This window comes from Erpetoichthys calabaricus, chromosome 3 (assembly GCF_900747795.2).
Source record: "Erpetoichthys calabaricus chromosome 3, fErpCal1.3, whole genome shotgun sequence".
NCBI classification, from domain to species: domain Eukaryota; kingdom Metazoa; phylum Chordata; class Cladistia; order Polypteriformes; family Polypteridae; genus Erpetoichthys; species Erpetoichthys calabaricus.
This window is the reverse complement of record NC_041396.2, coordinates 86710716-86854894: the sequence shown is the minus strand read 5'-3', so window position 1 is coordinate 86854894 and position 144179 is coordinate 86710716. Positions and strand designations below refer to the sequence as shown.

Here is a 144179-nt window from a genome sequence, read left to right as displayed (position 1 = left end):
TTATTTTTTTTATTGTAGAATCAACTCTCGGCAGCTAGGGCGGCCATGAAGCACATGGGTACGGGCACCGTCGTCATCCCTACCACCTTTGCCGTCACTTCCCCTACCTCTTCATATTTAAAATCATTCTTGAGGCAGATTGAAGACTTGAGTGCCAGCTTAAGTGAAAAATTAAAGAAAACGTACTAAGTAATTGCAACACAAACGCTGACTTAATCAGCTTTAACGCGAAAAGATGCCGACCAAAGAAAAGAAGAAGCGGGCCGCTAAGGTGGAGAAAAGAAGAGCTGCTCAGGAAACAGCAAGCGTGTCAACTTCTGAGCAAACGAATGCTAAACATACAGAGAAAGAGGATGAAACTAGGAATGCTCAAGTCAAGTGCCGTTACTGGTGTAAATAAATATATTGCACCTTGCACATAGATATAAATAAGACTGCATAGTATACCAGCATTATCTTTTTTATTATCCCAAAATTTAAGAGATTTTTACAGACAAAATTGTTTACAATTCAGTTGGGAAGCAAAATAATTAAAGTAGACAACATTTTCAGAAGAAAGTTAACATCCATCCATCTGATCACCTTTAAAACTTGCTTTGTCCAAATCGGGGTTACAAGCAAGAAAGTCACACATCATTATTCCTAATACATCTAACTTACACTTAAAAGTCTCGACCAGTTAGAAAGTGCTATGTAGTGTAGTGTTTCATTCTCCAATGACTTGCTTTGCCTTTACAAAAAAAATCAATGTATGTATTTGGCTCCTATGATAAGTGAATACATTGTGGGTACAAGAGGATAAAATTTATTTACAAAAAAACCCAGAAAGCACCTTTTTAAACAGAGCAGGCTGCTGCCGTTGAGTAAACTGCCCTGACAGGGTTGTTGAGGTGGACACTGTGCCATCTCTGCATTAGATTACTGGATCAGTCAGTTAAAAGCTCGACCAGATACAGAAATAAGGAACCTAAACAAGTAGAGAGATTGAGGGGCCTCATGAGTGTAAACTCGCCTGTATTCCTCTCTGTAAGAAACTGGAGTTGTTATAAAAGGAGGTCAAGTCTGTAGGTTTGTATTGTTTTTGACAGCTAAATAATGATGGCAGTAATTTGGCACATCATTGACGAAAAAGACAATTCAGTTTTTATTTTAATATGTATGACATGAAAGTGTTTGTGGTGTAATGGTTAGTGACACTGCTTCATATCTCCAGGGCCCAAGTTCAAATCCTGGCCAGAGGAAGAGCCTGTACCTTCTCCCCATATCTAAAAAGGCTTTTTCAAGATGTTCTAGTTTTCTTTCACATCAGAGAGTTTATATAACTGTTGGGTGTCCTAGTCTAGATAGCGAGGGCATGTACGTACAGTATGTACTCCCCTCAGTGGACTGATGTCCTGTGCAGGGTTTTTTGTTTCTGTATTTTGCTAAGTGCTACGGTGTCAGGCTCAGGCATCCTAATGTAACGTAAGTGTACACTGACAGTTAAAAACTTGACTCTTTAATTGAGTTTGCTTGACTTGTCACTCACAGTTTCTTTTGTATTTTCAGGAATTTAACCCCATGTCAGCTACTGAGATGCAGATTACCAAAATACAACACATATGGTAGTTTTGAGAGTTTACTTGTGGTGGGTATACTCCCAGAGCTGCTTGTGCCACAAACATGCATCTTAATATGTCACTCAAAGGATTCCACAAGACTGGCAAACCACTGCCAATGCTGGAGAAACTTTATACACAAGTATTTGTCAACACATAATGAAGCCATTCAAAAGGTGGATATAAATTCTGTTAAGACCCTCATAAACGGAGGGCTGTGAGAGACATACACTTACACATCATTTTGAGGGTGGGGAGTTTGTATACCCTGAAACTTAATTATTAGTTGCCCCGGTGTCTACACAAGTAAAACCTTACCATCTAAATGCATAGTGTCGTTCCTGTTATTATCTGTTAGATAATGGGGATAACTGCTGTGGGCTGGCACCCTGCCTGGGGTTTGTTTCCTGCCTTGCGCCCTGTGTTGGCTGGGATTGGCTCCAGCAGACCCCCGTGACCCTGTAGTTAGGATAACGGGGATAATGTAAGATATTGTATTTTAGGCATGTCTGTTATATAGCAAGGAACTAAATACTTTTCCTAAACATGAGCAAAACAAAGAGAACTGCAAAAAGTTCCCATGTTTGGTCTTACTTTTAATTTTTGGTCTTAACAGACTGTAAAAATAAAGAAGCTTTCCACATGAGGTGATCTGAAATTTAGACTCATCTATCCACCCCTGGGGCGGCACGGTGGCGCAGTGGTAGCGCTGCTGCCTCGCAGTTAGGAGACCTGGGTTCGCTTCCCGGGTCCACCCTGCGTGGAGTTTGCATGTTCTTCCCGTGTCTGCGTGGGTTTCCTCCGGGTGCTCCGGTTTCCTCCAGTCCAAAGACATGCAGGTTAGGTGGATTGGTGATTCTAAATTGGCCCTAGTGTGTGCTTGGTGTGTGGGTGTGTTTGTGTGTGTCCTGCGGTGGGTTGGCACCCTGCCCAGGATTGGTTCCCTGTGTTGGCTGGGATTGGCTCCAGCAGACCCCCGTGACCCTGTGTTCGGATTCAGCGGCTTGGATAATGGATGGATGGATATCCACCCCTTTTTTTTAACCCACTTATTCCAGTTTTTGGTTTGGAGGTGCTGAGGCTTTTTCCAGCAGCAGTTGGCACCACCAGACTTGCCCATCTTTAGGATGTGAGAGCAAAGTCAGATTATACAGAGAAACAAAACCAAACACAGCCACACAGAGTATGCAAACTGAGATGGGAATCAAACCCCAGGCCTCTGAAGCAGTAACCACTGTGTGCTCTCAAATCCTCATCCCCACTGACATTTTTTAAAATGTGAATGTAATTATATTTTTGTTGTTCTGAATGACTTCTTGTGGTTTGTGTAATTTTGATTAAAATGGTAAGGAAAATTCTGTTCATAGCACCAGTCTTAAAGCTAAGCCTTGTTAAAAAAAAAACATTTTGAAATTGAATTTTTTACAGCAAAATAAATTTATCTTTATTACATTTTAGACTAGTTCTGTATAGGTCTTTGTAGTTAATACTCCAAAATCTTAAATCTTGCACCAGTGCTACTGTATGATCTGTACTTGCCAAAATAAAAAAATCAAAATCAGTAAAGTTATGAACAGACCGTTGGAAAACAGATCTACTTAAGTAACCTTAAACCTAGAAGATGTTGCTTAGTTGTGTATACAAATAATGCACATAACTAAAAGGTGTCTGTAATTAAAATATACTTTAGCTAAAAGTCTAAGATTTAATCAAAAACAATACTGGCTTGTGCATATTTAAGATGTCTTGCAGCATTGATCCATGCTACAATATGAGGAAAAATAGCACAATATTAAGAAAGGTGCAATATTTTATGGAATTAGAATGAATTTCAAATAATACTGTAAACTTGTCAAGAGTTGGCTTATCTAGCAATTTTGCTGTGGTTTTGTGTTTGTAATAGAAATGCAGCAATAAAATATGGAAGCTGTTTGAGTTTAGTCTTATTAATTTGCTAGTTCTGACTTGCATATTGATAAAGCTAATCTCCCAAACATCCTTATTCAAGTAAAATAAATATATTAATAAAAACATCATTGTTAACATTTTGATAAGTACTTACAGAACTTTGAGTTTTTTTTTTTTTTTGGTATACAAATAGTTTAACAACAAAGACCTTGAATTTGTCATAAATACAGGATATTAACTTCCCCTCTCATTTCTGCAAATAGTAACTTGTCAATGTAAAAGCAACAACCTTAAAATGCAAGTGCTACTTAATAAGATACAGGAATGAGAAAAAGTAAGTACACCTCGTGGAATTGTTGACTTTTTCAAGATTTTTGAGTAGATCTTCATGCAAACCGTACCAGTCCTCCATATAAAGGTGATATACTTGAACAAATGACACATACAATTGACATGGTGTACTCATTCTCATAAGCTAAATTAGCAGAAATGCTGATTTGTCATGTGGAAAGACTAAGTACACCCCTACATTTATCACCGCTTCAAATCTATAAAATTAGAATCAAGTGTTCCAAATTGGGTGCCAATATTTAGAACCTTCTTAGGGAGTATGCAGGTGGTACTGGTCCAAATTAGAGACTCTGGTGTTCTCTTTTGTTACTGATGTGTGTGGTGTCATCATGCTATTTTAGAAGAGCTCTTCAAGGCCCTCAGAAAGAAGGTTGGGGATGCTTGTAAGTCTGGCAAGGGAATTAAAGATTGCTGAATTATTAAAAAACAATGATTCCACTGTAAAGAAAATCATTTACCAGTGATGTAGATTTCAAGTGACTGCTAATTTGTCCAGGACTGGTTAACCCAGCAAATCCAACCTAATAGCTGACCTTTTGATACTAAAAAGTCTTCAAGAACCCTAAAATGTCACTGGGGAAACTGCAGGTAACTCTTGCAAAAGTTGGTGCAGGCATCTGCAGTCAGAAAGAGATTGCACAAATTTGACATGCAAGTGAGATGCACCAGGAAAAAGCCTTTGCTGTCCAAAAAGAACATTAGCACAACATTGCAGTTTGACATTGCCTTTGTGTTTAAAGACGGGGTCACCTGGAACATTGGGCTCTAGACAAATAAATCTAAGAAAGAGTTGTTTGGTCACAGTAACAGTAGAAATGTTTGTCACAAACTAAAAACAGCATTTCATGAGAAGAACCTTATACCAACTCGGAAATGGTGGAAATGTTATCATTTGGGGTTGCTTTGTTGCCTCAAAGCCTGGACAGGTTGGAGTTATTCACTCAACTATGAATTCTGCATCACATCAAAGTGTGCTTGAGGAAAACATGAAAGTTAAGGGTGAACTGGAAATGGACCTATCAACATGATAATGAACTGAAGCACACTAGCAAATCCACTAAAGAATGGCTCAAAAGATGAAATGGAGGGTAATGGAATAGCTTAGTCAAAGGCCTGTTTGAATCCAACTGAAATGGTGTGGGGGGAACTGAAACAGGTAGTACACGCAAGAAAAGCGACAAACATCTTGGAACTGAAGGAATGTTGAATCGAGGAGCAGTCCAAAATTTCACCGAGGCAATGTCAGAGAGTGATGGGCAGTTATGCAAAATGCCTACAAAAAGTCATTTCTGTTAAAGGGGGCAAAACCAGCTTCTGAGACCAAGGGTGTACTTACGTTTTCCCCTGTAGACCATTACTTCGATTTAAATTTTTGCTGAATAAATAATGAGTCTTGTGTTTTTATTCAAGTGTATCACATGTATCTGTTGCCACTGTTTACCTGAAGAACAATTTCCAAGGGATGTATTTACTTCTTCACTTAACTGTATGTTTCTGTTTACCTGGTTATACATTTAGTTTGAAGGATAAACTCCTTACTGTTGTTAGCATCAGAATAACAGTAAAGTAAAAAATTATCAGGACATATTAACTCTTTTTACAGTATGTACAAAACGAGCACTTGTGAAAAGTACAAGGGCTTCCTTTGGCCATTTCGTCAACTTTGTTTCCATGAAAATCTCTGCACTCTTACTGAACTAGTCACATGTATTCTTAAACAGACTTCAATACAGTGACCATCGAGTCTTAGAAATGGACTAACACAGTGCCATTACCAGTACAGCAAAACTTTAAATAAATACAGGTCCTAGGTCATTTAACTCTGTTCACACATTTGTGATGGACCCCAGGAGGATCTTATTCTCACCACCATAGAACAGCATCTTGCACGAGTATATCAAGAGTCATACCCTGACCACAATGTAGGTTTTACCAAAAAAAAAATTAAAAGTTGACTGTACTTGTTTTTAAAATGTCATCCCTAAGTTATACTCTGTAGCCAAAAAATAATAAAAAGTACTCCCATAAAATATGAGTTAGATATAATTAATTGCCCTATGGAAATTTTAAATCCTGTGTTTATATAATAAAAATTTCTTCAGTCTCCATTTAAGATATTTTACTAAAATTTTCATGTATACTGTACCACTGTAATGATTCTTGTACAGAGTTAAAAGGGCAAAAAAAAAAACATCATTAGGAAAAAAAATATAGAATCTTAAGATGGAGACAAAAATAATTGCTGTGTAAAAATATTTTCTTCCTTAAAATATAATAAAACAGGTAATTCCAAAATTAATATCTTAAAATGTAAAAATGGTCATACTTATCAATTTAACAATATCATAGAGCCCATTTACCATGACACATAAATAACAATGTTTTTCATTTCATTCTACTGTGAATTTGGCTGTCTCCATGGGAACTCGCCGAAAAAAGAAACTGGATCCACGGAATAAATGACCCTGCAAGAGTTAAAAATAAGATGATGAGTTTAAAATGCTAAGGCATCTGCATTATTAAGAAATTTTCAATCATAGTACTCAGCAAACAAAAGGGAAGTGACTTGTTCACTGAGTCTCCTCGGCAGAACACTACTCGTTCAGAATCATATGTGGATTTCTCCATCAATGTGTTTACGTGTGCTTTAATAACCTGGTTATTTACAGAAACCCGGTTTCTATCGTGCCATGAAAATTCTAATTCCAGTTACAGGAAACTGGTTAACAGACAAACATTTCTCTACAACTAATCTGGTTAGTCTATGCATGTCCACTATACTCTGTTCGCCTGCTTTCAGCAGGTAAGGGTAGAAATGTCAACAAGATCAATTTCCTGAAGCAAATAATTGAGTAGTCACATTAATCTTTCTTCTGGTTGAAATAATCTGTCAATACTCCAGCATTGTAATGTTGAAGAGCAAAATTTACAATGCTAAGCTCAGCAGTACAATTTCACAAGCAGTGGGGGTAACGCGTTAAAAGTTATGTATATTATATAGTTTGATTACTGTTTAAAGTAACAATTAACCCAATGCAATACTTATTTTATTAAAGTTAAATACCTTCATTATTATTATCCCAGCAGCACTGAGTGTATGTCAAGAAGCACACATCAGTTCACTGCACCTTTACACACCTCAATCACACAGCCAAGCAAAAAGAGTGTGCTGCATGCAATCTGGTAAAAGATGCATATTAATAAAGTGTCAGTTTAATTTTCATTCAACCATTTGCTAACGATATGTTGAAACAGTGTGACAGGTTGAAGCAGTGGCCAGTGTACATTCTGTAAATATTTGTTAGCTCAGGTTGGAGATGTAAAAAGGGAACAGATGTTATTTACTTCTTAGCACACGAAGGGCTAAATGTATTTATAAAACACAAGAATGTATTATGTTTGGCTGTGTTACAGGTCATTTTCTTCAAGGTTCATACAGTGGTGTGAAAAACTATTTGCCCCCTTCCTGATTTCTTATTCTTTTGCATGTTTGTCACACAAAATGTTTCTGATCATCAAACACATTTAAACATTAGTCAAATATAACACAAGTAAACACAAAATGCGGTTTGTAAATGGTGGTTTTTATTATTTAGGGAGAAAAAACAATCCAAACCTACATGGCCCTGTGTGAAAAAGTAATTGCCCCCTGAACCTAATAACTGGTTGGGCCTCCCTTAGCAGCAATAACTGCAATCAAGCGTTTGCGATAGCTTGCAATGAGTCTTTTACAGTGCTCTGGAGGAATTTTGGCCCACTCATCTTTGCAAAATTGTTGTAATTCAGCTTTATTTGAGGGTTTTCTAGCATGAACTGCCTTTTTAAGGTCATGCCATAGCATCTCAATTGGATTCAGGTCAGGACTTTGACTAGGCCACTCCAAAATCTTCATTTTGTTTTTCTTCAGCTATTCAGAGGTGGATTTGCTGGTGTGTTTTGGGTCATTGTCCTGTTGCAGCACCCAAGATCGCTTCAGCTTGAGTTGACGAACAGATGGCCGGACATTCTCCTTCAGGATTTTTTGGTAGACAGTAGAATTCATGGTTCCATCTATCACAGCAAGCCTTCCAGGTCCTGAAGCAGCAAAACAACCCCAGACCACCACACTACCACCACCATATTTTACTGTTAGTATGATGTTCTTTTTCTGAAATGCTGTGTTCCTTTTACGCCAGATGTAACGGGACATTTGCCTTCCAAAAAGTTCAACTTTTGTCTCATCAGTCCACAAGGTATTTTCCCAAAAGTCTTGGCAATCATTGATATGTTTCTTAGCAAAATTGAGACGAGCCCTAATGTTCTTTTTGCTTAACAGTGGTTTGCGTCTTGGAAATCTGCCATGCAGGCCGTTTTTGCCCAGTCTCTTTCTTATGGTGGAGTCGTGAACACTGACCTTAATTGAGGCAAGTGAGGCCTGCAGTTCTTTAGACGTTGTCCTGGGGTCTTTTGTGACCTCTCGGATGAGTCGTCTCTGCGCTCTTGGGGTAATTTTGGGCGGCCGGCCACTCCTGGGAAGGTTCACCACTGTTCCATGTTTTTGCCATTTGTGGATAATGGCTCTCACTGTGGTTCGCTGGAGTCCCAAAGCTTTAGAAATGGCTTTATAACCTTTACCAGACTGATAGATCTCAATTACTTCTGTTCTCATTTGTTCCTGAATTTCTTTGGATCTTGGCATGATGTCTAGCTTTTGAGGTGCTTTTGGTCTACTTCTCTGTGTCAGGCAGCTCCTATTTAAGTGACTTCTTGATTGAAACAGGTGTGGCAGTAATCAGGCCTGGGGGTGGCTACGGAAATTGAACTCAGGTGTGATACACCACAGTTAGGTTATTTTTTAACAAGGGGGCAATTACTTTTTCACACAGGGCCATGTAGGTTTGGATTTTTTTTCTCCCTAAATAATAAAAACCATCATTTAAAAACTGTATTTTGTGTTTACTTGTGTTATATTTGACTAATGCTTAAATGTGTTTGATGATCAGAAACATTTTGTGTGACAAACATGCAAAAGAATAAGAAATCAGGAAGGGGGCAAATAGTTTTTCACACCACTGTATATGAGCTTAAGATTTAATAACAAATACTGCCGAGTAAAATGTGCAGTTTTTCACACAAAAGAAGAAAAAGTAATGCACTGTTCATGAAGTAATGTAACTAAGTTACTTTGCCGACACTACTTGGGAGACACAGAGTCATGTTGGCTGATGGGGACGTTTAACTGTTTTTGTGCAGTTTAATGATGTTGGTGCACATTTTCCCAAGGAAGAACTCCATAGGTGGACTTGCGAATGTAAACATGGGTTTTTATGAAACCAGGTTTCTGCCTTATTCATCTTATCCTGATGTTGTGTGTGCGCATGTAAACACACTCAAGGTTGGGTTGAGCAGTCCTTACTATATTCTAAATACACTGTGGTGACATAAGAAGCTGAGGAAAGGGCTGGCAACATATCTTACTTATTTTATTGCTGGCCTTGTTTTAAACTGTACTGACATTCATACTTCTTCCAAAATGGTGCCAAAGTGATGCTGAGGCACATTTACAGTACTTTATTAGAAGCCCTTCATTAAGTTACAATAATTGCATGTCTTAATGTTGTTTCTATGCTTATTGTAAACTGAGCTATTACACTAAAACAGGTTTCTGTACCTTTTGTCAGATACTAGCCTCGAACAAGTGAGCAATGCATACTAATGCCAATTTCACATTGTATGATTGCAGTTGTTGGTCTCATTTCCCGAGCATATCATATTACACAACAAGGAATGCCTAATGACTTTCCCGCGCAGTTTCACATCTCCAAAGTATCTCAAGCTCAGCCCTTTTTCTGACAGGGAATAACAGGTGCCCATACAAAGGCTTTATGGGTATTGCGAATTCAGCCATAAAATCTCTGCCTGTTACTTTCTTTTATTCCATTCTGTTGTGGTACATAAAGCATGCAACATCAAACAGACAAGTCTCTTGACTGTTTGTCAGGTCCAAATCAACCACTTTCCTTATTCTTCATGCTCGTTGGTATTCAGCTTTCACGTGCACACAAACCCATCCCTACAACTTAACACAAAAATCATTTTGTCAGGGCAAATTGTAAATTAGTTAACACAAATCAAACCCATTTGATTGTCAGGGCAAAACGAAGACTAGTTGAACCGAGTTGCTGGGTATGTCTTACTTCATAACTGCTCATCGAGTAAGCATGCCACAAGTGCCTCCAACTCACTAAGATTATGTAAACAAAACCTGCAAATGAAAAATGATTCAGAAGTTGTGTAATGTGGCATGGCCTTCAAATGAGCTGCTGCTTAGATTTGCTCTGAAGACCACTTCTGGTTGTCTGGTGTACAGGATCACAGGAAACCTTCTAGTATCACTGTGTCGGGTGATATATAAACAGTATTCTCTCCTGTGTTGGATACCAGCAGGTAAGAAAGGTTTGCAAAGTCATACAGGATGACTAAGTTTGTGCTTGGATCTGTACCTATATTGAAAATCGTTTTTAATTAATAACACCATGGATTACAATTTGATATATGAGGTAACTGTTATGTCACACATACCTTGTTTGCTGTAATGTACCACATATAACTTTGCTTATGTAGGTGCAAGTCCTCTGGTCATTAGATTAAAAGTCAGTATTAACCTGAGGCTCCACTTGAGTGAGTATGTATGTAAATATAATTTTAATCCTCACTAATCATGGTGCCGGACAGTGGTGATATGTTCCATGTTGATTAAGACATGCAAGTGAGAATTTCACTTTATTTTGTATACATGACTAATAATGAATATATAAAATCTATTCTCTTAGTTATTACTACATGTATACGTACTGTACTGGTAACATTTAAAAAGATGAAAACATTTTCAGCCTCAGTGAAATTTTTATGAGTATACCAGAGAATGCATTTCTAGCCCTGGGGCAGTTTTCTTTGGCTTAATTTCAGGTTTATCTAATACAAATAATGACAACTTGGTTTTAATACCTTGGCACTAAGATGCCGCCAGCAATGTATCCAGGATTTGAAGACTGGGAAATTAGGAGGATTTCCAGCTATCAACCTGTGAAAAACATAAAGGCAAAAACAATAGCTGGGTAAACTGACATTCCAAGTGTACAGTGTAACTACTCAAATTACTAAAGCAACCTTCTCCAGGCAGTGCCAACGTAAGGACAGTAAAGCAATCTACACTGCAGAGCGGCTTACAGTCACTGGCAAAATTTCTAGTGAAGTTTAAACAATTAATGTAGTAAAACTAATTTTTTATGTGGAGCTGAAACAGTATGTAGATGGACACAGAAGATTATTGTACAGTACTTTACTGTTAATGATGTATTCTTTTTGCAATTCTGTACTGTACATAGCTGTGTATGATGTATAAAGTTTCCTTACCTGAGTATCTATCAGTGAAATATTTTTTGATTTTGATGTACTGTGTTGTAATGTTGTTTGTTCTGATAAGTATCTTTCAAATTACAACTGGATAATGATCATATCATATAAATAACACTTTATAAAACCCATAAAATTGTTTGACACATTTAGGAATTTCGATAAAAAACAAATTGTCTTTTTGTTCTTCAGTTCCTAGGCAGTTCACATACCTTATATTAGACAAGGCAATGATACTTACCCACAGTTATTAATGGCCATCAGGTCTGTTACCACCAGAAAGGGGTATGTGAGTAGGCTGACAGCCATCTGAAAGGAAAGGCCAAGTAGTGAGTTCACACATATAATAAAAATTAAACAAGTGCATTAGTTGCACATGCATTTTGTCGTTTTGTGCACCTTCTATACTTTGTGGCTTCAAGTGTACATGTCTACTAATCTACTCCTACTGATTGTATTCTATTAGCGTCATCTAGCATCTTTTGCACTTTATGGAGGACTTTTACACCTTTCATTTGAATATGCACTTTTGAAGAATGAACCACCCTTCTGAATCTTTCTGCTATAATTGTTCACCTTGATTCTAAAGTTCAATAACTCCTTGACCTCATCTCAGCTTTCCCCTTAGCTACCAGCATAAATATATTTTAGATTAGAATGTATACAGGTGCTGGTCATAAAATTAGAATATCATGACAAAGTTGATTTATTTCAGTAATTCCACTCAAAAACTGAAACTTGTATATTAGACTCATTCATTACACACAGACTGATGTATTTCAAATGTTTATTTCTTTTAATTTTGATGATTATAACTGACAACTAATGAAAGTCCCAAATTCAGTATCTCGGAAAATTAGAATATTGTGAAAAGGTTCAATATTGAAGACACCTGGTGCCACACTCTAATCAGCTAATTAACTCAAAACACCTGCAAAAGCCTTTAAATGGTCTCTCAGTCTAGTTCTGTAGGCTACACAATCATGGGGAAGACTGCTGACTTGACAGTTGTCCAAAAGACGACCATTGACACCTTGCACAAGGAGGGCAAGACACAAAAGGTCATTGCTAAAGAGGCTGGCTGTTCACAGAGCTCTGTGTCCAAGCACATTAATAGAGAGGTGAAGGGAAGGACAAGATGTGGTAGAAAAAAGTGTACAAGCAATAGGGATAACCGCACCCTGGAGAGGATTGTGAAACAAAACCCATTCAAAAATGTGGGGGAGATTCACAAAGAGTGGACTGCAGCTGGAGTCAGTGCTTCAAGAACCACCACGCACAGACGTATGCAAGACATGGGTTTCAGTTGTCGCATTCCTTGTGTCAAGCTACTCTTGAACAACAGACAGCATCAGAAGTGTCTCGCCTTTGGACTGCTGCTGAGTGGTCCAAAGTTATGTTCTCTGATGAAAGTAAATTTTGCATTTCCTTTGGAAATCAAGGTCCCAGAGTCTGGAGGAAGAGAGGAGAGGCACAGAATCCATGTTGCTTGAGGTCTAGTGTAAAGTTTCCACAGTCAGTGATGGTTTGGGGTGCCATGTCATCTGCTGGTGTTGGTCCATTGTGTTTTCTGAGGTCCAAGGTCAACGCAGCCGTCTACCAGGAAGTTTTAGAGCACTTCATGCTTCCTGCTGCTGACGAACATTATGGAGATGCAGATTTCATTTTCCAACAGGACCTGGTACCTGCACACAGTGCCAAAGCTACCAGTACCTGGTTTAAGGACCATGGTATCCCTGTTCTTGATTGGCCAGCAAACTCGCCTGACCTTAACCCCATAGAAAATCTATGGGGTATTGTGAAGAGGAAGATGCAATACGCCAGACCCAACAATTCAGAAGAGCTGAACAGCCACAGACTGATCGACTCCATGCCACGCCGCATTGCTGCAGTAATCCAGGCCAAAGGCGCCCCAACTAAATATTGAGTGCTGTACATGCTCATACTTTTCATGTTCATACCTTTCAGTTGGCCAACATTTCTAAAAATCCTTTTTTTGCATTGGTCTTAATTGATATTCTAATTTTCCGAGATACTGAATTTGGGACTTTCATTAGTTGTCAGTTATAATCATCAACAATTAAAGAAATAAACATTTGAAATACATCAGTCTGTGTGTAATGAATGAATCTAATATACAAGTTTCACTTTTTGAATGGAATTACTGAAATAAATCAATTTTGTCATGATATTCTAATTTTATGACCAGCACCTGTATATCATGCTGTGCAAATTATTAACCCTGTCATATTTGTATTATAACTTTGACTCCATCAGCTGAACTCAACTAATGACATTTTGTTCTCATACTGAATAGGCTAAGAACTCCATCCTGCCAACTGCCTATACTTTCTACAGCCATCAAATAGCCCCCCCCCCCCTTCTCACTGTGCTGCACCACTTTGTGGAACTTTGCCATTTGCTCCACTACATCCTGTAGTGCAGTTTTTTGCACAATTTGTTTAGTCCTTCCACTAATAGTGGTTAGTTCCTACCTTTGCATGACACTCTCATATTAACACCAAAAAGAAAAAAAAATCCTTCTTTTCCAACCTAACAAAATGTGTGTTTGACATGATATCGAGCATCATTGCTTTAATAACTTACCCCCATTACAAATCTTGTGTAGCTTCTCACTGCTGGTGCATGGGTGAACTGTAAAGATACAATAAATCAGCGTTTTCTTGTAATTTTCTATGCTAATCATATAGTATGTGGAGTTTGAACAAAAAAGGTAAATGTGGGAGATGCCAATAATAAAAGCAACACATGCAGAACTATCAGAGACACAGCTTGAATACAAAGGAACGATATGAATGAAACTTAATGAGGACACTGAAAAACATGAATTTTAACCATGGTTCGTATTCGAATAGCACACTTCACTTCTCCAGGGACAGCTAATTGAACTTACATTGTCATCCACAGCGTAAGTGTTAATTAAGTGGGCCAACAAATTGCAGCACCAAAGGAATATGACCTCTCCCATTAAGTGAGGCACAAGTCCCCTGCAAACAGAATGTGAGATAAACTTATATAACCATCAACCAAAAGATAAACAGTACAGCAATATAATATTTGAAGGTTAGAAGACTTAGTTCAACGAACTGCTATAAATTTACTTTATATTTCTTAAAAAGCATACTTAATACTGTGCGACATGCTGAAAACAGCATTCTTTAGTTTTCTGCATAACCCATATAAAGTATCTTTTTATTTACACTATCAAACAATACACATTCTGTTTTTCAAGTTTGAGCTGATAATACTGGACATCTTCTAAGTATGACCTATACATTAGTTTGAGTTTTTTCATTAGTAGAATGATGTTAATATTTTTTATATTTAAAATCTAATTTGGAACAAGCTGTATTTCTTGTGTTTTGTCCAAATGAACTCTATTTTAGGGGGTGGGTGGCTGGTGAATTGATAAGTAACATGGTTAAGTTTATTTAATTGAAGCATCAACTCACATTTAATTGTGTCAACCATAGAAATCAAAGAACTTTAAAAATACTGTGTGGAAAAAATGGCCAAAGGAAAATAAATGACCACATGGGTCCTCTACTGCCTGCGTCGTTGTGGTGGAGTGTGGTCTTTTATCTTAGTTTATCTAAGCTTTATTTGTAATAGTGCACAGTACTGCAAGCAGAAGTGCATTATATATATAAAATAGAAATGAGTCATTCACACATAATTTCAAAAGTAACATTAATCTTTTAAAACTTACACAAAAAAACCCATAAGTCCCTCTTCTTTGTAGATTCTCACAATAGAGCCAAACAAGCCACTAATAGAAAAGATAAACCATGAGATAATAAATTCACACCATGTAAATTAAAAACACACAAAACAGGATATATTACACATGCTAAAGCAAAACATTAAGGCTTATTATCCTTTTATGTATGCAAGAGAAATATTAAAGACTATATATTTAGCCAATTTAAAAACAATGATGTCACCTGTATTATGTAAGGAACCACACATCTTTATTTAAATCTGATTTCATAAAACAAGGTAAAAATATACACCACAAATGCATATTAAATATGTAACTGATTGATGCACAAATCAGCTTATCCTCCCCAAGTCCCACTATTTAGTTACATGGATCAGAAAGTTAAACAACAATGTTGCTTACAAGTATTTCCTGAAGTAAGAGAGGCTGGCATCAATAAGTGCAAGTAAAAGACGTGTTTGGTTTTTTTAGCCTACTCTTACCTGTATTTCACCTCTCTCCCAACAAACTGGGCCATGCAACGTACAGAAATCACTGAAACAAAATTAAAGATTGTTAAACCAACACGTCTTAATAACAGACCTGATAAGACGTGAGGTATAAAAACACAAAAATCAGTATTTAAACAGACAAGTTAAAAGTGGACAGGACATTTGTAATACCTATAAAAGTAAGTTGACTTTAGGCCACATACCATGGAATGGATGAATCAGAACCCAGGAAACACACTGAACCACCATCTCATGGGAGGTCTGTAGGAAAACAGAGGTTTGCTTTTTTTTCTCTGTCATCTCAATGTTAAGGACAATTGAACAAAAGTATCCCACATATAATATATAACCTTTACAAAGCTCAATGGCTTTTCAAAATTGTCCTTGTTGACAATGATTGTAGGTTTCTACTATTAAAGTTATTATGCAATGTCAATTCAACTAAATTTAGTGAGTCGCATATACATATGAAAAAGTTTGGGAACCCGTCTGAGCCTGCATAATAATTTACTCTACTTTCAACAAAAAAAGATAACAGTGGTATGTCCTTCATTTCATAGGAACATCTGAGTACTGCGGTGTTTTCCGAAAAAGATTTTTAGTGAAGAAGTATTTAGTTGTATGAAATTAAATCAAATGTGAAAAACTGGCTGTGCAAAAATGTGGGTCCCCTTGTAATTTTGCTGACTTGAATGCATGTAACTGCTCAATGCTGATTACTTGCAACACCAAATTGGTTGGATTAGCCTGCTAAGCCTTGAACTTCATAGACAGGAGCGTCTAATCATGAGAAAAGGTATTTAAGGTGGTCAATTCCAAGTTGTGCTTCCCTTTGACTCTCCTCTGAAGAGTGACAGCATGGGGTCCTCAAAGCAACTCTCAAAAGATCTGAAAACAAAGATTGTTCAGTATGATGATTTAGGGGAAGGCCACAAAAAGCTATCTCAGAGGTCTAAACTGTCAGTTTCAACTGTAAGGAATGTAATCAGGAAATGGTAGGCCACAGGCACAGTTGCTGTTAAACCCAGGTCTGGCAGGCCAAGAAAAATACAGGAGCGGCATATGCACAGGATTGTGAGAATGGGTACAGACAACCCACAGATCATCTCCAAAGACCTGCAAGAACATCTTGCTGCAGATGGTGTACCTGTACATCATTCTACAATTCACGCCACAAACAGAGTCGCTTGTTGTATGCAAATGCTCATTTAGACAAGCCAGATTCATTTTGGAACAAAGTGCTTTGGACTGATGAGACAAAAATTGAGTTATTTGGTCATAACAAAAAGTGCTCTGCATGGCGGAAGAAGAACACCGCATTCCAAGAAAATCACCTGCTACCTACTGTCAAATTTGGTGGAGGTTCCATCATGCTGTGGGGCTGTGTGGCTAGTTCAGGGACTGGGGCCCTTGTTAAAGTCGAGGGTCGGATGAATTCAACCCAATATCAACAAATTCTTCAGGATAATGTTCAAGCATCAGTCGCAAAGTTGAAGTTCCACCATTTGGAAGAATGATCAAAAATACCTCCATCCAGAATCCAGACACTCATCAAAGGCGATAGGAGGCGTCTAGAGGCTGTTATATTTGCAAAGGAAGGCTCAACTAAGTATTGATGTAATATCTCTGTTGGGGTGCCCACATATATGCACCTGTCTAATTTTGTTATGATGCATATTGCAAATTTTCTGTTAATCCAATAAACTTAATGTCACTTCTGAAATACTACTGTTTCCATAAGGCATGTCATATATTAAAAGGAAGTTGCTACTTTGAAAGCTCAGCCACTGATAAATAAAAATCCTAAGAATTAAGAGTGGTTCCAAACTTTTTCATATGTAGGAGGAGGTCAGCAAGCGCATCAAACATTTACAGCCATTTGTCATTAATTTGCAGCTCTCACCACATTCCCTACTAAAGCCAAAAGGCTTGACTTGCTCCATCTCTCCATCTGTTTCCCTCTATCCTATTAGTGACAAAGGGCTCACTGTAGTAAGCTTTCTGACCAAGCTATATTCACACCAACATTCTTTAATATCTGCACTTTACCTCAGTGACAACTTTGTTAAGAGTAGTTTTGATATCATCTTTATTGGACACATGTTCCATGTCACTCAGTGGAATGACCTGCAGAAGAGGAAAAAATAACAAGTCAGTCTAATTACACAGAATAAATAATACTTCCTAGTATGGAAAATAGAAAGTCATGTATTAGCATAAATCAGTGTTTCCCAAACACGTTCCTGGGGACCCCCTGTGGTTACATGTTTTTGTTCCACCCAGCTTTTGTTTTTAATTGGACTCCTGGGCTAATTAAGTAATGTGATATTTCCCAAGTTCTGTGTTTTGGGAACAATATAGAAATTAGAAAACTAAGTTTGGTAAAAAAAAAAAACAAAATATATTAAAATGTACCAAGCAGTTATATAGGAATAATGAATTTTTTTCTTTTTAACAATATTTTCATCTTGATTTTCATTCTGCTTTTCAAGGTGTTCTAATTGCTTAATTAATCCATTATTTACTAATCAGCGGGTCTAACGCTAAAGTTGCAGCCTTTGATTATTCAGTGTTGTTCGCCTGCGTGTCTGCTCTGCTCGTTTTTAATTGTCGTTAATAAGACACATTGAATGGGAAAACTGCACAGAGAAAGGGCAAAATATAATGAAATCAACAAAAGAGAGTTACGCATTTAAATCTATAGAAAAAGCAGAAATATTTCTAAATGTCTTATTAATGTAAAAATCATGCTGCTGTGCTTTTCTGAATGTAGAATAAGAGAAAAAAAAATACCAGCTAATTAAATGAGCTCAGTGCTATCAGGTGTTGTCACAGATTAGGAACCTGGTTGGAATAAAAACCTGCAGCCACAGGGGCTCTAGGACCGAGTTTGGGAAACACTGACATAAATAGACATAAAACTAATTAACAGCTTCTATAAGCATTAAACTTAGTGTGAATTAGATATCTAAAGCAAATAGTTAAATAAAGGCATTTGCCATATTTCTTTTTTAGTTGAGCTCAGAGCGAAACCACCAATATTGAGTAACTCAGAAAGACAGAGAAGGAAGACAATGAGGTACAGAAACTGCCCGAGGACAGAGAAGGGGGAACAGGGGGAACACCTGTTGTTTGAAGGCCAGTTAGGAAATAATGGAAGCAAGGAATGATACTGAATGACAATATACAGAAAATATTGGTGGCCAAGAAAGGGTCCGTGAGAAGCCAGCTGGAGTAGTGAGTCAGAATAGACAGCAAATGCATTGTTATGAGTGTGGTCAAGATGATAAGAAATGATTATATAAACTGTGATTTTTGGTTTGTTCGGGGCTCAGCTCTGTTTGGCCTAATTGGGCTGAGACTGTATTATTGTTTATTGCAATAAAACTAATTACTCTTTTTGCCTATCCTCCGACTCCTAGAGCCTTCATTCAAAGTGCATATTTTTCGCTTCAACACTAGCCTGGGTAAATGGGGAGATTCGGGCTAAGCTCAAGGCGCGGACCTCTGCCTTTGGCTCAGGGGACTCTGATGCATACAAAGCAGCCAGATATGACCTCTGGAGCTCCATCAAGAAGGCCAAACGGGACTACAGGGACAAAGTGGAGTCAAGCTACCACAGCTCTGACACCAAGCACCTGTGGAATGGACTGTGCTGCATCACTGACTATAAAAAGAAAAACATAGTCAGTGTTCAGCCCACTGCATTTCTTGCAGACGACCTCAACACTTTCTATGCTCATTTTGATGCAGCCAACAAAGAACAGGTGCTATATCCTCAAGGGGGCAGTGAGTCTGTCACTCTGATCCTTGAAACGTCTGACGTGAGAAGGTCCTTCAAAAAGGTCAATCCTCGCAAATCTCCGGGACCAGATGGCATCCCAGGCTGTGCCTTCTGGGTGTGTGCTGACCAGCTAGCAGGTGTGTTCACCAACATCTTCAATCTCTCCCTGAGGCAGTCAGTGGTCCCCACCTCCTTCAAGGCATCCACCATCATTCCTGTCCCAAAGAAACCGGTGGTCTCCTGTCTGAATGACTATCGCCCAGTTGCACTGACATCGGTCATTATGAAGTGCTTCGAGCAACTGGTCAAAGGTTACATCTGCTCCTCCCTCCCCGACACGCTGGATCCTCTCCAATTTGCTTACAGAGCAAACAGATCTACAGAGGATGCCATTGCGCTAACAATAAACATTGCCCCTCACCCACCTGGAAAGAGGAAATACATATGTAAGAATGCTGTTCATAGATTACAGCTCAGCATTCAACACCATCATCCCCTCAAAACTCATCTTGAAGCTTGACGACCTTGGGTTGGGGACGACCATCTGCAGATGGATTTTCTCTTTCCACACAAACAGGCCCCAGGTTGTGAGAGTCAGCAAACACACGTCCTCATCACTCATTTTAAACACAGGAGGGCCGTAGGGCTGTGTACTTAGCCCCCTCTTGTATTCCTTGTTCACCCACAACTGTGTTGCAAAACACGGCACAAACACCATCATCAAGTTTGCAGATAACACAGCCATCATTGGCCTTATCACTCACAACGATTGCACGGCATACATAGAGGAGGAGCTGGTAATTGGTGCCTGGATAACAACTTGTCTCTTAACGTCAGCAAAACCAAGGAGATGATCGTAGACTATCGGAAACAGCAAGGCGGAGAACACCAGGCCATCTACATCAGTGGCGTAGAAGTTGAAAGGGTTAACAGCTTCAAGTTCCTCGGAGTAAACATCACCGAGGATCTCTCGTGGACCCTTCATATAGACACTGTGATTAAGAAAGCTCGCCAGCAGCTCTACTTCCTGAGGAGGCTGAGGAAGTTTGGCATGAATGTCAACATCACCTCAAACTTTTACAGGAGTGTGGTCGAGAGTCTGCTGATGGGCTGCATTACCGTCTGGAAATCACTACAGAGAGTGGTGAAGGCAGCAGAGCACATCACGGGCAAGAATCTCCCTGCCATTGAAGACATTTACCTCCATCAGTGCTTGCGTAAGACAAGCAGCATCATAAAGGACCACAGCCATCCATCACACCAGCTGTTCTCCTTGTTACCGTCTGGCAGACGATACAGGAGTCTGGCTGCTCGGACTACAAGACTTAAGAACAGTTTTTACCACCAGGCTATTCGACTCCTCAACAGCAACACCTGAACACTTACATACACTTACATTACATCTACATTGCACTACTCACACACAAACTGTACCTGCACACACTCTGAATACTGACTGGAACATACATCTGCACTTTATGGAATATGCATCTGTACTTATAAAACATTATCTGTGCAATAACTGTCATTTGTACTTGCTGCTCATTCAACTCATGTTGCTCTATAACTTCTTTTAAAACATACACATTTTATTTTATATGGCTTGTCTATTTTTAACTTGTAATTTTTTTTTTTTTTTTTTTTTTTAGCTTTATTGGATCTAGGCTGAGTGACTTGTTTTTCTCGTCATACACATTTCATTGTATGTTGACCCTGTGTTAACCTCTATATGACAAATAAACCTAAACCTAGCAATTAAACACAATGTCTTACCATGTAAAACATGAGCTTTTTAGAGGCCAATAATCTAAATGTGATTGTCCCTACTGCTTTCTTAGTGTTGTTTTAATTGTCCGCTAGCTTTAAACAGAAACTATTATAATTCAAATAACTGAAAGGATGCTTTCCAAAATTTCAACCCAAAGCTCCAATGGCGTTAAAGAACTTTCTCATGTTCTTCAGCAATAAGTATGTGCTCTATGATTTGTTCCAGAACTTCTGTTAATGTTTAAGATACTTTTATCTTCTTTAAGTTTATGCCTTACCGTACTTTTGGTTTTGCAACTTCTAATGCAAAAAAATGATTAATTTGCTCATTCAGATTATATTACAATTAATGGGACCGATTCTTCTTTCTCTTTATATGTTGCCATTAGAGGACTGATTCCAAAGTGGAATATTAACCTCCCTTCATTTGCCGATAACACTCACTGTCATGATAAATCCTTGCACTTCTTTGTTGTATAAGGTAATCAAATTTTGCCATAATTTAACTACCAATATCAATGAAGTGTCATTCATCTTAACATGTAAATCCAGGCTCATTATTTTAGCATAGCATACATTTGTGAGGGCTGCTGTAAACAGTTGTTTAATACTACTGGTTTTAATGGATTTTTGATGAATTATTGTAATTAGCTGCCTTCACTAATCTTTTCTTTTTTTTCCCCTCAACATCCATGATAGCACATGCTCTGCCTTGGTGATATGATGTGATACCCATATGATGGGAGTTATTTTCAGATGTATTCTATGCAAATTAACTTTTGCTTATTTACTATAGAATAGCAGTTTTTCAGGCTATAGCTGACCTGAGACAGTTGGAATCAGGACAGTCTGGGTATATACTGTAAATGTTTATACATGTGTATTTTTGTATAAATTGCATTTATGTTTTAACATTGCTTAGTATTTTTGGTGCATTTTTAATTTCCTTACTATATTTTCAATTATTCTATAACATGTTGGACTTTTAAGTGGAGTGTGCTTAATAATAAATGTGACTAAATCTGCATAACAAAACAGTCAGTTTTCTTCCCAGTTGTTTGGCAGTGCAGAAAGTGATCAACAAGGTGACCATGAGCAAAGCTTGTGCAACAACAAAAAACTTGTCATTTCCTGCTAGGGTGTGAGAAAGAGAAGTTGGTTTTCATAGATAGCTTTAACTGAAACATTGCCTTGTACACTTTTTTTAAGGATATAAACATTTATATCTTCCTGGCTTACATTTGTTTACATGACATTTAGGAATCCATCATATGTTTTCATCATGGTCACAAAAATATAGGCATACTGTGTAACATTAGAAAGCAAGGAATATTTACTTTTCTAGACAGGTGGAAGTAAAACATCATCTTCAATAGTGTTAAAGATATAAATATGCTCACCAGACTATAAGATTACAAGCCACACAGGTTTAAATAATTCCTGAGGCAGAGCTCTCTAAGAAAATTATTTTTTCTTTACATTGTATACGTCAGGTATACTAGCATATCTCTACTTCTGACGAGTGTTTTCAGAAATATCTGTGGAACTATTAGAATTAAATATTAAGTTTAGTTTTTGAGGAAGAGTACTTTTAAATACTGTAATATGTGCATATTCATAGGATACATTAATACTTAATGTGATCTTAAACAAATCCAAATGGCCCTGTCACTGTGGTTTGCATGTCCCATATGTTCTTTTTGCTTTTCAATGTTTAGAACACAGTTATTAAACAATGTCCTGCTTTCTTTAACTTTCAACTTCATGAGATTCCCAGCAACTTAACTTGCAGTTACCTGTCTGGCTCTGCTGCGCACCACCGTGGAAATGGCACTGGATACAAGCCGGGGCGTCAGGCCTCGGAATAGGCCTTTCTTTCCATCCACCTTGATAATGTACCGGGCTGTTGAAATAGAAGAAAAACAAATTATATATATATATATATATATATATATATATATATATATATATATATATATATATATATATATATAGTGGGGCAAAAAAGTATTTAGTCAGCCACCAATTGTGCAAGTTCTCCCACTTAAAAAGATGAGAGAGGCCTGTAATTTTCATCATAGGTATACCTCAACTATGAGAGACAAAATGAGAAAAAAAATCCAGAAAATCACATTGTCTGATTTTAAAGAATTTATTTGCAAATTATTGTGGAAAATAAGTATTTGGTCACCTACAAACAAGCAAGATTTCTGGCTCTCACAGACCTGTAACTTCTTCTGTAAGAGGCTCCTTTGTCCTCCACTCGTTACCTGTATTAATGGCACCTGTTTGAACTCGTTATCAATATAAAAGACACCTGTCCACAACCTCAAACAGTCGCACTCCGAACTCCACTATGGCCAAGACCAAAGAGCTGTCAAAGGACACCAGAAACAAAATTGTAGACCTGCACCAGGCTGGGAAGACTGAATCTGCAATAGGTAAGCAGCTTGGTGTGAAGAAATCAACTGTGGGAGCAATTATTAGAAAATGGAAGACAAACAAGACCACTGATAATCTCCCTCGATCTGGGGCTCCACGCAAGATCTCACCCCGTGGGGTCAAAATTATCACAAGAACGGTGAGCAAAAACCCCAGAACCACACGGGGGGACCTAGTGAATGACCTGCTGAGAGCTGGGACCAAAGTAACAAAGGCTACCATCAGTAACACACTACGCCGCCAGGGACTCAAATCCTGCAGTGCCAGACATGTCCCCCTGCTTAAGCCAGTACATGTGCAGGCCCGTCTGAAGTTTTCTAGAGAGCATTTGGATGATCCAGAAGAGGATTGGGAGAATGTCATATGGTCAGAAGAAAAAAACTCTACTCGTCATGTTTGGAGGAGAAAGAATGCTGAGTTGCATCTAAAGAACACCATACCTACTGTAAAGCATGGGGGAGGAAACATCATGCTTTGGGACTGTTTTTCTGCAAAGGGACCAGGACGACTGATCCGTGTATCGTCAGATTTTGAGTGAAAACCTCCTTCCATCAGCAAGGGCATTGAAGATGAAACGTGGCTGGGTCTTTCAGCATGACAATGATCCCAAACACACCGCCTGGGTAACGAAGGAGTGGCTTCGTAAGAAGCATTTCAAGGTCCTGGAGTGGCCTAGCCAGTCTCCAGATCTCAACCCCATAGAAAATCTTTGGAGAGAGTTGAAAGTCCGTGTTGCCCAGCAACAGCCCCAAAACATCACTGCTCTAGAGGAGATCTGCATGGAGGAGTGGGCCAAAATACCAGCAACAGTGTGTGAAAACCTTGTGAAGACTTACAGAAAACGTTTGACCTCTGTCATTGCCAACAAATGGTATATAACAAAGTATTGAGATGAAGTTTTGTTATTGACCAAATACTTTCTTTCCACCATAATTTGCAAATAAATTCTTCAAAAATCAGACAATGTGATTTTCTGGATTTTTTTTCTCATTTTGTCTGTCATAGTTGAGGTATACCTATGATGAAAATTACAGGCCTCTCTCATCTTTTTAAGTGGGAGAACTTGCACAATTGGTGGCTGACTAAATACTTTTTTGCCCCACTGTGTGTGTGTGTGTGTGTATATATATATATATATATATATATATATATATATATATATATATATATATATATATATATATATATATATATATATATATATATATATATATATATATATATATGAATGCTGGGGTCATGACTCATTGTAATCAATATAATGATAAGTTACACCCACACTCTTCTTCAGTCTTTACTTTCTTAATAATTTAAATGTGCAAAAATATTTTTCATGTATTATATATATTTATAAAAATACATTTTTTTAACTAAAGGCTCATTCTAAGATCAGTCATTAGAACACATTTTTAAAAACAGCTAAGTGATAGTTTGCTCCTAACAACCTGCCAAAATCACTTCTGTAATCAAACAGAATAATTTGAAATTGCCAATGGACATCATCAAGACATTAAGGAGTTAAAATGAACCATCTTGTTTTGGAAATTGCAGATGCCAAAGTATGAAAGGTAAGCACAAAGCAAAGCTAAAATTGCAGTTCTTACCTAAACTACTACCTACCCCAATGCTCAGTGATTTTTTTTTTGCAGAAAAGTATGTTTTAAAAGGGTAATTTTTATATGCCACCTCAAAGAAAAGACAACTGGCCACTAGTGTTGATTCCTTGTGTAATAGGAAACCACCACTTTGCATTGGGACTTTGCTGCATTCAACACCAAAAAGTGTCAGAAAATGGACTTCATAGATCTCTCAGGATAGTCATTAATCAATACCTGCTCAGTGTTCCAAATTGCATTTTATGGGATGATGGCCAACTCTAACACAAGTCTGGGTTATCCAAGGAACTTTCACTATTCTGTTTAACTTGTATATCCTGCTCCTCAGATCATGCTTAATCAAAAATTATATCACAGTTTTATACCAAGATCTTCCTGGACATCATGGTGGAATGATCAATACTGGGACCTCAGACTACTTAGAAACAGGAAACTGGATATACATCAGTTTAGTTTGTGTGTTTATATGGAAACAACTGAATTTCAGGTTTTATTAAATATAGAGAATTTCCACTTTTCATGCTGCTGTAGCATTGGAGTAAAATCAAAAAATGAAGGAAGGTTCCACATCAATGAATAGTGCCTTCTTATGTTGGCACAAAGCATGGTTACATTTTATGCATATACAGTATACCCACACCATACGAAAATGGGTTGTAGCTCCCTGCCAGTTCATTATTGGCTTCCAGCACTGTGGGATTGATGGAGTGAAGCCTGGCCAAGATATTCCTGACCTGTCGGCCAGTTCCCTAAGAAGTGACAACAGGTAGCCTACTGTATATAAACTGACGAAAAAACTAGAAAGTCCTTCAGTGCAGCTTTGGGCCTCTTGAAAGGGAAGTAAAATACCGTCTATACATCATTATTATCACTTTTGAAGTTTTATATGTTTGTCATGTCAATGCGGGCAACACGGTAGCAGTGGTAGCGCTGCTGCCTCGCAGTTAGGAGACCCGAGTTCATTTTCCGGGTCCTCCCTGCGTGGAGTTTGCATGTTCTCCCCGTGTCTCCTGTTTCCTCCCACAGTCCAAAGACATGCAGGTTAGGTGGACTGGCAATTCTAAATTGGCCCTAGTGTGTGCTTGGTGTGTGGGTGTTTTTGTGTGTGTCCTGCAGTGGGTAGGCACCCTGCCCGGGATTGGTTCCTGCCTTGTGCCCTGTGTTGGCTGGGATTGGTTTCGGCAGACCCCCGTGACCCTGTGTTCTGATTCAATGGGTTGGAAAATGGATGGATGGATGGATGTCAATGCAAATTCAGGTAATAACTTAGTGGCATAATTTATGTGTTTCATCATTTAGCTGGTTTGGCTGCACTTTCCTTCTTGATCAAGGGTTTTATCATCACTCCTCTTTGCATATCACTATATTAGCTTCCTGTAGCAGCTGATGAACGGCGTTTGGTGATTCCATTTCTGTCTCAACCCAGACATCTCATTGATGATAAAATAAACTGCCAACCTACATCAGAACTACTGACTCTTTCAATGTGTTTAAGAACCATTTGAAGACTCTCTTGTCCTGTTAATTTATGTCTAATTGATAATGGCTCTAACAGATTCTTGTAACTATTGTTCTGAGCTCTTCCCTTATGGTGATCAATTTTGTAACCTTGTCCTGTAACACCTGTTCCCAAATAGTCCCTCAGGCTGATGTTTACTTGAGTATATTGACTTCTTTTGTAAGTCACTTTGGATAAAAGTGTCTGCTATGTGAAATAATATAAATGTAATTGGAGATTTCAAACAACTGACAACTTGTCCAGGTTAGTCCACCCCAGCAAGTTTAGCTATGAGAGCAGAATGCAAGAAGCTGAAAAAAGTTTCCAAGACCCTGAGAATTTCATCAAAGGACCTACAGGAAGCTCTTGCTGCTGTTGATGTCAAAATGCATAAGTCTACCATTAGAAGGAGGCTACACAAATGAGACCTATATGGGAAGTGTCCTAGTAGGAAACCTTTGCTGTCTTGAAAGAAGATCAGAGTAAAGCTAAAGTTTGCCTATAAACACTTAGGCAAGGAGTTACAGTGGCATGTAAAAATGTAGGCACCCTTCCTTAAAATGCCTGCTACTGTGAATAATTAAGCGAGTCGAAGACAAACTGATCACCAAAAGGCATAAAGTTAAAGATGACACATTTCTTTAATATTTTAAGTAAGATTACATTTTTATTTCCATCATTCACAGGTACAAAATACCAAAAAATGAAAATGCCTTGAAGCAAAATTTTGGGCACCCAACATGATCAGTACTTAGTAACACCCACTCTTGCAAGTACCACAGCTTGTAAACACTTTTTGTAGACAGCTAAGAGTCTTTCAGTTCTTACTTGGGGTATTTTCACCCATTCATCCTTGCAACAGGCTTCTAACTCTGCAAGATATTTGGGCTGAATTGCATGCACTGCTCTTTTGAGATCTATCCACAGATTTTCAATCATGTTTAGGTCAGAGGACTGTGAGGGCCATAGCAAAACCTTCAGCTTGCACCTCTTGTGGTTTTCCAATGTAGATTTTGAGGTGTGTTTCGGATCATTACCTTGCTTTAGGACCCATCCTCTTTTGAATTTCAACTTTTTTACAGATGGTGTGATGTTTGCTTCCAGAATTTGCTGGTGTTTATCTGAAACCATTCTTCCTTCTCTACCAATGACATGGTCCCTGGGCCACTGGCTGCAACACAAGCCCAAAGCATTATCGATCCATCCCCATGCTTAATAGCTGGAGAGGTGTTCTTTTCCTGAAATTCAGCACCCTTTTCTTTCCAAGCATACCTTTGCACATTGTGCCCAAAAAGTTCTATTTTGTCTTCATTGGTCCGCAGGACTTGTTTCCAAAATGCATCAGATTTGTTTAGATGTACATTTGCAAACTGCAAGTGTTGAATTTTACAGCTCGGGTGCAGGAAAGGTTTTCTTCTGCTGACTCTATCGTGAAGGTCACATTTGTTCATGTGTTGCTGCACAGTAGAACAGTGCACCACCACTCCAGAGTCTGCTAAATATTTTTCTAGCAATCCAATGAGCAGTTCTTTCAGAAAATGTTCTTGGTCTTTCAGATCTCAACTTGACCTCCACCATTCCTGTAAACTGCCATTTCTTAATAACATTACGAACTGAAGAAATAAGTATCTGAAAATGCTTTGCTATCTCCTTTTAGCATTCTCTTGCTTTGTGAGCATCAATTATTTTATTTTTCAGAGTGCTAGCTGCTGCTTAAAGAACCCCATGGCTACTGATTGTTGGAATAATGTTTGAGGGGTCACAGAATTTATACAGCTTTGCAATTTGCATCACTTGAGAGTTTCCTAACAATGACTGTGAACAAGCCATTGCCCTAATGAGCTAATTAAGGTCTAATTAAGTTCTGAGACCTCAGATATCTTGGGGTGTCCATAATTATGCATGGTGCTCCTTTCACTTTTTCATTGTACAAAACAAAAACAATACACTAATTTTGCATACAATGCTGAAAATAAATTTGCCATCTTTAACTTTATGCCTTTTGGTGATCAGTTATTCTTCTGCTCACTTAATTATTCACAGTAACAGGCATTTTAAGCAAGGGTGCCTAAACTTTTTGCAGGCCATAGTACCAGAAGACATATGTGGCAAAAACCAAAGACGGCATTTGACTAGAAGAACTTGTTACCAAACTGTAAAGCACAGTGATGGAAATGTTATGGTTGGGGGCGGCTTTGCTTCATCAAGGCCTGGCCAGCTCACCATCACAGGATCCACTTTGAGGGTGCCTCAGGAAAATGTGAAGCATATGTTAGAAGACTGAAGTTCAGCCAAAAGTGAGGAACCAAGGAATGGCTTAAAAAAGAAAGAAATGGATGATTCTGGAATGCCCAAGACAAGGCAAACCCCGGATCAAACTCAAATTGAGACAATATGGGGAGATTTGAAATGGGTGCTCATGCAAGACAGCCTTTAAACATTGCATAGTTGAGAGAACTCTGCATGAAGGAGAAGGAAAAACTTTCTTCTAGTCGATGTCAGAGGCTGGTAGACAGTTATAGGAAACACCTACTTGAGGGTGTTTATGCCAAAGAGGGCAATACAAACACAATTAGCCAAGGGTGTACTTATTTTTCCACAAATGGAAATGGCATATCTATTCATTTTTTAAATAAATCATTGCAAATTCTAATTTAATTGTTTTTTCTTTGTTTTTAATAATGTCACTTTTACCTAAAGAAACTATCCATCCATCTTCCAACCCGCTGAATCCAAACACAGGGTCACGGGGGTCTGCTGGAGCCAATCCCAGCCAACACAGGGCACAAGGCAGGAAACAATCCCGGGCAGGGTGCCAACCCACCGCAGCTAAAGAAACTATTTAAATGAAAATTAAACCTTGATATGTCCACATGTGTTAAAAAACAAACATTTCATGGGGTGTACTTATTTTTTACATGAAGAAAGATATTGCAATACTCTACTGCACCTATTTTCCCCAAATTTAATATTTAAAACACATATTTTATTTCTGTGACTGAAAAAAAATCATATAGACATATTAGAATTATAAAGCAGGAAATCTTTATTTTTCCTAACAATTAAAACAAATGATCTTGTATACTGTTTTACATAAATATTTATATACTGGCCAGATGGTTAAAACATTAAGCCCTATACATTGGCAGTTGAACTGATTCCTCAAATTCGGTATGCTAAGGAAGACAGACCTGTCATCTGTGTTGAAAGTGGGGATGCTGTTTTATTATTATTCATCTAGTCAATTATTAGCATTATGAGTCGATGACATGATTATAAACATGAATGTTAAAGAGTAATTTTGGTATTTTAGATATTATTTGTTGACATACATTTGAAATTTGGACTCAAGCCATACAGGCTGCAATTGTAAGCTGCTTAGGCAAGATATGTTTCTATAAAATTACGAAATATAATTTGATTTAGCAAAACTGGAATCTGTGCTAAATGACAGCATGCCTCAAATATATAAAAAATGACCATAACTTCACAAATACTGAACTTGTCCTTTAGTAATTAATGTGATGTTAAACTACATTACCCTAATGAAATTACTGACCGTATTCCAACTTTCTTTTTGATCTCTCCTTGGAGTGCCAGAAAAATACCCAAGCCTTTCATACGCAGTACATGTGTCAAACATATGAATATGGGAAGTCTGTTATAGCGGCAAAGACAACTCATGACATCACTTTTGACCCGCCCCCAGCTCCAATCCCACCTCTTCCTGCAATGTGCTATAAAAGCACACGTTAGCAGGAGATTGTGGTTAGTTTGTGGACCAACACCCAAAATAACGCATGTTTTGATAATGTGATTTGCTATTTTTTGTTTATTTAGTATTTCATCCATCTTTTTCCCAAGATCTTCAAGCCTGGAACACTTAACACTTCTGATACAATCTTACAAACATTTCAGTAAATGACAGATAAGTAGCCTATTAAGATTGTCTGTGTGATTGAAACTAGTCAGCCTTATAGTTGCATTTGTATGATCTTTGTTAAACAAAAAGTAAATGAAGGAAAAAGATTCTGCTGAAAACAGGTACTTCTACATAGGTGTTTTAATTAAAATAATGATGTTATTAACATCCCATTCATTTTTAATATCAGATAAAAAAATGTTGGTGAGACCCACTTATTCTGGCTCATATTACTCGAAGACTAGGTTCCATTAATATTCTAAGGGAATGAATTACTGGGGGACATGTTTGACAGGAGCCTCATTGAATGCTTAACTTGCTCATGTTTTATAAAGACCAGTGGCCTAACATGACTGAAATCAGGGGGGAGGACATCATAAGCTAGATGTACAGAAGCACAAGCTCCTTGACTATGAAGTCGCTTTGATGCAAGACATACAGAGAAAAAACAGACAGACACCTCCGAATCAGTCAAATGAAAGAAGGAACAGGAACGTCTAGAATAACCAGTCTGTTGAAAATTTCAAAGAGAGTTATTAACAGTGATTTAGTGATGACATTACTCAATTTTAGCAAGTCCTTGATTATATCTATAGAATACACTATAGCTAACTGCACTGCAGTTTTTTCAAAGTGAACTCTAATTGCCTTGTTCAGGGTTAGTGTCTTGATTAATTAAAAGCTTCTGCTGATTTTAAATAAAATACCGCTTCTGCTAAGTTCTTCTGACATCTTGTTTCTTATTGTGCTGAGTACTTGTACTCTTCAGCAGGTATCTAACTTTATCAATAAATCTAAATCTCACAACCTACCTTTTGCTGGTCTCCGTCAGCTTTCTCAAACAGTCAGAACTGACTCATTCATTGTCTTTGGCAGCATCTGGAAATTATTCAATAACGTGTATCTCGTGTGTACTAGGTTAAATTATTTTATAAATTACATACACATACAATAGAAAACATCCATCCATCCATCCATTTTCCAACCCGCTGAATCCAAACACAGGGTCACGGGGGTCTGCTGGAGCCAATCCCAGCCAACACAGGGCACAAGGCAGGAACCAATCCTGGGCAGGGTGCCAACCCACCGCAGATAGAAAACATTAATTGTTCAAATGAATATCAATATGAGTTCCACAGTTTTAAATCATGCAGCACACTTCTTAACTGACTTTCTATTTGTTTCTATTTTAACACTCCCTAATTCCATCACCTTCGTTGGGCATCTTGGACAGTAGTCATTTAAAAATTTTGGACTTTGACCAGGTTATGATAGGTAGCCTCTTCATTTCAAAAGTGCAGTATTATGTTAATGCATTTCTTGTTATAAAGAATACAGCCATGAAGGAAGCTGAAAAACACATGGAAGATGACATGAGGAGAATGGACTGTGGCAAAACTCAAGTCTATCTCTCAATCTTTTACTCTGTTTTATTTTTTGTTTGTTTGTTTCTTTGCCTCAACTCTCCTCTTGACTCAAGACTCAACATGCTGTTTGGAATGAGGTGGGCTGGTTGCATCACCACTTCAACTTCTCGTGAAAAAATGGGCATTACAGAGTGACCATTTCTAGGGTGGTGTGTTATTTATAGTTTGTGTGCAACTTTAGACTTGTCTTAAGGTTTGCTGCATTGCTATCCTTGTATTGTGATTTTCTTTGAAGCATGGAGCCATGTGACAATATTGACTCTTTAAACATAAAACTACGAGGAAAAAATGCCTGTCTCCCACCAAGATCATAATTATCCTAGTATGCCTGCCTGTAAGCATTTTCTTTACCATAGTTTATTAGGTCACATGTGTTTATTCCAAGGTAAGGTTGAGTGTATGAGAGACTGGGAGGAAAATCATCTGATAATATAAGCAAACCTAACAGACTTATGGGAGTGCTTGAAAAGTGATGACTCACATGAGCACAAAAAAAATCTTCAGTCTGTCATGTAAAGGAAGCACATAACCAGACTGAAAAATTTTAGCACAATAACAAGCTGAGACAGGTCAAAACCACTTAAGTAAATTTTCCCATGGATCGTGCATTTGCTTTGGGGATTTACTCACCTCGTAAAAAAATGGTAGTTTCAGCAGAGAAAAACCTTAATACGGGATCTAGTTAATTAGCAAATCTGACGATGACAGATTATAAACTTGATATTTATAAAATTTAAAAAAGCCATTAAAAAATAAACAATAAATATCTCAATAAAGCATCTGGACAGATAGCAGTGTCCTCTAATAATATCACTGTTGGATATTATTATTGTCACCTTATTGTCAATCTCAGACCTCAAGCACTCAGCCACTAGACAGCATGACACAAACTGAAACATTTAAAACGGGAAAATGTATCACCAGGTAAGAGTATGAGATTTATGACCTAATTTAACAAAAATATGGCAACCCTATTTTTTTTTTTTATAGAATTTGTAGAATGACAATATTGAGTCTTCATAAACAGATGAAAAGGAGTAGGTTAGAAGACAATATTGTATTCTGATAAAAAAACAATTTATGTAAGACTTGAATCTCTAAATTTATATTAGGCCAAATGATTTCTCTTTACAGGTTTTTCTGCTTTGGCTGTTATATATCTTCTTCTTCTTTTGGTTGCTCCCGTTAGGGGTTGCCACAGCGGATCATCTTCTTCCATATCGTTCTGTCCTCTGCATCTTGTTCTGTTACACCCATCACCTGCATGTTCTCTCTCACCACATCCATAAACCTTCTCTTAGGCCTTCCTTTTTTCCTCTTCCCTGGCAGCTCTATCCTTAGCATCCTTCTCCCAATATACCCAGCATCTCTCCTCTGCACATATTTAAACCAACGCAATCTCGCCTGACTCTGACTTTGTCTCCCAACCTCCCAACTGGAGCTGACCCTCTAATGTCCTAATTTCTAATCCTATCCATCCTCGTCACACCCAGTGCAAATCTTAGCATCTTTAACTGTATAATAAATTAATATGTATCTGTGACTAAAGTAAATTATTAATTATTACATTATTATGTACAACCTTTGCCCAGTAAGTGATGTGTCCTTCTTTACCAGGTTTCTAGTGGTGCCAGAAATATTCTGACAATTTCTATACTCTAGTTTTGCTAATTTTTCTCCTGGTGTTAACATTTCAAAAGAAACTTTGTTCTTCTGCTTAAATAGTTTTTCATATTCTCTGCATAAGCAAGTTTTTTTTTAATTTGTGTAAATGCAAGACAAATATGTTTGTAAAATATGAAAAATAGTAAAATAAATTATAAGTATGACTTGTTAAGTATGTAAAACACAAGTTGATAAAAGGAAGAGTACTGCAAGTTGTTATTGCTCTATTCTGTTTCTTCATGCTTTCACATCTCAGTGCTGGCATCAGGCCATCTCTCATTTGAACCTTTTCTTTTTTTTCATTAAACCAAGTCACCAGGGCACCGTTGGGGAGAAACTTGTTTTGTTTTTACTCCAGTAGAGAATGTTATGCAGATGTAATGCCCCCACAAGTGTTTCTCTCAATAAATTAAACCAACAGTAAAAGGTAAGTGCATTGTTTTTCTAATGTTTGCATGGTTTTTGTCCTCGAGTGGCATTTTAGAGGTGTGTGGGCGTTTTTGGATTTGAGATAAAAGCACTTGGCCTTCAGTGAATGTGTACCCCCGGCAAGATGAACTGTATATTGAAATAAAAGGCTGTAACACTGCAATTTCAAAAACTTTATCTCAAAAAAATAATTTGGGGGTGTCAACAAAATATAGATTTTTCATTAATAGCAGGTTACATTATGAAAGCAAGACTACAATAAAAACCAAATAAGGCTGGGAGTCATATTTACAAATCGAATATAGCAGAACATAAACAGTAGATACACAAAAACTACAAATAATTGAAGAAGAAAGAAAACTTCTCTGTACGACTGAGTAATTTTACTTGATTTCTGTTTGTCTATTGCTTTTCTTATCATTTTAAAATTTATAAGCCAAACCAAAAAAGTACAAAGAACTTTACAGCTTCACAACCAACATCCCACCTTGTATCTGTCATGTCACTGCCAACATAATTAGTAAAACAGCAACCAACTCACCATAAGAAAAAAAGCCAGGCAGGTAGAGAACTTTACGGCCAAAAAGATTAGTTCCCATTATAGGTGGCTGAGGTTCATGACCAACCTATAGAGAAAAGAAAGATAAAGTTATGTTTAACGGACTGTAAAAGTGAGTTCCAAATATTCTGTACTATATTAGCATAAGCGTGCACAATTATCTCATGTCCCATATTGATGACTGTTCCATTTTCTCAATGAATGCAAAAAAGCAATCTGTTGTTTAATCTGACACAATCAAAGCTTTGCCATCAAATTCTGTATCCCTGATCAGGAAACACTGAATCTTTTGTAAAAGTTTGTTTGCTCCCCTGAGGTGAGTGCTAACACAGCCTGCTGCCACATAATTGAGATTGTGTTTTCTGAAATGTCAGAGAATAAATTAGTCAGCATTATGAACTGAACACGAAAATGTAGGTTTGTTAAACCTGGATATGTACATGTAGACATCAAGCAAGCAGTTAATTGACAGTTTTTTATTTTTTAATTATTAATTAAATATGCCCAAATCCTAGATTTTCATTTATTTACCTTTAACAAAATGTTTGCGTTGCCACAGGGTTGATTTTTATAACTGTCATGTGTAACTGCATATATTGACATGTAGCATAAGCATACTGTATGATGAAGTTTCCGAGAATCAACCACATAAGGTGGATCAACCCTGAACTCCTGTGCCTTATTATTCACAGCATATGGCCCTACAGATTTAAAAGTAGAGGCAGCACTATACTAATCTGTTGGCAGTTTTCTTTGGCCAACATGGGTGTTTTAGGCTGCATTTATCTTATGCTTCACAAATCTAAGTGCTCCTGCTGCTACTATATGTGAAGCTTCAACACTTTAGCACCTTTTACATAAACTGATTTACTCATTTGTCTTCCATCCAAATCTCACTGTCAGCTGACAGATTGTCAGTGCCAAATCAGGGCCTCAGATTCATCATAAGCAAACAAGAAATGTTGTTGTTGATTCTTGGTTGACTAATGTGCAATGGCTCCCTATTTTCAAAATTTTTAGTTTATGAAACAGAACCCTACACCCTATTCTTTGTTCCCGGGTTTCAATCCCTCTATCTATAAAGCACAATCTCAGTGTGTTTTTTTATTTATGCACACCTTTGTTTTTCTCACCAGATTTAAAATGTGGAGCTACTGGCAGAGAAGCAGCATCACACGAGGCGCAATACTTAACACATATTCGCTTGCTATTTCTGTCATAGCAAGAAGCCACCCTGGGGCCATATTGTCTCCAGAAAACCTGGGGTTCTTTGCACCAGAAGGAAACCCTACATGCCAACAATAGTTATGTATTAAATTTAATGAGGTTAAGGGTAGTAAACTTTGTTAATACATATTTTAATTACTGTGTAACCCTGGCAACATTGGGTATTGCAAATAGCATGTCACTTTTAGCCATGCAAATCTAATTTCAATAAAGCTGTTTTTCTTGGAAAAAAGTAAAATACTTTTAAACATTTATTTTTATGATATCCACTCCATGGAAATTGTCACAGGTAACTTTAAAGGAAAACATCTTATAAAAATGCACACTCATTTCTCACTTTCTTTCTGTATTTACCAAATATTAAATTCCCCACTCTACTATTCCCTATGTGCTTTTTGTGTGCTCTTCTCTGCATTTAACTACTCTTGTCTTTTTACCTACAGTATCCTCCATTAGTCATGAAACAATGCAGCAAAAAATATTTTTTGGATATATCACCAGGCAAATTTGATTTCAAATGCAAAACCAGTGAATTCTATCTTTTATATTATTAATTGCAAACATTTCAGAATATTTTAGATAATTCGCATAAACCGCTTTAGTCAGAGCTACAGGCAACAGCACTCTTTCTATTTTGATTTTAGATGTACAGTATACAGTAACTGAAGATTTGCCAAAACTGTATTAGCACAGCTGAGATACTGAAACAAGACTAGGGTAACTCAGTTGGAAGATGCTCCTGGTTAAGACATTCATTCATTTTATCAACCTGAATCTCTAATGCCGGGTCGCCACTAACTAGGGACTATTCAGACAACATCAAGCCTGGGTGGGACCCCGAGACCAATTTACAGTTGGCTTGACATACACAAGTGTGGGATGTCTGAGAAAGCCAGCATATCTGAAAACAAACATTATGAGATGTAAAGCAAAATGACAACCTTTTATTGGCTAACTGAGTGTTGCAATATGCAAGCTTTTGAGGCAGCTCAGGCCCCTTCTTCAGGCAAGGTTGTGAACACATGGCACAAATGCTAACAGTAACCAGACAGTTTAAGATATTGTGAAGTTTAATTTCCAAACCAACAATTTCCATTGCAGGAAAGTGGGAAGCAACTCTGGGTGTAGCAAACAACACAGGATAGCATACTACTCCACTGTAGTTGATCGCCATTTCAGGAAGAAAAAATTAATGAAAGAAGAAGAAGACATTGCATTTATATGGTGCCTTTCAAGACACTCAGAGCACTTTACATAGAGAGGTGGAGCCACTTCAACCACCATCAATGTGCATCAGCCTGGATGATGCGACAACAGCCATTTTGCAACAATATGCTCACCGCACATTAGTTATTAAGTAATGAAGACAGTCCGCCAATTAGAAACTGGGGATGGTTAGGAGAACAGAATGACCCACCATGACAGGCAATTTAGCCAGGACATTAGGAAACACCCTACTCTTTACAAAAGATGGATGCCCAGGGATCTTTTTATGACCACAGAAAGTCAGCACCTCAGTTTTACATCTCATTTGATAATCAGAGATGAATTCTTCAGAGTATGGAAATTAAATAATAAAGTCAGCAAGTAAGGAAACTTTTAGAGATAAAATAAAAATGTTCTAATTGATCAGTCAGTCTAAATACCTTCCCATTTTTTTTTAAACGTGTTAAACCCCTCAGACCTATTGGTTTTAATGGTTGTTTTGCTCAAGTGTTTATTTTCAGACCTCCCTAGGATGGATAGTGAAGTTGAGGCCGAGAGACAGAATGAAGAAGAGAATGGATGATCACTTCTATGTCTGTCCAAGGCAGCAGGAGACCAGCAAAAGGGAAACTGTCTAGATAAGCTATGATATTGTCTATTAAACAATCAACACAAGTTTTATAACATTTTACAATTGGGACATTTTTTTTTCTTTGAGAAGGCAATGACTACTTAACTTTATTCTATTTTAAATTACTGATGTTTAAACAGTTTATTTAAGCGTAGTCCATGACCGCAGTATGCCTGTCACATCTGTTTCATGATGGGATGCACGAGTTACATGGTTATGTTATTTGTTTCAAGTATCTGCAGCATTAATAACTGCATCGAAGACGCGTTCGGAATCGACGTACAATCGTCTGAACATTTTTAACTTTTCTTGTTAACTGTGTTTATTTCTTTATGTATGCCGTGTATTTATTTATTCATATATTTAATCTTCTGCTTCTCTTACTTGCTGTATTTATTTATACATCACCACAATCGTGTCACAAGAATTTCACTATGCTTTTGCGACGTATATAACAAAAAAGATCTCTAATCTAATCTAATTTTCAAGCATTGCCTTACAACTGTATGCCACGTTCGACCTTCCAGCCCCTGCCATCTCATTCTGTCCTACAGCAAGCTGCTCGTCTGTTTCATTGAGTATTAGTGACGTTGCAGACCCCTCCCCCGTGTCAAATTAAAATCTGAGGCATTTGAATTGTATGTCACATCAAGTGTTATAATGATAAGACATGTAAATATACGCAATCAAATACAAATTATATTTGAAAAAATTCGGACAAAAATAACTACAGAATACTCAGATGGTTAAGTTTTGGGGGCAGTTCCCCACTCCTTTCACGCTTAACGCGCCTTCAGTCCCCACCTCAGGTCGTGACAGACTTCTGTCACTGCGTAGGGGGCGGTCACTTGTCCCATCGTTTACCTGAATTAGGAGCTTCACGTAAAGTAGCGGGTGGGTGAGCACAGTAACTCCAGCTCCTAGCACCAAAGTCGCGGCGTCCAAATCCATAGAGGTAACGGCAGGGGCTCCTGGTCCTCCTGGTCGGTGCCTACGGCTGTCCCGTAGCCTGGCTGAATATGCATCAGCCGCCATCTTCACTGGGAGCAAAACCGGGCCGGCGCTGACAATAAATGTAACAGTGAAAGGGAATGTGTAGGATAAACACTGAGCAAAAGAGCAACCGAGACCAACACTGCGCGTGCGCAAGAAAACTTCGCGGAAGGAAAACGCTGCAAAATACAGAATGGGGCGGGTCAGACTAGGAGTAGAGTCTACGTCCTGCCGGCCCATCGACGTCATTGATTGGTTGTATGCAAATTAATTGCCTGTGTGGTTTTCTCGCAAACCAACGTTTGTAATACCTCTTAAATAAATCCGACGGGCGTGACATTGTTTATATAGTTTGCAGCTGCATGGCGAAACCCTTGAACTTATCCGTGTGTGATCTTTAAATCAGGATTGCTTTAACTTTCGCCTTCTTCTATGTGGAATTAAATAATGAGATTTGGTATTACAAGGAACAGGACATATGCGACCTAACATTCTCAATAGCTTTCATTTTGCCTGGCGTTGTGGGTATGCCAGTGGCATTTTGCCACTGATTAGGTTTGTCTTTGGCACAAATACCTCTTTCGAGTTTTTACGTAAAAGAGATTCGTAGTTCATATACACTCTCTTAAAAAATGAAAAATAAATAATCTCAATCATTCCGAAACTCAGATTGGTTCGGTGTGGCTGCGATTAACGCTGTCGCCCCTAAATGTCAGTTACCTTTATAACTGAGAAGAGTTAATGGTCTCACGTTGTTCAGGTGGGTTTTAATACTTTGGACAGTTCCTGCTGGAACTACTGTTAGTGACTGTTCCCTCTCTGTTTAGTTGTTTTGCATCCTTGTCTCCCCATCTGATCATTGTGAACAGGATGCGAATTATGTCTGGTATTAAGGGGACCTTAATCCAGACAATTCTGATACGTGATTACATAAATCTGAGCTCCTTTTTTACAGCCGCAATCCAGCTTCTTACTGTATTTGTTTTTACCCAATGGCTTATATCGCACAGCTCTGTATTAACAGGGAGATTCAGTATGCATTGATCTGTGTCATTAAATCTGCCCAATAATCTGAATATTTTGATCACTTGTGCATGTGGTCCGGTCCAATTTGGCGAAAGAGTCAAATTAACTGGCAAATTTAGCACAACCTCCCACATCTTCTGCACAGGACGAAAAATCTTTTGAATCTAAAGGGCATTATAAAACGTCATTCTTATTTTCATACTGATCGTCTGCAAATCTGACCTGTGTTAAATTTCAGGACAAGCCGATGTCACTAGTCTTCGGGTATGTCAGACTTGCATACCACAGTTGCCGATCTCGTTGCCAGACCCTGTTAATTTACACGACTGAAATTATCACAGTGCTGACCTTCTCCGCAGCCTGGAGCCTCCACCAAGTAGCTCCAAGTAGGTGGATTTGACTACAACGAGCGTCAATAGAGTGTAGGTGCAGACCTCCAAAGCTCCGCCCAGTTACACTGTGGTTAAGATTAGAGTTGTGGGAGGGTTGGCTGACTCAAATAATGAACACTGTCCATTAAGTCAACTCCAAGTCTTTGGAGCTCCAGCGTGGAGAATCCGGACTGCACAGATACCAGACATAGTCGGGTTTGACCTTGTTTGTGACAGGCAATAGCATGCAGCCTGACAGATCCAGTGTTGTATGAAGCATAGACAAGTATAGATAGACACCGCATTCACTGTGTTGCTCAGTCGACACAATACGTTAGCGCGTACGACATATTGCGAGTGGCAAAAGTGCCATTTAAACTAATACAGGTAGACGAGGAAACCGGGTTTTCTGATGAAAAAACAATAACGTTTTAAACAGTATCGTTTACATACAACCTATTTTGGCGAATAGTTTAAATGCAATTATTTATATTGATTTATACACTAATAATGGCAATTACTAAATAATAATAATCATTATTATTATTAAAGAATTCCTCCCATATAAGTAACATTTCTTGGACTGCCTTCTAGACTTTGTCCTGTTCTTATGCAACAAAGTACTGAAGTATTGGTTAATGCCCTAGTCACCTCACGTATAGATTATTGTAAAGCTATTCTATCTGGCATCCCACAAAAACTCATCCATCGCTTACAACTTCTTCAGAATTCTGCTGCCAGGATAATAACCTGCTGTTCTAAATCCACTGAACATATGACACCGATTCTCTCTCAACTTCACTGGCTCCATGTTAACTACAGAATACAACACAAAACACTGCTCTTAACATTTAGAGCTCTCCACAACCTCACTGATCTCCTACAGACTTACACTCCTCTCGCTCACTCAGCTCCTCATCTGCAGCTCTACTTTCTGTACCGCACATCAAACTCTGTTCTCTGGGAGCTCGAGTGTCTCTCATAGTGCCTGTCAACTCGGGAATTCTCTTCCCTCTCATATCCGTCAGCTCGATTCAATAACACATTTTAAAACTGCCCTCAAAACTTATCTTTTCAAACTGGCATACCAATTGTGAATTTTGCACTGTTACCGCCAGTTATCTTTGTTTGTCTTTCTTTTAACAGTGAAATGATACACTCAATGACAAAAATAAACAATTTTATTCTATACAAATTGGCTTAATAATTTCTGAAAACATTTCATTCATTCCTCTCTCAATCTCTCTCTCTCTCTCACACACACACGCACACACACACAATGTGGTTACTTAAATATATACAGGATAGGATCTAAAATCCATGAAACAGAACTATCTTACATAGCTTTTTCCGTGTGTTGCCACTCTGTAATTTGAGAGTATTCAGTCTTGCAATATGGTGCAGCCTTAGTTTGTGGAAGACAGACACTACTAAAGACATGAGCATAAAATGATGGTTGTCAATTTCTAAATGTACTCCTTGAGAAAAAACACATCATCTGAATCAATCTCAGCCTGAACAAACTGATTGATCAAAGATATACACTGACAGCTTGCCCTAATGTCGACTGTCGGATGACACACTCAGCTACTTTGACCACCTTGACTGCACCCTCAGAAGGAATCATCAAACCTCCTTTGTTTTTTAATTCAGCAAGTGGTAGCTTTGATCATATGATGCCGGTACAGCATCTGTTACCAAACTAGCACGGCACACATCACAGGACAGCTTTCTCAAAATCCCGTCTAAGGGTTACCTCCCACTGCTCCCTGAGGTGGATTTCTTTGGGAAACTTTCAAAGTCTGAGAAATGTTAACAGCTAACAACAATCTACATAGTTAGTGACTAAATACGTTTAGCCAAAACGTTGTGTGGAGGCTCATTTGAGCACATAAATGTATAGCTTTGCTAGCTTAGCCTGGTGTAGCTAAAGTTAAGATTATAAAATGGGATTTTCTAATGGCCAAATATAACCAAAACAATTATTCAGCTTTACCTATGAAATGCAATCCCTGTGATCTGGTTTGGAGCGTACAGCGGTTTGTACAATCCCAAGCAGCACATGCGTGAGGCATCTTTATCCATTACTTCACTCCACAGCAGTGCCACTCGCAATATGGCGGCGACGTTGACGTACGATGCTGCTGGTCATGAGGTGTCTAGTAATTTAATGTCTATGGTATGAAGATTTAATGGGTAAGTTTAGCTCTTTTTTTCATTTTTTTTCCATTCTATTTTGTTATATAAACCACACAGACAGTGGAGCTTCTACTTGTATCTGTTAGTGAAGTCTAAAACATTCACATTCCTTATTCCATGTCATTGCATTATATGCACTGTACTTCCGATTGAGCATTCATTGGTTGTCAACTCTCATGAGCACAAAGCCCACCCGTACGACTAAAGATAAAATCACACCTGTTTGATTTTTTAGGTGAGACTTGTGGACTACTTGGTGTGAATGGCTGGGCCTGTCACACGAGACACCTGACTTCACAGGAGTGTGTCACAGACTGCCGCTGACTTAAGACAAAATCAGACCTGCCTGAGTTTGTTTGGGGCGAGTCACAGACTGGTTGGACTGAGTTGCTGAGTATGTTAAATTACATAACTTATGACATAACAGTAGCGTGTCACAACTCCCTAACATTATGTAAGGGAAGCCTTCAAATAAAAATTGCTGGAAAAATCATGTAATGTTACATAGCCATAGCTAGCCCAGTCCAGGTACACTAGTTAAAGTGACCTACAGTCTTTATCCACTCTAATATCGACAGCACAGTAAAGTACAAACTAAAATGTTTAACTACCACTAAAACTGGTCACATCATGTTGAGGCACTTTGTTCTCACAGATTTGTGACAAGATGCATTTGGTGTTAAATGGCTTCTGAATTTTGCCCGACCCAATGTGAGTATACTAAAGTATATTCACTGTCAGACTCGATACACTTCCATAGCTAGAGCACAGAGCAAATTATAATGTTTGACGGAGAGTCTAATGGATTAAATCATGTTGATCACTTTTATTTTAATAGTTTTTTTGAAACAGGGACTCTTTTGTTAAACATTGCCAGTCCAACGTGAACACACTGGCCAGATTCACTAGCATACTCCAGAACATATGGCTATTCCACCTTAATAAACAGATAAGTGTCAGTGTGTCCATCTGGTTGCTATGTCTTTGTCATTCCAACAGATGGTGTATCACAAACATTAACACTGCTTTTATGAATCCCATACCAAATGGTTTATATTAGCCACATATGCATTGCATGGGGGCGGCACGGTGGCGCAGTGGGTAGCGCTGCTGCCTCGCAGTTGGGAGATCTGGGGACCTGGGTTTAATTCCCTGGTCCTCCCTGCGTGGAGTTTACATGTTCTCCCCGTGTCTGCGTGGGTTTCCTCCGGGCGCTCCGGTTTCCTCCCACAGTCCAAAGACATGCAGGTTAGGTGGATTGGCGATTCTAAATTGGCCCTAGTGTGTGCTTGGTGTGTGGGTGTGTTTGTGTGTGTCCTGCGGTGGGTTGGCACCCTGCCCAGGATTGGTTCCTGCCTTGTGCCCTGTGTTGGCTGGGATTGGCTCCAGCAGACCCCCGTGACCCTGTGTTCGGATTCAGCGGGTTGGAAAATGGATGGATGGATGGATGCATTGCATGGTGTGCTGCAAACATTAACTCTGAGATCCACATTAATTACTTAGATTTCAACCCATCTTAGACGGGTAGCACAGCTATTAATATTTAAAACAGGTTAGGGTAAAGTGAAAGTAAAATGCATGTGTTATGTATTTTTATCAGACAAGGACTAGATGACAGTCCTTATTCCTGTGAAAGAGGCTGTTTTACTTTTTCAGTGATGTAATAAAAAAGGAGTGTTCAAGCTTTGCTAATGAAATTGACAAGTGTACCCACCTAATTGTTACCTGCAATTTAACACAGTAATTTTGTTATTGAAACATATGAAAATAAAGGTGACCCAACTTAATTTGAACCTTTGCAGTGACATTTAAAAATTATGCCCACTGCAGCATATGTGAGAATGTGACAGGTTTGACAATGAATTTGACTTGTATACCCACCTCAGGTTGTGTAAATCAAAACTACAATTTAACACCAGAATCTCTGTGTTCCACTAGTAAAAGTAGACAGAGAGAAAATGTTTAAAAATGGATCAGGAGATGGCTTAGGCAAAAACATACAAAAGGTCAAGAACTGGGACATTGAAATACAAGACATCTTAGTCTGAAACGGGCAGAGGTCTAAACGAGAAAACCAATAAACCAAAAGGACAAAAAAGTAATACGTAAACCAAAGATCACGGTTATGATTTCTAAGTTCAGAGACTCTTTTCAACATATTAATCACTAGACCAAAAATAAGGTGTTTTTGGGGATCAAGAATACTGGACATCTGGAGTAGCACTCCATGTTTTTTCCTCTTTCACAGAAGATAGCATCTTGACATGTCACATCTTTGTCACACAATGGTCCATAAAGGCATTATTGAAAATTTCAAAATCACTGTTTATAGGTTTTTGTTGTTACCACAGTTAACTTAGGATTTGTCAGGGGAAATTATTTGAGATCTACCATGTGCCTTGACAGATTTTCAACCCCAGCTATAATTTTAGTAGTGTGCAATATTTGAAGGTCTTTGGACCTGGAGGATGTAGTGGCTGCATATACTGTGGCTAAAGCCTGCAGACAGAGATTTTGTAAGTTACAGTAATAACTTTATGAGACCTGTGCAATTTGTATTTATTTTTCGTTGCCATGTGCACATTACATCTACCTGTATTTGCCATTTTAATTACTTTTTTTTACTTATTTAGATTTTTCAAATTTATTTTATTGTATTATTATTGCTTTTATATTTTCTATCTTCTTCTTCTTTTTCTTCTTCTATTTTCGGCTGCTTCCGTTAGGATCATCTGTTTCCATATCTTCCTGTCCTCTTCATCTTGCTCTGTTACACTCACCACCTGTGTGTCTTCTCTCACCACATCCATAAATCTCTTCTTAGGCTTTCCTCTTTTCCTCTTACCTGGCCACTCCATCCCTAGCATCCTTCATCCAATACACCCAGCATCTCTCCTCTGCACATCTCCAAACCACTCTGACTTTGTCTTCAAACCTTCCAACCTGAGCTGACCATCTAATGTACTCGTTCCTAATCCTGTCCATTCTCGTCACACCCAATGTAAATCTTAACATCTTTAACTCTGCCACCTCCAGCTCTGCCTCCTGCTTTCTGGTCAGTGCCACCGTCTCCAACCCATATAACATAGCTGGTCTCACTACCATCCTGTAGACCTGCCCTTTCACTCTTGCTGACACCTGCCTGTCATAAATCACTCCTGACATTCTCCTACACCCACTCCACCCTTCCTGCACTCTCTTTTTCACCTCTCTTCTACACTCCCCATTACTCTGTACTGTTGACCCCAGTATTTGAAACTCATCCACATTCACCTTGTGTTGTTTTACTTATTTAATCTGTTTTTCACAAAATTAAAATAAAGATTTGTGTTTCTTAAATTCTCCCCATTGATACTATTAATTTAGACTTTGCACTAAAATAATGATCATAAATTTTAGCATGTCTGGGCTTGGCTGGGGGCGAGTTGGAGTGACCATTGAAGCCTTCTGTCCCTAGAATCACGTTTTGCGTTATGTGTGCTGGTAGGCATCAAATACTGTCCACTTCAACAGTGAATAAAGGCACCTGGCAAGAATGATGTGGCTTTTGCTAACCACAAGTAGTTTCATTCCATTAACGTAAAAGTCATCTGTGTTGTGTCTTGGTGGCCAAAGTAACAGTGGCAGATGACTTGCTGATTGATGGCGCCATACCTGATGACTGGATATGTCATGTATGTCTTCAGCATTGGGCCACTATATGTATGAGACTGATTAGCATGATCCATGTATGGTTTTTCCACTGTGGCAACCAGGCGGAGTTCGAAGTATATTCATTATGTACAATTATAAGATGATTGTGGTTTATAAAGGGTAATTTGCAAACAAATGTGCGTACTCAAGGTTTTATTTTGTTTTGGCATATGCACTTTCTTTACGCATACTTTCATGATTAAATCCATGAAAATTTTTATAAACGAGACCCCTAGACTTCAAAAAGCTCTGATGCCAATGAGATGTAATTTACACTGAATGTACTTTAAATGTTTGATACCAATTGTCTGCCTTTAACTTATCCAGTCTGATTCTGTAAAATAATAGTCAGGAGTTTCCGAGTGTAAAAACCTTGGTCAGAATGTTAACATCAATATTTAGTATGGGCATTAGCCTGAAGGATAGACATTCTATAACTTTTTCATTTTCCTTGAGAAAAATGTAATGTAATGTCTGCTGCAGAATTTCTTTGCTTTTAAGTATCTTTTTCCATCCTTTCTGGTTCTTGTTTTAGATGTCTAATTATATTTTATGGACAAATTGTACTTTTTAATTATTATTGTTCTAGTCAATATCCTCCAAAGCTATTTTGCTGTCCAATAAAGTTTAATTCAAATTCAAGTATTCTAACAAACCTAGTATTTGCATTAAAAACACTGTCTCTTAACATCTCCCCACTGTTTGCATAATGCAGATTGCTGCAATCAGTCGATATCTTGCTGCACCTTTTCATAAAAATAATATTGCACCTGTATTATGTTTGTTCGTAGCAAGGAAGGAAAGTGAGTGGTTTGGGCTATGCAAATGAAGGAGAGGCTTGTCAAACTTTACACCTAACACAGATATCTGTTTAATGCTTTATGTTTGTCTTACCATGACAGCGTGGAAAATGAAACAAAGTCAGGCCCAACACGGATTGGCTGTGAAAATGAGGCAACCTATGTGTTCTTTTAAAAAGTAACACAAAATTTGGAAACTGTGGTGAAATGTCATGGGGGACTCATGTTACCAGTCACCCCCTGGATTCCTAGTCATATAATTTGACAAGGACAGCCAGGAGTCATATCAAGGACTGTTAAATGATGCTGACCATAGAAGAAATTCATTCTGTCTAAAGCATGGAGACTCTGGCTTTAATCATCTTCTGTAAAATATTTTTCTCACTTTATGAGTCACTCTTTTTATTTGTCACTCTGACAACATGTTTTCACTTACACATCTAGTGCATGTACAGTAACACATTTCCTGATGCTTACAAACAGAACTATTTATTGAGCGTGCTTTTTATTTATAATGTATGGATGTTTATGCCAACTGCTTGTTCATAGTGGCTAAAGTATGGCCAAAGTCACAGACTCAGCCATTCAGTGTCCTTCATCCTCATAGCTTAACATGTGAATGTTGCAACTATGACTGAGGAGCTATAAAAAATGTGTTAAATAAAGCAAAAATATGGTGCGTGAACGTGAAGATTTGGAAAATAATTATTTTCTATACTAAATCAAAGGGGGAAGTAAATTGTATGACTAACTGATATCCCCAAAACACCACACTTTGGCAGACATAACTCTAATAGTTCTGAGTTATTGTGCACATGATTAAAGACTTGGTGAATGATGAACGAATTGGAATTGAACATGCTGGTGATTAGAATTCTGTTAGGACAAGGAGATACAGTATTCTGAAATATAGAATTCTAATATAGAATTCTATTGAATTCCAAGATATAGGCTGAGCAGAAGATGGCCACTTCTTCTGCCATTCTCCCATTAACCCCTGGATTGTCTTGCTGCCTGATGGGAGTTGTAGTCCCTGTGTCGGTACTTGTTTTTGAGTTGCCCTCAGTGCTGCCCTAGTCAAGTGAGAATGTCATGTACAAACCACAGAATCTTGAAGGCAACTGCTATATGTATTAGTGCACAAAGAATTGAGCAGAACCCCTTGGAGATTCATGTGAGTCATATGTGAATGTCAGGAAGAAGATGTTGGGAGGGGATGTTGAGAAAATCAGGGGCTGTGTGCTGAACCTCACCCAGTGCCACCCTCTCCTGACAAATGGCTACAACTATTATACTTGACAGAAGGCCACCCCTGGGAAACCACCTAGTTCGCCTATATGGTTGAGCCAGACCTTGGTTGCCTCTCCTTGATATGCTATATAGCTTATATTTTAAGTTGGACCATAGACAACACGTTTGCAAAATCTTCTGAAAATCACTTTAGCCATTTTTGGGTGATCAGCGAACAAACAAACAGACAAACATACAGATTACAGTTTTATTTATATAAATTGGAATTTAAACTAAAATTTGATCCTTGTCATGTTATAAGAAATAAAAGGAAATGATAATAAATACTTGCAGAGGTGAAGGTAAAATACTTAGTGGTAATGACCCTCCTTCCAGCAGATGGCACCAATACATCACTGAGTGTCATCTTGGTCTGCAATTCAGACTGAAAGAAGAAGGAGCAAAATATGTTTCCCGTGGGAAATGTAGTTTCCTTATTCTGTTGAATGTTTATTCTTTGCCATTTGTATTAAGAAACTTAAATTTTGTTTATGTTCGTTCTGTCAGTATCAATGATTACAATGGGGCTCTCAAGATTATAAAATGCAGACAATGCAAATGTTGCAAATATTATACTGGTTTTTAAATTATGCTGTTATTAAAATTGTGTGTGATGATATTTGTATCTAAAGTGGAGTGGCACTTTGCCCAGAGCTAATTGTTGCCTTGTGCTGCCAGGAGATGTTTTAGTATCCCAGAACCCTGAAATGGATTAACTGTTGTGGGAATGTTATGTATTTTTGCTTAATTGACAGATTCCTTTAAGATGACTTGCTAATCTTATTGTCAAAGTGGGCAATTTAGCCAGGACATCAGGATAACCTCTACTCCTTTTGAAAGATCTTTTATAACCAGAGAGTCAAGTCCTCAGTTTTACGTCTCATCCAAAGGATGACGGTAGTTTTACAACACAGTGTTCTCATCACGGCACTGGGGCATTGGGATCCACGCACGGACCACAGGGTAAACACCCCCGATGGCCTCACCAACATCTTTTCCAGCAGCAATCCAAGCTTTTCCAAGATGGTCTCCCATTCAAGCACTGGCTCGGCCCAAGCATGTTTACCTTGAGATGACCTGTTCTGAAGCGCAGTTGGTATGCCTGCTGACATACAGGACTGACAACTTTTCTTGATCTGCTTATAAAGGTAAGTACTTTTATAAGATTTGTAGTTTGTTTCTTATATGAAATAAATGCATTCCTTAGTTAAGGTGTCTCAATTATTTAAAAAAAACAAGAAAACTGCAAACTCTTTAAGGTGGAGAGTAGTAGGACTTAGCAAAGCTCAGTCAATCTTACAATGTTGTACATTGTCTACTCAGACATGAGTGAAATTGTTTTTTCCCTAATGGTTCTTTTATTAATTTCATTTATTATTCTCATCTCATAGCAGTCACTAGTGTGGCAGTTGCAAGATTGTTAGGAACAAATGAAGGACAGTTTCAAAAGTTCACCATTAATGTGTAAATACAGCATTCTCAGATTTCATCAATTCAGTTCAAGGTCTGAGGGATCCTGAGTCCATCCCAGCAGAATTGAGCACAAAGCAGGAAGCAACAGTGAATGGGGAGCCAGTCCGTGGCACGGTCCACTTGTGTACACATTCACATTCACCTTTAGAATTGTCTGTTAATGTAACAAACACATCCTGGAGGAAAACCAGAGTACCTGGGAAAAAAATGAATAGACATGGTGAGATTACTCCAGGCTTGAGCTTAACTCTCTCATTTTACAGGCTGTTTTATCATAAATAAAGAGTTATTTTAGATGGAACTCCAATTAATGGGCAGCACGGTGGCACAGTGGTAGCACTGCTGCCCTGCAGTTAGGAGACCCGGGTTTGCTTCCTGGGTCCTCCCTGCGTGGAGTTTGCATGTTCTCCCCGTGTCTGTGTGGGTTTCTTCCAGGTGCTCCAGTTTCCTCCCACAGTCCAAAGACATGTAGGTCAGGTGCGTTGGCAATCCTAAATTGTCCCTAGTGTGTGCTTGGTGTGTGTGTGTGTGTGTGTGTGTGTGCCCTACGGTGGGCTGGTGCCCTGCCCGAGATTTGTTCCTGCCTTGTGCCCTGTGCTGGCTGGGACTAGCTCCAGCAGACCCCCGTGACCCTGTGTTGGGATATAGCAGGTTGGACAATGACTGACTCCAATTAATATTGCTGTCCTTTTTCATTTGGGTGGTGGCTGAATGCTGAGTTCTTTTTTTTGGACTCATTTTAAGCAAACCTTTTTGTTTCTAATGCTAATCTCATTTTTATTTATTTGAACTGCATTCTGCTATAAGGTCTTTCCCCCCTTCTGTTTGAAAAAAAAAAGAGATTGGGGAACATGCAAAATCCACGCAGACAATAATTGGACATGGGATTCAAATTTCGATGAGTAGAACTGAGAAGCGATAGTGGTTATACCGGCTATGGTGCCCTCCATAGTGTGTAAACTGTTTGATGGTCGCCTTATAATGTATGTCAGAAAGATTTCAGTTAACCCAGCCACAGGGGATGCACAGGCCAGTGTGTTTCTTCGTGCTGGTCTCAAGCAAGGATAAATATGAAGGATTACGTCAGGAAGGGCATCCGGTGTAAAATTTTGCCAGATCAATATGTGGACAACGATACAAATTTCCATACCGGATTGCTCAAGCCCCGGGTTAACAACGGCTACCACCAGTACTGTTAACCAACAGGGTCCTGGTGGAAATTGGGCTACTGTTGGCTGAAGAATGAGAAGAAGGGGGGAGACATGTCCAGAGGCAAAAGGACAGGAGGAAGGTAAAGAGAGTGGAACTGAGGGTAGGAACTTTGAATGTTGGCAGTATGACTGGTAAGGGAAGAGAGTTAGCCGATGTGAGGAAGAGAAGGAAGGTTGATATATTGTGCGTGCAAGAGACTAAATGGAAGGGGAGTAAGTCCAGGTGGATTGGAGGTGGATTCAAATTGTTCTACCATGGTGTGGATAGGAGGAGAAATGGAGTAGGAGTTATTCTGAAGGAACAGTATGTCAAAAGTGTTTTGACTATATCTTATGCAGAAGAGTCAATCTGAAGGAGATTAAAGACGGCAAAGTGGTGGCAGGTGAAAGTGTAGTTAGGCAGCATAGGATGGTGGTCTGTAGGATGACGTTGGAGATCAAGAGGAAGAGGGAGAGAGGGAGGGCAGAGCAAAGGATCAAATGGTGGAAGCTGAAAAAGAAAGACTGCAAGGTTGAGTTTAGGGAGGAGATAAGACAGGCACTGGGTGGCAGTGAAGAGTTGCCAGACAGCTGGGCAACTACAGCAGAGGTAGTAAGGGTGACAGCAAGAAGGGTGCTTGGCGTGACATCTGGACAGAGGAAGGAGGAAAAGGAAACCTGTTGTTGGAATGGGGAAGTACAGGAGAGTATACAGAGGAAGAGGATTGCAAAGAAGAAGTGGGAGAGTCAGAGAGATGCATAAAGTAGACAAGAGTACAAGGAGATAAGGAGCAAGATGAAGAGAGAGGTGGTGAAGGCTAAAGAAAAGGTGTATGGACTTAAGTGCAGCATTTGACACCATCGACCATTCAATTTTACTGCACAGGCTAGAAAATGATGTTGGGCTTACAGGCACCGTTCTCGCTTGGTTTAGTTCTTACTTATCAAATCGATTCCAATATGTACAGAAATGTGCTGACAGTACTCCATCATTATACACAGAAGTTCAATATAGTGTCCCGCAGGGCTCAGTACTGGGACCTTTACTGTTTTCACTTTACATGCTTCCACTGGGATTTCTCATTAGGAAACATAATGTTAATTTTCACTCGTATGCAGATGACACCCAGTTATACCTTTCATTTAAATCAAATGAAGTTTCTCCAATGTTGTCTTTAATTAGTTGTGTTAGCGAATTAAAGGAGTGGATGAATGAGAACTACTTGTCTTTAAATACAGATAAAACAGAGATGTTAATTGTTGGAGGGAATGACGCTGATCACAACAATATTTTGTCATCATTTAACTCAGTTGGAATCCCAGTCAATTTTACTGAATCAGCCCACAATCTAGGAGTTATCTTTGACTCTAGCATGTCATTTAAAGCGCATATCACAAAGTTGTCCAAAACATGTTTCTTCCATCTTAAAAATGTTAGGAAATTAAGGCGCTTTTTAAATAAACAGGATTCTGAGAAAATAATTCATGCATTTATCTCTAGTCGGATTGACTACTGCAATGCGGTGTTCACTGGATGTTCAAACTGTTCTTTATACAGCCTCCAGTTAATCCAAAATGCGGCTGCAAGAATTATTACAAGAACAAGAAAATACGAACACATAACTCCAGTTCTTAAATCCTTACACTGGCCCCCGGTTAAGTTTAGGGCAGATTTCAAAATCCTTCTTTTAACATATAAAGCATTAAATGGTCGAGGTCCGGCTTACTTGTCTGAACTTATCATGACAAACCTGAGCGCACATTAAGATCTCAAGATGCTGGTCTGCTTATGATTCCAAGGATTAATAAAATAACAGTGGGAGGTCGAGCTTTTAGTTACAGGGCCCCTAAACTGTGGAATGGTCTGCCTGCTACTATAAGAGATGCCCCTTCGGTCTCAGCTTTTAAATCCCGGCTGAAGACTCACTACTTCAGTTTAGCATATCCTGACTAGAGCTGCTGATTAACTGTACAGACTGCATCTCTGTTGTTAGTCATTAGCACTTAAACATAAGTAACATGACAGTTATAATTGTATAATAACCCTCACTTATTCTGTTTTTCTTCTCGGTACTCAAATGTGGCACTTGGTGCCACGGCCCTCCTGCCAAGTTGTTTTGCCTGCCTAAGGAAAAGTCATCCCAGATGGAGGATCGCAGGAATCGTGGGAAAGAGGGGTCCTTTCATCAGATTGGCTGGCCCAGCACTGTTTCAGCCGTGGAATGGCCAAATGGGGGAGGCAGCTTGAAGGATGAGGTCTCCAGGACTCTACACAAATCCAAATCTTATTATGGGATATATCATCTACTGTTAAATTCTGCTCTGTACTTCTAAAATTTATATTTTTTATTTCTTACTATATTGAGAAATTGTTCTGTTCTGTGTACTGCATTGTATTGTATTGACCCCCTTCTTTTGACACCCACTGCACGCCCAACCTACCTGGAAAGGGGTCTCTCTTTGAACTGCCTTTCCCAAGGTTTCTTCCATTTTTTCCCTGCAAGGTTTTTTTGGGAGTTTTTCCTTGTCTTCTTAGAGAGTCAAGGCTGGGGGTCTGTCAAGAGGCAGGGCCTGTTAAAGCCCATTGCGGCACTTCCTGTGTGATTTTTGGCTAGACAAAAAAAAAAAAAAAAACTGTATGATGAGTTGTATGAGAGGTTGGACACTAAGGAGGGAGAAAAGGATCTGTACCAATTGGCTAGACAGAGGGACCGAGCTGGAAAAGATGTGCAGTAGGTTAGGGTGATAAAGGATAAAGATGGAAATGTACTCACAAGAGGAGGGAGTGATGAGAAGATGGAAAAGAGTACTTTGAGAGGCTGATGAATGAAGAGAATGAGAGAGAGAAGGTTGGATGATGTGAAGATAGTGAATCAGGAAGTGCAAAGGATTAACAAGGAGGAAGTAAGGACAGTTATGAAGAGAATGAAGAATGGGAAAGCCTTTGGTTCAGATGATATACCTGTGGTAGCATGGAGGTGTTTAGGAGAGATGGCAGTGGAGTTTTTTACCAGATTGTTCAATGGAATCTTGGAAAGTGAGAGGATGCCTGAGGAGTGGAGAAGAAGTGTACTGGTACCAATTTTTAATAATAAAGGGGATGTGCAGAGCTGTAGTAACTACAGGGGGATAAAATTGATGAGCCACAGCATGAAGTTATGGGAAAGAGTAGTGGAAGCTAGGTTAAGAAGTGAGGTGATGATTAGTGAGTAGCAGTATGGTTTAATTCCAGGAAAGAGCACCACAGATGCAATGTTTGCTCTGAGGGTGTTGATGGAGAAGTATAGAGAAGCCCAGAAGGAGTTGCATTGCGTCTTTGAGGACCTGGAGAAAGTATATGACAGGGTGCATTAAGAGGAGTTGTGGTATTGTATGAGGAAGTCGGGAGTGGCAGAGAAGTACGTAAGAGTTGTACAGGATATGTATGAGGGAAGTGTGACTGTGGTGAGGTCTGCGGTAGGAGTGACAGATGCATTCAAGTTGGAGGTGGGATTACATCAGGGATCGGCTCTGAGCCCTTTCTTATTTGTAATGGTGATGGACAGGTTGACAGACGAGATTAGACAGGAGTCCCTGTGGACTATGATGTTTGCTGATGACATTGTGATCTGTAGCGATAGTAGGGAGCAGGTTGAGGAGACCCTGGAGAGTTGGAGGTTTGCTCTAGAGAGGAGAGGAATGAAGTTCAGTAAGAACAAAACAGAGTACATGTGTATGAATGAGAGGGAGGTCAGTGGAATGGTGAGGATGCAGGGAGTAGAGGTGGTGAAAGTGGATGAGTTTAAATACTTGGGATCAACAATTTAGAGTCACAGGGATTGTGAAAGAGAGGTGAAAAAGAGAGTGCAGGCAGGGTGGAATGGGTGGAGAAGAGTGTCAGGAGTGATTTGTGACAGATGGGTATCAGCAAGAGTGAAAAGGAAGGTCGACAGGACAGTAGTGAGACCAGCAATGTTATATGTGTTGGAGACGGTGGCACTGACCAGAAAGAAGGAGACAGAGCTGGAGGTGGCAGAGTTAAAGACGCTAAGATTTGCAATGGGTGGGATAGGATTAGAAATGAGTACATTAAAGGGTCAGCTCAAGTTGGATGGTTGGGGCACAAAGTCAGAGAGGTAAGATTACGTTGGTTTGGACATGTGCAGAGGAGAGATGATGGGTATATTGGGAAAAAAATGTTAACTATAGACCTTCCAGGAAAGAGGAAAAGAGGAAGGCCTAAGAGAAGGTTTATGGATGTGGTGAGAGAGGACCTGCAGGTGGTGGGTGTAACAGAGCAAGATACAGAAGACAGGACGATATGGAAAAAGATGAACCTCTGTGGCAACCCCTAACGGGAGCAGCCAAAAGAAGAAGAAGAAGAAGAAGAAGAGAAGATTCAGTTATTCTTGTCAAGAAAATAGAGACATCCCGCTGTGGTAAAGTGAGGTCCGCAGCTGTTTGGTGTTTTGAATAAATAATTGCAGTATTCGCATCTTCGTATGGGGATGGGGGGGGGGGGGGGGGGCATGTTAGCATGGTGAGAGCGGTTCCTGTGCACGATATGGGTATGGATAGCCCTGCACTTAGTGCACAGGTGTAGGATCGCCTGCAACCCTAACAGATGCCGGGAGCTGCTGATTGCCACAGCTGTGCCATGTCCCCATTTTAAAAGGAAATCACAAGTGCGAGAGAGGGGAGAATCGCGTAAGAAAAAGTGAATGGAGGTTAAAGGGAGAAACAGAGAAGAAGGTGAAGGGAGCAGACTTGAGGGAGAGAGAAGGCAGGCAGCTGGGAAGTGAGCCCTGGATAGGAGTGTGTGGCTGACACTTGGAGCAGTTGAAAAGTGTCACTCCGGCTGAACATGTCTGAGGAGTGTGAGTGACCAAGAGTAGGAGCAACTCTCCACAGAAGATCGGGAAGGCGGCGGGGGTTCAAGAGGCCCCGTGAGCACCATAGCTGTTGGGGACCCAAGCCTAGGTCCGGAGAGGGATCCTTACTGTATCCATGGGACAGCAGGGACCCAGACCTGTGGAAGATTAGCTGCCACTGTCAGTAGGGCGACTCTTGTGCTGCAAGGCCCATATGGCATAGGCAGGGGAGCTGCCAGTTAAAAGAAGACACCAGGATTTTTAGTAAGGACGGTTTTCTGCCTGAATTTTAACCTCATTTTAACCCTTTAACCGCCAACTCCCTAAATATTCCCCACGCCAGGCGAAATCTGAACAATTTTTGTTTTTTTACTTTTTTACATTTTTTTTACATTTTTTACATTTATTCAAGCAGTATTGACCACTAAATGTTGTGCAAGTTGCCAGTGTATACACGAAATCTATAAATGTAACCTGAATTCTCAGCTAAGCAAAACATCTTGATACCAAACCGTGCCCTTTTCAATTGTAAATACTGTCGAAACTGTAAGCGGCCCTTCCACGACAATAAACTTTCATCAACTGCAACTGACGGTCCTGGCATGTAGGGCAACTGAAATGCTTCAAATAAATGATCAATCAAAGGACGTAGCTTGAACAAGTGGTCGCGGTTTGGATTTTTCTTATCTGGCTCGTTTCTGTTGTCATTCAAATGAAAGAATTTCAGCAGCAAAGAGAATCGGTTACGTGTCATGACAGCTGCAAAAATAGGTGTTGCATACATAGGATCTGTAGACCAGTACATCTCAATATCTGGTTTTCTGATTATTCCCATCAACATCAAAATCCCAATGAATTTTTTCATTTCATTTTCATCAGTGTCAAACCAAGCACGAACACGGGAATGTGGAGGTAAATTGGGATTTTTCTCAATAAACTGTGCTGCATACAGATTTGTCTGATGAACAAAATGTCTGATCAAATCAGGTGACACAAACAGCTCATAAAACTGCTCAGCAGTGTAATTGTTTACATCAACAATAAAGCCACACGTTCCCTCAAACGAATGCAGAAAAGGTAGTTCACCACGGGCAGCAGCCCAGCTGAGATGCTGGGGATACACCCACTCAGCGCCGTCATCCGATGCGTCTTCATTCACAATATCATGCAGCGCACGTTTCTGCTCATCACTGTCACTAAAATCTTCTTCAGAACTGCTACAATCATGATCAGAACTGTCCAAAATCGCCTGCAAAGCCTCACTTGAAGTCAGTTTACGTTTCGGCATATTCACAGCTGTTACATGCGAATCACGTCACATGACCGGCCAAAACAACCACAGACTTGTCGAAATACAACGTAGTAATAATACCCACGCCAAACCGTCAGTTATACTACTTGCCAGGCATTCATATAACCACAGGCAAATGTGCCGGATAATTCCGGCAGTATGGCGTTAGCATTAAAACAACGGTGCCGGATATATCCGGCAGAGGGCGGTGAAGGGGTTAATGGATTTATTTATTTTGATTTTAACCTCCACCTCACCTTTGTTTTAATTGGATTATTTATTTATGGAACATCTTGAAGCACTGCACTTTTTGAACACTTGGTTTGTTTTTTTTGTTTTTTTTAATAAAAACGCTGACTCACTTTTACACCTTCCCCTTGCTGCAAGTGGTTTGTCCTCATCTGCCAAGCTCATTTTGGTTACGGTACTGAGGGTGTCTGGTGCAAGAGGCTCCCATTATAGAAGAGGGAGCAAGGAGCACTGTCACAGCCGCCCTCACACTCGTCTATTTCATATTCAATATACCCGGTATTTTCATTAATTAGGTAACCTCTATATAACAGTTACACATACACTTTCATCTGGCCACCACTGCTGTTATATTATGTGAATGTGTCACTTCTTGTTTTCAGGGAAGCCAACCAACCCTCCACTGTGATCCCGTTTAAACAGATTCATTTGTTCTGTAGATACACACTGTGAGATCCAGCACACCAAGGTGAAAAACCTAGGTATTGTCTTTCTAATTGGTCATAATTTCTTCACAATAAAATAATGATATCACTTATGCCTTCCTCTAGTGATCTCCCTACCTTATGTCCCTCACAGATAAGCCTCCTAAAGCACTCTTAACCAGTTAAAAGCTCATATGTGTGTGCATGAAGTTTTTATTTTCATAATAGAACTTCCCTTTTTCACTTCAGCAAAACCAGCATTAGCTAATTATTATGTCAACACAATTGTTGTGCACCACTAGAATGAACTAACAGATGGCAAGGGGGCTCCAAGTTAGGATGCGTAGCATGAACAGCAAATCCAGTGGATGCCACCAGTAAGTTGAATACTATTAGTCCACAATGTTCTCAGCATGGAACTCAAGCTTTTTGTTGCCGGGATTTCAGGCCGTCTTTGATACAGTCCTTGTAAGATTTTTTGGATATATTGTCTTTCTGTGGTCCTGAACAAGAATTCCATAAAGAATCTGGCTTGGCATACAGGAAGCTGTTCATATAAACTACATGGCCAATCCAGCAAAGTTGGGCTTTCAGAATTATGGCCTCAAACCTTGTGTGCAATACTCCATCCTGTCCAGCCTTCTGATGCCCAAAACTGAGAACAGGGCTTTCGTGTGGAAGCCCACAAATTGCTTATTATGTCTCTGGTACGGCACCCCGCTCTTGGCTCAAGAGCACAACTGCTTTGCATACTTTGGCCTTGGTTAATAGCTTGAGATTCCTATGATTCATCACAGAAGACTGAAGGAGACCCAAGGACTGGCTGGCTTTGCTGATGAGTGCTGCTATTTCCTGATCAAGTGTGCCATTCGAAGAGATAATGCTCCCTGAGTCACCTTCATCTGGATGCCATGAATGTGGATGGCAGGAGAAGGAGCTGTAGAGCCTGGAGGAGGCTGATTGAGGTCCTCTGTCTTATTGAGGCTGATCATGAGTTTGAAGTATTAAGAGGCCTCAGTGGACCTGTTGGTGATAACTGGAAGGTCAGACTCCCGGTGTGCCGTGAGGGTGCAACTGTCAGCAGATAGGATAAGTCTCTCAAATGTCTTGGTCCTTGTATTCAGAGATGGAAAAGGGACCTGTCTAGTCTACACTCCAGATACACCCTCTTTCAAGGTCATACACAGCATTGTTCAGGATGTATGTAAACAACAAGTAAACCATGACTAGGGCAAGTACACAGCCCTGCTTCATACCACTGGAGGTCTTGAAGAGCTGTGAGATGTCACCACTGTGCCAAGAACAGAATCATATGGCAAGCAATGACATGGAAAGCCTGTATTTCCTTCAAGAACAGCGAGAGGGAGCAACTCAGTAGTGCCAGGAAACTCCTCAATATCTGCACCCATCACAATATCTTTTTAGTTAACCTACTGCCCATGAGTGTGCACCTCAAGAATTGGACTTCATAGTTATACCAAAGCCCAAAACCAAGACTGCAAAACCTATGACTTCTTTGAAATCAAAGGTCTATTGATGATTAGTCCACAACAGCATTTTATGCGGTCTGATGGGTGTAACATAACATAACATTCTCACACCAGCTCAAACCTATCCTGAAGCACTGTGGGCAAGCCAGGAAACTACCTTGGACATGTTTCCAATATGTTACAGGACACATTCATACATACACTTCAGCAGAGCCAAGTACTCCACACTGACTGCGGCTAGGTGGAGCATTCACATGCAAGATGTTGAATCATAGGCTGCACCCTGTTCCATTGGTGTAGCTACAGTAGATGCCATGAAGGATGAACAGGCATTCTTGCCCAGCTAGGAGGCCATAATGGATTGGCTGGGCAAATGGTCATAACCAGGAGCAGTTCATTCCTTCAAATGACAGATGTCAGTGTTCCTCAATGCTGAACCCAATTGAGGGACTTGGAGTCCAAAAACACAGCCCTGTCAGGGTGTTTGAATGCCATAAGAGGGCGCTGCTGGAGAAGGTCTACCCTGTTTTCCACATGACCCGGGATCACAAGTACCTTCTAGGTTGGATTTAAAAAGAGCCTGTTCCATCACTTAATGTGATGTATCCAGCTGCAGACATCCACAGATCTGAGATTCAGTAAGACCACAATTGGATTGTAGATTTTTAACACTTGGTTTACTTAAATTTAGTCAGATAACCCTCCACCAACCCTAAACTTAACCATAGTTTAACCAGGTGTTATCACTGACGCATGATATAAAGTGACAACTTCCTCAATGAAGTGGAGCTCTGGAGGTCTGCAGCTAGAGTCTATTGCACTTAATCGAGTCAAAGTTGGGAGACAGCAGGCAACACTCTAAAGGAGGTGGAAGTAGAGAATTGATAATTGTGCATTGTGGCTGGTGTTTGTGTAAGAATGTGTTGGAAGCAAATAAAAAACTTTTATTTGAACCTGGAATTGTGTTGGGCATTACTATGTCTGTGGTTTGGGGCTCAGTGATGCCCCCTTGTGGTTTCACTACTTAATACATTTTATTCGTATTGAGCCTGTCCTTTGCTCAGTATGATCGGGATGCATTATGTTTGGTTACTTACAAAGTTATTTTAAAGAATAAAGTAACTTGATCTTTCACATTCATACAAAGCAAAGTCTTATTAAAATCTACTCATCCATGTAATCGCAAAGCTTGTCAAGGCATTTGTTCCATCATTAAACCTAAAACATCCCAGCCATGAGGAAAGAGTGTTGTGGTTAGGAGGTGGTAGCATTTTGCACATCACCATTGAATGACTGAGTTTTTGAAACGAGCAAAGAGACAAAAAGATAATAGGAGGTCATGGGTTGTGGGGTGGAGGGTCCAACAACTTTCATGCAAACCTCTGTAACAAATCACGAATGACATTTGCAGTGTGCAGTCTGACATTATCATGCAGCAATTCCAGTCCTTTACAGGTACAAGATGGTAATGAATTTCAGTAGCAATTGTAGCTTATGCACGCAGAAGTTACAATGTTTGGAGACATCCTGCCATGTTAAAGTATGCAGTAGCAGACAATCAGTTACATCATCTGGTGGCCTTAAGCATAATCACATTTGGCATACTAATAGCTGCATCTATTTAGTTGCACAAACTCTGTGTTTAGATTGTGACTTCAGTTGTGAGACTCAGGGTTGGGAAGTGTGACTACAGCTGCTTGAGTAGTCATTTATAGAAAGACTGCAGTAACCTCCTAGAATTGTCTTGATTTTTGTCAGCAGCTGACTTCTTGTATGCACGCTCAGATTATCTTCCCAGCAGCTGGCTGCAAGCGGATCAACTGACCTTCATTTGTGAATTGACACAAACACACAGGGAAATTGTACATCATGGCCATGAAGTGGTTAGCACTGCTGCCTTACTGCTCCTGAGCTCAGTTCCTGGGCACTAGTTGTGTGGAAGTGCATGTTCTCACTGTGCTTTTGTGAGCTTTTCTCCATGTACTCTGATTTCTCCTTCCATATCCTAGACATCTAAATCGGTCCTTTATGAATTAGTGTTGGTATACATGTGAGAATGCCTGACAACCAATGCTGTCAATGCTCCCATGACCCTTAATTAGAATAAGTGGATTTGATGATGCCTAACGTTTTACAGGCGGCACGGTGGTGCAGTGGGTAGCGCTGCTGCCTCGCAGTTGGGAGATCTGGGGACCTGGGTTCGCTTCCCAGGTCCTCCCTGCGTGGAGTTTGCATGTTCTCCCCGTTTCTTGCGTGGGTTTCCTCCGGGCGCTCCGGTTTCCTCCCACAGTCCAAAGACATGCAGGTTAGGTGGATTGGCGATTCTAAATTGGCCCTAGTGTGTGCTTGGTGTGTGGGTGTGTTTGTGTGTGTCCTGCGGTGGGTTGGCACCCTGCCCAGGATTGGTTCCTGCCTTGTGCCCTGTGTTGGCTGGGATTGGCTCTGGTAGACCCCCGTGACCCTGTGTTCGGATTCAGCGGGTTGGACAATGGATGGATGGATGGATAACGTTTTACATTGTGGTTTTTGCTCAGGGGATACCAACTGAAAAGCAGACTGCTATTTATTTGCTGCCACCACCATCCATCCCTGCAATTCTGTAGACTCAAAACTGGCAAAGAGTCTTCACTGTACTTCATGACTGCCAGCCACTGGGGTTTCCAAAAAAGCAGGCATCATTTAAGTGACCCATTAAAGAAGAAATCACTCCTGTTTTTAGAAAGCTCAGCACGTGGCTCCGCTCTGCACCTTGTTAATCCAGCACATATGAGATACGAAACCTTTGATCCTCATCAATTTGCCTGACATGCTGAAGCTCTTTCCTGCCCCCCAGATTTTCTTTAGTAATTAAAGAAAGCTGGAAAATAAGCAATAGAATCAATATCTTTATTGTTGGAATAATCTCCAGAGCAAAATGGGCTACCTCTATTTCAGCCAGCTTTGCGTTTGCGCAAGCATCCCTCCCCCACTTTAATTTTGGCTTGCGGGCTTTGTTTCTCTTCCTCTTGTGGTGATTTTTATTAACCAGCGAATGCTTTTTCCAGAAAGTGCTGAGCGCATGTCTCAGTGATACAGAGCAGGATACCCTGCTTCTTCAGTCAGACGGCCTCACATCTGTAACACTTGCTCCTGCTTTTTCCACCATTTCTGAGGCTGATGATGAATGACACAGGTGTTGACCGGAAGTCAGTCTCTGTTTTGGATATTGTCTCTAAACTTGAAGATGGCAAGTAAGTAACTGATGGGCTTATTTTTTTTTACCTGTGTGGACAGTGTTGTGGTGTTTCAGATAATGTGAAGATCCTTAGTTGTAGTCATTGGGTGTGATGACCATTTGAGCCAAGAAGCAGCCAGAAATCAGGTGGAAGCCTTCCTTGGGTGAGAGATTACCTCTGAGGCATGTAACTTTCACGTCTTACTCTTGGTTAGTCAGTTAGTAGTCTAATTTCATTTGTATACCAGGTTACTTTGGGTGTTGCAGTGGTTAGCACAGCTAACATCATAGATCTGATGTTCTGGGTTTGAATTCTGCTCTCTTATTGCTATTTATGTACAAGATAAACATCCTCCCCGTTTTTCTTTCTCTACTTCAGCTTTTCTTTAAGATCTGTGTGGTACGTTCCTAAAATTAAGTATAAGAGTGGCTGTGCAGATAAGTGGACCCTGTGATTAACTGGGGAGCCATCTATGATCGGTTCCTGCATTACACCCAATGCTGCTGTGATAGGCTCTGGCACCTTACAACACTGAATTAATCAGCTGTGAGTACATGTATACCCAATTGTTACTTTAGGAATTATAAAATAGAAAAGTACAGCAGTTTCTTAATGGCATCAGACATACATGGAGATGATACATGTGCTGACACCAAACATTTCTCTTGGCACCTTGTACAGCATGAAAGTAATTGCTGGTGAACAACCCACCACACACTGCATGACTTTTCCAATGATTTTCAGTTGTAGACTTCATTTGTGACAACTCCAACAACTCATGCAGTCCATTCTGCAATTTGCTTGACAAAAGCAATTTTCCCTTAAGTAGTAGGGGTGGACAGGCTTGTGTGTGTCCAAGAGCTGACCACCAATAAGTGCTAATGCAGAAATACAATGCATACAATACAGTTGCAAGGAAAAAAACAAAAGTGGGGAGTTTTGGACTGTGCAAACCGAAGAGAGGCTTGTCTGTCCGATGTCTGTTATAACGTGACAGAATGGAAATAGGAGAAAGAAAAGGGCAGAGATACCTGCTAAGCGTCTGTACAGGCAGCAGTGCTTTCAGGCAGCACTCTAATTGTCTATCAGCGTGTGCTGAGCTCACGATACTTCAGAAGTTTATAACAGTGAGGAGTCATGTAATGTATCATCCCCTGCAATTCCTAGTCTTTTAACTTGAAATCCTCAAGGCAACGAGACCCAACAACTGAAGTTGTTACATTTTACAACTCTTCTGACTAGAAATCATATAAGGTGCTGTATGTTTAATGTTGAGTTTAGTGTTGAATCACACAGTCAATTAGTGAGGTCCTCCAAGAGCTGGCCTTCTGTTAGGCCAGTTAGATCTAAGAGCTGTGTTGGGGTGTGAAGGAGTTCTCGTCTTAACACCATTTGATCTTTCAACTTTCTTTCATCACAAACACTGGTACACTTTTAATACATTGTCCATGTCATGGCTGTGCTCCATGCTTGTGTACCCCCACAAAAGTTGGTATGCCACTATCTAATTTCATGTCTTCCTGCCCTAATCACAGTGACACAGACTAAGTAACCGACTATAATACAATGCCACCAGCCAACCTTGAGTGAAATGTATGATAAGTGCTGATCCACTGTTTTCTTTCAGGTCTGCTTGGCAGGCCTTAGGTGAGCTGTTAGACATTTGCACAATCTTATAAATAGGAGAAGATCATCTGGTCAATCAGGATTGCTTGGTTAGCTCATAGACAAGTTGCCCCAATACCTCATCTCTTCAGAGTATTCCATTAATTGTTCCGTATTCCCTTGACATATTGTATGAAGTGAAGTACCCAGAGAAAATGGAGAATGACACATAGAGAATATGCAGACTCTGTGTAAACAGTGGCACAGTGTAGTGATGTAGTGACTTGCAGTTGGGGGCTAGGAAAAAGGTCATTTGAGCCCACCTCAAAACAGGTGAATGTATCAGAACAGCATCCATGTCATGGGCATTGAATTGTTTTTTTTGCAAACAATGTTAACAACACAACCATTATTTATTTCCTGATGGTGACTTCATAGGCCTTTGTAGTGTAGTCGGCAAGAGTTTTTTGGCATGACCTGTTGGGCTGCTTATTTTGGTAAGTTATTAATATTGTAGGTGGGTTGGCACCCTGCCCAGGATTGGTTCCCTGCCTTGTGCCCTGTGTTGGCTGGGATTGGCTCCAGCAGACCCCCGTGACCCTGTGTTCGGATTCAGCGGGTTGGAAAATGGATGGATGGATGGATTAATATTGTAGGATGGCAGAGTATTTAGTACAACTGCCCGAGAGCTGAAATATTCAGCCAGTGTGGAGTCTGTGCATTGTTACTGCGTCTGAGTGGGTATTTTTTTCTGGATATTTTACTTCCCCTAATCACCGGGTTGCTCAGGTTAGTCCAAATGAGGACGTTAAATTGAACAGAATGTGTATTGTGAATATGCCCATTGACTGACTGATATCATATTGAGGGACGGTTTCTCCCCAGCAACCAATCAGGTAAATTCACTGAAGGACCAATCAAACCTGTCAGAATAAGCCCTGCCTCCCTGAGACCTTTCATTGGAATAAGATAGTTTGACATATGAATTAATGAATGATTCTTTGTATGGGGCTGACCTGCAAACATTGTGATTTTTCTTTGCCATGAGTCTTGAATAAGAAGAGACCATTAGGATGGACCTAAGCCTTGTTTATAATGGCACCTCAGAGTGCAGATGTGTGGCATGTTGGTCAGACATGCAAGTAAGGATTTCATTCTACTCTGTACACATGACAACACTGCTACTACTACTATTAGCACAACTATTTATCTTGAAAGCTGGCCCAACAGGAGAATCAGTTTGTTTTATTCAGTTTCAGCCTTCCAAATGGTCCAATTGTACAATCTGCAAGGGTGATGTGGTGCGGTCGAAGACGACACATATCGTATTGTAAAGTGCAGGTTGCTTCCCAGACACACAGTGTCTAACACAGTTACCATTTTGATTTCCTCTTACTGTTTAACACATAGAAACTGAAAATGGAATGACTACGCAAAGATCTAAGAATAAATTGCAACGTGTTTGATTTTAAGTTCTAAGAAACAGACTCGAGGATGACTGAGCACAATCGGGGAGTGCTGGACTCTGAACTGTGATATCTGGATTTAGGGTGAACTTTTTGTGTCTGAGGCGGCTGCAACAGGTTCAGTCAAGGCTCTGAAGGACAAACGCGAGGTGGTTGTCATTACATATCATGCAAATTACATCAGACGTGCCAGTAAGAATTAAAAGGTGATAATTCCTGTCTGCCAAGTTCATAGAAGTCAGATGACTGGTTGTGATTTTCAGCTGGTTTACGGCTTATTCCCCTCCAATGTCCTGTGCTCTTTTTCTATTGGTCTTTCAGCTCACTTTGAAATATCTAAAATTGTTAGCTGCCGATCTTTAAATATCATATAAATATACTTCATGTTCATTTTAAGAAATTTCAGAACGTTTTATCGTGTTTAATATTGCACAAGACAGCTCAAAGAGACAAGTAGTCTAACTGTTAGACCTCAGGCAGCCTCTGTGGCTCGCAGACAGTAATAGCGTTAATACCCGCAAGGCCATGCTGTCCATCTAGTGGCTACTGTGTTCAAAGTGTTAGTGTAATTGTGTGATGCTAGTGGACTTCAGGTAAATGTGCTCATGCAGATAGCAAGTTCTGATCAACTCACCTTCAGGGACCATCCCAGCCTGTGAAAGGATACTTTAAACTTTTTCTTTTCAAGTGAAAAACATTGTGCCTAGTGTCAAAGGTTATAAATTCAAAACAACTGTGAGGGTAACAACAGGAAGTCCTCAGACATATAGTGGTACAAACGCATGAGTGCCTGCTTGTGGGTGTGTGGCTCCAGTCCAGCTGGTGCAGATACGGCCTGATTATTTTTAACACAAATTTATTTGTGCTAAATTTTAAAGGGATAGGCACTGTGGCTCAGAGGCCAGCTACTGCTGCCTCATACATCTTGTATCATGGGTTTAAATCTCCAATCCAAAGTTTTCAGGTTCTGTTTCTGTTTACATGAGGATTTTCTCCTAAACTTTGGTAATTCAGTATATTTTCTGGGGGAGCGTGTATGTGTATGTGAATTTGCCCTGGGGTGTACTGGCATTCCGTCCAGGGCTGGTTCCCATTTTTACTCATAATAATAAGATAATTTCTTTACACTTTTAGGAAACCAAAGCCTGCCGCAGAAGACCTTTTTCTTTTCAGGCTGTGCTATAACACTCGCCCTGTCCAGGGTTTGTTCCAACTTTGTGCCCTATGCTGGCTGTGATAGGCACCAGCAGACCCCCGTGACCCTGTTCAGGACTAAGTGGGTTAGAAAATGACTGACTGACTGACTTCAAGGAAACTTAATTCATTAATTCATTCTGGAATCATGCTTTTCACAGCTGATGCAACACAGGCTGGGCATTTAAAAGAAAAGCTCTTCTGCAGCAGTACCTGGTAGATGTCCACTTTATTATGAAGCAGGCTTCCTTGCAGGGCACACAATGTCCAGCTCAGCGCCAGTCACACAAGGGATTCCACAAGGCTCTGTCCTTGGCTCACTGCTCTTCTGTGTCTAAATGCTTCTCCTTGGCCATAACTTTGGACTGATCTATCATTTTTATGCAGATGATACTCCAATATATTTCAGTGTTAAAAGTGCAAGTTCATCAGAGCTTTCTTAGCTGACAACATGCCTCAGTGAAATTAAAACCTGGATGAAATACAGAACAAAACCAAAGCCATGCTACTTGGCACTAAAGCTCATCTTAAGAAACTGAGATCCTTTTCAGTCACTCTTGGTGATGACTTTATCAGAGCTTCTTCCTCTGCAAGCAATCTTGGTGTCATTTTTGATTCTTCCCTTTCTTATTCTAACCACATTAAAAACTTTCTTACTTCTGCCTCCATAACATATCCTGTGTTTGCTCATTCTTCTCATTTTCCAATGCTGAGAAACTTGTCCATGCTTTTATCACATCCCGCATCGATTATTGTAACTCCCCAATGGTAGGTGCCACTTCTAATCTTATATCACAACTCTGATTGGTTCAAAACTCGGCTGCAAGAGTCCTTACATAGCAAGCACATCACACCCAACCTGCTCTGCCTTCATTGTGTCTTACAGGATTGAACATACAATTCTATTAATAATCTACAAAGTTTTATATCTATTTCAAAGCTTTGCATATCCTTTTTTATAATTATTTAGTCTTTTACACCGATTTTACTTGTATTCAATGTTGTGTATGTCCTGTTGTTCATTCTAAATTTCTATGAAGTCACTTTGAGCATGGGAAAGGTACCATCCATTATCTAACCCGCTATACCCTAACTACAGGGTCACAGGAGTCTGCCCATCACAGCCAACATAGGGTGCAAGGCAGGAAACAAACCCCGGGCAGGGTGCCAGCCCACCACAGGGCGCACACACACACACACACCTACACACCAAGCACACACTAGGGACAATTTAGAATCGCCAATGCACCTAACCTGTGTGTCTTTGGACTGTGGGAGGAAACCCACACAGACACGGAGACACTCCATGCAGGGAGGACCCAGGAAGCGAACCCAGGTCTCCTAACTGCAAGGTAGCAGCGCTACCCATTGTGCCACCGTATTATTATTATTATTATTATTATTATTATTATTATTATTATTATTATTAAGATTGAGCCTGACAGAAAGTGCAGAGCTCCTCATCATTTGCACATCCTCAATGACTACTTACAGCTTTCTGAAGATCAAATGTTCCACCCTTTCGAGGGTATTTCACAATTTTTATTTGAAGCAGCTGAGGCACAACCCATAAACTCATCCACCCATTTTCTTTACTTGCTTATTTAGTTCTGTGCTACAGTGAATTGGTGACTATCTCAGAATCATCAGGTGTCAGCCAGGAATCAACCCTGGGCAGGGTGATGGCAGGCACACTTGCACAGATGTCCCCACACCGATGGTTTTAAGGAATTTGATTGTAGATGATTTAAACTGTCAGGAAATCATTTCAAGAGATTGTAAATCTAACCTGCAATTTAAGATCTGTTAAGCACATTAAAAGTATCTCAAAATTGAAATAGTCTGGACAATCATGCAAGTCTAACTCTTTGAATGTATCCTGCACAATGTATACTTGTAAATCACTACTAATTTACAGCATCCATGCAAAGCTGGTAGGGATTTCTGGTCTGAGCCCCCTGAAATATACTTGGGTGGGCTAAACTAGGTTTACAGTTGTTCATATGGAAAAAGACATGCAGGTTATGATTATTACAATAGCTTTATTAACTCAAAAGAATGTCACAATGGCACAGTGCACTTAGGTCCAGTCTCGTAAGTGCTCAAATTGCCAGCCTTCATTCTTGTAGTCTACTTGCTACAATCAAGCACACTTTAATAATAAAAATAAGAAGAAGACAAATAAGAAGAGAAATAATACAAATAAATAGTACAATAATTAATAAATACATAATAATCCAAGAATAAACTCTGTGTTTCACGTACTCACCACTTTTGCCCACCCCTGTATTTTATTACAGTTCCAACAGGTTAATGTTAGATGGAATTTTAATTCATGTACTTTCTCATCTCCTCTGAAATTTAGTTCTCGGCTATGCCCCTGCATTCATAAAGTATTTATATAAAGTGTATACCGTACGGCACCATTCACATTATTGAGAACACAAGCACATTATCAAGTACTAGTCATTTAGCCCGTTACAATAACGGGCGCTAGAACAGTACTGCATAAACAGTAGTAGGAACAGTCTATATTAAATGGCAAGGGACTTTGACCTCATTCTTTTTGTTGGTCGTATTTTTCTTTCTTTCTGCCTTTCTTTTGTTGATGTTTACTTGCTGAGCTGACCGTTCTTCGTGGGCTGCCGCCGTGTATTGTGTGTCTTTAATTTTCTGTGACAGTAATACTGTCTTGTATGGCTCTATTCAATAAGGGCGCGCACAAAAAGGCGAGCTTCAAAAAGGAGACCTCAATTGAGCACGGCGAATAAAGGCGTTCATAGATAATTTAGTTCAAATGGCTCTGGAATATGTGAAGAGCAACAAAGGTGCAGATCTTTATTTACGTGCACCTTTATTCGCTGCGCCCAACTGAGGTCGCCCTTTTGAGGCTCGCCTTTTTGTGCGCGCCCTTATTGAAGGATACCGTCTTGTACGTCCGCTGGCTTGTACATCGGTAATATACCTTTAATCTCCTCTGACAGTAATACTGGCTTGTATGTGGCTGTAATATGCGTCACTGTATTGTGTACCTTTAATTTCTTCTCGCAGTAATACTGGTTTGTATTTCAGTAAAACGCCTCTAACTTTCTCTGACAGTAATGTCGCGCGTCGCACCGTGCCCCGCGCATGCGCACTTCACCAGAAGACACCCACACACGGACACCTGGACGCACACAGGGATTTTATTAAAGAGGATTCCTTATCGGCTGCCTTTTAATGTTCTTTGCTTTGTGCATTGCTTTGTAATTGTGTCATCTTTATAGGTACAAAATATAGATGAATTGAACTTTAAAGTAAAGAACCTTTCATAGATGTCCAGTACTGGTGAAGGAGGCTGTTAATGGTTGCTAGTGCTGCTGCCTCACAATTCCACAAAACTTGATTTAGATCCTGGCCTGGTCACCGCATTCTGGATTTTTCATGTTCTCCCTGGGTCTGCATGCATTGTCTCACTTCACAAACCCCAAAAAACAATCATATTAGATTTTAATTGGTGTAGTAGTGAAGGAGTGTTCCTACATGTTCACTGTGGTGACCTAGAGCAGGATCAGGGTTGGTTTGTGGCCTCTGAGACCCTTAACTGGACAAGCAGGTGCAGATAAAGAAAGAATGGCTTTGGTGAAGGACATAGAAAGCCTTCTTGAAATCATGAAGGCTAATGTTGTTCTTATAATTATATTATATAATTCATATAATTAAATAGCAAATTTAATTATCTGCTAGGCCTGCCCTCTAATTATGAAACTGGCTGGAACGAAACCCTGTGGCCACTGTGGTGCTCCAGGAGCAGAGTTCCTGCCATAGAGTTCAGTTGAGTACCCCTGCTGTCAGCAATAAGTTCCAGCAACTTGCTTTTGCTTTAAATGTTCTTTTGATGACATCCATGACTCCATGCCTCTGGTACATTAAAAGATTTCACATTTGCAGAGCCTATGAATTGGTTGTAACATTTAGGAAGTTCTGTCTGCATCAATTTATCTTTAAAAAAAGCTGTTCGCCTCACCTGATGAGGAGCAGTCTCTTAGCAAGCATAATCACACACCAAAGATCAACGCTTCATGCACTCTGAGTACATATGCCACTCTAGAAAACGCAGAAGTCCTCTTTCCAGTAAAAAGACAAAAGCTTAGGTCTTAAGTTGTGCCATTAAATTGAATACAATTTACAGCCATTAACTTCTTACCTACAGTATATGTTAAGCCATTTGTTTTCTCATCCCTTATATAACTCTTGGTTATGGTTTGCTTCAGTTCATCTCAAACCATCCTCACTCACACAGGACTCTTTTTATTTTCTCATTAATATGGCATTACTAGTCTTGATTACTAGACTTGAAATTATTTTGGAAGAATTAAGTGGATAAACCTGGCAAGCTTTGAGCTGAATGGACTGTTCTTATCTAGATTGTCCTAAGTTGTTTTGATTGTTGTTGATTGTTATAGGTTTGTAGGTCACGTGTAAAGAGTACAGTAAACATTTTATTTGATATAATAACTAACTCAAACATCATTATTGCATTTCAATAATTTGTTATTTTTCAATGTATGAATTCCTGTATACTTCAAATACTACAGTGCCCTCCATAATGTTTGGGACAAAGGTACATTTTTCCTTGATTTACTCCTCAGTTCCGCAGCTTGAAATTACAAATAAAACAAGCTGTGATTAAAGTGCACGTTGCAGACTTTCATTTAAGTGGATTTGCATATATTTCGATTACACCACATAGAAATGGCAACACTTTTTCTACCTGGTCTCCATCATTTCAGGGCAACATAATGTTTAGTACACAGCAATGGTAGGTCTATTAAAGAGGTCATATTTAATACTTTATTGCATATCCCTTGTATGAGGGGCCATTCAGGAAAAAAAGATTGCCTTGTACAGTAAATATTCAGTTCAGATACATTGATTTGAATAAATACATTGCTTTTAATACATCTGTTCAGATATACTGTATATCAATTCAGATATACTGTATACATTGGTTGGGATACATTGGTTTAAATACATCTGTTCAGATATATACATTGGTTGAGATATATATAAATTGGTTTGTATAGATCCATTCCTCACAAACCGTTACATAGAACACGCTTTAATGAAAGAAATACCAGAATCACCATGTGGCATTCGGTCAGTGATAAAGAAAAGGTTTCATGAGGTGAAAAAATGGGATGTACTGAGGCTGCAATCAATGCTTTTTGATAACTCGGCTTTTGAGAAAAATTTGTCATGATAGAAACCAATGGGAGCGAGTGAAGCAGGCGCAGCGAGCTGGGGTGGGATGGAGCGGGGCGAGGAGGCAGGCATCTGTGTGAGTGCTTTAAATAACAAAAGAAAAAAACGTGCTTTGAAATTGAGGACCCCAACCATGATGGCTTACGAAATAAAACGTGAACAACAGTCATATGCTTATTGTATAAAATATCTACAATAATGACAACAATGTTGAAGCAATGATGAAGTGAAACAGCAATGTTAAACTTAGGTGGCCGTGCTGTACCTGCTTGTAAATCCCAACCGTTCTATCCAAACCAATGTACAGTGGTGGCCAAAAGTTCTGAGAATAACACAAGTATTGGTTTTCACAAAGTTTGCTGCTTTGTTTTTAGATCTTTTCGTCAGATGTTTCTATGGTTTAGTGAAGTATAATTACAAGCATTTCATAAGTTTCTAAGGCTTTTATTGACAATTACATTAAGTTTATGCAAAGTGTCAATGTTAGCAGTGTTCACCCTTCTTTTTCAAGACCTCTTCAATTTGCCCTGGCATGTTGTCAATCAGCTTCTGGGCCAAATTCTGACTGATGGCAGTCCATTCTTGCATAAACAATGCTTGGAGTCTGTCACCGTGCCATATGGCGAAAGTGATAACTAAGTGGCTCGGGGAACAAAACATCAAAATTTTGGGTCCATGGCCAGGAAACTCCCCAGACCTTAATCCCATTGAGAACTTGTGGTCAATCCTCAAGAGTTGAGTGGACAAACAAAAACCCACAAATTCTGACAAACTCCAAGCATTGATTATGCAAGAATACGCTGCCATCACTCAGGATTTAGCACACAAGTTGAGCATTTGAAACGTATGAAATGCTTGTAATTATACTTCAGTATACATTAGAAACATCTGACAAAAAGTTTTAAAACCACTGAAGCATCAGTCTTTGCGAAAACCAATACTTGTGTCATTCTCAAAACGTTTGGCCAAGATTGTGTAAATCTGAACTGACCTACTGTATATATCTAAAAGCAACGTTTGGGGGTGGCAAGTGGGGCGACCGCCTCAGGCCCTGTGCCTAAGGGGGCCCCACTTTTGAGGTCCACGTGTCCTGTTCAAGCGGATGTGTCAAGTTATATTCTCCAGTTATATTTTGATAAAGTCCATGTGTTATCTTGCAAAAATTTAGCTGAATAATGTAATGAGAAAATCTGGTGTATGTTAACATTATTTTTATTAAATTTGCATGCAAGTTTATACAGTCCAGACATACCAGTAACAGCATTTGACGTAACTGGCCCCACATGGGGTTGGTCAGCCCTAGGCCCCAGTATATCCCTAAGGCCACCACTGTATATATCCAACCAATGTATCTCAACCAATATATATACAGTATCTGAACGGATGTATTTGAACCAATGGATATACTGTATCTAAACCAATCTATTTAAGCCAATATCTATATCTTAACTAATGTATTTCAACCAATATACAGTATATATATATATATATACAGTAATCTCTCCTCCATCGCGGGGGTTGCGTTCCAGAGCCACCCGCGAAATAAGAAAATCCGCGAAGTAGAAACCATATGTTTATATGGTTATTTTTATATTGTCATGCTTGGGTCACAGATTTGCGCAGAAACACAGGAGGTTGTAGAGAGACAGGAACATTATTCAAACACTGCAAACAAACATTTGTCTCTTTTTCAAAAGTTTAAACTGTGCTCCATGACAAGACAGAGATGACAGTTCCGTCTCACAATTAAAAGAATGCAAACATATCTTCCTCTTCAAAGGAGTGTGCATCAGGAGCAGAGACTGTCATAAAGACAGAGAAAGCAAACAAATCAATAGGGCTGTTTGCCTTTTAAGTATGCAAAGCAGCGCGGCACAAAGCTGTTGAAGGCGGCAGCTCACACCCCCTCCGTCAGGAGCAGAGAGAGAGAGAGAGAGAGAGAGAAAGAGATAGAGAGAGACAGAGAAAAACAAACATGCAAAAATCAATACGTGCCCTTTGAGCTTTTAAGTATGCGAAGCACCGTGCAGCATGTCGCTTCACTAAGCAGCTGCACAGAAGGTAGCAACGTGAAGATAATCTTTCAGCATTTTTAGACGAGCGTCCGTATCGTCTAGGTGTGCGAACAGCCCCCCTGCTCACACCCCCTACGTCAGGATCAGAGAAAGCGCAAGAGAGAGAAAGAGAAAAGTAAGTTGGGTAGCTTCTCAGCCATCTGCCAATAGCGTCCCTTGTATGAAATCAACTGGGCAAACCAACTGAGGAAGCATGTACCAGAAATTAAAAGACCCATTGTCCTCAGAAATCCGCGAACCAGCAAAAAATCCGCGATATATATTTAAATATGCTTACATATAAAATCCGTGATAGAGTGAAGCCGCGAAAGGCGAAGCGCGATATAGCGAGGGATATATCTGAATGGTATACAGTAATCCCTCGCTATATCGCGCTTCGCCTTTCGCGGCTTCACTCCATCGCGGATTTTATATGTAAGCATATTTAAATATATATCGCGGATTTTTTGCTGGTTCGCGGATTTCTGCGGACAATGGGTCTTTTAATTTCTGGTACATGCTTCCTCAGTTGGTTTGCCCAGTTGATTTCAAACAAGGGACGCTATTGGCAGATGGCTGAGAAGCTACCCAACTTACTTTTCTCTCTCTCGCACTGACTTTCTCTGATCCTGACCTAGGGGGATTGAGCAGGGGGGCTGTTTGCACACCTAGACGATACGGACGCTCGTCTAAAAATGCTGAAAGATTATCTTCACGTTGCTACCTTCTGTGCAGCTGCTTCCTGAAGCGACATGCTGCACAGTGCTTCGCATACTTAAAAGCTCGAAGGGCACGTATTGATTTTTGCTTGTTTGTTTTTCTCTCTCTCTCTCTCTCTCTCTCTCTCTCTCTGCTCCTGACGGAGGGGGTGTGAGCTGCCGCCTTCAACAGCTTTGTGCCGCGATGCTTCGCATACTTAAAAGCCAAACAGCCCTATTGATTTGTTTGCTTTTCTCTATCTCTCTGACATGATCTGCTCCTGACGCGCACTCCTTTGAAGAGGAAGATATAGTTTGCATTCTTTTAATTGTGAGACGGAACTGTCATCTCTGTCTTGTCATGGAGCACAGTTTAAACTTTTGAAAAAGAGACAAATGTTTGTTTGCAGTGTTTGAATAATGTTCCTGTCTCTCTACAACCTCCTGTGTTTCTGCGCAAATCTGTGACCCAAGCATCCATCCATCCATCCATTCTCCAACCCAAGCATGACAATATAAAAATAACCATATAAACATATGGTTTCTACTTCGCGGATTTTCTTATTTCGCGGGTGGCTCTGGAACGCAACCCCCGCGATGGAGGAGGGATTACTGTATTCAAACCAATGTATCTGAACCAATATATATATCTGAACCAATTTATATATTTATGAGCCAATCTGGCAATATCTGGCAAAACCTTTCCTCTAAATTTTGGGACATGGCTGCAGGTCAGGGTTGCCAATTCTTAAAAAATGTATAACCCAAGGACATCTTTTATAATTGACCAGGGTAGAAATGTGATAAACTGACTTGATGGAAAAGTGGCATCCTATGACAGTGCCACAGTGAAAGTCACTGAATTCTTCATTCTATTGCCAATATTTGCCTATGGAGATTACATGGCTATGTACTTTATTTTATGAACATGTTGTTAGCAAAGTTTTTTTTGTAAAAAGAGCTGAATCCACTAATTAGTAGAGGTGTCCACATGCTTTGAATTAGTGTGAGAGAATTGAACAGGCAACGTTTCCGTTTGGACAGTCTTATCTTAACCACTAGGCTACACTGTTTATGAACACACAATGTACACACATGTTGTACAGCTAAGATAGAAACATGCATCAAATGAGGAAGGGAAGTGGCCATCAAAATGCAGAACAAGACCAAATGAGAGCTGCCGATGACATAATATAAGCGGAATGTTTTTTTGGTTTTTTTGCAAAGAAAAATGATGAAGAGACTAATGTTCGGCACAGGAATAAGACAGGTACCTCTTTCTAGCTGCTTCAGTAGTTGTGTGTGAGATTTTAGAATAATGAGGCTGGCTTTTCTTCCATTTGTACGTTCCTAAGTGTTCATAAATGGAGACACACCCTATCTTGTAAATGCTGGTAAAAGCATGGGGGAATATTTTCTGTAAAGCTCCCATAAGGCAGTAATAGAAAATAGCTTACATTGATTTGAAAGTCTTCTAAATAAATAATGAGTTTTGTAATGCACCATCTGCCTTAAAGCCATTAATGTATCATAGAACATGTTTGTAATATAAGAAGTAAAGAGGGTGTAACTTTTTTAAAATGTAAATTAAATGATCTACTCAACTGTGCTACCAGGACAGGTTCTTCCCTTTTGTTTCTGAGTTTATTTATTCTTTTAATTACTCCATTAGGTGCATTCAAACTAATTTTCATCTGGAAGATGCCTCTGAAATTATAAGATGGATCAGCAACACATGTTTATAAGGTGGGCCAGTCAATCTGGGAAGGGAGAAGCATAAACATCTGTCGGCTGATATCAGCTACACTTACAGGGAAAAAAAGGGCAATGCATCTTCAGACCTGCTTTAAAGCAAACATACATAACCTTGAAAAGCAGTATGTTTTTGCAAAAAGCAGCATCACGAGTGATAGACATAATGGATGGGCCGGTATCCCAGTTGGAATATAGAGTAGTCTCTTATCTGGCCAAGAGAAAAGACAGTTTGGATGGATGTGCATCCCAGCTAGGATGGTTCCTAACCTTCCCATTAGAGGGAGAAGATATAATGGATGTACAGCAAGAGACTACCTGTACCTGACAAGAACAGTTGCTCCCCCAGTGTGAGAGGTGGCAGTGCTCCTCTGGCATGCCTCTGCTGTGGTCACTCAAAGGACTGCATAGGAAGTGCAGTTCTGTAGGGCGGCCCTGTTGGATTTTCAGGGTGCCACCAGAAGGCAGTGCAGAGGGAGAGGACCCTCTTATTTTAAGGCTGTTCTGCATGACCCAGAAGTGCCTCCTGGGTGCAATGTTTGGGCACAGGAAGCACTCCTGGGTCCAGCATAAATGGAGCTCCCTTACTTCATTCAGGGAGTTGGGAGGAGGCACAAAGCTTTCCTGGAAGCAGTGGAGGAAGCAAAAAGAGAAAGTACTGTGTTTATTATGGAAGAGAACCTCTAGAGGTACTGTTGTTGATAAAAGGTCTTTAGAACATAGGACTGTGCAGTTGTGTCTAAGTTTTGGGCTCTGAGATGCCCCAACAAGTCACAAATTATTTTTTTAATTTGCAGAGCCTCATTCTGCACTTATTTTGTACATTCAGTCTTGTTTTCCTACTGTTCTTATTTTTTCATGTTATTTTTTTTTGCATGACACGATTTTATTTTCTGTGGGAGCTGCCATTCTGAAATTCAAATAGGTTTCTTGTTGTTAGCAACATGACAGCCAGAAGGCACAGCATGGCACATCATCACCACAACTATTTAAAGTTTGCCATCATCAGCTCCCTAGAGTTCAAGTTATATGGATATTGTGAACTTCACAGTGTAGTTAGTTATATTTCTCAGGCACACAGGAATTTGACAGGAATTGTTGAACACAAATTTTGGTTAGTTTATTAGATTATGATTTTTTTTTTTTTTTACTTTCTGTTATTGACCTTGCAATGTTTCCCTCTCCTCATTCCCAGGATTGTTTTTTTCTAGTTTTAGTCATTTTGCAATTTTTCTGCAACAAGTGCACATCACTGTAAATACAGTAATCTTTTCAAAATACAAACGTGTAGCTTAAATTAACTTCAGTCATTTCAGGTAATTGTGACAGGAAGATACAAAAAAAAAAAACAGTAGAAAGTGGAAAAATAATTTAACAGGCTCTAACAGTAGCCTGAGGTAAAAGTAAACAGCAGCTCCAGGATGAGCCCGCAAGGGTGTACAACACTCACCTGAACTTGTGCAGGTAACCTGAGCATTTGCCTACATTACATTGTGATTTGTATTGTGATTACAATACAAAAAAAGCTCACATTATTTTCGACGCACAACAAATGTAACTGGGAGTACATAGTAACTAAAAGATAACAGAGATAGCAGCAAACAGAACTTCATTTAATACAATGCAATTCCACAGAATCACACCAGACAAACCAAAGGCAGGTTGTAAGAAGGCACTGGTAGCTTTTGCTTTTCATTTTTTGATATTTCAATACTTGTTGTGAGTTCATTTGTCATTTTATTCGCAGTACTAAATCAGTTCCTTACTTGATACAACCAAATGCTTTCTAACGTTGCATTTTATTTGTCTTCTCTGGCCATATTTTTTATATTGTTGGGCGAGACTCAATTGTAGTTATAGTGATACTGAAGAGAGAAACTCTTGCCAGGTTTTGTTGTGAAGCATGTTAGGGGTCCATGGCACTGCAGGGTTTCAAATAAAAACAGTGCAGATCAGGATTGCGGGTGTGAATTTATGCTTCTGCAAAGCCAGCAGGGTGTTTAATGGGAGAAACCAGGGGCCTCATGTATAAACGGTGCGTACGCACAGAAATGTTGCATACGAACGTTTCCATGCTCAAATCGCGATGTATAAAACCTAAACTTGGCGTAAAGCCACGCACATTTCCACGGTACCTAATACCCTGGCGTACGCAATTTCTCCGCTCGGTTTTGCAGACTGGCGGCACCCAGCGTAAAAGCAGTGCTACTGTTCCTGTGTGTTCATGCTTTCTTTCTTAGATCCACATTCCTGATGCGGCTTTATAAATACACTGAAAGTAACTGCATATTGTTTATTAGTGTAATGCATCTGATTGTAATTAACCTGCAGCAATACAGTATAATGGTCCAGGGAATAGCCATAGTATTCCAAATACCATAACTGCTTTAGCGTTGTTACTCTCCCTGCATCTTCTTCTTTCAGCTGCTCCCATTAAGGGTTGCCACAGCAGATCATCTTTTTCCATATTACTCTCACTGCACCACTCAGAGTATTTATATCACTGTATCTGAGTGGGGAATCACAGCAGCAGCTAATTGGAAAGAGAATTATCGGTACACAGCATGAAGCAGACGTTGCCTGTGCCACGGCAAAACGTTTCAGAGACTTTCCTGTACGGACTTCACGGTTTAGAAAAAGTTTCATCCCAAGAACTATAAACTATAAGTACAATTACCTCACTGTAAACTTGCACTACAGTTATAATATTGCACAACCTGCGCCACTTTATAAAGCGCGTATTTACATATGATGACAATATCATTTTTAAGATGAAATGCAGCAAAATATGTTGATTATATTATACAGATAAAACTTTAACTTCATTTAAATAATCTGTATTGTTAATAATTAAACATGTGAGGACACGGTGCCGCAGCGCTAGCTAGTTCAGGGATTGTTCCTGCATTGCGCTGTATTCTTGCTGGTGCTGACGCGACACTGGAAGGATAGACGGATATAATAATTAAACATGTACTACGAAGATATTTCAATGTTCCTTAAAAGTTTTGAAGAATCGGCGTTCTAAGCTTACAAATGGCTTCACGTCTATTACAGAGCTGATTGTGTGGCGATTGGGTATTTGGAGAAAGAAAAGTAAGGACAGGAATTGGAGGTTAGTACGTTTGAAAGAGACAGTACTTCTGTAATAAATTATTTCATTGAAGGTCGCGCATGGCGCAGCAAGCCTCTTGCGTGAAACATGAACAAGCACTGCGCCACCATGTTCCCATGTTTAATAACATGCTTTCATTCCTATCATCATGAAAAAGATACCACGTATACATCTCAGTATTTTAATTATTCAGAGAGCTGTAATATCGTGAATGTAATGGATTATGTGTCCTGTTGGAGAAAGAGAAAGCCCGTTTAAGAAGCAGGTAGTGATTCACACACAGAGCACATAGAAGATCAAATACAGAACAAAGCATTTAATGTGCTACTTTAGTTACAATGGGATTTGAGAAACTAGTAAATTAAACGATTTTAAGATAAAGTTTATGATGTTCTACTTTAATGGCAAAATAAACTATGTGATTAAAGTGGAAATTTCGAGATTAAAGTTGACATTTCGTGCTTTTTTCCCACTGTGTGCCTATTTTTTTTGTCTGTACCCTAATAAGCTTTCATATGACACTCAGACGGTGGGCTACGACTCGCCTTTTCACGGCGTCTTTGATATGTGACTTCTTTTTTATTTCGGGCACTGTGCGACTTTGTGAACTTGAGCTTTCGAGTTTCTCCGACACTCTGTCACTCGATCAACTTCCTTTTGTTGATTATACCACTGTTTAAACCAACAAATAGTACTTTTTTCCTTTGCCTCCACTTGGTATTCTCTGAAATTCTTATATTTTCCCCGTGCTTTTCCCAGTGTCTTTTCACAGAAGGCTTTTTATATTGATTTGCATATTCAAAGAGGCGTAATTCTGGGAGGAGTTGGGGCGGGACAGAAGGCGCGTGCACGTGCGTTACTTTTCATGCTGATCGGGATTTATGTAGCGGAAGAACGTGAAAGTTTGCGTACGTACAGATTCCTGCATCTGGATTTTTCTGTGCATACGCACATTCCCGCTTTTGTGCTTACGCCATGTTATAGTGTGAGTTCCACGCACGGCGTTATACATGAGGCCCCAGGTGATTGTTTACTAACGTGCAAGTGTGATTGGCTCAGATGTTCCTCATTGACACTCCACGAGTTGTTAGGCAAAGCATCTGCACTCACAGAGTCTAAAAGAGTCTGAGCAAAATAGAATAAAAAAAAGAAAAGGGAAGATTGAATAAGAAAGAAAGGAAAAAAGAACAATGGGAGAGAAAATCAAGGAAAAGAGATGTGTTGGAGAAGAAAGGAGTAAAAATCTGGAGTGTGAGCCATGGTGGTTGGGAGGTGGACCTACAGGGAGCGAGAGGAACTGTGGTCCCGGGGGTGGGTCACTTCTGCTGAGCATCTAGAAAGCAGGAATGACAAAATGACTTTGAAAGACATTCTACGGATGCCTAAGGATGGGACGACGAAGCTGGGCTTTGGGTGTTCCCAGAGGGGACCAGCTGAGGTGTCTGGGATGTGAGCCATTAAATGGATGACCACACTTGCTGTGGAGACTCAGTGGGTGAGCAGGGGGAGGCAAAGAAGAATGAGGCACAGAGCTCACAGGTAAAAGAGCAGAGAAGGAGCCCAATTTTAATTCCAAGGTATTTGACTTGATTTTAACTCTTGAATGGATGTATTGATTTATTTACTCGTTGATTTTAAACTACTACAGGTAAGCCCTGGATTTTTTCGGCTCATTTATTTATTTGAAGATTCTGCAATTCATTTTATTTATTGGACATTAGTTGATTGATTGAATAAACCGCACCACTCTTGTTGTTTTGTGTGTCCTCACTGCACTAGTCCACGCTCGGTTCATGACTATGGATGTGCCAGGTACAGAAAGATGTCAGGCTGCAGGCAACCTAGGTCATCACAGTTTCACACTCATACAGTATATCCTAAGAGAAGATAACAATGGATTAGGCATCTATGCTGGGCTGTAGCCTGGAAATGGCAGCTTTTTAGAAAACCTAAGAAATGACACGATGCATATCAATGCTCTATCACAGCTGCAGAGTCTTAAGTTTGAGTCTATGATCCTGGAGCTGCATGTGAGGAGTTTGCACTTTCACATTCAGCTCACATGGGCTTTCCCCTGGTTACTCTATTTTTTCTCCCACATCCTAAAGATGTCCGTTATATTCACTGGCAGCTCCAATTTGTCCCAGCATGACAAAAAATTGCCTAAGCTAAAGTTGGCAGCTAAGTGCTACCAGAATAGGCATAGGCTCTCCATGATTATGGACTGGATAAGTGTGTTAGAAAATGGATGGACTGGATAAGTGTGTTAGAAAATGGATGGACAGAGACATTTGTTCTTCTTTATATTTTACAAGTTTGATTTTATTCTCATTAAAGAGACAGCCAACATCTCTCACTAAGTGCAATGATTTTAGGATAAGGTGTGGGGCCTAAACAGTCCCTATCTATAAACACAAAAGTTTTTGTCTGGCATGGGAGCACAGGGTTATAGGCAAGCAGTGGGTGAGGTACACAAATATGTATGTGTACTGTCATAAGTGAGAATCAGCCAGCAAGATAAATTGGGGTACCACTCTGGTAACTCCTGTTCAACCAAAACTGCAAAGAACAGAAAAAGGTACAGAAAAACAAAATAACTGTTTTTGATTTCAATTAATTTACACACCTTTCTGAAGACATTAGATTAGATTAGATTAGATTAGATTAGATTAGATTAGATAAACATTTTTAATCCCATGGGGAATTCAGAAACATAAAAAACAAAGATACAGACTTACAGGATAATTAATATATAATGTCAACCAATCAACCATTCAATCAATCAACAAATGAAAATAAACTTAATGGGTACATCGGGTGGAAGCATTAGACTGCCTGATAGCAGTGGGTAGAAAAGACCCCCAGATGTGCTTCTTAGCACATTACGGTAGAGTGAGCCTGTAGCTAAAAGTGCTCCAAGAGAGTGCCTCCTGGAGGGGATGAAGGGGATTTTTCATCCAATTTTTCCAGCATCCTCTTTTCCATGACTGCCTCCAGTGTGTCCAGGATTCACCCCGTGATAGAGCAGGCTTTCCTGACAACTTTTCATTTTGTCATTATGGATTATTGAGTGCAGATTGATGGGCAAAAATGGCAAATTTATCCATTTAAAATGAAATCTACATCAAAATAAAGTGTGGTGAAAGTAAAGGGGTCTGAATGCTTTCTGAGTCCACTTGTATGTAAACTGTATAAAGAAGGAGAATAATGGCTGAGGATATGTATGGAACTGAAGAAGAGAAATAAGATAAAAGCAGAATAAGGAAGGATTTGGAAAAAAACAGAAATAGGTGGATGCCAGAGTGACTTTAGAAATACTAGGAATTCTGGATCTAGAGGTCTAAACTGATGATTCTCTTAGCCTGGTGCCTGATTTTTAAATATAGATTTTTTTATGTTTCCTTATTTGACTAGGAACAGATTAAACATTAATGTCATTAGTGTTCATTAAGTCTCTGCACAGATGAGTTCCTACAGCTATGCTTTTAACAAGTGTCCCGTCTGGTTCGAATCCACTTCAACACTCCCTGTGGCCCTGTCTGTAGCTGGGATAGGAATGGGATAGGAACAATAAATGTCAAAAAAGAACAGAACTGTGAAAAAGTTGTCGTACCTCTAAATCTGAGGAAACAAAGAGCAAAAATGCCAGCCTACAGTACATGGGATCCATTTCATCACATTAAGATGGGTCTCATAGTACATAATCTACTGTCTCTGCTAATTTATAAAGATTTAATAGCTGGTTAAAAACACCACTTTAAGGAAGGCTTTGAAGCATTGGCTGTAAGATCAAATCCAAAACAGAGAAGAGAAACAGCAGAGAATCATTTCCAGAGCTGCAAAATAGAGAAAAGCAAAAAGAGAACCAAGACATGCAGGACAGTAGGGAGGAAAGACAAGAAAGCAGAACTGAAAGTTCAAAAGAAAGCCCAGGGAAAGTGGCAGGAAGATGACTTTCCTGGACCCAAGTTTTACCATGGACACTCTTCGGAGCTTATACAAATTTGCAAAAATATAAAAGTCTGAATGATTAAGGATACTCTTGAAAAAGTTATATTTACTGCAATTGTGAAAAATAAAAGCCATTTAAGTGATTCGAGAAATAAGTGATCACCTCATTGTGGAGTTTGGGATATTATCTTTGACACATGGTGTCCACTTGACAGGATACTGTGGAAAGCATAGTCCTTGGGCTGCCATGTAGTACTCTAGAATTTGGCATTCAGAATAAAATATATGTATTGTGTAGAAGGCTGCCTTGTACGATACAATAGCAGGACAATTTGGCCTTGAGAGAAGAGTGCAGTCCTCACCATCAGCTGTCTCCTCCATGAGATTTGGCTGCTGTGTTTGAATGCTTCAGAGTCTGAAAACCAAAATGGAGACTCTGAAAAATGAATTGGAAAACTACAAGGAAGGGCAGGAGGTTTACAGTTTTTTGCTGTTTGTTCAACTTTGTGTTCTGTGCCCGTTGACTAAAAAGTCAACAGATTTACATGGGAAGAACTGGGACATCAAAGAGTAAAGCATAGTCAGGAAACAAAAACAAAAGTCAAACCGAACAATCAAAATGAACCAAAACACCAAAACCCAAAATAATTCCTAAATTCTTTTACTTTGAAACCACTTTTACTTTGATACTGCAGGGGTTCCAAGGCCAAAAGACCACCCAGCCCCTACTGACTATTCTAGCTAACACAGATGCCTTAAATCAGTCCTCATGGTTTTCAAGCTTCACATGGAAGAATTTGATGGTGATGGTGATGTGGACATCTGGGACACCCGTCATTCAATCCATAAACACAGGGGTCAGAATGGTACCTTGGTCAGGTGGTGATGGTGCAGAATGGCACCACAGAAGAACCGGAAAAGACAACAGAAAAAAGTACAGATTAGGCTCCAGCCTTCTCTCCACCCAGTGCAACTGGTGGCCCAGGTCCACAGCGTGACCCTACACTGCACTACAAAAACAACAATAAAAGTACTAAAATAACCCTTTAAAATGAAACCCAAGCTCCATTTGCAAAATCAGGACAATAAAAGAATAAGAACTTTTAAAAGACATTGAAACAATCAGTCAATGAATAGTCCATTTAAAGGTTCAAATTTCTACAATGTCGTATGCTGGCTTGAGTCCGTGGGTTTGTTAAAATGAGTCTGGCACCTAATCCACTTGCTGTTCCTCTTTCCATTCTTCATTCCTCACCTCCTTGGCTCATCCCATCGCTGCAGCCAAATATGACGGTGCAGGTCAGCTCCTCACTACCGGACTGTGACATTTGGTAGCATCAGTGGGATGAACCTGAGAGACATTGGTTTTAAAGGGAAGCACTGGGGACTTTTATTTTAATGAGAAGATCCCTGCCATGTTTTAATCTTGTTTTTCTGGATTTATTTATTTGAATTTTAAACTCCACGTTCACGGTTATTTTATGGATTATTTACTTATAATGGATGGAGTAATGCACTTTCATTTGGAACACTAGTTGTTTTAAATAAAAACACTGTTTCACTTATGCACCCATCCACTGCTGTGTGTGTGTCCTCATTTACCAAGGCTCATCCCTTGGTGGTGGGTTCAAGAGGCTCAAAGAGGGAACTGGTAGTGTGGAGCTCACCCACACCATCACACTGTGATAATAAAATGTTTTCAAATAAATGAGAGAGAAAGGAAGGACCAAGAGGTACAAACCTATTGCAGAGCACAAAACATATAGATACTGTTCTCAGAAAAAAAAACCTACACTGTGATAAAGATTTGTCTTGGGAGAATGAAAGTTCTAGCAAGCCATATAATTAGCAACTTTCATTATCTGCCATGCCTGGCTTCTAGTTAAGAAACGGTTGGAATGAAAACCTACACTTGCCCTGCACCTCCCGGACCAGAGTTCCTGCCATATAGGAATTTTGGATAACACATTGACAACAAAAGCTCAGGACATGTAAAGTGTCAGACTTTCCAATAACTGAATACCTGAACTGAAGATTACTTGCTTTGCTAGTTATGATGACAATCTTAGAAATCTCAGTCCTAAGATACATTAGAAATAGAAATTATCCTTAATATATTCCTATACAGTGCTTGGAGCTGCATATCCTCAGCTAAATCTGCAGGAACCAAGAAACAGGAAAAGAAAGGTGGTAGGTAATGAGAAGTGCGGTGGCTTTTCCTTTGGACAAAATGCATTGAAACACCAACAGGACTTGAGTCCTTCAGTGTTTACTACTAGGCCTCTTAAATCTTTAATCTTGCCCATTTTCCCTTGCACATGCACATCCCCAACACTCCACTGTAAATTGCTTTCCTGCTTTAAATACTATTGTATGCACTTTTAATGTTGTCACTGTCACAACTTCAACAATATGTTATGTAAAAAGTCATTTTAAGGATAGGTTGTCTTTGTTTTTTAAAAAGAAAAAGGACCAGGAAATGCAAAAGACCAAAGTCATAGTCCAACCAGCTTGAAGTCAAAACCAGGGCACCAAAAAGAACTGAAACTCAAAACATTATCCAAAATTAAAAATTAAAAAAGTTCTAAACTTGCAAATACTAAAAATTGTTTTGAATTTAATTATTTTTTATCCAAAATATTGTACACCAGAATTAGCAGAACTGTGATTTAAATAACGTCACAATGATGCTGTCCTGCACATGGTGATCACATGTCATGCAATGACCACATGACAGCAACTGAGATCTTCTACCACAACAAACAACAAAAACCCACAGAGACTTGAAAACAATTCACAAAATAGCACTGCTGTGTGACCACCAAAATACCATTAGATAATAACAACACTAAGAAAAATAGATTAAGGCATGAAATAACAGGAAAAGTAAATTAATGGAGGTTACATCATAAGAATAATTAAATAAGGAAAGAGTACCTAATAAAGTCACTACTTGTCACAAGTCTAGTTTCATTAAAAATTTGTTAAAGTCTGTTAAAGGTAAATGACCAGAGTCAAATGCCCGAATACACACTGGCCTTACAAGCAAACAAAGTCCTTCGAATGCCACTGAATGACTGTTCGCTTTTTGTGTTGCAGGGGAAGAGGAAAACCTATGCAGAAATACGGGATGCGGCGTCAACCTGAGAAGGAAGCCCCTGTTGTGCAGAATGCTCCTTGTTGTATGTTCACTTGCCCACACACTACCAGGTATAGTGGTGTTATTTGTTTTTTTCTTAGTTTCATCAGGATTTCCTCTATAGGACCTCATATTAGACATAGGTTGAGTTACATCATATTTTGATATTTTATAGATCATACTACAATATAAAAATAACCTTTTGTAAATTGGACACATTTGATCTAGATCCAGCATTGTGTAACCACACCTATATAGTCTTGATTCCAACCTTCTTCTCATTAATAGATCTCAAGCAACTGTTCTGCAATGGAAACAACCCAAAGTCCACAGAGAGCACCTTGAAAAGAAATCTGAAACTAAACAAGTACTGCAGGGTTCTGGAGTTCCAAGAGTCGAGATTCCAGGCCTTATTTCTAGGAATAATCTGAAGATAAAAGACAGCCCTCAACTTTTTAAAAATCCTGTGAAGCACCCAGAAACACTTTCAGTCAACAGTGAAGACCACTGGAGGGGCCTACAGTCATTTCGGAAACGACTCTCCACCATGAAGCTTGTCAGGAGGGATGCAACACTGTCCATCACAGAGGAAGGCACTAAGACAGCCACAAAGGTATGCCACGCATGCACACTTTAGAGTCTGGAACAATCGGAGAAAGAACCCAGGACAAGCAAACAAAATGAGCGGAGTGCTGGGTCTCTTTTATAGCTTCTGTACTCTGTAAGTTCTGATGTTTTAGTCAGGGTCCCAGCCTTGGCTTAAATGTAGTGTCATGTGTTCTTTTTGTTAGTTCTTAAATATCATTTATGTGCATATTATGTTTTTGTCATGTTTTCAATATTGTTTAGTCAATTATTTTGTTATGTATGTATTTCAATGTTTGTGTTATTATGTTAATGTTCAGTTATATGCCCTGTCCCCTTAAGACTGAATACCAGGGGGTGAGGACCACTATGACAGTCAGCTGGAGGACAACTCTTTGTCCATTCATTCAAGGCAGAGAGTTAGGCCGTCCAGACCAGCACTGCAAATTGTGAATTGAGGGTCATTGTGAGAACCATGGGGCGGCACGGTGGTGCAGTGGTAGCGCTGCTGCCTTGCAGTTAGGAGACCCGGGTTTGCTTCCTGGGTCCTCCCTGCTTGGAGTTTGCATGTTCTCCCTGTGTCTGCGTGGGTTTCCTCCGGGCACTCCGGTTTCCTCCCACAGTCCAAAGACATTCATGTGAGGTGGATTGGCGATTCTAAATTGGCCCTAGTGTGTGCTTGGTGTGTGGGTGTGTTTGTGTGTGTCCTGCGGTGGGTTGGCACCCCGCCCAGGATTGGTTCCTGCCTTGTGCCCTGTGTTGGCTGGGATTGGCTCCAGCAGACCCCTGTGACCCTGTGTTCGGATTCAGCGGGTTGGAAAATGGATGGATGGATGGATGTGAGAACCATTGTGAATTTCCTGGGGTTTTTTGTGCTCATCCTAGAGATTTTTCTGGGGTATTAAATCTATTATGTTGTTTTGAAGTATAACAAATTTGAATCTGAGGTTTGGTTTTGTATTTTTGCTTCCTGAAAAAGTTGAATTTTTGTTTACATTCAAGTGCAATGTGCTTTTGTTTTGGCCTAGGCTCATATTTTGGTTTACCCATCTTCTGGTCATTTTCATTTTTTTGATGTCAGTCTGTCTTTAGGCAAATAGTTTCTTCACTAAGGATTTGGTTTTTCCAACTGGCATTGTTTTTTGTTCTTAATACCAAAGGTTTAAGGTAATCTTCTTCCGTAAAGGGCAATTTTGTAATATTAACTTTAAAAGCCTGAGCACCATTCCGGGCATGTGCAGGTTAAACCCCACCTTCTGAAATTGAGGTCTGGCTTTCTGGTATGAGGCCTGCTGTGGGTTTCCATATTAGGAGAATACTATTAAGTTATTCTGAGGCCAACGCACTATTTGGCTGTGTTTTGTGTAGCTATTTCATAAGAAAATGCCAGTTTCCAAAACACAAAAAACAGTCAAAAAAATCTGGAGTGGTCTTCTCTAGACTTTCTTGTATACTCAGATATGGAGATGGACATTTGAGGAGTAAATTGCAAGACAATGATTATATTTTTATATTATGTATATAAGAACCATCAACAACAAATCAAATCAAATTAATAATATATTGAACAATTATTGTAAAAGTAAAGTTTAATAACTTGCAACTGCATGAATAAAAGGTAAAGTACCACTTCCGGTTAATGGAAATAGCCCAAAAGTTGATTGAAATCTACATTTTGTACCTAATACTTGTATACAAAATTTTGAGCGTACTCAAATTATCATGTTTGTATACACACACACACACACACACACACAGACAGACACATGGATATAATTCCAAAAATGGTATTTTCAGACTCAAGGAGGTCTGAAACATCGAGATTCATCAAAATGTTGATATCAAATTTTTGGACGATTATGATACTTTCCCTATACTTCACGTACAAGAAAGTAAAAAGGGTTTCATGAAAAGGCAACTAAATGCTAAAAATGCCAGTTCAAATTCCAAATCCTTAGTCAAAAGCACAGCCACAATAATAAATGAAAAGAAAATTCACAAGGGTACTCACAATTGTCAAGACTTCACAACTCTCAGTTCTGGTCTGGAAGGCCTGACTTTCTGCCTTGAATAAATAGGTAGATGACGGCCTTCCAGTTGATACTTAATCTTAACAAGACAGGGCGCAAAACTGAACATCACCATAATAACATAAAAATGGAAATGCATACATAAAAATGAGTAGGCAAAATAACAGCAAAAACATCACATACACAGGAATGATCTCTAAAGACTAGTAAAATGGTCATAACATATTACACTACTGTACATTTAAGCCAGGATTGCGATCTGTTTTTCTTTCTGTGTTATATGTGTCTTGAACAGAAGCCGGCTGGGTGTCGGTGATATTCTGTGCTGCCTTCACTACCTTCCGCGGGGCTTTGTGATCTTCAGTTGAGCAGGTGCCATACCAGGACGTTATGCAGCAAGCAAGGTTGGACTCTGTTGTGTACCTGTAGGAGTTATTAAGAACAGATAGAGAAATTTGAGTTTACCTTAGACATCTGAGGAAGAAAAGTAATTTGTGAGCCTTCTTAACAATAGCCACCTCATTTCATCAGTGGTAGTCAATTTAAGAAACCCATTCTCAACAGCATCATAGCGAGAGTGGGACAGAAGTGATTTTTGGGAAACTGTAGCATAGGTTGATATTGAAAGTCAGAGAAACTATTACCAGGATCAAAGCACTAAACCGTAGAAGTAGCTAAAAGGCAAACAGTCACAAGTCAGCTACCAAAAGAAGTACTATCACAAAACGTAAACATGGAACCAACAACAATGTTGAAAGATGAACTGCCATGACTCGAAAAGCAAAAGCTGTGCTGTCGCACATGGAGTTAATGGAGTCAAGTGGGGACGGCTATGATTTGAAAATCAAATTAAATTAAATTCTATGAATATACAAGGTGTTCAAGGGATGAATCCTTAAACCAGAGCAGCCATAGTCAAAACCAATGTATTTGTAGTTCTCTCACTCTTGCCCCTATGCAAAAAGAAATTTACCAACTCTACTCCCCTATTGCATGAGATGGGTGACAGTGAGATCTACCAATAAAAATCCTAAACAATGGCATCTACAAAAAGATAAAAAACTTTTAGTATGCCAAAAAATAACTCTCCCTCTACCATACACATAAAATGTACCCCAACCTCAATATAACTCTCATGGCATATGTAACTCCATTAACTTCATCAACTACCAAAAAATGTAGCTCGTCATTAATTATTCATCAGTCATTCCTTTCTTATATCTACACACACACTATAATGTTTTGAACTTTAACTAATAGAAAAAACACATAAATATATTTTTAAAGCTGGTTGCCCAGACATGAAAAAGTCTTTTTGGTCCTTTCCATTGCCATTTTAGTTATTTATGGATGGATGCTGCCATTTTGTCTCTCCTGTCATTAGGATAGTAAATCATATTGTTAGGGATGTGTCTCTCAGAGGCCATGACCTTCCAGGAAACAACCTGGGTTAAAAGTTCATCTTTCATTAATATTTAGTAATATTTAATTGTATCTTCAGTCTTCTTCAACAATAATAACAACAACATTTATTTCTATAGCACATTTACATTTAAAGGCTGCAGCTCAAAGTGCTTTACAAGTCATCAAATAAAAAAAAAGATTAATTTAGATAAGAATGATAATGAATAAGTAATTAAAAATAAATCGATAATAACATATCAGAAATGTATAATTAGCAGAAAAAAGTACATCATTGTGTTTTATAGTATAGTATTGTATAATTTAGCATAATATAGAATAATAACAATGCATTTTGTGCTTATACTTTATTTACTACTAGACAAAAAGCCCGTTTCGACAACGTAAGATGAAACGGGCATGAGTTTGTGTCAGCAGTGTATGAAGAACAAATGATAAGTAAGAAATAAATAAGAAAGTGATGTAAGTAATGATAATTAACTAAGAGGTTTGGGATATGTATGACTTTATCACGGCGAAAAATACCATACACTTAAAAAATACATGCTATCTATGACAACGTTTTTTGTTTGTATACTGGAGGCCTGTCGGTATGCAACTAAAGTTGTAAAATCTCTCTGTAGACTACATTTTTTGTGAAGACACTCTCACTGTTTGGTAGTAATTTCCCTTGATGTGGCCCATCTTTAACTTGCACCTTCACATCACTCGCCCTTCTGACTCTTGAAAAAGCCACATACAATTGACCATGCCTGACAATGGGTTCGGCAAGGAATATTCCTACCATGTCAAATGTTTGTCCTTGTGACTTGTTTATAGTCATGGCGAATGCTAGTTTGACAGGGAACGCCCTTTGAATTTGGAAACACATGTAGTCTTTAAGCTTAATTTATTTTGTGTCATGTGCATAAAAATTGCCATATTTTATAATTATGTAGGCCTATGGCAGTAAAAGGGAAAAAATGAGAAATACAAATCAATGAAAAGTAGAAGAAGAAACAAAGAAGTTTTTTTGTAATGATTTTAGTCCGCTTTACTCATTACTGTACAGGCTTGTACTGTTAGTTGATGAATTTTCCAGGCCTATAGTATAATATTGAATGATGAATGTTCCAGTAAAATATGGAATAGTAATAAGTATAAGCACCACAAACCTGATATAGGTGTATTGAATGAATGCATAATTGAATCAGAATGTGTAATTAGGCCGCGAGCTGTAGTCGAAATCGCCTTTCAGGCCTCTAGCGCTTTAATTGAAGTCGCCTTTCTCTTTGCATTTTTGCGGCCGTTGGCACCAAGTTGCGAGAATAAGCAGTTTTGAAAGGGCGAGGATGCAAGGGGCATTAAAATCACTCCAGATGGTGTGGTGAACATTCAGTGCTTGGTGCGAATAGGCCAGCAGCATTTTATTTTACTCATATCTCAACAGCAGCGCACGACAATGCGTATCGCGCCACCTGTGGAGATTTGTATGCGGCTTAGAATGTGTACCTTGCTTCGCACACATCAACATCTGTGGACGACGGTAGTGTAATGATCGTGATGGCTGTAGAGTCATTCCTGCCGCTGAAAGTACTTAATAATAATATGTTCTTACGTATTATTTTGAGTGTGAGGGTTGGCTGTGCTCAGGGCTAATATCCTACGTCTGGGAGGAAGGATTTGGGATTTCAGAATAATAATCCCGAAATGCGTAGGCTACATCCGTCGCCTGCTGCAATGTTGGGGTTGGATTTTGGTCTCGTAAGGTTTTTTGGGCAGCTGCGCAGAAGGCGACTGCGCATTCAGCTTTGGACATGCGCAGAAGGCGACTGCGCATTCGGCTTCGGATGGACATGAGTGAGTGAGTGAGTGAGGAGGCAGGCAAACTATGTATTAAGATATAGTAGTTTAATTTATTAAATATATGCTGTGAAAAATAGGGGTGTTACTGAGCTCGAAACCCTGGACACAACTGACATAGAAACAGTCATGGGTTCAAATATAATGATTTTAGTTTATCTAGTCAGTTTAGAGGCCATTTTAGAATCCTGTCTGCAGCACACCACAACAATGAAGACCTTCCTCCTTCTTCATTGTTCTCCTCTTCTACAAGGCAAGTGTTGTCCTCTGCCTTCTGGATGAGGCTGAATGGCTTCTTTTATGACCTGAGAGCACTTCTGGTGCTAGGACATTGCCAGCCTGAAGCACTTCTGGGTCAAATGGAAGTTCATGAAAGTAAAGATTACTAATCCCAGCAACTCTGTCTGGCGGCCTCCAAGGAACCCAAAAGGGCTGCCACAGTAATCTATTTTCCTATATGATAGCATCCTGGCTGGGCAAGGAATCATCCTTCATCCCATTCAGGATGCCTGTACATCTCAACTGTGGTACTCACAACATGTATATGAGTAACCATTAAGTAACTGAAAGTGTGAAAAAGGGCAGCATGGTGGCGCAGTGGTAGCGCTGCTGCCTCGCAGTTAGGAGACCCGGGTTCACTTCCCAGGTCCTCCCTGCATGGAGTTTGCATGTTCTCCCCATGTCTGCGTGAGTTTCCTCCGGGTGCTCCGATTTCCTCCCACAGTCCAAAGACATGCAGGTTAGGTGGATTGGTGATTCTAAATTGGCCCTGGTGTGTGGGTGTGTTTGTGTGTGTCTTGCGGTGGGTTGGCACCCTGCCCAGGATTGGTTACTGCCTTGTGCCCTGTGTTGGCTGGGATTGGCTCCAGCAGACCCCCGTGACCCTGTTTTTGGATTCAGCAGGTTGGAAAATTAATGGATGGAAGTGTAAAGAAGTGAAGTGTGAAGTGTGTGGTTTAGCCTCACTTAGAGAGTGGTGTTGTGGGGGCAAATTGCTTTTCATCTGCTCTTTTTATCCTCACAATTGTGATTGCTAATGGCAAGCTCCTTAACCACAATACCCTGAAATGATAATATGAAATTAATGTTATAGCTAAATTCTGAAATAACACACTGATTTTACTTAAGTTTACAAAATGTTCCCAAATGTTCAAAAGCAGTATTTCTCTGGCTAACCATTGAACATTGTAAGCTGGAATGTCAAAGGCTTCAATCATGATCTAAAGCAGTGGTCTCAAACTCTGGTCCTGGAGGGCCGCAGTGGCTTCAGGCTTTCATTCTAACCCTTTTCTTGATTGGTGACCAGTTATTGCTGGTAATTAATTACTTTTCCTTTCATTTTAATTGACTTGTTTTTTAAGATTTGTTCCCCTGATTTTCTTCATTGTTCCTCTGAATTTATTCATTTCTTTCATTAAATGGCACCCAAACAGAAATGAAATTTGAAGTGAACGAGCCAACAGAAGACCAACTAAGTCAGGGCCTCAAACTCCAACCAATTTCCCACCAACCAGATGCTTAATTAGGAGCCGATTCTTGTTGTTAATTAAACCCGTTCTTTAATTCCATGGCTTGTTGCTGCTGTCATTGCAGAATGGCATACATTTTCAAAATTATTGATTTTCTCTTTTCTAAGAGCACTGTTAAAATGTTTTGTGGACCTGAGCAGATCAGCATTCCTGAGACATTCATCATTTTTTATTTTCAGACATTGTGTGATGGACACAGTTTGCTGGTCATGTCTTGGCTCATTTTATATCTCATTATTATTTGACTGCTAATTAAGGAAAAAGAAACAATTGAGGGGTCTGAGTCTTCAAGAACAATTGAAATTAATTCAAAAGAAGCAAGGTTATTATAGTTAACAAAAACTAAAATCAAAACTGAAACTATTATTAAAAAAACATTTTCGTAAACGGAAATAAAATAATTAACAAATCTGAAATGAAAAAAACTAAACAAAACTATTAAACTAGCAGGAAAGACTAACTGAAATAAAATAATAATTTACTAAAATATTTTTAGTTTACATTTTTGAATGAATATTCTTGCTGTTAGTCTTTAACCCCTTTAACTTTTAACTCTAAAATAGAAAATAATCCACCATGAGCCACCTGCATATATTCATCCAGTGAGCAGTGGCTGGTGAAGGACAACAGGTGTTCACACAGTATTTGCGGTGACAGAGCAAGCTGAATACAGGCATGTAAAGCATGTGAAATAGGAAGCAATTTACTGTGCCGCCTTTCTTTGCACTTATTATATATCAAGATTTAATACAAATCCCTGAAATTGGAACATGCTGGTCAACAAAACCTTTACCGTATGGACAGAAAAATCACGAGTGAGAAACGTTTCAGTTTATTTCCCAGGTGGCTGCATTTTGTTGACAGTAATTCACCTGCCATTTCACACAAGAGAAATCCTTTTTGAAAATAAAACGGCACTGATCAAGAGACTGACTAGGTCATCATACACTATCAGCATATTGTTACTGACCAATCACTTTTGCTTTAAAAAAGTCATTTAACAACAAAGCGATACAAACCTTGTAAAATTCCTGAGCTGGCAATGTCTCTACTGAACAACAGGTAGGCAGGCGAAGAGAGTCTGCCAACTGGTGAAAAGCTAAACATATTGATGTGTTTTTGTATTTATTCTATATTTACTAATTTAGGTTTTTTTTAGTTTATATTCACAGCTCAAAATACCTGTTGTGAAAATAATCCTGTAGTAGAATTATATTTTTGAATATTTGTCCCTCTTTTTAAAATTTTTCTCTCTCTCTCAAAATAGATAGATGAAATATCATATTCTTTTTGTTCTTAACGTCATCCATATCATACATATTGCATACCAAATATTTTTCTGTCTTGCATCCAAACCTGCTGGGGTAGGCTCCAGGCTTTCTGTGATCCTGCTCTGGACAAACAGGTTTATATAATGTATATATTGTTCTTAATCGCAGATGCTGTCTCTGTCATTTTGTGCCTGTCCATACACCTATAACTTACTCTTGCTCAGTTCATTAAGGGTTTACTCTTCTTATGGGTGGGCTATTGAAGTCTCACTGCCCCTAACCTAGACACTAGACACTGCATATTTTTCTTTGTTCCCCTCAATACAGCTAAGTGGGGTCTACACATCTGCTTTCTGATTTTTGATATCTTTTCAAGAATGCAGGTGGCAAAATTATGTCTATAAATTTTATGTGCCTGAGATAAAATCAGAGATCAATATGGTTGGTAGAAAATAACAATGATGTATTTTTTTCATCTTGATTTTCATTCTACTTTTCCAGTGGTTCTAATTGTTTAATTAATCCATTATTTACTAATTAGTGGGTCTGACGCTAAAGTAGTTGTAGCCTTTGATTATTCAGTGTTGTTTGACTGGGTGTCTGCTTTGCTCGTTTTTAATTGTCATTAATAAGACACAACGAAGGGGGAAAACTACAGAGAGAAAGGGCAAAATATAATGAAATCAACAAAAGAGAGCTAAGTATTTAAACCTGTAGCAAAAGCAGAAATATTTCTAAATGTCTTATAAATGTAAAAATCATGCTTCTGTGCTTTTCTGACTGTAGAATAAGAAAAAAAAATACCAGCTAATTAAATGAGATCAGTGTTATCAGGTGTTGTCACAGATTACAACAAAAACCTGCAGCCACAGTGGGCCCCCAGGACCAAGTTTGAGAAGCACTGCTATATTTCTCTTTAGATCAGTAGTCTCAAACTCTGTTCTTGAAGGGCTGCAGTGGCTACAAGTGTTCATTCAAACCTGAGTTTGAGAACCCCTGAAATAGAGTGTTCTCCTGCCTCACAGGTCTAAAGGCAAGACAGAATTTTTATAGGAGACTTATTTAAGATAAGAACCAGTCTCAACTGCAAAGAGGTGTGGGAATTTTAATACATAAGGAAATCACATTTAGAATTAGACATAGTATCCAACCCAGAAGGGCGCCATGTCATGGTGATGTGTAATTTATTCAATTCTAAAGTAATTTTGATAAATACATATCCACCTAATGGGGATGATAGAGGTTTTATCCAAAGTGTATTTCAATACATTCCCAATATCAGTATTCATAAAATTAAAATGGCTGGAGATTTTAATTGCATTTTAAATCCAGACTTGGACAGATCTTCAACTACAGTGAAAATAACATCTAGTTTGTAATGATTATAATTTATTGGACCCATGGAGATTCTAATATCCAAAATCAAGAGAATATGCTTTATTCTCAATGCAAATTCCTTCTATTCCTTCCGAATTTGATTATTTCTTCATAATTTACTGCCCACTATCAAATCTGTAAGTACATTATTATTGTTATCTCATATCACACCACTCTGATCTTTGAGCCTGAATAACACATACTCATTTTGTAACTAGTGGTCTAAACTCCCTGTTGTTAGCATATAGGAACTTCATAGAATTAATCTCCAAACAAATCAATTATTTTTTAGAGACTAATGTAAGCTTAGAGGTCTCCACGGGAATGATTTAGGAAACTTTGAAGGTGTTTTTGTTTCATATATCTCCCCTAAAAATAAATGGGAAACCAAGCAAGCATCAGAGTTAATCAGTGAGATTTCAGCTCATCAAATCCATGAGCAGGAAGTTCACAACACAATACCAAAACTTACCAATGCAGATACAGATAAGATCATGGACCATAAAAACATAACTTACATGTTAAAGAAGTATTACAAATCTTTATGTACCTTTTAGTTTAAAGAAGACAAGGCAGAGTCTAATGAGATTTTTAATGCAATACAAATATCACAGCTCGATAATCTTAGCGCAAGAGAATTTGATAAACCTCTGAAACTCTCAGAACTACTGGGTGTTGTAAACTCACTCCAAAGTGGGGAAAGTGAAAGCCTTGATCCCTATCCACTAGGGCTAGATGATATGGCTTAAAAACTGTATCTTGATATTTTTGGGTTATGGAGAGATATTCAATATACATTGATATTTTATTTTTCACTAAATTACTGTGGTATAAGTTTCATTTATAGTCATAAAGCCAGAGAAAATAAAAATTTACCCCAGAACTTCTGAATTAATTACTATTTTTTCAAAGAAAAAAGATTTACTGCAATGTGCATCATATGGACCCGTTTCACTTCTGAATAACTATGTTAAGATTCTCTTCAAGGCTTTAACTAAAAGGATTGAGAAAGTGCTTCCTTCTGTAATATCACAAGGTTGAATTGGATTTATTAAAGACAGGTACTTAGTTTTAAACCTTTGGTGCCTGTTTAATGTAATATACTCTCCCACAAAATCTACCTCACCAAAAATCATTTTATCTTTGGAGGCAGAAAAAAGACTTTGATAGAGTCAAATGGGACTATACATTTAATGCTTTACACAAATTCAGGTTTGGCCCAAATATATCCTAATGGATAAGATTACTTTATACCAGTTCAGATGCCCTCATTTAATATTAACAACACAAACTCACACTACTTCAAACTAGCCTTCTATCATAATTGTTTTTCACAATAGCCATTGAACCATTGGCTATTCATTTTCAGAATACACCAGAGATTAAGGGGATTACCAGAGAAGGACTCAAACAGAAAATATCATTACACGAGATCATACAGAACTTTATTTATAACACCCACAAATATCTTTACCATTAGTCTTTAACACATTAGCAGCATTCCAAAAGGCTTGTGGTCTCAAAATGAATTTGAATAAAAGTGTATTTTTCCAGTGAACTCTCCAGCACATATAGAATGGACATTTATCCATTCATTCTACCAAAACAGTTTAAATACCTATATTTACTTATGATATTTATCTCTAATAATCCTATTCAACACAATTTTGGTAACAGAATTGAAAAGAATTAAAGACTTTAACAGATTGATTACCCACCATATAAATCGAATGTGGAATACTCACGCTATTCGTCCAAGAGATTATGATATGCTAACGCCCACCTGAGAGAGTAACCACAGAGCACACTGCCTTTTTTTTCTATGTATTGTGCCTACATGACCACACGTTAATACCCAAACTATTCTGAAGCAACGTTTGCACTGTTTTGTGTTTTTTGTATATCACACCCTCATACACCTTTATTGTAAGAACATCCCTGATGGAGTGTTCGATCAGAAGAAAATATGAGGCTGGTTTTAAATTAAAAGTACTTGAAGTGGTGAAAGAAATTGGTAACTGCACTGCTGCAACAAAATATGATGTATCTGAGAAACTGGTGTGTGATTAGAGGAAGCAGGAAGATGTAAAAAAAAAAAATGTGCCGTATTTTTGAATGGGCGTCAGGGTCTGATTTTATGATCGATATTTTTTTAAATCCTGAGGTGAAGAGAACACAAGATGAACATGCAAAGTTCATGTAAAGAACACCCATGTCATGAGCCCCAGTCTCCTAACTGCAAGGAAGCAGTGCTCCCAGTGAGCCACTATGCTTCCCTCAGTATATACATATATATATATATATATATATATATAGGAGGTTATATAGGAGTATATATATTGGAGGTTCCAGTAGCTTGTGAAGGGGGCGGCCTGAGCAGCAAGATCGGATAACCAGACATGTTACTGTGTGTTTGTTCTGGGTGTAAAATCATTTCTTACATACCACTTCATGGACCTGAAATTAGCAATAACAGCGTTACTTTCTTTTCCACTTTTAGTAAAACCTCACCAAAGCTAACAGGCGTAACTTGTAGCACCTGCACTAAACTTTGGAAGTGTACCTACTAAGTATGTATTCTTTTGAGCTGAACTGACTTGTACCGACCCCTGTCCTTCCATTTGGCAAGTTACTTTCTATGCCAAATGTGATGCCATCTCAGTTTTTCTGTCCAGGAGACCACCCCATCTACACTCATCCATTTATGAGTCAGTAGTGCTTTTCATGTGGCCTGTCAGTCCTTTGTCCTGTATAAACTTCTTTTCCAGGTCAGTTAATAAACGTTAGCATAGCTACATTTTTCATTCTGAAATATTGATATATTGGGTCAAACATTTGAGTTGGAACAGTCTATGGTCTTCCCCGATCAAATAAGAGAGCTGTGCAAATTTTGGCAGAGATTGGTCCAACTGTGTGGATTTGTATATCAGACATGTATACACACACAGATTTTGAGCTTTATATATTAGATATACACATATAATTTTAATATGTATATTGTAACAAGAACGACCAAGAGACATTGGGAAGGTTTGGGGCAGCCACCCATATAATATTTCCCGGCTGCGAAATTGATTAAATAGAACAGACATGTTCACACGGTTGAGTCCAAAACAGAACTGACTGTTGTCTTAAGATGGCGGCCTTTAAATGCACGTAGAGGATGTGATGTCATCAGGACCGGAATCGGAAGTGACATTGTTGGTTGCCCCAGAACTGGGTAGAACTTCCCAAAAATTGTCTACAAGGAATTGAGAGAGAGAATCAGTGCACTTCGCCTTCCCATGGTCCGGCGTGGAATTACATCTATTCAGGCCCTTTAGTTGTCCCCTAATCGCATGTGTGTGACAATATTTATATAATTTTTAAGGTAATTGGTATTTTCATTTTTGTGCACAGCACTATGAGCTGCATTCATTGTACAAAATATGCTTTATAGTTATTATTATAGTAGTGCCCTTCCTGAAACGCTCACTATTGAAAATTCCCTGTGGAACCTTCTGGTGTGGAAAAACATTTTTTTTACTTCTTTTCTCAGGAAACGAATGAAGAAAAACTGTTCAAAATTTCCCAGGAACTTCTAGACACAGAGAAGGCCTATGTCAGTCGCCTGCACTTGCTCAATCAGGTCAGGCTTTGGGACTTTGCTGGTAATGGCCAATCAATGTTTATTTCATAAAGGTCTTTCATAATAATCACTACAGTACTACAAAATGTTTTGAAATGTAACAGAGTATTCATCCATCCTTTTCCTGCTATGGCATTGTAACTTCATTACTCCAGGGACCCTCCTATTACTCAGGTGACCCTGGTAGTTGGACAGCCTTCTAGATGCTTTTCAGAACGGCTGCATTCACCCATTCCTCTGACAAATGACCACAAGAGAGTGGAGCTCCAGGAAAGAATACTTAAGATTCAAGTTCAGGATACTGTACCATCCACGTCTTGGAGAATGGTACGCTTTTTTGCAATGGAGAAGTAGCCTCCACTTTTAGGAGATGTGAATATGACTGTTATACCTAAAGAAGCAAGGTTGAGTGAGACTAACATGTGTACCCAAGGGCACAATGCGCATGTTAAGTGATAATAAACACAGTATTTCTGCTATCCCTGAAAAGTGTACAACCTTGTTGAGTGACAGGGAGAGAGGTTGTATGAATGATTGGAAAGGAAAGTTCATCTCCTTTCCTGTCAATTCTCCTCTGTCCATTCATTTCTCAGATTTTTCAGAACATTTTCAGAATGGTCAAAATTTCTGAGGAATGCACTTATAAAGCACTGGTCTGAGCCACTTCTGCTGTCACAGCTCTATTAAAACAAAGAGCATCTTTTAAAGGAAGGCTACTTCCTGAAGTTCTGCAGCTTTAGGCCCCTTCCATTTAACGGACTCTGTCTCTGACCTGCACACATTTCTACCAACTGAGTTGCTTGGGTTAGGTGGAAGCCTCTGTGAACATTCTGTGTAAAAGTAATGAGGGCAGTGGCAACAATGAACAGCACATCCATGTAACAAAATGAAACTTTCCATGCTTGATTCTCAAGGGAAGGTTGCCATTTTTTGTCTGGTAGGGTATTGTAACTGATTGAAGAAAGTAGAAGAACATTGTGGTAAGACCAAAAGAAAAAAAAAGTTAATCAATGTTGTACTGTTTATTTATCTATGCTTTTTCTGTGACTATGTGAACCTGAACTTGAATTTGTCCTAATATTGAGTGAATGCTCAAGCTTTATGGTAAGAATGTGTTTGAATTTCATGAAGAAATGAGTGAAATGCTGTAATAGGGGTTACTGAGAAAGCCATAATACATACAATTAGACTTCTATACCATTATGGCCCTCAGTATTAGCTGATACTAGGGGTCTTGGCACTACCTCATGCCCCATTCTCTCTTGCAGGTGTTTTATGCTGAGCTACTAGCAGAGGCTCGCTCAGGCGGCTCCTTTCCAGAAGATGTTGTCAAGCAGATCTTCTCCAACATCTCCACCATCTACCAGTTTCATAGCCAGTTCTTCCTTCCAGACTTACAGAAACGAATGGATGAATGGTAAGGAAAATGGAGGCAATAGATTAGTCTTTTTATTAAGTTCAGCCACACATCCATTCACTTTAAACCAGGTGAGGGTCATGGAGTCTGGAGTCTATCTGGATTAACGGAGTGTCCGGAGACACAAAGCAGGTGTCAACCATTGAAGGCTGTGCCAGTTGTGCAGTGATGGTTTACCAACAAAGTAAAATAAAATCATTTAGCTTCTATAGATTGCTTCTGCCTTTCATGTAGTATAAAAGAAAAAGACTTACACATTGGAACATGGACTTTTTTTATTCACAAATACACATTGTTAATGAAACTAGAAATGCTTATAGACTCACTCTGATGCACTCTGAATTTAGAAGCTCATTATTCAGCCTCTAGTCCTTGTTATGATTCATTTTGAATTTTTTATTATTTTTCTTTAACATCTCATCATTTGTATAATGTATTTGAAATATAAGGATCATCTTTATTTTTTTGAGGATTATTTTTGTTCAAGATTTATTCGTTTTATTTTTAGATGCCATTTTGTTTTTTAGGGAGTGCCACCATTTTGTGGTGTCTTTGCTATGATGTAGCAACTCATTGCTAGGGAAAGTAATCCTGGAGATCTCAATCTGTGGCATCACTAGGACACCAGTATGAAGAACCTGTCAATGTCCAAGATTGTAGATGCTTCAAGATGTTTCTGAAAGAGTGTGTGTTAATAAGATCATTTATGGATACAACTTTTGAGTATAACAGATTTTGAGTTTGGCTGGTTGAATACATGACGGGCCACTGCATTTTGGAGTATCTGCAGTGGCTTCATATTACATGTGGGTCCTCCCGCTAATAGAAGTTGTATTACTTAAAGCTTGAACAATAGAAGTCTATTAAAGCTAGCTGAGTGTCTCTGGGCGAGTCTGTCTACAATTGATACTGTATGCAAGCTGCAGCTTCATATCTTTGATGGAAATTCCACTTGCTGGAAGTGACCCAGTGTAACGATGAACCCGTTAAAGACCAAATCCACGTGTGACAGTAAACAGTAGCATTAGTAGCTTTAACAAGGCACTGAAATAAAACCATGAAAATGCCCCCACTGGGGCAATAGTGCACATGGGACAACAAGAGGAAAAGGGCAGGGGCTTGAGTCACTGTAGCCACCCCTTTGAGCACATTACAAGCAAATTTCAAGAAAGCTGCACAGTAACATTACACAAAATGATTTGTGTGAATTTAACTGAAAATTTCACTTCGCAAAAAGTATTCACTTCCAGCTAAATTCAGGCAGTTGACACAAGAAGAAAGGTGCTTAATCCTATCCGGAAGTGTTCACATCCATGAATACTGCATGCATTTGCCTGCTATTGAACACACTAGATGTGTTCTTGTACTGCAATCCCCACTTTGCCAATTATGATTACCTCTCTGCCCTCCATTAAAGACATCTTTATGAAGTGTTGCATCTGGAAAGCCTGTAGCATTGTGAAGGACAGCTGCCACCCCTTCTACGTTCTCTTTGTCGCAGTCCATCTAGCAGAAGGCACTGTAGCATCCGAACCAGTTCTGCAGCAGCTTATTAGTTTGGCTGTCCTTATTCTAAAGTTTGTGCTGCCTCCTGCCCTCAGATCTGCTCCTAGTAGATTATATTTTCAGTACATTTGTTACACTTGTTACTACTGTTGCTTTTATTATTAGTTATTGTATTATTCATTGCTATTTCAAAATATTACTATCTATTCATTGACCTATTCTTCATTTATCTGAATATAGTTTAGCATAGGACAAAACCAGTCTTGCACTTGTCTTGTGTTTATGTATATGTTGCACTGGGGTCCTGTGGAACATTATTTCATGCATTTGTATGCTCCAATTGTGTGTATAGATGGTATGACAATACAGCTACTTGACTTGACTTGAAATGGTGACATTCCTGGAATTTGCAGTCCTAAAGATGCATTAGAGACAGAAAAGAACCTAGAAGCTGCACTTGGAACACCATATGCTCATCCACCTGCATATCTCTGAGTTTACCCCTTAACAGGGATGGCTGGATGGTATTAAATGTGCTTCAGAAATCAAAAAGCATAATCCTGACAGTGCTGCCAGCTTTGTCCAGGCAAGAATAAGCCTTGTGGAGCACATAGATGGTTGTATCCTCCATTCCAATCTTTATCCGATAAGGCAAACAGTGGTGGGTTCAGGGGGTTTACCACATGAAGACTCATATAGTCCAGGACCAGCCTCTACAAGGTCTTCATGATGTGAGATGTAGTCTGTAGTTATTAGGTGAAAAGTGCCTGCCTTCTTTAGAACAGGAAAAATGCAGGATGTTTTCCACAGCAGCAACACTTTCTGAAGCCTTAGGGAAAGAATGTACAGGTGACAGAGGACACCAAAAAGTTGGTCAGCACAGGCCTTAAAAACTAGTTCTCAACACCTTAAAACCTCAAAAATAAAAACTTTTGGTGGTAAATTTTGTGTTTTGTAATTCAAAAAATTTATTTCAGCATCAGTTTTCTCAAATTGTATGCAAATTAATACTTGCTTGTTTCGCTCATCACTGCTGCACAGTAAAGCACACTGACTTTAACTAAATTAATCAGTCATAAGAAACCCAGGCAACTAGCTTGATTATGTTTTGGACATTTTCCTGTTTTGTATAGCTAGCAATTTGAAACTGTCTGGAAATTGATTGGATTCTGAGATAAGATTTTGCCCATCTAAGCCAAGGAGAACAATGCTTCTGTGCTCCTGGGCAGCCATGAGGTGAGGTTAGTTGAGGCGATACCCAGCATCTATGTGGCTGAAGCTAAATTTCTTTCATCTTTGGGGATCACTAAAAATTAATATTCAAAAGTTTTTCATTTTGCCATTCAGATTATCGAGTAGGCCTCAAAGTGTCTTTGCAGATCAAGTGTATTTTACAACATAGTAAATAAGATGAAAACAGAAATCTAACATTGCTGGTCAACATGGGAATATCTCTCTATATATGGGTGAAAGGGGCTGTAGTGTTTGGCTTGCCTTTCTTTTCTTAGAGTGAGAGAAGTAAACTTACACAGATGGAATTCAAAAGAGCAGTTGTAAACCCCTCAACAAATAACACACATCTTCGGAGGTACAATCCTGGTGTTTGTAACTTCACCCAGAGTCATTTTCAAGAGCTAAAGACAGACCTAGAATTTTAGATTTGTCTTATAAAGTATCTGTGTCTTGAATCCAGGGCAACAAACCCACGCATAGGAGACATCCTGCAGAAGCTGGCACCTTTCCTTAAGATGTATGGATTATATGTCAGAGGGTTTGACAAAGCCATGGACCTGATAAATATTTGGATGGAGAAGTCTTCCCAGTTTGAGGAAGTCATCTTGGGCATACAGGTGAGGACATCAAGTTTTGTTATCTGCTGTCTGTGGCCTTCTAGAAGTGTTACATCTGTCTTTAGGGACCATTGGATTCCCTGCTACTACTGCACTATTTGACATTTGTGCAAACTTTCTTTACCATCCTCTGTGGATCGGTGTAACCCAGAACTACTCTAATGGACCTCTGAAGTTTAAGGCATCAGAATCAGGCAACCCTGCTTCACTGTGTAATGCTGTCATTGTAACCAGTTTAATTTTTGGGATGCTTGTTACAAAGTTTATGTTAGGTGTTTTTTAGGATGAAGTTCCCCCTTAAAGACACCATATATGAAATAAAGATTTTTTTGTTGCCTCACGTGACTTTCTTGTGTGTTTTCTGTCTAGAAGCGGGGCATTTGCGGAAATCTGTCTTTGCAGCACCACATGCTGGAACCTGTGCAGAGGATTCCGCGATATGAGATGCTGCTCAAGGATTATCTCAGTAAACTGCCTGCTGGCTCTGTCGATCGACCAGATGCAGAAAGTAAGTATCCAGCTCTTGGGAAACAGCCTTTTGAGTGTCATGTCTCAGCCTGGCTTCCTTCCCTTTCTGGGGTTCAAATGCATGTCTTATGTTCATTTTTAATTCTATGATTTATATTGATTATGTTGTTTTTACCTATGTTGGCTATGTACATTATCCTTTGTTTTTGATTTTGTTTATCTATGTAAGCTGCCTGTTATGTTCCATGCGTTTAGTGGATGTTCCCCCCAAGAGGAGGGGCCACCTGCCTTATAAATCCAAAGGGTCTCCCACAGTCCCTGATGGTTCATTTTGAATGTGCCTGAGAAGTGCCGAGTTTACTTTTTGTGGTTTATGGGTGATTTAACCTAACTTTATTCGCCTGGAATGTTGTGTGTTTTAGGCAACTCCTTTTTGCCTTTTGTGCTCTCTGAAGCTGGCTTTTAGTTACAGGGCATTTTGCATAATAAATCTTTTTTTATTTATAAAGATTCTGCTCTGGCCCTTACTGGGTTTGATGGAAGTGCTTTTGGAACTCTTTAGTGGCATTACACTAAAGACACACTAGTGCCATCATGGGACTTCTTGCCCATGATGCTGAGAGTGCTTTCTCATAGTTGGCAGGATGATTAAAAAGATAAATCAACATTCTAATAGCTCAGTAAAGACAGAAACATGAAATACTGTACACACAAAACACTGATCTGCTGTGGGTGTAGAGGTCAACAGCTGGTTGGCCGATATTGGCTGGCAAGGTGAACAGAGTTTTTCATTCACTAGAAATTTCTCTTCTAGTAAAGGAAGATATCCATTACCGAAAGCAAAACCCCTCTTGTTTGAAAATGTCGGGCTGTTGGTTGATGGTAGAGCACAGTGTCAGACAGACATTGAGGTGTTTTAATTGATTATTGGTATAAATCTTTTCATGTCTTTATCTATTTTTATTTTTTTGCTTGTTCCTCCTCTCTTCAGTTGGAAAATCACCTTGTAAATAGCACCTATAATTATGCTGCTGTCAACATATGAAAGGGGTACAAAGACTGGTACCTTTCTTAAAAAAAAAAAAAAAAAAAAATTTTTAAATACTCTTCAGTTAGTTAGGTCTACAATGAAAATTGTGGGTCCTTGCTTCTTCTAGCACAGAACGTAAACCATAAAGAAAGTCTGGACCAGAAGAGTCTGACAATCCCTGTTTAAATATAATCTGTTTCTCCTGTTACTGGAGTCTTGATATTCTGCTTTAAAAAACAACTATTGTATCACATGCATGATCTCCTGTTCCTGTGTTCCACTCTTTGCATGGTTTTTCTAGTAAATATTTAAATGATTAACATTGTAATTACTATAATAACCCCTTGTAAGCCTCTTTTTTGATATTGACATAAAGTGGTACATGGATACTGAGTGGACAGGTCTATAACAGACTCCCATTTTCATTTTGTTATGTTACAGCCATATTCCAAAATGGATTAAATTCATTTTTTTCCTCAGAATTCTGCACACAACACCCCATAATGACAACGTGAAAAAAGTTTACTTGAGGTTTTTGCAAATTTATTAAAAATAAAAAAACTGAGAAATCCCATGTACATAAGTATTCACAGCCTTTGCTCAATACTTTGTCGATGCACCTTTGGCAGCAATTACAGCTTCAAGTCTTTTTGAATATGATGCCACAAGCTTGGCACACCTATCCTTGGCCAGTTTCACCCATTCCTCTTTGCAGCACCTCTCAAGCTCCATCAGGTTGGATGGGAAGCGTCGGTGCACAGCCATTTTAAGATCTCTCCAGAGATGTTCAATCGAATTCAAGTCTGGGCTCTGGCTGGGCCACTCAAGGACATTCACAGAGTTGTCCTGAAGCCACTCCTTTGATATCTTGGCTATGTGCTTAGGGTCGTTGTCCTGCTGAAAGATGAACCGTCATCCCAGTCTGAGGTCAAGAGTGCTCTGGAGCAGATTTTCATCCAGGATGACTCTGTACATTGCTGCAGTCATCTTTCCCTTTCTCCTGACTAGTCTCCCAGTCCCTGCCGCTGAATAATATCCCCACAGCATGATGCTGCCACCACCATGCTTCATTGTAGGGATGGCATTGGCCTGGTGATGAGCAGTGCCTGGTTTCCTCCAAACGTGAGTTCAATCTTTGTCTCATCAGACCAGAGAATTTTCTTTCTCATAGTCTGAGAGTCCTTCAGGTGCCTTTTGGCAAACTCCAGGTGGGCTGCCATCTGCCTTTTACTAAGGAGTGGCTTCCGTCTGGCCACTCTACCATACAGGCCTGATTGGTGGATTGCTGCAGAGATGGTTGTCCTTCTGGAAGGTTCTCCCCTCTCCACAGAGGACCTCTGGAGCTCTGACAGAGTGACCATCGGGTTCTTGGTCACCTCCTTGACTAAGGCCCTTCTCCCCCGATTGCTCAGTTTAGATGTCCGGCCAGCTCTAGAAAGAGTCCTGGTGGTTTCGAACTTCTTCCACTTATGGATGATGGAGGCCACTGTGCTCATTGGGACCTTCAAAGCAGCAAAGATTTTTCTGTAACCTTCCCCAGATTTATGCCTCGAGAAAATCCTGTCTCGGAGGTCTACAGACAATTCCTTTGACTTCATGCTTGGTTTGTGCTCTGACATGAACTGTCAACTGTGGGACCTTATATAGACAGGTGTGTGCCTTTCCAAATCATGTCCAATCAACTGAATTTACCACAGGTGGACTCCAATTAAGCTGCAGAAACATCTCAAGGATGATCAGGGGAAACAGGATGCACCTGAGCTCAATTTTGAGCTTCATGGCAAAGGCTGTGAGTACTTATGTACATGTGCTTTCTCAATTTTTTTTATTTTTAATAAATTTGCAAAAATCTCAAGTAAACTTTTTTTCACGTTGTCATTATGGGGTGTTGTGTGTAGAATTCTGAGGAAAAAAATGAATTTAATCCATTTTGGAATAAGGCTGTAACACAACAAAATGTGAAAAAAGTGATACGCTGTGAATACTTTCCGGATGCACTGTACATCTTTCATTTTCAACCTTGATATCTATATTAGGGTGTAAATGATGTCACGTTTGATGTAAACTCACATTTAAATTCTCTCTTGTGTTCAGTTTTGCCTGTCTTTCGAGACAACATGGATCCTTTTATATTACACTCCTCTCTTAAATTCTGCTAGGTTTCTTTTATTGTTGTATCATCATATTTATAGTTTCATTTAACTTCAATTCATTTGTCTTATTTGTAATAAGTTTAGCATCAACTAAATGGATTTTACATTTATTTATTTATTATATATACGGAGTGGTGGCTCTGAGGCTAAGGATCTGTGCTGGTATCCAGAAGGTTGCCAGTTCGAATCCCCATCACTGCCAAAAGAGATCCTACTCTGCTGGGCCCTTGAGCAAGACCCTTAACCTGTAATTGCTCCAGGGGCGCTGTACAATGGCTGACCCTGCGCTCTGACCCCAAGGGGTATACGAAAACTAACAAATTCCTAATACAATAAATTGTATAAAGTGAAATAAAGAACAAAAAAAAAAGATGCACATGCCCAGGAGGATGGGCAGGCGTCCTGGCTGCAGGTTTCATACCGGGCCAGGAGGCCATAATGGAAGGACTGGTAGGATGGACTCGCCAGGAGCAGGTCATTCCCCAACACAGCAGGTGGCAGTGTTCCTTTGAGCTAAACCCGATTAGGACACCTGCAGAGCTGCATGGGAAATGGAGTCTGGAAATGCAACCCTATCTAGGTCTTTGGGGACCGCCAGAGGGCGCTGCCTGGAAAGTATTCTGGATGACTTGGAGAGGAGACCGGAAGCAGTCCCTGGGTTCACTTTAAAATAAAGCCTTCTGCCTCAGAGTTGGGAGGCAGTGGGCTACACTCTTGTAGGAGGAAGGAGGATTGTGGATTGTGGATTGAGGATTGTGCTTGGTGCTTTATTTTGTTATTATTCCTGTGAAGAAGGCACTGAAGCTCAATAAAACCCTTTATTTGAGTTGGAAGTGTGTCTGGGCATTATAGTGTCTAAGGTGTGGGGTTCTCTGATGTCCCTTTGTGGTTAAAAAATGATTTTAAGGGGTTGTTTGGTATTATTCTCAATATTCAATTCCAAGTACCTTATTTACACAGTCCTCATGTATCTTCCAAATATCAGGCGTCATGCAGCTTAGCCTGGTGCTGCAAGTCCCATCCCCACCAAAAGTGGGCCCATAAATGGAGCATCTGTATTATAAACTGCACATTAAACCTTCTGATCTCTATAGTCTTAACTACACTTGTGAGAGGCACATGCAGAACATCCAAGTACATTATCTTATCTCTTGGTTTTATCATTTTGCTCTTATACTTTATGTTTTAAACACAAAAAAACGGTCTATTTTTAAATCCCTTAATAAGGTCACAAAGCATAATAAAATATGCTCTGTTTTTGTATTGAAAGTCAAGCAAATGCACAAAAGCGTGATAAACACCAGAGGTGCAGCTGTCTTCTGAAGTACAGCAGGCTACTTTTTAATTTCCAATTCTGTGTTGTTTACATTTTAGCTGCCATAATTACTGTGAAAATGTTCAATATGCTACTAAGACTTGCGCTATTCTTCTGCAGATGGATTGCATAAATAAAAGCTGACGAATATGTACAGTAGATTCAAAAACTAATCAGGCCCCTTCACTTTCTGCACACTTCATCATGTTGTAGATTTAATTTTAAATGGATAAATGTGCCATTCCTGCCTATCATTCTACACTCAATAACCCATAATAATAAAGTGATAACTTATGTTTGCAAATTTATTAAAAATCAAACTCTGAAATCTCCAATTCATATTAGTATTTAGACCCTTTGCTGTGGCAGTCCACATTGTGGTCAGGCTTTAGGTATCCTTGTGATGTGTCTAGAACTTGATTGGAGCCAACCAGTGGTAAAATGAATTACTAGGACATCATTTAGAAAAGCACACACCTATGTAAATAAGGTCCCACAATTCACACTGCAAGTCAGGATAAAAACCAAACCATGAAGTCCAAGGAACTCAGTGTACTCCTCCTCAATCAAGCTGTGGTGAACCATAGATTAGGGAAAGGGTATAAGTCCATTTCTAAGGCTTTGAGTGTTCCCAGAAGCACAGAGGCTTCAAAACTTGAGAAATTTGTAACCAATAGAAATCTTTTTAGAGTTGTTTGTTCTGCCAAACTGAGTAACCGGTGAAGAAGGGACTTGGTCAGGGTAGTGACCAAAATCCCAATGGTCACTCTAAGTGAGCTTTAAAAGTCCTCTGCAGAAATGGCAGAATCTGTCAGAAGAATGACCAGCTCAGAAGCACTCCATCAATCAGCCGTTTATCGTAGAGTGACTTCAAGGAAAAAGATTCTCTGGTCTGATGAGACAATAATTTGGGCAGAACTTCAAGCACTATGTCCGACAAAGACCAAACACTACTCATTACCTGCCTAATGTCAATCCTACACTGAAGCATGGTGGTGGCGGCATCATGCCATGTGCAAGCCTCTCAGTGGAAGGAACAGGAAGACTGGTCAGAACTGAAGGAAGGATGAATGCAAGAAAATACAGAGAAATCCTTGAAGAAAACCTGCTACAGTGTGCACACGACCTTAGACTGAGGCAATGGTTCACTTTTCAGCATGACAGTGACCCAAACCGTATAACCCAAGACAGTGGTGCAGTAGCTTTCAGGACAAAGTTCAGACTTAAACCCCATGGAGAAAACCGAAGCAGGCAGTTTACAGAAGCTTCCCACCTAATCTAATAGAGCTTGAGGAGATCTGCTGGGAAGAATGGAATAAACTGTCCAAATCCAGGTATGCAAACTTGTACCCAAGAAGACTTGAAGCTGTATTTGCTGCTAAAGGGGCTTCTAAAAAAGTACTGAGTTACTGAATACATACATAAATGAGAGATGTAAGTTTTTGATTTTTAATAAATTTGCTAAACTTTCTGAAAACATTTTCACTTTGTCATATTGGGTTCAATGTAGATTGATGGACAAAATGGTAAATCTACCAATTTAAAATTAAATCTACAATAAAATAAAATGTGCAGAAAGAAGTTTGAATATTTTCTGAATCTGCCACATCTTGTTAATTGGCTGATTGGTCAAAATGCGACTTCCTCAAATCCCAGGAAAAGCCAGGGATGTATGTGTTAGTTGTCAGGGGGTTGCAGAGAATGACCTGAGGGTGTCACTCTTTATAGTGACAGTCATCTGGACAAACCCAAGACGGACCACCTGCCCAAATAAACAACAGACTGCTGTTGGTTCAGGCAGTTCAGATATTCCATCTAGCAAAGTACCTACATAGGCATTTTTGAGGAAACCATGAGCTGGAAGATGGTTCCAGAGTCCTGAATTAAAATGCAGGCCTTCTCATTCTCTCTCTGCTGTATTCGAATGCTGCCCATGTCTGTTTTATTCTTTTATGTACACCAACTCCTACAAATGCCATATTAGTAGTAATAGGAGATTTTAATTTTGTCTCATGGGTGTCAGTGTGGGTGTATGAGCATTGCCAGGGACTAGTCTCGTGGGATCAGACGTGATTCTCAAATGAGAATACACATCTGGTACAACCTGATAAAAAGTGTGTAGTGAATAGCAGTGAAATCCTGCACTGCAAAGGTTACACATACAGGACTTCTTCCTAAAGCACCTGCCCCCAATAGCTCCAGTCCATGCGTTTTAAACCTCAGCCGGGGTTTCAGGGAGAGAGCAAATTGAAATTGTACAAACAATTTGTTGCAGAAAAAATGAAAATCTAGAATTGCTGTTATTCATTCAGGAGCTCAGTAGTGCAAGGTGTCTGAAGCGTAATAATTAATTTGCACATTGTTATGAGTGCTGCGACAGCGAAGACAGACACGTAGACCACTGCAGCTACTTGGTTCCAATTCTGAGAAGGGCTTCTGTCTGCTATGACATGTTTTGGTCATTTTGACTGTTGCATTACTATATGACATAACAGTAGGTAATAGAGTTTAGATAAGCATTGTCGGCTATGTACATGCTATGTGTTAAAACGCTGCAGCTATTCTGCCATGGCATGTTTGAATTTCCAATTAGACCGTCATGTTAACTTACTCATTTATAGGTGCAGTCAGAAAGGCGAGTGCTGTGCAGCCTTGTTTGTTCTTTACTGGTGTCATTTTTGCAGATTTGTTCATTCCGGTGTTTTGAGTACTGAAATCCGCATCTCCTGTGGCTCTTTGTTATCAGCTCTTTTAATGACAGTCCTTTTGATGGAGTGTGACACATCATTTACTTCAAATAAATATTTTTCATATCATATTTTCTTGAATATAGCTGCCAATTCTTTCCAGCTTACATCAACTCCTACACTATTGTTGTAATGCTGAACAGCAGAGAGAACACACAGCACCTGTGACAACATATCATGCATGTCCATTGAGACCATCAAATGTCAAATCGTAATCTGATGCTACAGAAAGATTATTCCCCTGCATCAAGTTATGCTTATTTTTTAAACAGGCAGCGTACTCTCAGCACACGTGACACACTTATATGTCCAGTAAGGTTTTTTTTAGGAGCCGTTTCGACTGTAGATGGCTCATCGTAAACCGAAGCTTGCTGTCTGTCGGAACAGGTTAGTGAGAGCACCTCAGATCTTTACAGTTCAGAATCACTGCCTCTACTTTGAGCACCACAATCACTGGATTTATTTACAAATGTGACACTCAGTGAGCTATGTAATTGTTCACACACCGTTTTAAAAAACATTCACTCATGGTTGCCTCAGGGCTATATATTACACGTCTGACTTCAGCGAAACTAGCCATGGACTGGCACTGTACTTGCAGTTGATTCCCAGATGCATATGATACTGACAGAGTAACCCCAGCCTCACTGCAATTCTGAAATGTATTACAAATTATTGTTAAGTTAGGTTATATTATAATCCAGAAGGCTTGAAGACATTTTGCGTGGATTTGGGACATTTCTTCCTTAAGAATTTTAACCTCACAGAATCCATATTACTAACCGAGAATGCTAAACCGGATGATGGACGCAGGCACATCCGGCAATGGGCCGTAGCTGCAAAAAGACGTACTGCGCAGGCGCAAAAAGAGTCCGCGAGAGTCGGCTGAGGAGCCGAGAAAGGCAGACAAAAGAGGGCGAGAGAGGCGGACAAGACCACAGAAAAAAGGAAAAGGCACATAAAAAAAGTATTCAAATGCAAGCAAAGCACGAAACACATTGCACACGAAACTAGACCCAAAAAAAAAAAAAAAAAAGAGGATCGCGCACAACAGCAAGGCCCCCCCCCCCCCCCCTACAGGCACCGGACGGGACACACACCAAGAGGGGGATTCAACAAGCCCATGGAACACAAAAAAAAGAACACAAAACCACCCCACAGACCCTACAAGCAAGGGACTGGACATACACAAAGAGGGGGATTCAACAAGACACAGGAACACAAAAAGAAAGAAGACGCTCGTGCGACAACAATCCTCAAACCAACCCCCACCCCCCACCCACACACACACACACACACACACACACACACACACATCCATAAGAAGTGACACCCAAAGCCACATATTCTAAAGTGAACATCAACACCTTCAAACTAGACAGCATAGGTGTCAGCATTGGTGGATCTCCTTACAATAAAGCACTATTAACCGTTCAACTGCAGAAAAGGAAACATATTAACAGTGACTGCGATCCTTCTTATTACTTATCCATATTTCGCATGCTGAGAAAGAAACAAGTCATGAATACACGGTCACGGGTACAAAACGAAAAGGAAAGGATAACAGGAACAAACACACGAAAGAAACAACGAAATAGACGGCTATGCAGCATAGGTGGATCTCATTACAATAAGGCACTATTAACCGTTCAAGCGCAGAAAAGGCTCCATATTAACAGTGAGTGCAATACTCCTTATTACTTATCCATATTTCTAAATGAAAAAATGTCTCGACTCCAAAAACGCAAAGCTCAACTAAAGCTTCTAACTAACGATGTACCTAAAAGTAAAAACTTTATGAACTGCATTAGATCCTACAATAGTTCATTTGCTTTTGCATATACCGGAGTAAATATCAGGCCACCAAAAGGCAATGGCCCATACTGCTTTCGCATATGTGCACAAATACTGCATCGCATTGGAACAGTGCACCCTGAAACAAATCAACAACGCAAATATGCACAAATCTACATCCTAGATCCACATGACGCAAACTATCAATCAAAGTGCTGCATCGCAACAGGCACGGATTCAAAACGAAACACCTCCCGTCTCAGACATACGTTAATGGCAGCGAAGGGTAAAACGGGCTTCTCACACAGCACAGGCAAATCGATTACAGCTCCAAAACAACACGTCCCAAATACTGGACATACAACAACGCGCCTCTCAAACGGCACAAGGAAAACATACACCAGGAAAATTCGTTCGGATTAATGAATGTCATTTGCAATCATTGTCATTCAGTTCACTTCCCTGAAGAAACAACTGGCAATACAAGTAATACATTTACACGTTGTTGTCAAAAGGGTCAAATTAGACTGCCTTCTTTACATTCATATACTGAATATCTACAGAAGCTTATAACTGACGATGTACCTAAAAGTGAAATCTTTATCAACTACATTAGATCCTACAAATCGGTATCCACTATGAACATTAACGGTGGCACTGCACGTGACATCCGTCTTGAAAAAATGTTGTTTATTGATGAATGTTCAATGGCATGAAGTCACTTACTCAACACCATTCATAAACTTCTACAAACGTTTATGAATAATAATATTCGATTTGGAGGAAAGGTACTTTTATGAGGAGGAGATTTTAGACAGTGCTTAGCTATTCTTCCAGATGCCATGCACTCAGCTATTGTTCAGTGCACCTTAAAATACGCAGACAATTGGCATTGCTTTCAAAAGATACAGTTAGTAAAAAAGATACGATGTCCAGAACCAGATCATAACAATTACTTATTACAACTGAGAGATTGTACACTCACCAATACAGATAGACTTCAGCCACATATTATTACAATTCCTCAAGCCTTTATCTGTGACGACTTAGTTACAGAAACATTTCGAACAGCAATCTCATTAGACCAAATGCCCCTTTTAACACAACGCACTATATTATGTCCAAAAAATATTAATGTGGAAAACATAAATACTCAAGTCATTCCATTACTTCCTGGAGAGACACAACTCTTTCTAAGCTCTGACAAACTTGACTCTGATCACAACAATAACCATCTTAAATGACCTTACAAGTTCTGAGCTGGAATTACCTTTTACACTTAAACGGCGTGTACAAAGAAATTTTCAAATAAACCTTTACACTGTGCCACACACTTTATTGTTTGCTTTCTATTTGCATCATCTACACTGTCACACTATTCTATATCTCATTCATACATCACGCTCTTTGTCATTCCCAACACCAGGGGTTGGCGAGCGAAGCGAGCAGGGGGCAGAGCCCCCTAGTCTATGTAACTAATTTACATTTGGATGCCCATTATGGATTTATTCTTTTCATTTTGTTACTCTCCCTTCAGGCAGAGAGTCCACTAAGTGCCACTTATTAAAGATGGATTGTACCATACTGACTTATGATTCTTCTTTGCAGGGTCTCTGACTATCATTTCTGAGGCGGCAAAACATTGTAATGCTGCCATTGATGACATGGTAAGTACTGCCTTGAAAAGGAAGCCATGCTCTTTTACAAGCATTGATGTTCAACATTATCTCCATGACAAGTGAAGCTCTGATGAGTTCTGCTTTCATGTATTATGGAGATGGGGTGGGGTATGTGCTTGAAAGAAGAAGTGAGAGAATTAAAGCAGATGCCTGGAAACCTGTGATGAGCTGATATGAATTATCTGTGAATGCCACAGACCCCAGCAGGTTTCACTCTAGTAACTGCAATGTGTGTACTGAGGCAATGTGAGGGCCACACAACAGGAAATACAAGATCTCATGCCTGAAATGCACTCTGCTTGTTAGGAGCAGCTGGAGAAGCTATGGGAGGTCTATGAGATGCTGGGTATGGACGAGGAGATGGTGGATCCCTCCAACAAACTCCTTAAAGAAGGAGCCGTCATGAAAATCTCCTTTCGTAGCAGCAGCTCCTGCAAAGAGAGACACCTCTTCTTGGTGAGTCAACATGAAGTGGGCAGCAACAAGGGGGTGGGGAGCTTGATCAGTACATGAAAATTGGCCACTCATGTTAATAACATCTGCTATCTCATCCTACAGTTGTTTTCAGTCTGAGACACTTATGTAAAAACATTAAATGTATGTCACACATTACTGGAAACACCCAAATTGAGCTGCAATTGCCTTTGTTTCTCATCTCTGACAGGTTTCTAACACATTAAAGCACTCTGGAATTTTCACGTTCCTGCATATTTGCAAGTTTTTTTCTCCTTTATCCCAAAGAGGAATCTGTTAGAATAACTGGTGATGCTAAACCAGTCCCACGTGAGTGTGAATGCGCTAGACTGGTACACCTAACTTGTGAATGATGCAGCCAAGTCAGGCTTCATCACCTGAATTAGGGTTAAGTCACTTCAGTGGTAAATGGTTACTTACTTACTTACTCATGCATGTCACTTTACTGGAAATTCCAGGTATTTTTCCAATCACCTTAACTAGTTTTTGTTTATCCTTGGCTACATATATTCCACAGTAGGTTATTGTGCAAAGCGTGGCTTGAGTGTTGTGCAGGCTATCTCTGATTTCTCTACCAATTGTGTTTTGCCAGTTTAACAACATGCTGCTGTACTGTGTACCAAAGTTCAGTCTGGCGGGACCCAGGTTTATCGTCCGTACTCGGCTTGACATGGATGGAATGCAGGTGATGTACCAAGCTGCATGAAGTATTAACTACGCCTGGAAGTCTGCTGCCTTCTTTAAGGCTTCCCATATGCTTTCCTTCTGTTTCTAACTGTGGCTTCCATAAGCATAATTTTCTAAAAATGGGCTGAATTTTTATTTTTTGGATATACAGTCGATTCCTCTTAATTGGGACACATTAGAACTAGGACATTTTGTCCAAATTAAGCGGCTGCCCCAATTAAGCGAATTCCACATAAAATTAAACAATAAATAATTTTCTTTCAATATTTTAATAAATTATTGAACCCAAATATAAATTATAAGAAAATAATATAAGCTGTGAAGAAAAAATAATAATAAATTCTAAAGTAAAATAATTAGGTATGTACATACAATTTAATGCTGCAAAAATGCATCAAGTGTAGTCTGTCTTTTGTTTTTGTAAGCTTGTACAGTGATACCTTGAGATACGAATGCCCCAATGTACGAGTTTTTTGAGATACGAGCCGTCACTAGGTCGATTTTTTGTCTTGAGTTACGAGCCAAAATTCGAAATACAAGCTATCAAAGAGCTTGTCCCTGCACATTCCGAGGAACTGACGACAGAGGAGTTGACGGAACTACATACACAGCAACATATGGGGGTTCTGCAGGAGATCAGTATCGCGGAGGAGTTTATCTCTTAAAGTGAGATAAAGGAAGTGTTTGCAATGTGGGAAAAAGTTTCGAACTTTAAAGAAAAGAAATACCCTGAAAAAATTACAACTGATCATACAGTGACGCTATTCAATGACACTTGCCTAACGCCTGACTTTATTGTAAAGAAACTGAACTTGCAGCGCCGCTATTCAATGACACTTGCCTAACTCATTTCAGAAACATTCTAAAGGGGAGGACTAAACAAAGCTCCTTGGACAGGTTTCTATTGAAACGCCATGCGAATGAAAGTGATGAAAGTGTGGAAAAAAAGAAAAAAATTAGTGAAAAAGAAAATTAAGTTAAGCAAAAGTGAAGTGAAAGAAAAAAACATTACAATACGCTAATCGGCTTTGCCAACATCTGTTTATTTCTTTAGATTCTCTTTTATGTATTAGGTTTTATTTTGTTTGTATACAATATCTGTTCATTATAAATACATTTTTCTTATGTTGAAAACATTTAACAAAAAATTGGGGTGGTTTTTTGGGGGCTTGCACAAATTAATCTCATTTCAATTAATTTCAATGGGGAAAATAATTTGAGATACAAGTATTTTGACTTAAGAGCTCAGTCACGGAACGAATTAAACTCGTATCTCAAGGTATCACTGTACTTTGTCCTTTGCAGTTCGTTTTTTCTGTAATGCCCATTCCTCACGCAGTTGATTTTCTTGTTGTAAGAGACGCACTATGGTATATTTTGGTACACCAGTTATCTCAGCGAGCCTACGATGGCTTGTATTAAATGGCTGGCTTTTAATTTTACCCAGCAAAGCAATTTTACTTGAAGTGTAAAATAATTTCTTGGCATCTTGGTAAGGGTTATAATTTTATAAATAAAATTGACAAAAAAAAGTTTACTTATACATTATACGTACACGTGAGGTGGTGTAGGGGTAACTGAATTGTCTTATTTTAATTTCTTGTTGTCTTATTTTAATTTCTTATTTTGTCTTTTATTTTTCTTCTCTTCATTATGTAAAGCACTTTGAGCTACTTTTTGTATGAAAATGTGCTATATAAATAAATGTTGTTGTTGTTGTTGTTGTACGGTACAGTAGTGGTGACGGTAGACTATTAAGCAGACATGTGCTACTCCACTCTAAGATTGTACTATCTAAACTTTCCAGTGCTTCTTTGATGGGAAACGATAGATGACTGACTTGCAGCACGCGTCTGCTACAGTCCCAATTAAGTGGAATGTTGTCCCAATTGAGCGTTTAAATTATGTATTAGTTTATTATTTTGGTTTTCATTCCTTGAGATTTGGCCCAAATAAGCGGCTGCCCCAATTAACCGGTGGCCCAATTAAGTGGAATCGACTGTATTTAAGAACAAGGTAACACAACAGAATAAGTGAGTAAAAAAATGAGGATTTTAGCACTGCTGCCTCATCAGTCCAATAACCTGGGTTCAAATGAGTGCTGATGGTGTAGAGTTTGCATGCTCTCTCCATGTCTGTGTGGGATTTCTCCTGGTGTTCTCTCGGTTTTGTCCTTACATCCTATATCTTTACAGTTTAGGATGGCCTTGAATGAATGTTCCTTGCCCATCCAGGATGGGTTCCTGCCTTGTTACCAATCATGCCAAGATTAGATGTAATTTCCTGTGGACCTTAAAGAAAGGGATAAAAAGCTTGGAAACAAAAAGACACCCCAATAAAAAAAGTCGAAATATTACAGAAGAAAGGCTAAAATGAAAACTTCCTTAACTACAAGATGCCACTTTCCAGGGGGCAGGCAGAGAATACAATTGGCACACAATTACATCATGAAGGTTTGGAGAGGAACTTGAAAGGGGCACACACTGCTAATTGTTTCTCTTTTATTTTTGATACCGTTCTCTTCAGGTCAAAGAGCTGAAGGATGCGCAGTTTCCCCATTCATTCCTTGTCTCTGGAAAACTGCGAACTCTGGAACTGCAAACCAGGTAAGCATCAATCACACTGCGTGGCATTAGTTCTGCAGTAAGCGTCTAGACATTTGTTTTGGTGACTCTTGTAAAAGCACTGACTGGGTATCCTACCTCTCTTACTTCATAAACCCCTAAGAGCTTCATCCTGCTTCAACAGCACTCCTGTAATTCTCTTTCCGATTTTGACCCCTCGATGCACACTTTGGGTCCACTTTCATAGGCTCACTTACAGCATGGCACATATTAAACATACATACAATAACATATTAAACATACAGAGGGACTCGGAGGACAAATGAACCCAAACAAAGCCTACCTTGATACTCCCTAATGAAAATCCAAATCCCAGCTCCTAACTTTTTTTAGATGTTCTTCCTTCACCCAGCCCCTGTACTTCATTTAAACCACTAAGACTTTAGACCCCATCTAGCTGGTGCTTTACTGCAAATACTGGTGCTGTCTGGTAGTGTCACTTCCTGGTAGGTTCAAATAGTGCACTACTCCCATGTGACCATGCCACCAAATCTATATTCTTTCTATGCATGGCTGCTTCCAAGCGATTTCATCCAAACTGGCCACACTATGAGGTTAGACGTGGGTTGTATAGTGTTGAGTGTGCAGTGGTTCACCATGGCAGTACGCCACTACTACCAGAGCTGTAAGAGTTCTTGAGCTGTTTAGGCTGTGCTGCCAAATAGATGAGGCCCTGACTTAATTAGCACACTACGTACACTTGGTGATGGTAGTAGAATTGATGGAATTGTCCTAGCACTCAGTTTAATATTTAGTCAATGGCAGTATTTATGATTGTAAGACAAGCTTTTCCTATCTCTTCAGGTCACAGGATGAGATGGAAGCCTGGATTAAGGTACTACTTTTTTCTTCAGTGAAACTTCTTATCATATCTACTGTATCTATGAATTTGGATGAATAAAGGATTCATGTCTAAAGGGTGCATGGAAATAAGCTGCAGTGACATCTAGAAGTACAGCTATGTCAAGCTGAACTACTAAAAAGGCACTGGGACTAAATGGAGAACAAATAAGAAAACTTTCACTTGGACTCCACTTGGTGACTTTGCCTCTTCATTTCTATTTTCCATTGTACACACTGCTTCATTCGTCAAGTATGAGACTCTTCCGCCTGCATAGTGATGAGTGAAACGGTTTACGAAAAATTGAATTTCCAGTGAAACTCAGTGTTTCACTTCACAAAAAAAATACAAGGAAAAACCCCTGGGTTTTACTTCCAGTGAAATTAGTGATATTCACAGAAGAAAGGTATTTAGTTCCTGTGTGGAAGCATTTCATTCTGCATACTTTGGCCTGTCATTTAGTATGTAGATGTTTTGTTAAATTGTCAAACATGTTGAGCCACCAGACGTTCTCTGATAGTACGACTCCTTACTTTGCCTATGTTAGCGATTGCAATCGTAAAGATGCATCAGAGGCAGAAAAGAAATTTGAAGTCGAACGGTGCTTGGAGTGCTCATATGTTCAACTTATGTAGGAATCAAGAAACAGGAAAGGGTGGTTGTTAGATAACAAGGATTGGAGGGGATGGTGGTGAGTTTTTCATTGTGGAGAAAACACAGTAATGCACATAATGGTGTGTTTTAGTGCATGGAAGATATGCATCATATCACATTTAATAGAAAATGCACTGTGTTCCACCATGGTGACGTGTGCAAGAATAAAAAATAGAATTGTTTTTACTGATGTGTGAAAGATTCTTGCATTATGCAGCTGCAGAAAGGAGTACAAGTAAACAGGGAAGTGTGAATGAGGCCTTACGGAGCAATATGCTTTGTTTTCCACGCCACAAAACTTTTAAACCCTCCAACAAACTATTTTTTGTGAGTTATAAAATCAGCTGTACAAAGTATTTTAATGTCAGTTTTGCAAAACTGTATGTGAATTGAAACCTGACTGTTTCGTTCATCACTGTGTACTTCTCTGTACAGTTGCCCACCTATATCTAGCACCTTGCTCCATCCTCTAATGGAGTTCTTGGAGTTTGTAGAGTTCTGTGTTGTGGGCCTGCCATTTTTAATACATACACTGACATCCATCACAGTTCTTCACCTTGTTACTGAAACACAGAGGGACTGTGAATAACCTTCCCTTCAGACTCTTAGAAATAACGCCACCATCTTATCTAAAAAGGCCCTGGGCCCTCCCTATTGTGGTGCTGTCTCCTTGGTTTCTTGCACTTGGTTGTGAGTCCCACTAAGATGACACAAAACTTTGAGTTTCTTTGCATTACTTTGTGCTCTTGAATCATCTTAGAGACTCTGACCACTGTGACCATTGGGTCTTATTGAGGTCATGTCCATTAGGTTCTGGCACGGCACCATCCACCATGGTTTCCTGAAAACAGTGCCAGATTAAAAAGTAAATAACATGGCTAGAAATTCTAAGTTTGTTTGTTCACAGGTCATAACTCCATCAGCATCTTATGAGCTTTCTTCAAGTTGTTTATTTTTTAATGTGCAGGCTTGCCAACAGGCAATTGACCAGAATGAGAAGAAAACTGAAAGTTTCAAAGCAGCCATCAGCAGCATGAGCGAAGACCATCAGAGAGTCCCGGTATGAGAGGCATTATTCTTTGATAACAAAACCCACACTTATACACGTATCCAGGCATAAGCCCTATGCACCTTAAAGAGCCTTAAAATAAAATACAAACAATCACCTCTTTGCAGGAATTCCCTGGCGATGATAGGGATAGCTTTATGCTTGAAGGTGTTAGATTATTCAACTCTCAGTACTTTCTATCTCTTTCTCCTTGTTGCTTCTACATTTGATCCTTTAGAGAAACCTACAATGTTCAACTCTTCCCCCTTATTTCCATCTAGGTGAAAGGCCAAGAGCTAGGAAAGCGTGCCCCCCAGTGGGTCAGAGACAACTTGGTGTCCATGTGCATGCGCTGCAAAGAACCTTTCAACGCCATCACCAGGAGACGCCACCATTGCCGGGCCTGTGGATATGTGAGAGTGCCACCTGGTGGCAGTTTAATTGTACATTTCCATGGAGGGATTCCTTGTTATGTTGGTTTCAGGATGGTTCCACTTGGATGCCTGTCAATTGGGAACTATTGATGTAGTTAGAATGGTGGTGGTGTTAGCCAAGTATTGACCATCTGGTTAGTCAAACATTACAACTTACGAGACAATGGCAGGGTACCTTTGTAGGGGTCCTCTCATTTTTCTCTAGATAGCAGAGGTGGGAGGGTGTTGAAAATGTCTTTATGTGCCATAATATCATATTGCAGCATTCCATTATTATAGCCAGTTGCCTGCTTGCACAAAGTGAACCACTAGACAAAGTAGGAGCAGCATATGAATTTGCATTGTACCAGGGAACTAAACATCAGGTGGCTTTGCTCCACTTCTGTAAGCGTTTGCCACCTGTGACGTATGCTTATCTTAATATTACATTCCTGATCAACTGCAGTGGCGTCAGATTCCAACTGTGGAATCACAACATAATGGTAACTGAAAATCAGCATAATCGATCATGAGCCAGCTGAACTACTAGCTGGAAATGCAGAAGAAAAGATGTTAACTTAAAAGCATGCATTTAATGACGCTTCTGGCACAGCAAAAAAAAAAAAAAAATAATAAAACTAAAATAGTGATGGTCAGAGGCACAATTATGGCAGAGTGGTTAGTGCTGAAACTTCACAACTTTACCAAAGCTTTTGCACCCAGACATCATGTAATTGGAGTCTGCATGTTCTCTCGTACCCTTACCATACTCTGGTTTCTGACTTCATCCGAAAAATAAACATGAGAGGTTAATTGGTGAATCTCGGATTGCTTGAGTTTCCTGCTGTCTCTAAGTCTAGTCTAGTCTAGTCTATTGAAGCCTAGTGGTGTCCTGCCATTTTTGTTGATCAAGATTGACTTTCGTTGGTCTGTTTTGTTTTTTGTCACTTAATGTTACTTGTAGATTCTTAACGAAACGCTTTCATTTTGTAGTAGAGGAAGACAAGTTTTGCTAACGTCCAAGCAAATACACATTTAGGAATCTTTTTTTCTATAAAGTAATCTTAGTGCTAGGAACAAGCTTTACCATTTCTTTACCATCCACCTCCTTGTGACTGCACAGAGCTTCATACGTGCACTGTAACATAATTTCCACTCTCTCACAGATGTCACACTTCTCTCATCAGGTGGTGTGCTGGAAATGCTCGGACTACAAAACCAGCCTTGAGTATGATGAAATGCGGCTCAACAGAGTGTGCCTGGAGTGCTACACCCTCCTGGAAGGCCAAACCAACAAGAAGGAGAAAGAAGAAAGGAGGAGGAGAGGGATCCTGGAGGTTCGAACCTCTCCATGTATTGAACTTTGTGTTTTAATCTGAGCGGGCTTTGCAGCAAAACAGTCATGTTGGGGACATTATGATCACATGCAGCTGTGAAGGCTGCTATTATCAAATGCTGGAGTAATATTGTACTGACCCTACACCTTATTGCACATCTCAAGAACCCCACACAGGCCTCCTGAGGCATTACCATGTGTTGTGGATGGTAGGCACAAAAAACTTGGTTCTCTCTGAGAATTTTCGATTGCAAAATGGTCGTAATGCACAATGGGTCAGTATCATAGTCTTACAGCCTTCTTGGTGTTGGTCAGATATGTGTTGAAGGCATTCATAGTGTGACAAGTGTAGAGTGCATAGCAGCCACTCATCCTGACACAGACAGACACAGGAGGCACTTATAAAAGCACAAATGTTTTTTTTGTTTTTCTTCACCTTGTGAGAAAAGCCTTCCCCATTTCCCACAAGCACAACACAGTCCCACTAAGCACAAGCACCACACAATACTTTTCTTTCTCCTCCACTCCTCCTCAGCAAGCTTCGTCTCCCTTCTCCCAACTCTGGCTCACTGAGTAGCCTCTGTTGGCCCCTTATATAAGTCACCCGGAAGTGCTCCACACAGGCTCTAGAGCAGCTGCAGCACCCCCTGGTGGTGCCCCCAGATCCCAACAGGGCTGTATCCAAGCCCTGCGGGAGTCCAAGGCATCGGTGCCACCCAGGGGTGCCGCCATCTAGCATTCCGGGGAAGGTAATGCTCTGTCCACACTTGCTCCCCTGGTCATGCCAAGGAAAAGGCGTCCTGGCCGGGTAAGGGCTCCGGCCATCCATGACAATAGATTTGAGATTGACAAGAAAAATAACTGTGGTTGGAATCTTTTGGCTTCCAGTGCCATTTCAATTGCACCTTTCATACTCAAGTGTATCTTGTACTTGATGGTGCAGCTTTCAGAGATTTTACATGCTGCTAATCCTGCAGAGAGATATTCTAGTGATGTTACTATGAATGAATATCGCCAGGTTATACAACAATCCAAGACAAATTGAAAAAAATCGCTTTTTTATTTATTTTTTTACTTTTTTCATTTTGATCCTGAATTTTAAAAATTTAATTCCATGTCAAATTCCAAAATGTAAATGCATGGAATATGTTGCCACGTATTATAGAGGTATTTCACACCATGGAGATAATCAAATATCAACACAACAATTCTTTGGAAACTGGAAATGGCATGATAAGCTGGGCTAAATACTCTTGTCAACATGATTTTCTAACCTTTTTTTCTCTATTTTCCTTTCATAACCAATTGACACGAAAGGATAAAAGTATTTATTGGTCATAAATATGCAATTATGTCGCCTTAATTAAAATAGTGTCTGGGGGAAACACTTCATATTATGCTCAACAAAATTAAATAAGAATGAATACTGCCCTTAAATAATAGACAGTTGTAAGATGAGTCCACATGAGCCTACTTCTGTCATATGACACTATGTGGTCAGAATGAGCAACTACCTATATAAACTATCTCTTATAGTCAAAAATCACCACAACGTTAAATTAAAAAAAAAAAAAAATTAATACGAAATTTGTCAGGCTTGGTTGAGATGTATTTCAAGAAAGGACAATGGACCTTGGTTGGAAACAGTTGCTCATCAACAATAATATGTTGCCGTCGGTTGTAACTCAAAACACAGTTCTCAAGAAAATGTTGACAGAAGTCCGAGATCACAGCAAATCTGTCGTTTTTCACACGTTCTGCATGGGTGTCTTTGTTGTCAAAGCACAAATGCCACATCACAGTCTGATAGCGGTCACAGAGCATTGTTTCTTTGATTGCCAGTACAACAATAGTTCTAACCAGGCACCAACCACAGCACCAAATGTGGTCATTGCTGCTCTTGTGAAAAGAATGCCTCTGCCACTTGAGACAGGCCAAGATGAGCACAAGATGACCCAGACCCTGTCTCTTGGGACATTAAAATAACAGCAATTCAGAGATGTTTGGATGTTGTACATCAAAAGTAAAGATATGCATTGTAACATTCACATTTACTTGCCAAAAGTATTGTGTTTTTAACAAGTTCAATAACAATGTTCTTAATAGAATGTTCTTAATAATCCCTAGTTCTGCATCAATTCACACTTTGTACTGCTGGTTGTCCAGGCACTGCATGATGGTACATTGCTATTGTTCTCTCCACTCAGGTAACGTCACTTGCTTCCATTCTTGTTTCTTTTTTCTTTTATTTGTGACTCCCGCAGAGAGACCAGCAAAAAGAATGTTTTTGAGGTTCTGCATTTCAGTCAGCCATGCCTCAAGTTCACATTCACTGAAATTTTATTTCCTTCTTCCATGGTTTGTCGTGAAGATGTCACTCAGGAACATCTATATGGTGATTAGATCATGAACATTCAATAAAGGTGTTTTTATGCCATATATGGTTATTGATGGGAAGTGACATACTTCACTAGTATGAAATCTAGTGTAGTGTTGTGTAGAGTGACATTATTTTCCCTTTTATATAATTTATTGTGTGGACTTGACCAAAACACCTCAAATCCAACTCTGTGGTCAGATCCACTACTTCTGTCTGTCTTAAAATGCTTAGCTGGTGACTGGAAGTGGTGGTTGATCACACAACCAATATGCTGCTGTAGGTGCTGTAAGTTTTTGGATGTTGCTCAAGATGCCTTTCCATGCTTTATGGTCCATGGCAACTGTTCTGGCATGATTGAGGTTGAGGCGTTGGCTCTACAAGTCTTGAAGTACATGTTTGAACCAAGTTTTCTTCTGTGCAGTTCGTTGTTATCTCCATTGGGGGGGACCTCCTCCACAGGAGTTGATTTGGTGTGCAGTCTGGACCCAATCGGCAGACATGACCAAATTATCTTAGTCGCTGCTGCTGGATTGGTTCATCTACAGTCAGTTGTTGTGCACATGTTGTTCGGATGACTTTGTTTTGGATATGATCGGAAATTGAAATGTGGAGAATCTGTCGTAGAGATTGCATTTGAAATACCTCAGTTGGTTCAGGTCTGATTGAAGTAATGTCCACATCTCATAGAGCACAATCGGCAAGATAAGTGTGTGAAAGAGACGAATTTTGGTGTTTAGGGTGATGTTGATCTTCTTCCACAGGCACCACTTGAGTGGGGTAGATGCTGCAGTGGCCTGTCGAGTCTTACTGCGGATCTCCATGGTTGATGATACTTTGTTCTCTTAGACCAGTGACCCCAAGTACTTAAATTCCTGGGCTTGTTTGATCTGTAGTCCCTCAAGGTGGACAATGGACTGCAACCCATCTGTCACTAGAACCTTGATCTTGTCAGCATTGATCTTTAGGCCATATGAGTGGGTTGTATGGGTGACAGAGAAAAGAATATCAGTTGCCTCTGCGTCATCATCTGTGAATATGGTGCTATCGTCAGTGAACATTAGGTCTGTCAGAAAGTAATCCTCATTATATTTCTCTCCATGCTTACCCTTGAGTGCCTTCCTCATGATTTCATCGATTGAATTTGATCCAATTTCAATTCAAATACAGTTTTTTGCCTGGTTTTCCCAATTTCCTGGCTCTGGTCATTTCAACAGAATGACCACAATCCTCCTTTTGCAGCCGGGCTTGGGACTGTCCTTGGTAGAATTAAACCATCCTTGGCGGAGTTACCCATAACCTCAGGCAATTAGACAGAGTGATTAAAAAAAAACCTGGCGGTATAAAGAGCTACACTTTTAACTATATCTCTACTCTATATATATAAAATCCTTAACCTTAAAGGGCAACGTTTTTGTGTAACGATTTAATGTGACATTTTTTGTCACGGTTTACATTGGGCTTATTTTTTTTTAAAACCTACATATATATGTTTGGTATCATTCTTTTCAGAATTTATTGAACTTTAATGTGATGTTGTTAGATTTTCAGATTTTTATTCCATTTTAAATTATAAACTAAAAAATATCAAGAACTCACATCCCCTGAGACGAGACTTTGTGCCAAGAGATTTAACCACGTTCGGGGCCAGAAATAAGAGACAAAGAGTAGGACAGCTGCTGTACAGCAGCTGATAAGGCAAAGAGGAGGTAAAAAAAAAACGATTTGTTTCTCATTTTATCATCATTTAAAAGGGGGTTTCGGAGGAGCGACCGTGTCTCCTTGGGGGTGCGTTCAGCCCCCCTCTTCACAATGCGAATGGCAGAGATGTAAAGTGGCTCTGTAGCGCAGGCCGGAGGTGGTTGGTGAGCAAAGCGAGCATGGAGAACCCCCTAGTTATAGGTATTCAATTGTATTATAGGTAGTGCTGTACAGGCAAATAGAATGTGGCTTTTAAACCAAGACCATACAGCCTTATAGTACTAGATGTGTAATTTCAGGTGGTGCAATAATTTATAATTGTATTTAATTCTTCCTGGTCAGCTCATCATCTGCACAGGCCCAGGCAGCCTGCTTTCTTCAGGACATCATCTGGTCTGTTTTCATTAAGATGATACATGGCAGAGAAAGAGCATGCCTTTTCAAGCCTCTTTTTGTATTGTCCCTACATAGCTCCTGACAACCACACCTTTCTGGGCCGTCCGAAAATGGAATAGCTCAGGCACGGCTCATCCGCCAGTTGTTTTGTTTAGGCAGTTTATGGCCTTGCTGCAGGGAATGATTCTAAGACCAAATAGAGTTACATTTGCCAAGCTGGACTGATATTCCTTTTCCCCCCCTGCCATAAATTTCATATCCTGGCTCCATCCTAAAAACTGGTGGGGGAGTTGGTTAGGTAAACATCAAAGCACTGCTGTTCTTATTAATAAAGCAAAACACGCCTCTTGAATCACAAGTTATGGTTTGTCTAGCTTACAAATAAAGGCATACAAAATGTTTATCAACTTATATGCTAGATATCACTCCACCACAGCAAGGTTTTATACACAAGGCACCGAGAGTAGTGTGCTGCCATCTTAAGTAATTTCTGGGTAATGACATCATGACATCTCACTTCTGATGTCACAATAGCAGTAGCAATGGCAATGTATTACTAGTAACAGGTAGTTAAGCTATGAAATTGCTGTGCAATAATTAAACAGCCAATAAACTTACAAATAAGAGCAAAAAAAAAGGAATAAAAATAATAACTAAACATTACACGTCACCTGTAGCTTTAGTTGTTCCTTTTTCTCAGGAAGCCTGGCTGCTCTGGACTGAATGGTGGCTCTGTGTTCACACTTGCTGTGCACTGCAGTGATTTTTAGCACCTTGCTGTCACCAGCTGAGTACACTTTGTGACTAAGCAAGCCTTTTATGTTTAAAGGGCGTAGTGAGACGTCAAGAAAATGACACCTTTTATCGACTAACTGAAAGATTACAATATGCAGGCTTTCATGCCAACTCAGGCCACTTTTTCAGTCAAGATGTAATCAGTGTAATCATAATCATGTAATCATTTACATCTTGCTTGAAAAAGGGGCCTGAGTTGGCTCAAAAGCTTGCATTTTGAAATGGCCAATAAAAGGTGTCATTTTGCTTGACTTCACACTACAACTATAATGGCTAACATGGTAGGACAACATAGTAATAAGTTTAAAGGGGAACATTTTAGAAGAATTCAAAACATCAAATGACAATTAGATAAGCCTTTAATACCTATAGTGGCAGCTCTTCACTTATGAACTTATGAATCAGCTAAAGATGTTTTAATATATTTTGTAGATTATATTAGATTATTTATTATTTATTGTTTCTACTTGCAAATAAAATTTTGCAACTCTGAAACTTCATCAGGACCGGGTGTAATGCTGAACAGAATTGAAAAGACAGCAAGGCCTGAACCTTCTTGTATAAAAAAAAACATGCAATAAACATGAACATTTTTCACACTCATCTGTCCTGTGAATTCTTTAGTGTTAATTAATGTGATCGTGATACAGTTCCTGTTAAAGAATGATAGTTTGTGCAGCATACATACTAACTGAATTATAGCACATCGTCTGACATCCATTTCTGATCTATGAAGCAGCAGTTTTAGCACAAATTGAACGTCTATAGCAGTGCTTCCCAACCCGTGTGCCGCGGCACCCTGGTATGCCGTGAGCACGGACTAAGGGTGCCATTGCCAGGTGTCAGAACATAAAAAAAATTGATTTGAACTGATAATAATAATACCAGTTACACCTCAAGATTAAAGAAGTCATGCTACCTGTGTGCTTTAATACAGTCCAGCGTGCATCCTATTTCTACTGCAGTCTGACGAATTAATAAATATTAGCTCTAATTTACTTACTTGCCACAGGGTAAGTGACGTTGCTTCCTGCTGTCTGTTTGGGGTTTTTTTGCGCCGAAAATGGCCGACTGTAGTGAAAGTCGTAAACGTAAAAACAACAGCAGCATCAACAACCTCAATGAAAATGATAATGCGGGGAGCAGTAAAGTTGCGAAAACGAAAACACAATACTATCAGGACAGTTACTTGAATTATGGGTTTACATTTGTTGACAAAAAAGGTATTCAGCACCCGCGATGTTTGTTGTGTGGTGATATCCTTGCAAATGAAGCCATGGTTCCAAGCAAATTGCAACGTTTTCATTTGAGACTGGTTTACTGGCAATTTATTTTTGTTACCTTTGTAAATGCAAAAATGTGTAGTTGGTACGCCTTATAAAAATAGGAATCTCATTCTACTCAACTGATGAGTTACGATTAAATTGTTAATTTGAGTAGTTACATATCAAAGTGAAGGGGTGCCGTTAGCTGAAAAGATTTCACTAAAGGTGCCATGGTTTGGGAGAGGTTGGGAAGCACTGGTCTATAGAATTAGTTAATCAACAAAATTCTACTATTGTTAAAATTCCTGTTTACAATAAATTAAAGTGTTTAGTAAAATATGTTAGAAAAAATCTCTGTCCGAGTGCTCCGGAAATTAATTGTTAAAGTTGAAATTTCAAAATACCCTGACAGGAGCCTGAGGGGCTATCTTCATCTAGCCCAAGTTTGAAAACTGTTCTTGTCGACGGCATATCCCAACACAGATATCCACAGGGGTCTTTATGGCTTTATTTGATGGCGTGATGTAGAAGATGTGTGCTGATGTACAGGTGAACAATGGCACGGTAGGACAAGGCTGGCCACCTACAGCAATAAAAGTATAGCAACTTCACACTGGTTATCTGCATTCATGCTGTTTATCTTTCTATTCGTTATGGAATCTTTTTAATTAAAATTATTTTATTTACAGCTTCTTGTATTCCTTGGGTAGAACTTTTCCTTTTTAAGCTTTACTTTCCAGGTGTACAATCCATCACATTCAGTTGTTGTACTAATTTTGTCTTATCTGTTTTTTTAATGTATCAAAGAAAATAAAAGGTGATAACTTTGAAAGAGCAAAAAAAAAAGAAGATGAGATTTTACATGAAATCACAGCACAGACCATTGGAAAAATCACTCTGCTATCACTTGGGTCATAAAGAGTCAAAAAGTCTCTTTTTGGTTTAGGATGGTTGATTAGAATGATGAAGGGTGTCGTGTAAACCACTTTGCTCACTACATGTCTCTTAGAAAGAAGCAGCCGAGATCTCTGGACAGAGCTTAATGTGCAGCTTCCTGCAGATGGTGGACAAGAATGGGAAGATCGGAGCCAAGAGCTGGTTTGCCATTTCCAAAGATGAGCCTATGATTCTCTACATGTACACTGCTCCACAGGTACTGAATGGCAGGGTTGATGCAAGTTTAGGGTGGGTATACTAATGTTAACTGCTTATCTTCAGTATGTAAGCTAACCAATAAAAGCCTCTCTGTAGGGGTTTCTGTTTCTTTGGGTGGGAGTCTAGGAAGTAAGAAGATCCATCGTACCAAGACTTTTTGCAGTCTCACTGTTTCCTATGAAGAAGACTAGAGACTTGAACTGACACTGAGAAGTTACAAGATGAACCTGCTGACAGCTTTGAAGTACAAGAGGTTTCTCACAGTTTTGTCCCAGCCAGTGGCACAACTATCTTCACTGAGGCCCATTGGGGCTCAAAGTGACAGTGTGGTTCTTGCATCACAAGGCTTTATTATTAACATGCTTGCCAACTTAACACAATGGAATGGAATGTTTAGTGATGTTATCATTCCTGCAACTTCAGAAAGCTTACCGTATATACTCGCATTTAAGTTCTCCCGTGGATAACTCTGGGCTTGATTTTACCGTATTATTTCCAGTATTTTATAATATCGATCATATAAGTTGAATGTGGAAAACTCACGCTCTTGGTCCAAAAGATTATAATATGCTAACGCCCACCTGAGAGAGTAACCACGGATTACACTGCCTTTTTTTTCTATGTATTGTGTGTATGTGACCACACAGTAATACCCGAACTATTCCAAAGCGACATTCTCACTGTTTTGTGTTTTTTGTATCTCACATTCTCATACACCTTTATCGTAAGAGCATCCCTTATCTACGATGGAGCATTCAATCAAAAGAAAATATGAAGCTAAATTAAAAGACATTGAAGTGGCGAAAAAAATGTAAAATGTAAAAAAAAAATTAAGTGTCATATTTTGGAACAGGTATATAAGTCGGGGTCTGATTTTATGATCGAATTTTTGGGTTTCAAGACCGGACTTATACACGAGTATATACGGTAATTATGACTATTGACCTTTTATATAGCTTATGTGCTTGATGCATCTCAATGATTGTGTTCATTTTTTAAATTTTACACAAGGGGGCCAAATTTATTTTTTTGCACTTCGACCTATCAAATTCTAGTTACACAAATGGTCTCAGTATTATGTGGAGTTGAAGAAGTTTTTTCACGTTCTTTCATGGGGAAAATTTGAACATTTTGTTGTTGGTAGATGCCGAAAAGGGCTCAGTATCACACCAGGATGGGCTCAATGGATTGAAGCGGTTTGGTCAAAGTCTCAGGGCCCTGGTATTTTGCAGTATCTTACATAAGAGGCATGGCAGTGACCTTTACTCAACTAGAAAGTTCTACCAGTTTTCTCCTCTTAGACACCCGTGTCAGTGTGGAGATTTGCACAGGTAATGAGTCGTTGAGGTGGAATTCATATCCTACCTTTGGTCATTCACCCATTTGATTTTCAAAAGCAGTCTTATTCAAGGCAGGTGTTTAAGGAAAGATCAGTCCAGGAAACCCTCCATTAGCAGGGACAACCTTTTCCAGAAACAGTTTAATCCAATTATTCCTGAATAAAAGAAAACACTAGACAACATGTTTTTTAAAGGTTTTGCTTCCAATAAAAGTTTTGGTGAATATGATAGACAACTTAATGCTGAACACAGATATGACTATATCATGCAGGAAGTTGGAGAAACATGAAATTTAACTTTAATTTTTATTGAATTTAGCGTGTTCACTCGCATATTGATCATGACACATTACATTAGTTCAATTGAGCTAAAAGTGCGTTGCTGTTGATTTTTGTTTGTACTCAGCATCTGATTCCACTTGCCCTGATACTGCCTCTCCATTCTTGCAATGTCCAGTTGAAACCTTTCACCACGTTCATCACTGGCTCTACCAAGATTAGCTTGAAAGAAGTCCAAGTGTGGATTCAGTAAATGATTCTTTAGTGACATGTTGTGCTTCATGGTTTTGTAAGCTTGAAGGATGTTGTCAAACAGCTGAACGTAGTTTGATGCTCTTTAGTTGGCAACAAAATCCTCAACAACATCCTTCATTGCCTCTCATGAGACTTCATTGGCCCCTCTAGCAGATCTTTAAACTGCTTGTCATTGACAATGCATTTGATTTGTGGACCTGATCTTGGCATCAGTTATTCATTAGAAACATCTGTCTCAAATATCAAAGTCCAAGCTTTATGTGAAGAGGTATTCAAAATTGTCCCTGTTGGTTTGAGAAGTGGTTTATGTGCCACACTTTTCTGCCCTGGAACCAAACTCTTACAGAGTGGCCAGTTCTTTTAATTGCGATGAGACTCTTTAGCATGGCTGCCCCATTCACAAATTAAATAACAGTACTTGGTATATCTGAGCTGCTGTGCCACTACTGTTAGATCACCACAGATGATCCAGTTGTAGTTGTTGTGTTGTAAATGTACACTTATAATATGGGAGGAAATCATAAAAATAGGCGATTACAATACAATGGTACAGCAAGGTAAAGTTTAGTGGTGATTTTTATGATCAGTAGGCCAAAATTCAAAAGATGCACACAAAAGCATTCAGGAAGCAAAATCTTCATTGCGATCAGTGTCTCAAAAACATATAAAACATTCACATGGACATCACAACAGATAGCTCACAAAGATTGGACCCTGGTCTGAATTCCTTATGGGCTGCTGTGTGTGCGGAGTATGAATGTTTTCTGAATGCATTTACAGGTTTGCACCTACAGTTTAAGGGCATCATGTTAAACAGTGCAATTAACGCACTTTTGAGTTGTTGTCAAACAGTCGTTTGCCACCTACTAGCTGTCTTAAAAAATGCCATAAATTTTGATAGAACAGTTTTCTTTGAGCTCTAAACTGAGATAAGGTACAATACGGGTTTTGTCAGTTGTGGCCATTCTGGAAAACATAAGAGTTAATTAGGTCTTCTGTGCATATCATGCAATGAAATTTGTAATATGCAACAAATATAATTAATAATTAGTGCATCACTAGAGATGAGCAAATACCACTGAGTTTGCTTCGCCATGAGTTTGATGAAAACCTGGAAATTCTGGGGAATTTTGAAATGTATTATAGTCAGTGAGGAAGAAGAAACTAAACTAGATTTGATTGGATTTTAGTGGTCTTTTAAATGTCCCTGAGGGTTAGGGAAGAATTTGCCAACTATGCTGGGCAGATTATTGTGGCCAGAAATGTGCCTTGAGCTGTGAACCACTGTCCGACCGTGCCTCCCCGAGATACAATTATACTTGGTTGCCACAGTTCTCTTAGTCCTTTATCTCTGTGCATCTCCATTGTTTCTATCACTACAACTAACTAACACCCACAGAGCCTGTTATGTAAGAAATCAGCGCTATATACTTAGGGGGGCTGTCCCTGTCACTACCTGATCTGCACTGCTTAATTCAGCAAAAAAAGCACAGCATGCAATGAATCTGTACAGAAAAGCAAAGTATTTTCATAATATTCTGGTTATGGTCAGCTAATATCCTCCTCAAATGAAAATATTGCAATCTGTGTATACACATGTGCAGTTCAGATTGGGCCATGCTGTAAAGTGTAATGTTGAGTTAAATTTCATGCAGGGAGCAAATGTGGCCTGGGTAGCAATCGGGTAGTGACATCAGGAATGCATGTATATGCTGTTAATTATTCAAATGTGTGAGAAGTAAATCGAGCAGCAGCGTAACATGTGAAGTGGAGTACGCTTACAATACCCATGCCTGAAAGCTTGCATAAGCTCTAAGCATATTCAACGCAAATTAGGCAGACAGCACAGATTGGGTAGTGACATCCTTAACCAGCATTTGCAATTTTACCTCTGTGATATCATGCTGGCCTTGCAAAGCATTGTTTGGCACTGGGAAAAAAAAGAAATAATGTAAGCAAGCCAGACAGGAAAAAAAATTGGCAAATCCAGTGAGTTCTCTGCCAAAAAAGATTTGCTGAATTTCACTGATCAACACTATACCTCACTATGATTAAGGGTTTAAATGATTGTGAGATGTCTCTGATTTTGTTAGCTATACTCTCCACCCGTCATATCTGTAGGTTTAATCAACTGCGGATCAAAAATATTTGAAGAAAAAAATCCAGAAAGTTCCAAAAAGCAAAACTTGAATTTGCTGCATGCTGAGTACTACACTGAATCCACACAAATGATGTGATGTGTAGGCATACTGTGCAGGACACCACTTTGATGTGAAGGACAAATAGTTGAAAGCCCTCCACTCTCGCCCCTGAGGGCTCACCCACATAAACTTTGTTATGTTTTTTTCTTTCTCTGTAGTCATATTTGATTGTCTTCTTGGTGCTACAATAGAGGCCATGAGCAATTAGAAGATTAGAACAATCTAGAAGAGAGCAGGCCATTCAGCCCAACAAAGCTCACCAGTCCTATCCATTTAATTCTTCAAAAAAAACATCAAGTTTTGAAATTCCATTAAGTTTTACTGTCTACCACACTACTTGGTAGCTTGTTTCAAATGTCTATGGTTCTCTGTTTATAGAAAAACTTCCTAATGTTTGTGTGAAATTTACCCTTAACAAGATTCCAACTGTTTCCCTATGTTCTTGATGAGCTCATTTCAAAATAACAGTCTTCATCCACTGTACCATTTCCCTTCATCATTTTAAACACTTCAATCATGTTCCCTCTTAATTTCTTTTACTTAAATTGACAGAGCTCACCTTTTTTAATCCTTTCTCATAATTCATCCCCTGTAGCCCTGCAGTGAACCTAGTCGCTCTTCTCTGGACTTTTTCTAGCGCTGTTATGTCCTTTTTGTAGCCTGGAGACCAAAACTGCATACAGTACTCCAGATGAGGCCTCACCAGTGCGTTATAAAGCTTGAGAATAACCTCCTTGGACTTGTACTCCACACATCAGGGTGCTATATAACCTAACATTCTGTTAGCTTCCTTAATGGCTTCTGAACACTGTCGGGAAGTCGATAGCTTAGAGTCCACTATGACACCTAAATCCTTCTCATAAGGTGTACTCTCCATTTTCAGACCTTCAATTGTGTATTCATACTAACATTTTTACTTCTTATGTGTAACACTTTACATTTAATAACATTATACTTTGTCTGTCATAAATCTGCCCAAGCCTGTATGCTGTCCAAGTCCCACTGTAATGATTTAACAGATTCCAGATTATCTGCCAAACCACCTGTCTTAGTATCATCTGCAAATGTAACCAGCTTGTTACTTATAATATTCCTATCCAAAACATTTATATATACCATATTAAAAATAGCAGCAGTCCTAGCACTGACCCCTGTGGACACCACTCTTAACATCAACCAATTCTGATGAGGTTCCTCGCACCATCACCCTCTGCTTCCTGAGTCTGAGCCAATTCTACACCCATCTACTTACCACACTCTGAACTCCCACGTCTTTTAGTTTGATGCCCAACCTCTCATGTGGCACCTTATCAAATGCTTTCTGAAAGTCAAGATAAATAATATCATAAGCTCCATTTTGATCATACTTTGTTACTTCCTCATAGAATTCCAGCATGTTAGTAAAACACGACCTCCCTCTTCTGAGCACATGCTGACTGTTCCTAATAACTCCTGTCCTTGCCATGTGCTGCTCAATCTTATCCTTAATAATTCCTTCCATTAATTTTCCTGTGATGCACTAAATGGTTACTGGCCTATAGTTGCTTGGATCTGCCCGGTCACCTTTTTAATATAACGAGATAATATTTGCCATTTCCCAGTTCTTCAGAATCTCCCCATTGCACAGTGACTTCCTAAAATTTGTGTCAAGGGTTTATATATTTACTCACTAGCCTCCTTAAGAACTCAAGGGTAAATACTGTATTACTGATCCTAGCGATTTGTTTGATTTCAGCCTATTTAATCAGAGCAGTACTTCTCCCTCTATGATTTCTAAATCACTCAGTACAGTACCTCCTTAGTAGTTCCGTTTACAGATGGAAGGCTATTAACTTCCTCACTTGTGGAGACGTCATAAAAATGCGAGTTTAGAGCCTCCGCTATTTCACTGTCTATCTTTTAATTCCCCTTTACAATTCTTGATGCACTTCACTTCCTCCTTGACTGTTTTTTAACTACTAAAATACTGAAAGAATCACTTTGGGTCGTCTTTTGCCTTATCTGTTTTATTCCTCTCCAAATGTCTTTTAGCCTTCCTAATATCCTTCTTAATGGTTGCCCTCATGTTCTCATATGCCCCACATTTCACTTTGGAGTTATTAATCTTATACGCCTTATACAGCTGTTTTTTTTCCTTTGCAGCTTCTTTTTTTTACCTCTTTATTAACCCACTGCTGAGTTTTTAAAAATGTCCTATTAATTCCAAATGTATTTATGTACCTGTCCTTCAATACGTGTAAAACATTTTAAAACATGTTCCTCTGCTCCTCGACTGACTCTGCACTTAAAAACTTATCCCAGTCTATCTTCCTTGATCTGTTCAAATCTTGTTCCACCAAAGTTTGACTTAACAATTTTAGTCTTTGCATCCGCACTCTTACAAAACACTGAGAATTGTATTATGTTATGGTTACTTGACCCTAGTGGTTCAATCACTTCTATACCCTCAATTCTATCCTGATTTTTACAAAATACTAAATCCAGAAAGACTTCACCCTGCGTTGGTGTTTTAACGTACTGTGTTTGTGACTGTGACAGGGCCAGCCTGAGAAACTCCCTAAACAATCCATGTGATTTGTATAAAGTGCAGAGACTAAATCAGTGATAGTTCAAAGGCTAAGAGGAAGCACAAAATGCTATCTCTCAATGAGAAAAATAAAATCTTAGATCATTACAAAAGTGGCGTGTTCCTTGCTGTAGTGGACCGTAAGGTCAGTAAGAACAAATTGAGTATTCACACAATGAGGTCGAGAGAAGTTGAAATTTGTGCAAGGAAGTAAGCAATCTGGAGGAGGATGTGTGTAGATTATATGCAAATACTACACCAAAAGTATTTGCATATAACCAAAAACTAATTGCAGTTGAACTTTATTAAGTCTGTATACAAGGGACTTGAGCTTCCACAGATTTTGGTATCCACATGTGGTCCTGGAACTAATCCTTCATGGATACCAAGGGACATCTTAATTTTCATATTTCACATCTGGATTTAGTTTGCATTTAGATGTTTTTTAGCTTTTAATATTCAACAGGAGCTTTTAAAATGTCAACATCCAGAAACAAATTAGGAAAGCAAAACACAGCCAAGCCAAGAAACTTGCTGGAATAATCTGGCTACAGAGAGAAAGTGCAAAGAAGCTTTTATAAAACGCACAATGCTGCTCATGCGTTCATGGACAGTCTCTCTGTCACATCTAAGGGTGTGTTGTTGGATGTCCCTAAGCCAACTAGGATGAGCTGTAGAGCCAAGACGTCAGCCACAGACAAGGAACCCACCCTCAATCCAGCGGTACTCGAGACTCTTTTTATGACAACATAACAGTCTTTTCAATAAGCATCAAAAGACAAGAGGGAGAGAGAGGTCAGGAGCACATGCTGATACAGCGCATAGCCGCACCCACAACATGACAAACCAACTCAGGACCCCAGGTTAGGACCCGAGTGCAGCCATACGACGGGTGACACCTCAGCACCACACTAGTTCAGATGGAGTGGATCCCGTGTGAGGTTTTTAATGGTGGCTGGAGTGCCAATTTTGCCACCAACTCCCAGGTTTTTCCCTGCAGGTTGGAGGGCCTACATGAGGTCTGGATGCAGATTAACGTCATATGCAGGACAAAAGCCAAGCTTAGTGTTATTTTTCTATAATGTTTGAGATATGTGTTTGGGCTAGAATTAGAATCATTTTCAGCAAGCATGTGTCCCTACAAAAACACACAGTGAAATGCCACAGCAAGAAAGGTATAGGAATACTTAGTAAAACAGTAAGTAACACCAACAAACTCCGACTGTACTTCAGCGGATGCCACTACACTTGACTCCTTTAGGACGGACATGCACTTTGTGATTTTTCTCATGTATTCTGACATCAGGAGATCAGGTGCTCTCTGACTCTTTTAACAAAACATTTGTACTGGTAGATAATCAGAAGCAGGCATACACTAACTGATTACACGGGGAGACATAAAATGTGAACAATCTTATGCAGCTGGCTACTGAGACCACTAGGTGAGCCATGCAATTTGAAACTGTGAAGAATGACTTCAGTGAAATTAGAACTTTGTCAGGTAGAAATTATGGATGAATCCAAAGGGAGAGTTAAGAAAAAGTACAAATATTATGGTGATTTGTCAAATGTACAAGCATGCAGTGTTAATAGGGATTAGTTGCTGCTGGACAGTGTTCTTCTATATGTCTGCTTTGACCTGATTATAATGTCTTTCCAAAGCAATATCATATCATGGAAAGGTTCTCTTGCCACAGATTGACTAATTTGTGCTCCTTGCCATGCTTCCATGTATGTCTCTCAGCCTTGCTTGCAAAAGCCTAGACACAGAGTGACCTTCTGATTGGTCAAAGAGCACTGAAGCACAGAATCAGCTAGCATGACCTTTCACATCTGATGAAAAAACCATCAGAGGCCAGTAAGCCACTCAGATCAAGTCCAAACGGATCTTATACCTCAACCCTCAATGACTTTTGTCCTATTTTGAAAAACAAAATGGAATCACATATTATTCCTCCATACATAGAGTTTCAGCTTTCATTCGTAGACAGAGGTTAATGAAAAGACATTTGAAAACCAGCAGACCCCCATGACCTTGTGTTAGGGTATAGCGGGTTGGACAATGATTGACTGACTGGGAATAACAAGATGATTTTTTTTATAAAATCATATTTGTGTTGTTTTATGATGTTTTGCTGAGGAGCACTTTTTGACCTGCAGTTCCCAGTGGCGTAGCTCGAGTTCGTGCCGCTCAGGGCGGGGCGGTGCTTCAATTTACCCCCCTTCAACATATCTGAACATGTTAACTTATTTAAATACAAAATTAAAATGATGTATAAAGAAAAATTAAGATAAATTTTGCATATATTTACTCATATATAGAGAAACAGCAATAATTTTTCACATATAATTATTTATAAGCATCATCTAGACAAGAATATAGTATAGACGCACTAATAGGCCGTGTTCTAGTTATTAGTTTAATATAATTATGCTGCAAAAACCAGAACCAGTGTAGTGTACAAGTAATAGGTGGGAATGTTTTCTGTGCAGAACAAGAACGTATTCGGATTGAAAACTAAACAAAATTCTAAATTGTAAATTAGTTCTTTATCTTCCAAGAAATTATTATTGGTGTAAAGTTTATGTTTATTTTTGTTATTGCCTCATAAATTTCAACTGCTGTGTCTGATGCCGGCACAGAAGGACAGTCTGAAAATTATTTTTGAAGCATTTGTGGATAAAAATCAGAGAAGTTTACTTTTTTCATTCATGAGTGATATTTTTCCAAACCCTGCTGCTTACACATGAATTGTACTGAGCCTTTTGGCTAATAATGCCGCCCCCCAAAAATGTGCCACCCACCCCCTCTGCCCACCCCTGGCAGTTCCAGCTTCATATACAGTAGAGTACTTCAAAACCATTGATGACACATGCATTTATCAGGGTGCTATATCAACCCACTCTTCATGGTTTTAGGGTTGTGGTGGACTACAGTCCATGCTGGCAGCACTGGGCACAAGGCCAGAACCAGCTCAGGACTGGCCTGCTTCATCCAAATCAGGGTGTTGGCTTTGAAGGGCAAGAACTCATCTCACCAGCATGAGGCACATCCCTGAACAAGGTGCTTATTCATTGCAGAGCCCAATTGCAAACACACACCAACACTCATACCATCTAGAATGTATGCAGTGGGAGGAAATTAGGTAGGTTCAGAAATGGATGGATGGATGGATCACCTTTTATGCATAGCATTCTTCCATAATTTTCTAGCACATTGTAAAGGGTGGTCTTTAACATAACATCTTATATGGTCATTACATCATCTGCATGCATAACTACAGTACATACATGAAATACTTAAGCAAAAAACTTAAACAATGAAAGACTGAAGGCTCACATGTCTTCAGATAATACAGCTGGATTTATCTCTCAAGACTGCAACGCAATGTCCATAAAGTTCAGGGGGTTGTTCATGTAACTTGTGAAAAGCTGCAGGCTCCTTATTATTGAGGAGTGGACTTAGCTTATTATGGTCAAGAATAGAAGACTGAACAACTCAATGGTGGGTATGTTAAAGCTGACATTCATGTGACTTTCAAGAAAGCTGATGGCCCCAAAGAGCTCAAGCCCATGATGGTAAAGGGAGGGAAACTGACCAATCCCACAGTTCCATTGCAATAAAGGTGGCATTAAAAATTGCAGTCAAAAAGGCAAACTCTACAAAGTGCCAGATGCCACTGAACAACTTTAAATTTGAAATACTTAGATGGCCTCACTGCCCCAAGACTCTTGACTTAACCCTATATAGAGTCTGTGCGGATAAAGGACACATTTCCAAAAGTATGCCAGTTATCTCTAAATCAATGTGGTATGAGTAGGTGGGTGTGCTAAAGAGTGTACCCTGCAATGGAATGGACCCATACCTGCCCAGAGCTCGATACCGACAGGATAGGCTGTGGCTCCCTGCTACAATGTAATGGAAGAAATGGGCTCAGATGATGAATAGATTGACATATGAAATGTCCATAAACTCAGACTTTTAGATTTCTGATCAAATATGCAACACTGGAAAGATTTAGGGTAGACAACATACAGTAAAATAACACATAGACAAAAGTTGAAAACTGAAATTCAGAGATGAACCTTCTAGAAGGTTCCTGGTTGTCACCCGCAATCCTTTCCAGCTTCTAGTATTGCCAGATGCAGGTGACAGAGCAGAAAGCTCATCATGTATTGTTTTTTTATTCTCCTTCTCGTCTTTTTACTATTGCAGGATGTGAGAGCCCAGAGCACCATCCCTTTGCTCGGATATGAAGTGAAGGAGCTTTTACCTGGGGAAAACTCCTGCAGTTTCCAGTTAGTGCAGTCAACGCAGGTCCTGACCTTTGTGGCTGAAAGTGAAGAGCACAGAGAACAGTGGGTGAAGACAATCCACCAGGTGGCGCATGGCCAAGGACTCTGGCTTCTCGAAGACTAAACTAGATGTAGCTCAGACAAAATAATCTTTGCTTCTTGCCTTGTCTGTTAACAATAGGGATCACATTTAGAAGACCAGAATTTGAGGGAAATACCTAAAGTGAAGTAGCCAAATAGACGGATGTTAATTTGCCTGCGCATTTATTACTGCTTCTACCTTGGAGCAATTGGGTCAATGTCCAAACTGCGGCTGAACTGCAAAGGTTTGAATAGCATTCTGTGAGTGTGAAGCATGAGCCCTGAATGGAGTGCACCATTTAGGAGGTGTTCCTGCCTTGTGGTGCATCTCTGCCTCTGGGTAAAAGAAGTATGGGATGTATGGATGATAGATGGATGGATGAAATCATTGGAAGGGTGTATTATGTGTAAAAACAAATTTTTAAACTAGAAACAGCACATTAAAACAACTACAGCAATGTTGGGACATCAAATGCAACTTCTCTTTTGGGGGGCTCTTCTAATAAGATGTCTTAAGTCTTGGTTGAACTGACAATCTGAAAGTGTCAGAACAGCTAGTATGGAATCCATTTTAGGAAATCTTCCTGCCTCCATCAAAACTCCCCAGGCAAAAATATTTGTGCCGTAAATCAGTTTGTGCTTTTGTCAAACAGGTAATTAGTTGAATAATGGGAATGCTGGGTATAAAAAAACAAAAACAAATTACATCGCTTTTCTACATAGTCACCTTTGTTTGCGATGCAATATTCCCAGCGTCGTACTAACTTTTTAACGCCCAATTACTACTCCTCCCGCCTTCACCGTTTCCAACGAAAATATAAAAGTGCGGAAACGTTTTGAACATCCCTCATATAATTTCACCCTGTAGCAGATCCTGAAAAACTGGTAGCTTCAGTCAGATTTGAATGTAATGCTTTGATTAGTAATCTTGTATTGTTACAAACCCTACTGAATGTTGTGCTGTGGGATGCAGCACTATAGTATTATTATTATTGTTATTATATTACTATGAGGGCGGCACGGTGGCACAGTGGGTAGCGCTGCTGCCTCGCAGTTGGGAGACCTGAGGACCTGGGTTCGCTTCCCGGGTCCTCCCTGCGTGGAGTTTGCATGTTCTCCCCGTGTCTGCGTGGGTTTCCTCCGGGCGCTCTGGTTTCCTCCCACAGTCCAAAGACATGCAGGTTAGGTGGATTGGCGATTCTAAATTGGCCCTAGTGTGTGCTTGATGTGTTTGTGTGTGTCCTGCGGTGGGTTGGCACCCTGCCCGGGATTGGTTCCTGCCTTGTGCCCTGTGTTGGCTGGGATTGGCTCCAGCAGACCCC

At 39.4% G+C, this 144179-nt stretch overlaps 2 protein-coding genes across 4 annotated transcripts; one reads left to right on the top strand and one right to left on the bottom strand.

Annotated features, from left to right (window-relative positions):
- Positions 1–442: 442 nt before the first annotated feature.
- On the bottom strand, positions 443–38829 carry LOC114648169 (mitochondrial carrier homolog 1-like). The gene is made up of 12 exons (XM_028797043.2): positions 38523–38829; positions 34577–34661; positions 22833–22939; positions 17535–17612; positions 15689–15746; positions 15477–15528; positions 14983–15042; positions 14167–14260; positions 13860–13907; positions 11494–11561; positions 10845–10920; positions 443–6322 (listed from the first exon to the last, which is right to left on the bottom strand). The coding sequence occupies exons 1-12, from the start codon at positions 38691–38693 to the stop codon at positions 6248–6250; spliced, it is 972 nt and encodes a 323-aa protein (XP_028652876.1). The 5' UTR covers positions 38694–38829; the 3' UTR covers positions 443–6247.
- A 23219-nt stretch (positions 38830–62048) lies between these two features.
- Positions 62049–143742, top strand: LOC114648168 (FYVE, RhoGEF and PH domain-containing protein 2-like). 3 transcript variants are annotated; one of them, XM_028797041.2, is made up of 17 exons: positions 62049–62228; positions 86392–86502; positions 86720–87044; positions 100026–100115; positions 101384–101532; positions 104732–104888; positions 105258–105396; positions 116004–116062; positions 116381–116530; positions 117141–117233; positions 119762–119841; positions 120664–120694; positions 122322–122414; positions 122684–122815; positions 124003–124152; positions 131695–131838; positions 142697–143742. In XM_028797041.2, exons 1-17 carry the CDS (start codon positions 62155–62157, stop codon positions 142898–142900), a joined length of 2181 nt encoding a protein of 726 aa, XP_028652874.1. In that variant the 5' UTR covers positions 62049–62154; the 3' UTR covers positions 142901–143742. The 3 variants fall into 3 exon arrangements, 2 of the variants coding, with proteins under 2 accessions (XP_028652874.1, XP_051780603.1); XR_007934439.1 differs by lacking the exons at positions 131695–131838; positions 142697–143742 and adding an exon at positions 126416–130182 and having other exon boundaries at positions 124003–126358; XM_051924643.1 differs by lacking the exons at positions 62049–62228; positions 86392–86502 and having other exon boundaries at positions 86900–87044; positions 100026–100137.
- The last annotated feature ends 437 nt before the right edge of the window (positions 143743–144179 follow it).

Coding starts and splice junctions, on each gene's coding strand:
- LOC114648169 (XM_028797043.2), bottom strand. CDS start 38,693: ATGGCGGCTGATGCATATTCAGCCAGGCTACGGGACAGCCGTAGGCAC. Junction 17,613..22,832: donor TGCGCAGCAGAGCCAGACAG/GTAACTGCAAGT, acceptor CCTCTTCTGCAG/GTCATTCCACTGAGTGACAT. Junction 15,529..15,688: donor TCTGATTCATCCATTCCATG/GTATGTGGCCTA, acceptor ATTTTGTTTCAG/TGATTTCTGTACGTTGCATG.
- LOC114648168 (XM_028797041.2), top strand. CDS start 62,155: ATGATGAATGACACAGGTGTTGACCGGAAGTCAGTCTCTGTTTTGGAT. Junction 62,229..86,391: donor TCTAAACTTGAAGATGGCAA/GTAAGTAACTGA, acceptor TTTGTGTTGCAG/GGGAAGAGGAAAACCTATGC. Junction 86,503..86,719: donor ACTTGCCCACACACTACCAG/GTATAGTGGTGT, acceptor TCTCATTAATAG/ATCTCAAGCAACTGTTCTGC.